Source organism: Stylophora pistillata, chromosome 13 (assembly GCF_964205215.1).
Source record: "Stylophora pistillata chromosome 13, jaStyPist1.2, whole genome shotgun sequence".
Lineage (NCBI taxonomy): Eukaryota > Metazoa > Cnidaria > Anthozoa > Scleractinia > Pocilloporidae > Stylophora > Stylophora pistillata.
The window spans coordinates 3,433,139-3,574,077 of NC_142531.1; the positions used below are offsets into that span (position 1 = coordinate 3,433,139).

At 38.6% G+C, this 140,939-nt stretch overlaps 11 protein-coding genes, 3 long non-coding RNA genes and 2 pseudogenes across 28 annotated transcripts in view; 4 read left to right on the forward strand and 12 right to left on the reverse strand.

The window, feature by feature from the left end:
- LOC148717297 (uncharacterized) overlaps positions 1-3,152 on the reverse strand; it is a 3,629-nt gene extending 477 nt beyond the window's left edge. The window contains exons 1-3 of the mRNA XM_088742629.1: positions 2,553-3,152; positions 2,314-2,347; positions 1-2,238 (exon numbers count right to left, since the gene is read on the reverse strand). The exon at positions 1-2,238 is cut by the window's left edge and continues 477 nt beyond it. Of these exons, the coding sequence (XP_088598755.1) occupies positions 1,394-2,238; positions 2,314-2,347; positions 2,553-2,903 (1,230 nt within the window). The 5' untranslated portion in view covers positions 2,904-3,152 and the 3' untranslated portion in view covers positions 1-1,393. The remainder of the gene's footprint in view (positions 2,239-2,313; positions 2,348-2,552) is intronic.
- A 6,612-nt stretch (positions 3,153-9,764) lies between these two features.
- On the reverse strand, positions 9,765-13,070 carry LOC148717298 (uncharacterized; annotated as a pseudogene). The gene is made up of 4 exons (XR_015994482.1): positions 12,925-13,070; positions 11,760-12,129; positions 11,504-11,537; positions 9,765-11,428 (listed from the first exon to the last, which is right to left on the reverse strand). The product of XR_015994482.1 is annotated as an uncharacterized LOC148717298 (transcript).
- Positions 13,071-20,054: 6,984 nt separating this feature from the next.
- Positions 20,055-24,017, reverse strand: LOC148717299 (uncharacterized). The gene is made up of 4 exons (XM_088742628.1): positions 23,881-24,017; positions 22,712-23,081; positions 22,470-22,503; positions 20,055-22,394 (listed from the first exon to the last, which is right to left on the reverse strand). The coding sequence occupies exons 2-4, from the start codon at positions 23,060-23,062 to the stop codon at positions 21,550-21,552; spliced, it is 1,230 nt and encodes a 409-aa protein (XP_088598754.1). The 5' UTR covers positions 23,063-23,081; positions 23,881-24,017; the 3' UTR covers positions 20,055-21,549.
- A 5,828-nt stretch (positions 24,018-29,845) lies between these two features.
- Positions 29,846-33,561, reverse strand: LOC148717300 (uncharacterized). Of its 2 annotated transcripts, none has more exons than XM_088743857.1 (3): positions 33,081-33,561; positions 31,986-32,022; positions 29,846-31,899 (listed from the first exon to the last, which is right to left on the reverse strand). In XM_088743857.1, the coding sequence occupies exons 1-3, from the start codon at positions 33,411-33,413 to the stop codon at positions 31,049-31,051; spliced, it is 1,221 nt and encodes a 406-aa protein (XP_088599983.1). In that variant the 5' UTR covers positions 33,414-33,561; the 3' UTR covers positions 29,846-31,048. The 2 variants fall into 2 exon arrangements, with proteins under 2 accessions (XP_088599983.1, XP_088599984.1); XM_088743858.1 differs by lacking the exon at positions 33,081-33,561 and adding an exon at positions 32,497-32,853.
- A 3,031-nt stretch (positions 33,562-36,592) lies between these two features.
- On the reverse strand, positions 36,593-40,514 carry LOC148717301 (uncharacterized). The gene is made up of 4 exons (XM_088743856.1): positions 40,183-40,514; positions 38,966-39,325; positions 38,453-38,489; positions 36,593-38,366 (listed from the first exon to the last, which is right to left on the reverse strand). Exons 1-4 carry the CDS (start codon positions 40,195-40,197, stop codon positions 37,516-37,518), a joined length of 1,263 nt encoding a protein of 420 aa, XP_088599982.1. The 5' UTR covers positions 40,198-40,514; the 3' UTR covers positions 36,593-37,515.
- A 1,256-nt stretch (positions 40,515-41,770) lies between these two features.
- On the forward strand, positions 41,771-53,557 carry LOC148717302 (uncharacterized). Of its 3 annotated transcripts, XM_088742635.1 has the most exons (6): positions 41,771-42,006; positions 42,689-42,761; positions 51,618-51,799; positions 52,335-52,414; positions 52,835-52,909; positions 53,241-53,557. In XM_088742635.1, exons 3-6 carry the CDS (start codon positions 51,685-51,687, stop codon positions 53,322-53,324), a joined length of 354 nt encoding a protein of 117 aa, XP_088598761.1. In that variant the 5' UTR covers positions 41,771-42,006; positions 42,689-42,761; positions 51,618-51,684; the 3' UTR covers positions 53,325-53,557. The 3 variants fall into 3 exon arrangements, with proteins under 3 accessions (XP_088598761.1, XP_088598763.1, XP_088598762.1); XM_088742637.1 differs by lacking the exon at positions 51,618-51,799 and having other exon boundaries at positions 52,246-52,414; XM_088742636.1 differs by lacking the exons at positions 41,771-42,006; positions 42,689-42,761 and having other exon boundaries at positions 50,737-51,799.
- On the reverse strand, positions 53,501-57,795 carry LOC148717303 (uncharacterized; annotated as a pseudogene). The gene is made up of 3 exons (XR_015994483.1): positions 56,555-57,795; positions 56,331-56,373; positions 53,501-56,095 (listed from the first exon to the last, which is right to left on the reverse strand). The product of XR_015994483.1 is annotated as an uncharacterized LOC148717303 (transcript).
- A 1,094-nt stretch (positions 57,796-58,889) lies between these two features.
- LOC148717304 (uncharacterized) lies at positions 58,890-62,025 on the reverse strand. The gene is made up of 3 exons (XM_088744050.1): positions 61,558-62,025; positions 61,317-61,350; positions 58,890-61,241 (listed from the first exon to the last, which is right to left on the reverse strand). The coding sequence occupies exons 1-3, from the start codon at positions 61,906-61,908 to the stop codon at positions 60,403-60,405; spliced, it is 1,224 nt and encodes a 407-aa protein (XP_088600176.1). The 5' UTR covers positions 61,909-62,025; the 3' UTR covers positions 58,890-60,402.
- An 8,922-nt stretch (positions 62,026-70,947) lies between these two features.
- Positions 70,948-74,653, reverse strand: LOC148717305 (uncharacterized). 2 transcript variants are annotated; one of them, XM_088743556.1, is made up of 3 exons: positions 73,730-74,090; positions 73,224-73,259; positions 70,948-73,137 (listed from the first exon to the last, which is right to left on the reverse strand). In XM_088743556.1, the coding sequence occupies exons 1-3, from the start codon at positions 74,073-74,075 to the stop codon at positions 72,281-72,283; spliced, it is 1,239 nt and encodes a 412-aa protein (XP_088599682.1). In that variant the 5' UTR covers positions 74,076-74,090; the 3' UTR covers positions 70,948-72,280. The 2 variants fall into 2 exon arrangements, with proteins under 2 accessions (XP_088599682.1, XP_088599683.1); XM_088743557.1 differs by lacking the exons at positions 73,224-73,259; positions 73,730-74,090 and adding an exon at positions 74,298-74,653 and having other exon boundaries at positions 70,948-73,130.
- Positions 74,654-77,661: 3,008 nt separating this feature from the next.
- Positions 77,662-80,882, forward strand: LOC111327079 (uncharacterized). The gene has a single exon (XM_088743553.1). The coding sequence runs from the start codon at positions 78,077-78,079 to the stop codon at positions 79,847-79,849; it is 1,773 nt and encodes a 590-aa protein (XP_088599679.1). The 5' UTR covers positions 77,662-78,076; the 3' UTR covers positions 79,850-80,882.
- A 1,338-nt stretch (positions 80,883-82,220) lies between these two features.
- LOC148717306 (uncharacterized) lies at positions 82,221-85,296 on the reverse strand. Of its 2 annotated transcripts, XM_088743554.1 has the most exons (3): positions 84,907-85,290; positions 84,394-84,430; positions 82,221-84,307 (listed from the first exon to the last, which is right to left on the reverse strand). In XM_088743554.1, the coding sequence occupies exons 1-3, from the start codon at positions 85,255-85,257 to the stop codon at positions 83,463-83,465; spliced, it is 1,233 nt and encodes a 410-aa protein (XP_088599680.1). In that variant the 5' UTR covers positions 85,258-85,290; the 3' UTR covers positions 82,221-83,462. The 2 variants fall into 2 exon arrangements, with proteins under 2 accessions (XP_088599680.1, XP_088599681.1); XM_088743555.1 differs by lacking the exon at positions 84,394-84,430 and having other exon boundaries at positions 84,876-85,296.
- A 1,790-nt stretch (positions 85,297-87,086) lies between these two features.
- Positions 87,087-98,263, forward strand: LOC148717307 (uncharacterized). Of its 8 annotated transcripts, none has more exons than XR_015994489.1 (5): positions 87,087-87,322; positions 87,818-87,905; positions 88,754-88,826; positions 90,409-90,521; positions 97,897-98,263. It is a non-coding gene; the product is annotated as an uncharacterized LOC148717307 (long non-coding RNA). The 8 variants fall into 8 exon arrangements; XR_015994488.1 differs by lacking the exon at positions 97,897-98,263 and adding an exon at positions 93,938-94,551; XR_015994485.1 differs by lacking the exon at positions 90,409-90,521 and adding an exon at positions 94,559-94,825 and having other exon boundaries at positions 87,094-87,322.
- Positions 97,943-103,263, reverse strand: LOC148717308 (uncharacterized). The gene is made up of 2 exons (XR_015994493.1): positions 102,381-103,263; positions 97,943-101,922 (listed from the first exon to the last, which is right to left on the reverse strand). It is a non-coding gene; the product is annotated as an uncharacterized LOC148717308 (long non-coding RNA).
- A 2,654-nt stretch (positions 103,264-105,917) lies between these two features.
- On the reverse strand, positions 105,918-136,821 carry LOC111339077 (exportin-2). Its single transcript, XM_022945658.2, has 32 exons — positions 136,600-136,821; positions 135,378-135,523; positions 134,837-134,882; positions 134,414-134,469; positions 134,164-134,229; positions 133,644-133,723; positions 133,211-133,301; positions 125,269-125,376; positions 124,899-124,991; positions 124,269-124,361; positions 123,680-123,754; positions 123,275-123,404; positions 123,032-123,097; positions 122,198-122,307; positions 116,296-116,388; positions 115,977-116,061; positions 115,540-115,601; positions 115,083-115,219; positions 114,427-114,530; positions 113,773-113,870; positions 113,478-113,536; positions 112,983-113,074; positions 112,634-112,753; positions 111,847-111,926; positions 111,159-111,256; positions 110,956-111,041; positions 110,724-110,805; positions 110,208-110,256; positions 109,613-109,707; positions 107,939-108,036; positions 106,875-107,008; positions 105,918-106,766 (listed from the first exon to the last, which is right to left on the reverse strand). Exons 1-32 carry the CDS (start codon positions 136,673-136,675, stop codon positions 106,677-106,679), a joined length of 2,898 nt encoding a protein of 965 aa, XP_022801393.2. The 5' UTR covers positions 136,676-136,821; the 3' UTR covers positions 105,918-106,676.
- Positions 136,822-137,578: 757 nt separating this feature from the next.
- The window catches only part of LOC148717309 (uncharacterized), a 5,394-nt gene continuing 2,033 nt past the window's right edge, over positions 137,579-140,939 (reverse strand). Inside the window, exons 2-4 of the long non-coding RNA XR_015994492.1 lie at positions 139,852-140,939; positions 138,156-138,296; positions 137,579-137,762 (exon numbers count right to left, since the gene is read on the reverse strand). The exon at positions 139,852-140,939 is cut by the window's right edge and continues 1,176 nt beyond it. This is a non-coding gene — a long non-coding RNA (uncharacterized LOC148717309). The remainder of the gene's footprint in view (positions 137,763-138,155; positions 138,297-139,851) is intronic.
- The window catches only part of LOC111339092 (acyl-coenzyme A thioesterase 13), a 1,880-nt gene continuing 946 nt past the window's right edge, over positions 140,006-140,939 (forward strand). The window contains exon 1 of the mRNA XM_022945678.2: positions 140,006-140,147. Within this exon, the coding sequence (XP_022801413.1) occupies positions 140,061-140,147 (87 nt within the window). The 5' untranslated portion in view covers positions 140,006-140,060. The remainder of the gene's footprint in view (positions 140,148-140,939) is intronic.

A 140,939-nucleotide genomic window follows, 5' to 3' on the forward strand; every position in this document is an offset into this window, starting at 1 on the left:
ACACAATATTTTTGACGTATTAATCATTACAAGGAATTATTCCCATACCAAGTCATCTAAATTAACAAATACAGTACCTTTAAGCGGTGGTAATAATTGTGTAGAAGTCATTATATTTGTTGGTGTTCTAATGCATAGGCCAAAATACATGCTATGAGAACCATTGTCGGAGAGGAGAACCAAAAAAATCCAAGTCAGGGCAAATGAAGTATGAAAACCCAGCAAGTCAAAACAGAAGCATTTAACCTAGACCTTGCGAGGTTCAATGTTTCTGGTGAAAAACGTTTGCTCTTTAGAAGCTTTATTGACTAGTAGTATGCAGCTCAAGTCTAAGTATTATTCCTTTTCCTTTTGTCCCTTTTAGGAGTGAACCTGAAAAACTTAACAATTATTCGCCGAAGGCGAGGTGAATATCGTCGAATAATCCCCAAGACGAAGTCGAGGGGATTATTCGACAATACTCACCGGACCTGAGGCGAATAATTGTTTTAGTATAATTTCAGAGCTGAACAACAAAAATTTCTAAAATCATAACATTTTAGTAACATTTATTAACATTTTATTTTAACATTTTATATAAACCGCGTGGAGCGGTTTATATAGCGTCATCTAAGGAACCGCTCGACCAATCAGATTGCTGGAAACTCTTTGCTCAGCTCTGAAATTATAATAAAAGGTATTAGAGTTGCTAACAGTAGGTAATGATTATGATTTAATATCCCCCTAACATCTGAGTGTGTATACAACACTAAGGATTTTTCAATCCCTCAACGGTGAGATTTTTTGCATTTACACTTATGTCCATCCACAAGCTGTTATCTCTGAGGTCTCATAATGCTGTAGAATAGTTTTTGAACTAGGAAAGAACCTGGATCACTTATATTAGCTTTCGGCTCGTGATTTATAAGCTTTCCGAGTGTTCTTTTAACATCCCAAGTGGCTTCATTACATTATAAAGTCCGAAAAAATGCGTTCTATTGCTTCTATGACATAACTAGCTACATGCCGGCTTTATAATCTGATAAAGCATCCGCTTGGAAACTAAATTGACCAATCAGACGATACGTACTATGTTCATAACGTTATAAGAGGTAATAATAACCTAACTATCGACTGTGTCAGCACTCGCCAAGTACTCTTAATCTTGTACCATTATCATGTGAACATAATGGCAATGTTCAGTGGCTTCTAATTGGCCTTCCACTGTGAACAATATAGGAGTGCGAGAGTTTATGAACAAGTTCACCCTGACTATCGTAACTTGCAACTAGCAGGCAAGAAAGATTTCTTCGAGCCACAAAAGGAACTGAAAATAAATATTTGAATCCTAATCTAGAAATTATGTACACAAGATCAATTCAATATGACGAGCAAGAACAGTATCGAATCTGCTTTAATCTTCTATTGTGATGATAACTTTTCCATCCCCTTTGTTCACACCCGCCATGTTCTCTTTTTTCGCACCGATATTATACGATCCCCCTCCCCCTGCCACACCACCTGTTTTATCCCCCACAACTCCCCCACCAGAATATCCACCCCCTCCACCACCAATATAAAAACCACAACCTCCTCCACCAAATCCCCCAATAGACACTGGACATTCTCCCCCAATTCCACCCTTAGTAAAACTCGAAGATGATGTCAAACCGCCTCTCCCGTCGCCATTAAGCCCAGCTCCCCCTCCTGATAAGAGACCAGGATCCACACTTCCCGTTTTCACGTTACACTGCTGTCCACCGGTCCCTCCCGTCCCACCACATCTGGTTCCGTTCTCTGTCGCTTGGCCAGGGTCACCGTCTTTGTACTGCTCAATTGGTATTTCCCCACCCCCACCCCCACCCCCTCCCCCGCCAGCAATTATCAGGGGAGTATCATTTGAAAAAGTCACAAAACTTCCGCCACCTCCACCCCCGGGTCTTTCACTGAAGCTTGTAATGTGATTACCCTCCTGACCCACAAGGATTTTAAGACGATTTCCTCTGTGAAGCTTAAAAGATCCTTTTATTTTGGCCCCTAAACCACCAATCGTCCATGTACTCTCGTTGTAATCTGTCCCATTAGCGCCTGAGGCACCGGACACTTCGATGACGTAGTTTCCGGTTACGGGAACACTCCATATTTGGATGCCACTCCTCAAATTTACTTTGCCTTCTAGTAGTGTTCCTACATACCCGGATGTACTTGTCGGTCCAGTTCTTCCTCTACCATTCAGGGTGGTGAAAACAAACTGGATCTCTGAGACGATAAAGGAAATTCCTTAATGGTGTGCAAAGGGAAATAATTTGTTTCCTGGTGAATTTATAGCCTTACCTCTTGATAATCCTAAGTCTTGAGAGACTGTAGCCTATGGAAAAGAGAACAACTTATAATTTTCTTGTACAAGGAAAAAATTTTAAAACTCTCCAATTCACTAAGAAATAAAGGGTAACTAATGATATAAAAAAGGAATATGAGTTCTAATTTTCAATCACTCCAATTATAAACATGTTTAGTACAAACTATCTGTAGTTCAGATTGCCCTACAAACTCAAAACGAGCGCTGTACTCACACTGATATTCAGCAGCTGATGAAACGAATGTCCTTTCTTGGGAAACAAAATGTTTTTGTCCATGATCCTGCCAGCATCAGATGTTTCCTTGTTCAACTCACATAGGCCGTTTCTAATATTCTCGTAATTGAAAGACATACAGTTTGGACGCGCTAAGCATTGCTGAGCGCATGCAAAAATATCAGAAGTCCGCTGATAATGAATAACATTTCCGATGAGCACGTAACCATCTGTAGAGCTGATTATTGATGAGTGACTCATAGCTGTTCTTATGATTACCATTCCGACAGGGGTGGGGTGGATCATTAAAATGATCAGAGTAATGATGAACAGTACGATATAAGATATCATGACGTGTGATCTCGTCTAGCTGGGAAAGAAAAGTTCAATGGCAGTTATTACAATACCGATTAGATTGGAGAATTAGTTGAATATCGGTTAAGTATATAGTAAAGATACAATGTGTTCTTCAAAAGTCCCTCTAAACTGGTCACTGAAAACGCGAAAAGTTGAGGAAACCGAGGAGTGAATTCAGAGTCCTTCCAAATCGTGGAGAATCTCTCGACAAAACTCAATTTCTTTTAGATGATGTGGTTTAAAACCAAGAACACTGTGGAGCCAAGCGCGATGTTTTTGAGACGCAAACGGCAGCCTTGATTTGGTAATTCTTATTAAATATTCAGATATTTCGCATGAAGAGTTTGATTTGAAATCTGTATACAAATACAACTAATTTATTGGATCAACGTACCAAAAAAATCGAGTACATTACACTGTTGCATTCCCTGAACAGTAATTATCGTTCTGGCTCAAAAGTCCTCATCAACATTCAAATCTGATGATATTCCTTTAAGACGTTTGCTACTTGCTCTGTTTGCGTAGCCTGGATTTTGTTACCCTGAGCTGATTTTTTGTGATACACTAAGTTAATTTCAACTCCGTGAAACAAAATAATCATCACTACCGGCTTTGAGGATAAAATGAATTATAAGATTTAAATTTCCGGCTCTTACAAAAGTTGCTGTTGTTACAATATGATCCCCTTACCTTCTTTTCCAATCTTTTGTCAAACGCTCCACTTGTAAATTTGGACGCAGAAGTTTCAATGAAATACCCCAAACGGGAATATCTGAATTGAGAAAACACAGCATGATTGGGTTTACCTTCTGTCACCCCACAACTTGACCGAAAGTGGGTTTAATTGTTGTAAAACCATAAAGAACCAAACATCTAGTATGTAACTTAGAAACACTGACTTCCTCGAAAACATTTCTCATGCCGAAAATGTTTGTAGAGGTACATTTATTTATTTTTCAGATGGCAGATAGCTGTCATTTTAATTGTTCCAAACCTGAATTGCAATGATTTTCAAAGTAATTTTTCCGATCGCAAATCTGGGTACACCATGAGATGAAGAAATGCCGCTCAATTATTATTTTCGGCAATCAATTGAAAGGACAATCAAAATTTGCCATAAGATTTTTGGCGATTAAAAACGAAAAAAACCCAGAGGAGACAATTTTTAGATATGATGCACCTAACAAGGTTGCTTATCGTAGAAAGAGCATTCTTTTGAGGCCAGGGGTAATGTAGAGATTAAGGATTTTATTAGGCTGTGGAAGGGTAAGGATAATTCTCATGACAAGTTAGGCGGGTTCTAACGGCTGATTCATTTGAGTATGTAATTTTAGAGGTTACTCAAGATGAATGGTGTTGGTCGTTTTTGCTGTGTTTAGTCTGTCTTATCTTTTGTTTCGTTTGTTTCTAGAGAAAGGTGACATTTTTGTAACCACGGTAGTATTCATACCATCAGTAACGAATTCGAATATGTTTTCCAGATGAAATCTGAAATCGCATGCTGTTCAACAGATACTGACCTCAAAAACTTATCTTTATTCTAAACCGATTTCTTAGTATTTTCATCTGTTAATACTTAGTTATTACTGTTGACAAAATGCATGCTTTAATACCCGTTCAGCCACACTCACTGCACTCACCCTCCAGTAATTACACGTCACCTTTCAGAGACTAACGTGATAACCAACTATGTTTCCTATGCTTTTCACTCATAAACGAAAGGAACTTTGAACTTCTTCAGCCTGATATAACCTTTTAAGCTTAAGGGTTACATCTTTGATTTCAAAACTAAACTAAATGCTCTGAACGAATTTACAACTAAATATTTAGGAAGTAGAAAGGACCACTGTGAATTACAATTTAAGAATTAAAGTATCCGGGAATGTTGTCTTCGTCGGGTGTGTCTTATGTTACGAGGTTCATTTACAAGGTTTTTCAACCTGGAGATTAGAGGTCTATACGTTGTTAGCACATAGACAGTAATTTTATTCGTTTAGTCAGTTCTTCAATGTGATAATCACCTTTCCGTCGCCTTTGTTAACACCTGCTTTGTTGTGTTGATTTGTACCGTTATTAAACGAGCCCCCTCCCCCTGCCACACCACCTGAGCTAGTTCTCACAACTTCCCCTCCGGAATACCTACCCCCTCACCCACCAGCCACAAAGCCGAAGCTTCCACCACCGAATCCTCCTTTGGATGCTACATACGAGCCCCTAACTCCGCCGTAAATGAAACTCAACGAACTGTGCCTTTCAGCCCCGCTCTTCCTCCTGCTAAGATACTGTAGTCCACACTCTCTGTATTAATTAGCAACCGTATTAATTAGCAACTGTATTAAGTTAGCAACCATTCCCTCCCGTCCCACCACATCTGGTGCCGTTCCGGCTGTCGCCTGACCGAAATCACCGTCTTCAAATTGCTTTTCCGGTGTCCCTCCACCCCCTCCCCCACCGGCAATAATTAGTGGAGTGTCATCTAAGAGAGAGTGACAAAAGTGCCGCCACCACCACCCCCTGGCCTATCACCGAAGTCCGTAGTACGATGAACCTCCTGACCGACGAAATTTTGAAATCTGATTGTAAATAATCGATTTTTGCTCATTGTCTTTCCGACGAAGGACCACGAAGGTCCACCGCTCGAAAAGGCAGATTTTCAAACTCGCCTTGTTGGTGTGCTGACACCGCTCAACTTCTGGTGCCCCCTGACGCAGCACAATAATTTTTCTGGAAACTCGTCACTTTAAACAAAATATAGTTTTATACCCTAGTTTCCTAATTCAGTTGGGTTCGGCAGCCCATTACCTAGAGATAGGCTAACTTAAACGCTCGAAACGTCAGCTTTTGTATTGTCGCGGGGGCCAATTTCCCATTTCAACTTTGTTGATAGATCCAAATTATTTCGTTACTCCCACCGACGCAGCCCCAAGCAGTTTCTTTGGAAACTATCAGCCTTTATTAACTTAAACGTGGTTTTACTAACCATAACATTAAACAACTGAGCAAAGATATAACCAGGCAGAGGTAGAAGGAACGCAGTATCATCTTCAGCACTGCCTATTCCTTTATCGTTCAATTCACATATCACATTTCCTTCCATTTCCCCGTAATTCACTGAGCGCCATAGTGGACGGTTTTTCAGGCAGAGATGAGCGCAGGATAAAACACTGGTCGCCTCCTGACGATTATGACATGGCCGGTTAGGTAATAATCTTCCACAGTTTGAATGAAAGATGAGCGGCCCTGCAGAGCTGGTGACAAACTGTACACTGCAGTGGTCACTGTCAGTAGAATTATCAAGACGTTCATGTTCCAACTTGTGAAAAGCAAAATTGTTCTACATTGTTACTACCATGATCTAGGGAGGATCGATTGCCGATGTATTTTATACTTAAATTTTAACATTGTATATCACAAATGCTGCAGCTTTTGAATTCAAATTGTCACCTCGCGCGTATAATCCATCCCCATCTGTCTGACTGATTTTTAAACGTTGGTTCTAAGGAAAAACTTTCAAAGCTCATTTTGAAATGTGATTGTAAATAATCGAGTTTTGCACAGGTCATTTACCACCGAAGCCTTTTTACAAAACTGTCTTTGTCTTTGAGTAAAGCGGAACATTTCAAAGCTAAGCAGATGTCTATTGTGAAGAATTTTGTGCCATAGACTTTTCAGTTAGAAATGTAAAATTTTCTGTAATGCGAACATTCACGAACCTGGTGCCACATCAATAGGGACCAAAAGCGCAGAAAAGAAGGGTGGAATTGTTCAAAAATAATTAACTGCCTTTCTTTCGTTTTTACAGCCTAATTCCTTCTAGCCTTTGAAGCTCACTACTACCGGACTTAAGGATGCCTGAATTAAGGAAAGGAAGTGTTTTCATAGGAGGTTCGAAGGCTGCTCGATTTTTGTTAAGGTTCAGTTCCTAACAAGCGAAATCTATAATGAGTTGTAAAGTGGTCAAGGCTTTTAAGTGGTGCACTTTAAAACATTGCAACTCTCAATAATAATAATAATAATAATAATAATAATAATAATAATAATAATAGGTAAAGTCTGTTTACGAGCCTAGTGGCCCATTAGGCCGGTGCTTAACTCCGGTTTCTGTAGCATGAAGCAACTAGGAGTATTTCTACTACCCCCTGGATGGGATGCCAGTCCATCGCAGGGTTACTCCCAGCATTAAATTGCCGGTACCCATTTATACACCTGGGTGAAGAGAGGCACTGTGAGAGTAAAGTATCTTGCCTAAGAACACAACACAATGTCCCGGACGGGGCTCGAACCCAGACCACTCGATACCGAGTTGAGCGCGCTAACCATGAGGCCACCGCGCCTCCGCAAGTGGCTATTCTCGACCAATGCATTTCAGGAACTGAGAGCCCACATTTTCCTACGTATGCTCTTAGTAAGTATTCAAGTGAGTGATGGAAAAGTGTTTTGAGAGTACGCTCCAATTGGCCTTTGTTTCTGTTTCGCGCTGGCTGAAGACTGCTTGCCTCTGCCACGAATAGCGAAAGTCTTTAGCCGAACAGCAACTGATAGATATTTTGACTTCGTTTTCACACACCTTTGAGTCCGTCTTTTACGATGATAATTGGATGTATTTAAAAATGATAACAGTCTAAAAAAGCGAAAGTTACCTGATGTTTGGCTTGGTAATCCTACTCTTGTAATCGTCCTATTCTTATTCGAGGTTGGTTGAACAATATTGAGCACGACAACTCTATTTGTCTTTGAGGAAGCTTTCAGAAAATATTTTGACAGACCTCATTGATCCGTCTGCTGACAGGCGTCGCCTAAAAGTAGTTTCAAATTAATTAAAACCATTTTGCGCCTCTAGCATGAATGGCAAAGCGATTTCTTACATTTCTTAATCTATGTAGAACATATGAAATTTGGGGATAAAAAAAACTGAAGTCCAAAACGTTTCGTCTTGACTAAATAAAACTTCAAGACGACAGTTGAGAGAGAAACCATTGGATGTTTGATAATGACAGATGCCAATATAACCGTTAGGTGTCAGAATAAGGGATAGCCAGTCCAAAGTGTCGTACGTTACTGATCTTAAATAATATTTTTTCCCAACCGGCTGTGGTGGGTACATCTTGAAAGTCTGCGGTTCGAAGTTAGATCCACAACTTATAACAGTTGAATTGATAGAGCCTGAACTATTTCAAAGAACTTCTATGGGTCTTGATATTTTATTATCTCTTTCTTCTCTTACTTCAACTGTTTGTTTATTCTCTTACTTACCATTAGAGGTTCGATTGCCAATGTATTTTATACTTAAATTTTAATTTTGTATATCACAAATGCTGCAGCTTTTGAATTCAAATTGTCACCTCGCGCGTATAATCCATCCCCATCTGTCTGACTAATTTTTAAACGTTGCTTCTAAGGAAAAACTTTCAAAGCTCATTTTGAAATGTGATTGTAAATAATCGAGTCTTCCTCAAATCATTTACACCGAAGCCTTTTTTTACAAAACTGTCTTTGTCTTTGAGTAAAGCGGAACATTTGAAAGCTGAGCAGATGTTTATTGTGAAGAATTTTGTGCCATCGACTTTTCAGTTAGAAATGTAAAATTTTCTGTAATGCGAACGTTCACGAACCTGGTGCCACATCAATAGGGACCAAATGCGCAGACGAGAAGGGTGGAATTGTTCAAAAATAATTAACTGCCTTTCTTTCGTTTTTACAGCCTAATTCCTTCTAGCCTTTGAGGCTCACTACTACCGGACTTAAGGATGCCTGCGTTAAGGAACGGAAGTGTTTTCATAGAGGGGGGCATTGGGGCCTCTGGGAAACCGCAAAACCGGAGAAAAAAACCTCCAAAACCGAAAAACCGACGAAAAAAGGCAGCAAAACCGAAAACCGCATGCAAACCTGACAAAACCGCTACATTTTTACCTTAAAGGGGTCAAAAGGGAAAAACCGAGAACCGCATCAGAGTTTTCGTGAAACCGAAAACCGAACGCAACGTAAAATCCGTAAATCGCTCTGAACATCAAAACCGAGAAATCCGAAACTTCTTGGCCCAAAAACCGAAAAACCGATCCAAGAAACAGTCAAACCACAAAACCGAAGATCCCAAAGCCCCCCTCTTCATAGGAGGTTCGAAGGCTGCTCGATTTTTGTTAAGGTTCAGTTCCTAACAAGCGAAATCTACAATGAGTTGTAGAGTGGTCAAGGCTTTTAAGTTGTGCACTTCAAAACATTACAACTCTCAATAATAATAATAATAATAATAATAATAATAATAACAATAATAATAATAGGTAAAGTCTGTTTACGAGCCTAGTGGCCCATTAGGCCGGTGCTTAACTCCGGTTTCTGTAGCATGAAGCAACTAGGAGTATTTTTACTACCCCCTGGATGGGATGCCAGTCCATCGCAGGGTTACCCCCAGCATTAAATTGCCGGTACCCATTTATACACCTGGGTGAAGAGAGGCACTGTGAGAGTAAAGTGTCTTGCCTAAGAACACAACACAATGTCCCGGACGGGCTCGAACCCAGACCACTCGATACAGACTCGAGCGCGCTAACCATGAGGCCACCGCGCCTCCATAAGTGGCTATTCTCGACGAATGCAGTTCAGGAACTGAGAGCCCACATTTTCCTCTGTATGCTCTTAGTAAGTATTCAAATGAGTGATGGAAAAGTGTTTTGGGAGCACGCTCCAATTGGCCTCTGTTTCTGTTTCACGCAGGCTAAAGACTGCTTGCCTCTGCAACGAATAGCGGAAGTCTTTAGCCGAATAGCAACTCATCGATATTTTGACTCTCAACAAACTGCAAAACTCGCTACACTTGAATAATACTAATTAGTAACAAAGATAAACAAAAGAATTAAATTCATTCAAAGCGCTTGCGTCTATTAGCCTCTTTATCATGTATTAGTTCTATTAAAAATGAATTTAAAGCTAATTAGAGAGAATATGACTGATTTGTTTACTTTTGAGTGGTTTCATGTCAAGACGGAAAAAGCACTTATTTGTTTTTAAGAAGCTAACATTACCTGGTATTGATAGTTAAATCTTCGCAAAAGCGAGGCAGCTGTCATAATCTGTGAATGTCTCGAAGCCTGCTTGGCTAAAATTTAATTGGCGTTTTGACAGAATCGTTGATGCAGCTACTGACGGGAATTATTTTGATTCTAAGTGAATTTTTCGTGTTTGATAAAAGAGCTTACAGCTCACTACTCCACTTTTAAAAGCGAAATTAACACACGAAAATAAAGCCCCGTAAAATGTGTTCTATTGCTTTTATGACATAACTAGTTACATTAGGGCTTCATAACCCAATAAAGTATTCATGTGGAAACTGAATAGACTAATCAGACCATGCCTTTTATCTTCGTTACGTTATAAAAGGTAATGATAACTTAACTTTCGACTGTGTTAGCAATCGCCATGTACTTTTAATTTTATACTCCTATGATGTGAACATAATGATAATGTTCAGTAACTTCCAACTGGCCCTTCTCTATTAGTAATACAGGACTGCGGCAGTTTATGAATAAGTACATCCTGAATATCGTAACTTGCAACTAACAGGCGAGATATATTTCCTTGAAGCACATAAGGAACTAAAAGCAAATATTTGAATTTTAATCTAGGAATTCCGTACATAAGTTCAATCCAATATGACGGGCAAAAATAGTTTGGAATCTGCATCAATTTTCTAACGTGATGGTAACCCTTCCATCCCCTATGTTAACACCCACCATGTTCTCTTGATTCGCACCGATATTGTATGACCTCCCTCCCCCTGTCACACCACCTGTCCTATTCCCCACAACTCCCCCACCGGAATACCCGCCCCCTCCACCACCATTGTAAAAACCACAACCTCCCCCACCGAATCCCCCAATGGATGGTTGACAATTTCCCCCGGTTCCACCGTTAATAAAACTCAAAGACGGTGTCACGCCACCTCTTCCGCCCGTCACCATAAAGCCCGGCTCCCCCTCCTGCTAAGAAAGTAAAGTCCACATTTCCCGTTTCAGCGTTACACGGCACTCCACCAGTCCCTTCCGTCCCACCACATCTGGTACCGTTCTCCTTCGCTTGGCCAGGGTCACCGTCTTTGTACTGCTCAATTGGTATTCCCCCACCCCCACCCCCTCCTCCGCCAGCAATTATTAGAGGAGTATCATTTGAAAAAGTCACAAAACTTCCGCCACCTCCATCACCGGGTCTCCAAGGGAAGTGTCTAAAGGGATTACCCTCCTGACCCACTAGGATTTTAAGACGATTTCCTTTGTGAAGCTTAAAAGATCCTTTTATTCTGGCCCCTAAACCACCGATCCTCCATGAATTCTCGCTGTCATCTGTCCCATCAGCGCCTGAGGCACCAGACACTTCGATGACGTAGTTTCCGGTTACAGGTACACTCCATATTTGGATGCCATTCGTCAAATTGACTTTGCCTTCTAGTAGTGTTCCTATATAACCGGATGTACTATTCGGTGCAGTTCTTCCTCTGCCATTCAGGGTCGTGAAAACAAAATGGATCTCTGAGACGATAAAGGAAATTCCTTAATGGTGGTCAACGGGAAATAATTTGTTTCCTGGTGAATTTATAGCCTTACCTCTTGATAATCCTATGTCTTGAGAGACTGTAGCCTATGGAAAAGAGAAGAACTTATAATCTCTTGTACGCTGTACAAGGAAAAAAATATGAAAAAAAAAATATGAAAACTCCCTCATGCACTAAGAAATAAAGTTATGATATAAAGAAGGAACATGTGTTCATATATTGTCAGTCACTGCAATTGTGAACATGTTAAGTACAAACTATTTGTAGTTCAGATTGCCCTACAAACTCAAAACGAACGATCTACATACACTGATATTCAGCAGCTGTTAAAACGAATGACCTCCCTTGGGAAACAAAATGTTTTTGTCCATGAATCTGCCAGCATCAGATGTTTCTTTGTTCAACTCACATAGTCCGTTTCTAATATTCTCGAAATTAAAAGACACACAATTTGGATGTGCTAAGCATTGCTGAGCGCATGCCAAAACATCAGGAGTCCGCTGATAGTGAATAACATTTCCGAGGAGGACGTAACCACCTGTCGAACTGATTATTGATGAGCGACTCACAGCCGTTCTTATGATTACCATTCTGACAGGGGTGGGGTGGATCATTGAAATCATCAGAGCAATGATGGGAAATGTGGTATAAGATATCATGACGTGTGATCTCGTCTAACTAGGAAAGAAAAATTCAATGGCAGTTATTAAAAAACCGATTATATCAGAATTCGTTGAAAATCGGGTAAGTATTGGTAAATGGCTCTCTTTTTTTTTTTTTGCAAAAGTCTCTCCACACTGGTCATCGAATTCGCGAAAAGTTGAGGAAACTGAAGAGTGAAGTCGAAGTCCTTTCAAATCCTGCAGGTTTTTTCGATAAAACTCCATAATTTCTTTTGAATGAAGTGGTTTAAAAACCAAGAACACTATGGAGCCTAAGTGCGACGTTTTTGAGACGCGAAAAGTAGCCTTTAGTCCGGAATTCTTATTAATCATCCAAATATTTTTCCTGAAGAGTTTGATTTGAAATCTGTATATAAATGCAACTAAGTCATTAGATCGAAACGCCAAAACAAAAAAACAGGTACATTCCACTGTCGATGACAAAACTAAATAACTTGTCGCATTTTTTAAAAAGTATTTCCATTTTGGCTCCAAAAGTTCTCATCAACATTCAAATCTGATACTATTCCTCTAAGACGTTTATTACTCGCTCTGTTTGCATAGCTTGGATTTTGTTACTTTTGGCTGATTTTTGTGATACACTAAGTTAATTTCGACTCCATTAAACAAAATAATCGTCACTGTCGGCTTTTGCGATTGTTTAAAGGAAATATGAAGGAAATATGCATTGTAAAAAACATTGCATTGTAAAAAAGCATTGGAGGAAATGCATTGAAGGAAATATGCATTGTAATATTCAAATTTTCGACTCTTACAAAAGTTTCTTCTGGTAAAATATGATCCCTCTTACCTTCTTGTCCAATCTTTAGTTCAAACGCTCCTTTTGATTTTGACGCACAAGTTTCAATTTATTACTCAAAACAGGAATATCCGAATAGAAAAAACATGCATGATTGGGTTTACCTTTTGTCATCCCGCAACTCTACCTAAAGTGGGTTGCATTGTTCTAAAACATGAGAGAACCCGACACTCAGTCTGTAACTTAGAAACACTGACTTCCCCGAAAACATTTCTCTTGCCGAAAACGTTTGTAGAGGTAAATTTATTTATTTTCAGATGGCAGATACCTGTCATTTTTATATTGTTCCAAACCTGAATTGCAATGATTTTCAAAGTGATTGTACTGATAGCAAATCTGGGTACACCATGAGATGAAAACACGCCGCTGAATTATTATTTTCGGTAATCAACTGAAAGAGCAAACAAAATTTGCCCTTATTAGCTTTTTGGCGATTAAAAACAAGAAAAAAAAAGCCAAGGAGGCAATTTTTTAGATTTAATGCACTGAACAAGGATGCTCAGCCTGAAAAGAGAATTTTTTTTTTTGAGGCCAGAGTTGTAGTAGAGATTATGGAGTTTATTAGGCTGTGGCATGGAGAAGGGTGAGGAAAATTCTCATGACAAGTTAGGCGGGGTCTAACGGCTGATTCATTTGAGTATGTAATTTTAGAGGTTACTCAAGATGAATGGTGTCGCTCGTTTTTGCTGTTTTTGGTCTGTTTTATCTTTTGTTTCGTTTGTTTAATTTTTGTAACCACGATAGTATTCGTACCATCAGTAACGAATTCGAATATATATTTCCAGGTGAAACCTAAAATCGCATACTGTTCAGCAGACACTGACGTCAAAAACTTATCTTTATTCTAGATAGTCACTTCCTATTTCCGTCCTTTAATACTTAGTTATACACCGTTTGCAAATATGGCGACGATCGCTCCAAAGCGAGGCTTCTCGGTAGCAACGCCGTTGCTTAGGGCTGGCTGCGACTGTTTTCAAGTACTTCGTGCCAGCTAATACCAGGTTGGATTATGCTTTCATTAGGCCTACATCCTGTGTTCTTTTATCAGAGTGAGTAATTGGAAGACACTACCATCAAAGTAAAATAATTCTAGACTTTTAACGGAAGTTACAGTTTTGAAGTTACGTCTTGAATTATGCTTTGTTATGAACGTTCGATTGTCTTCTCATTTGATAAAATGCCGCACCAACTTTTACTGTATGTTTTCTGTTTTAGCTTCTTTTCAACGTAAAGCATGGAGAGACCTGTGGAGAAGATGCATGTAAATGAACTTAAAAAACTTCTCCGAAGCAAAAATGTGAGCCTCAAAGGATTAACAGTGAAAGCACAGCTAGTCGAAGAGTAAGCGAAGACTGATTTAAGATTTTATTCAAGTTTATGTTGAACAAATTTTAAACAGCATCAGCCATTAAATATCGGCGACCTGCTAAGCTTTTACGAAAATCAGTTGGCTTAAAATGTAATGAACAGATCTTAGTTCGCTCTGTGATCTTAAATGTTGGGGACGCATCTCGTCGAATTTTTATTAACCAAGCCTGAAACGAAAATAGGACGTATGAACGACAACAGAAAAACCAAACAGATAATTAATGTTACGGTAAGTTCATCAAAACAACAGGGGTTAAAAGGCACACCTTAAGTCTTCTTGGATCTGTCGTTGGAAGGCTGTGATAAGTGATCTTTCCTCAGTCCGGCCCTACTCGATATCCGCTCTTACAGCATAGCGGCACGCAACAGTTATCAGGCATGTTATACCACTCAGAAGATCACTCGTAATGGTATTGGAACAAAATTCTAAACATGGAAGAACCCACTTATCAGGAATAAAAGCCGAAATGTAATGAAATGCATTCTGTAAACAAAACAGTTCTTAATACTCAGCAATCCTGAGAAGAGAATCGAAAGTTCAACTGTAACTTCCGTTAAAAGTCTAGAATTATCTTACTTTGATGGTGGTGTCTTCCAATTACTCATCTGTGATAAAAGAACACAGGATGTAGGCATAGGCCTAAAGAAAGCATAATCCAACCTGGTATTAGCTGGTACGAAGTACTTGAAAACAGACGCAGCCAGCCCTCAGCAACGGCGTTGCTACCGAGAAGCCTCGCTTTGGAGCTATCGTCGCCATATTTGCAAACGGTGTATTACTGTTGACTAAATGCATACTATAATACCCGTTTAGCCACACTTAGTGCACTCACCCTCCAGAAATTACACGTCACCTTTAAGAGTCCAACGTCGTAACTAAGTATTTTTCCTATGCTTTTCACTCATAAACGAGACAAAAATTCAACTTCTTTAGCCTGATATAACCTTTTAAGCTTGAGGGTTACATCTTTGATTTGAAAACTAAATGTTCTGAACGAATTTACGGCTAAATATGTAACAAGTAGAAAGGAACATTGTGAATTATAATTTAAGAGTTAAAGTATCCAGGAATGCATGTAGTCTCAAGGGGTCTGTCCTATGGTACGTGGTTCATTTACAAGATTTTTAACTTAGGGATTAAAAGTTCTCTAGATTGTTAGCACATATTCAGTAATTTTATTAGTTTAGTTAGTTCTTTAATGAGATAATCACCTTTCCATCCCCTTTGTTAACACCTGCCTTGTTGTGTTAATTTGTACCGTTATTAAACGAGCCCCCTCCCCCTGCCACACCACCTGAGCTAGTTCCCATAACTCCCATTGAGCTAGTTCCCATTGTCTTTCCGACAAAGGACCACGGAGATCCACCGCTCGAAAAGGCAGATTTTCAAATCTCGCCTTGCTGGTGTGCTGCCACTGCTCAACTTCTGGTCGATAACCACCCAAGAGTGCCCCCTGACGCAGCACAACAATTTTTCTGGAACTCGTCACCTTGAACAAAATATAGTTTTATACCCTAGTTTCCTAATTCAGTTGGGTCCGGCAGCCCATTACCTAGAGATAAGCTAACTTAAAACGTAGTTTTACTAACCGTGAGATTAAACAACTGAGCAAAGATATAACCAGGCAGAGGTAGAAGGAACGCAGTATCATCTTCAGCACTGCCTATTCCTTTATCGTTCAGTTCACATCTCACATTTCCTTCCTTTTCCCCGTAATTCACTGAGCGGCATAGTGGACGGTTTTTCAGGCAGAGATGAGCGCAGGATAAAACACTGGTCGCCTCCTGACGATCTATGACATGGCCAGTTAGGTAATAATCTTCCACAGTTTGAATGAAAGATGAGCGGCCCTGCAGAGCTGGTGACAAACTCAAGCTGTACACCGCAGTGGTCACTGTCAGTAGAATTATCAAGACGTTCATGTTCCAACCTGTGAAAAGCTAAATTGTTCTACATCGTTACTACCGTGAACCATAGAGGATCGATTGCCAATGTATTTTATACTTAAATTTTAATTTTGTATATCACAAATGCTGCAGCTTTTGAATTCAAATTGTCACCTCGCGCGTATAATCCATCCCCATCTGTCTGACTAATTTTTAAACGTTGGTTCTAAGGAAAAACTTTCAAAGCTCATTTTGAAATGTGATTGTAAATAATCGAGTTTTGCTCAGGTCATTTACCACCGAAGCCTTTTTTTACAAAACTGTCTTTGTCTTTGAGTAAAGCGGAACATTTGAAAGCTGAGCAGATGTTTATTGTGAAGAATTTTGTGCCATCGACTTTTCAGTTAGAAATGTAAAATTTTCTGTAATGCGAACGTTCACGAACCTGGTGCCACATCAATAGGGACCAAAAGCGCAGACAAGAAGGGTGGAATTGTTCAAAAATAATTAACTGCCTTTCTTTCGCTTTTACGACCCAATTCCTTCAAACCTTTGAAGCTCACTACTACCGGACTTAAGGATGCCTAAATTAAGGAAAGGAAGTGTTTTCATAGGAGGTTCGAAGGCTGCTCGATTTTATGTTAAGGTTTAGTTCCCAACAAGCTAAATCTATAATGAGTTGTAAAGTGGTCAAGGCTTTTAAGTGGTGCTTTTCAAAACAACTCTCAAGTAGCTATTCTTGACGAATGCATTTCAAGAAAGAGCTCACATTTTCCTCTGTATGCTCTGAGTAAGTATTCAAATGAGTGAAGGAAAAGTGTTTTGGGAGGACGTTCCAATTGGCCTCTGTTTCTGTTTCGCGCTGGCTGAAGACTGGTTGCCTCTTCCACGAATAGCGGTAGTCTTTAGCCGAAAAACTACTGATAGATATTTTGACTTCTTTTTCACACACCTTTGAGGCCGAATTTTACGATAATAATTAGATGTATTTAAAAATGATAGCAATCTAAGAAGAGAAAATTACCTGATGTTTGGCTTGGTAATCCTACTCTTGTAATCGTCTTATTCCCGAGGTTGGATGGACAATATTGAGCAAGACAACTCTATTTGTCTTTGGGAAGCTTTCATACAAGGTCTTGACAGAATTATTGATCTGTCTGCTGACAGGCGTCGCCTAAAAGTAGTTTCAAATTAGTTAAAACCATTTTGCGCCTCTATCATGAATAGCAAGGCGAATTCTCACAACTAGATAATAATATATGCAGAATATGTAAAGTTTGGGGATACAAAAAACTGAAGTCCAAAACTTTTTGTCTCGACTGATTAAAACTTCAAGACGACAGTTGGGAGAGAAACCATTGGACGTTTGATAATGGCAGATGCCAATATAACCGTTAGGTGTCAGAATAAGAGATAACCCGACCAAAGTGCCGTACGTTACTGGTCTTAAATGATATTTTTTTCCAACCGGCTGAGGTAGGTACATCTTGAAAGTCTACGGTTCGAAGTTAGATCCACAACTTATAACAGTTGAATTGATATAGCCTGAACTATTTCAAGGAACTTTCATGGTTGTAGATATCTTATTATTTCTTTCTGTTATTACTTCGTCTCTTTGTTTATTCGCTTACTTACCATGTTATTGGTTGATGCTATTATTTGAATAACTGTCAGTGCTCCGCGAAAGTTTTTCTTTGACACAAACCCCATATTTATAGTGTATTCAAACAAGGAAGAAAGCCATCTATCCAGTAACATTTCCTATCTCTAAGAGACAATGTTAACGTCATGGTGGATGTTTGGTGGATGTTTACCCTTGTGTGCACTCTGCCTTTATCGACGATAGAACACAAAGCTGTCAAATGGAAGTTTTCCGTGTCAAAGAAGCAGTGGATATGCTTCGATGTTGGTTTGGTTAACCACCTGCTGATGATTGACCGAAACAGTACCTGCTGATAGCGGTGCATGTTTCTTTTCCTCACTTGAGAACTGTACAAGAAAAGCCGGGATTTTATCAAATGCGGAAGGGCAAGGGCATGTGAAATTGGAAGATGCATTTGTGGAGAACCACCGAATTCTTAAAATCTGGAAGAAAGTGTTTACGAGGCAATTTTATTTATAAGTGGGCCAAGAAAATTTGCATTTACTTTTATTTCAAAAGTCAACATTGAAATGGCTTGTTCTTCTATTTTTAGCCTGCTATGAAGCTGGACGAGACTAAGTGCGATCCAGGCCACGATTTTATTCGATAACAAATAACGAAAAAAGCAATAACACTAGCAATAACTGAAGCAAAGTATTTGTCGACTCTGTCATCCTTCACCATCACTGCTATTGCTTACGACTTACAGCAATAACGGAAATGGTGAGAGAAACTCTAAGCTTGGTGGTTAATGGCAAAAAGGTGGTATCCTTCTGTCTTTCCTCCATTCAATTATCACGACTAGCATTATCGTCATTGTTATTATCGTTGTTGCAGTTGTTTTTGTAGTTATATTTTTCATTTTAAAAGATCATTTTTACAATGGAACACACCTCGCAGCATTTCATATATGCCTTATGGTGGTTCCATTATTTACTGAAAGGGAGTTCTCATGAACATCTGCTGAAGGCGGAATATCCAAGGGGGTTGGGGAGGGGGCATGCCAGCCCGGAAAATTTCGAAATGTACATCCTCGAAAAAGTGATCTCTAGGCTTTTTGAGAGGTGGTAATTGAGGGTTGCTTCAGTCTCTGTTTTCAGCCATTTTAAGTATCTACTGTCCACCAAAACCGCAAGTATTAAAGTGTTTTTAATTTCATTTTAGAGGGCTCAGCTGAACAACCCACACCAGTCCTGGATCCACCCCAGAGTAGGCAACTGCCTTAGATCTTTGTAGAACAAAGAAAGGCGCGTTTCAACTTTGTTTGGCGAGCACCTCACAACTAAGTAAGAATTAATGTTTACGTGAATGTTTTTGTTCGTAAACGAGTGCAAAATTCTCTGTGCAAACCCAAATCCTGATAAAGTTATTGTTACGCGTTTTCATACATATAGGAACATTCTTTTTTAGAAAATATACATCTCCAAGATCGTTTGCGTGTGAGAGGAAAGCTTCGACGCTTAATAAGATAGGGTTAAGGACGCAAACGTACGCGTATGGATATGGCCTAGGGATTCACAATTGGGTAGCTACAGCTGTTTCATTACTCCGGTCAGATAGTTGATAAAAAGTCATCATACCACGGTGTAAGGTATATGGTGAGTTACTTCTTTCCTTTCTATCCTGAGCCATCCTCTTAGAGCCTACTTCCCTGAGACCAAGATCACGAAGTATAATTTGAGAAATAAATCCCCTGTCATGCCCGCTATTCGCACAAACCGTTTTAAGAATACATTTTTTAATAGAATTGTTTTTAAGTATAATGTAGCTTTGTGAAAGTGTACTTCCTGTATTAGATGTAACATAAGATATGTAATTTTATCTTTTGAACAATAAAGACACACAGACACACAGACACACAGCAAACCATTTATAAGTTGGCAAAAGCTACTTTACAAATCCAGTGTTCTACAGCGCGAGAAAATTGGGGTCAGTTCTTCAATGAGGTAATCACCTTTCCTTCACCTTTGTTTACACTCGCCTTGTTCTGTTGATTTGTACCAATATTATATGAACCCCACCCCCCGCCACACCATTTGATGAACTCCCCTCAACTCCCCCACCGGAATATCCACCCCCTCCCCCACCAGCCACAAAGCCGAAGCTTTCACCATCGAATCCCCCCCCCCTTGGATACTGGATATGTGCCCCAATTCCGCCCTCGAAGAAACTCAACGAATCGGTTATCGTAGGCCCGCCTCCCCCTTTGAGCCCCGATCCCCCCTCCCGATATGATACTGGAGTCCAAATTCCCCGTATTAAAGTTGCAAGGCTGTCCACCATTTTCTCCCGTCCCACCACACCTGATGCCATTCTCTGTCGCCTGACCGGGGTTACCGTCTTCAAATTGCTTTTCTGGTGTCCCTCCACCCCATCCCCCGCCAGCAATAATTAGCGGAGTGTCATCTAAGAGAGTCAGAAAAGTTTTTTGAATAGACATTGAAAAAAAAAAGTGAATTACTCTCTGCACGTTCTACCTTAAAAAGTCATAGAGAGGGTAGCCCACTCACTTGTCTACAACGTGACTATTTCGCATTCAAATTACTGTTTTTCCGCACTCTGTAATGGCCCAGGCTGCTACAATATTTTGCTTATTGCTCAGTTGAGTTTGAGGTCGTTCTTGACTCTATTGTTTTGGCTAATTAAATGACTAGCAATCTGTCATAGTTATAAGTTAATGACCTTCTGCCGATAAATGATAGTTTTAATTCATTCTGCACTGCGTTTTTTCCTCCCTTCTGCGAGGCAGCTGAGTGTTTAACGTCCGGGAATATAATATCTTAAACGTTTTCGAGTCCTCCTTCCGAAAAATCTTTAGGCACAATCTCTCAACAAACTGCAAAACTCGCTACACTTGAATAATACTAATTAGTAACAAAGATAAACAAAAGAATTAAATTCATTCAAAGCGCTTGCGTCTATTAGCCTCTTTATCATGTATTAGTTCTATTAGAAATGAATTTAAAGCTAATTAGAGAGAATATGACTGATTTGTTTACTTTTGAATGGTTTCAGGTCAAGATGGAAAAAGCACTTATTTGTTTTTAAGAAGCTAACATTACCTGGTATTGGTAATTAAATCTTCGCAAAAGCGAGGCAGCTGTCATAATCTGTGAATGTCTCGAAGCCTGCTTGGCTAAAATTTAATTGGCGTTTTGACAGAATCGTTGATGCAGCTACTGACGGGAATTATTTTGATTCTAAGTGAATTTTTCGTGTTTGATAAAAGAGCTTACAGCTCACTACTCCACTTTTAAAAGCGAAATTAACACACGAAAATAGAGCCCCGTAAAATGCGTTCTATTGCTTTTATGACATAACTAGTTACATTAGGGCTTTATAACCCATTAAAGTATTCATGTGGAAACTGAATTGACCAATCAGACCATGCCTTTTATCTTCGTTACGTTATAAAAGGTAATGATAACTTAACTTTCGACTGTGTTAGCAATCGCCATGTACTTTTAATTTTATACTCCTATGATGTGAACATAATGATAATGTTCAGTGACCTCCAACTGGCACTTCTCTATTAGTAATACAGGACTGCGACAGTTTATGAATAAGTACATCCTGAATATCGTAACTTGCAACTAACAGGCGAGATATATTTCCTTGAAGCACATAAGGAACTAAAAGCAAATATTTGAATTTTAATCTAGGAATTCCGTACATAAGTTCAATCCAATATGACGGGCAAAAATATTTTGGAATCTGCATCAATTTTCTAACGTGATGGTAACCCTTCCATCCCCTTTGTTAACACCCACCATGTTCTCTTGATTCGCACCGATATTGTATGACCCCCCTCCCCCTGTCACACCACCTGTCTTATTCCCCACAACTCCCCCACCGGAATACCCGCCCCCTCCACCACCATTGTAAAAACCACAACCTCCCCCACCGAATCCCCCAATGGATGGTATACAATATCCCCCGGTTCCACCGTTAATAAAACTCAAAGACGGTTTCACGCCGTCTCTTCCGCCCCCGTCACCATAAAGCCCGGCTCCCCCTCCTGCTAAGAAAGTAAAGTCCACATTTCCCGTTTCAGCGTTACACGGCACTCCACCAGTCCCTTCCGTCCCACCACATCTGGTACCGTTCTCTGTCGCTTGGCCAGGGTCACCGTCTTTGTACTGCTCAATTGGTATTCCCCCACCCCCACCCCCTCCTCCGCCAGCAATTATTAGGGGAGTATCATTTGAAAAAGTCACAAAACTTCCGCCACCTCCACCACCGGGTCTCCCAGGGAAGTGTCTAAAGGGATTACCCTCCTGACCCACTAGGATTTTAAGACGATTTCCTTTGTGAAGCTTAAAAGATCCTTTTATTCTGGCCCCTAAACCACCGATCCTCCATGAATTATCGCTGTCATCTGTCCCATCAGCGCCTGAGGCACCAGACACTTCGATGACGTAGTTTCCGGTTACAGGTACACTCCATATTTGGATGCCATTCGTCAAATTGACTTTGCCTTCTAGTAGTGTTCCTATATAACCGGATGTACTATTCGGTGCAGTTCTTCCTCTGCCATTCAGGGTCGTGAAAACAAACTGGATCTCTGAGACGATAAAGGAAATTCCTTAATGGTGGTCAACGGGAAATAATTTGTTTCCTGGTGAATTTATAGCCTTACCTCTTGATAATCCTATGTCTTGAGAGACTGTAGCCTATGGAAAAGAGAAGAACTTATAATCTCTTGTACGCTGTACAAGGAAAAAAATATGAAAACTCCCTCATGCACTAAGAAATAAAGTTATGATATAAAGAAGGAACATGTGTTCATATATTGTCAGTCACTGCAATTGTGAACATGTTAAGTACAAACTATTTGTAGTTCAGATTGCCCTACAAACTCAAAACGAACGATCTACATACACTGATATTCAGCAGCTGATAAAACGAATGTCCTCCCTTGGGAAACAAAATGTTTTTGTCCATGAATCTGCCAGCATCAGATGTTTCTTTGTTCAACTCACATAGTCCGTTTCTAATATTCTCGAAATTAAAAGACACACAGTTTGGATGTGCTAAGCATTGCTGAGCGCATGCAAAAACATCAGGAGTCCGCTGATAGTGAATAACATTTCCGAGGAGGACGTAACCATCTGTAGAACTGATTATTGATGAGCGACTCACAGCCGTTCTTATGATTACCATTCTGACAGGGGTGGGGTGGATCATTGAAATCATCAGAGCAATAATGGGAAATGTGGTATAAGATATCATGACGTGTGATCTCGTCTAACTAGGAAAGAAAAATTTAATGGCAGTTATTAAAAAACCGATTATATCAGAATTCGTTGAAAATCGGGTAAGTATTGGTAAATGGCTCTCTTTTTTTTTTTTTTTTTTGCAAAAGTCTCTCTACACTGGTCATCGAATTCGCGAAAAGTTGAGGAAACTGAAGGGTGAAGTCGAAGTCCTTTCAAATCCTGCAGGTTTTTTCGATAAAACTCCATAATTTCTTTTGAATGAAGTGGTTTAAAAACCAAGAACACTATGGAGCCTAAGTGCGACGTTTTTGAGACGCGAAAAGTAGCCTTTAGTCCGGAATTCTCTTAATCATCCAAATATTTTTCCTGAAGAGTTTGATTTGAAATCTGTATATAAATGCAACTAAGTCATTAGATCGAAACGCCAAAACAAAAAAACAGGTACATTCCACTGTCGATGACAAAACTAAATAACTTGTCGCATTTTTCAAAAAGTATTTCCATTTTGGCTCCAAAAGTTCTCATCAACATTCAAATCTGATACTATTCCTCTAAGACGTTTATTACTCGCTCTGTTTGCATAGCTTGGATTTTGTTACTTTTGGCTGATTTTTGTGATACACTAAGTTAATTTCGACTCCATTAAACAAAATAATCGTCACTGTTGGCTTTTGCGATTGTTTGAAGGAAATATGAAGGAAATATGCATTGTAAAAAAAATTGCATTGTAAAAAAGCATTGGAGGAAATGCATTGAAGGAAATATGCATTGTAATATTCAAATTTTCGACTCTTACAAAAGTTTCTTCTGGTAAAATATGATCCCTCTTACCTTCTTGTCCAATCTTTAGTTCAAACGCTCCTTTTGATTTTGACGCACAAGTTTCAATTTATTACTCAAAACAGGAATATCCGAATAGAAAAAACATGCATGATTGGGTTTACCTTTTGTCATCCCGCAACTCTACCTAAAGTAGGTTGCATTGTTCTAAAACATGAGAGAACCCGACACTCAGTCTGTAACTTAGAAACACTGACTTCCCCGAAAACATTTCTCTAGCCGAAAACGTATGTAGACGTAAATTTATTTATTTTCAGATGGCAGATACCTGTCATTTTTATATTGTTCCAAACCTGAATTGCAATGATTTTCAAAGTGATTGTACTGATCGCAAATATGGGTACACCATGAGATGAAAACACGCCGCTGAATTATTATTTTCGGTAATCAACTGAAAGAGCAAACAAAATTTGCCCTTATTAGCTTTTTGGCGATTAAAAACAAGAAAAAAAAGCCAAGGAGGCAATTTTTTAGATTTAATGCACTGAACAAGGATGCTCAGCCTGAAAAGAGAATTTTTTTTTTGAGGCCAGAGTTGTAGTAGAGATTATGGAGTTTATTAGGCTGTGGCATAGAGAAGGGTGAGGAAAATTCTCATGACAAGTTAGGCGGGGTCTAACGGCTGATTCATTTGAGTATGTAATTTTAGAGGTTACTCAAGATGAATGGTGTCGCTCGTTTTTGCTGTTTTTGGTCTGTTTTATCTTTTGTTTCGTTCGTTTAATTTTTGTAACCACGATAGTATTCGTACCGTCAGTAACGAATTCGAATATATATTTCCAGGTGAAACCTAAAATCGCATACTGTTCAGCAGACACTGACGTCAAAAACTTATCTTTATTCTAGATAGTCACTTCCTATTTCCGTCCTTTAATACTTAGTTATACACCGTTTGCAAATATGGCGACGATCGCTCCAAAGCGAGGCTTCTCGGTAGCAACGCCGTTCCTAAGGGCTGGCTGCGTCTGTTTTCAAGTACTTCGTGCCAGCTAATACCAGGTTGGATTATGCTTTCATTAGGCCTACATCCTGTGTTCTTTTATCAGAGATGAGTAATTGGAAGACACTATCATCAAAGTAAAATAATTCTAGACTTTTAACAGAAGTTACAGTTTTGAAGTTACGTCTTGAATTATGCTTTGTTAAGAACGTTCGATTGTCTTCTCATTTGATAAAATGCCGCACCAACTTTTACTGTATGTTTTCCGTTTTAGCTTCTTTTCAACGTAAAGCATGGAGAGACCTGTGGAGAAGATGCATGTAAATGAACTTAAAAAACTTCTCCGAAGCAAAAATGTGAGCCTCAAAGGATTAACAGTGAAAGCACAGCTAGTCGAAGAGTAAGCGAAGACTGATTTAAGATTTTATTCAAGTTTATGTTGAACAAATTTTAAACAGCATCAGCCATTAAATATCGGCGACCTGCTAAGCTTTTACGAAAATCAGTTGGCTTAAAATGTAATGAACAGATCTTAGTTCGCTCTGTGATCTTAAATGTTGGGGACGCATCCCGTCGAATTTTTATTGTCCAAGCCTGAAACGAAAATAGGACGTATGAACAACAACAGAAAAACCAAACAGATAATTAATGTCACGGTAAGTTCATCGAAACAACAGGGGTTAAAAGGCACACCTTAAGTCTTCTTGGATCTGTCGTTGGAAGGCTGTGATAAGTGATCTTTCCTCAGTCCGGCCCTACTCGATATCCGCTCTTACAGCATAGCGGCACGCAACAGTTATCAGGCATGTTATACCACTCAGAAGATCACTCGTAATGGTATTGGGACAAAATTCTAAACATGGAAGAACCCACTTATCAGGAATAAAAGCCGAAATGTAATGAAATGCGTTCTGTAAACAAAACAGTTCTTAATACTCAGCAATCCTGAGAAGACAATCGAAAGTTCAACTGTAACTTCCGTTAAAAGTCTAGAATTATCTTACTTTGATGGTGGTGTCTTCCAATTACTCATCTGTGATAAAAGAACACAGGATGTAGGCCTAGGCCTAAAGAAAGCATAATCCAACCTGGTATTAGCTGGTACGAAGTACTTGAAAACAGACGCAGCCAGCCCTCAGCAACGGCGTTGCTACCGAGAAGCCTCGCTTTGGAGCTATCGTCGCCATATTTGCAAACGGTGTATTACTGTTGACAAAATGCATACTATAATACCCGTTTCGCCACACTTAGTGCACTCACCCTCCAGTAATTACACGTCACCTTTAAGAGTCCAACGTCGTAACTAAGTATTTTTCCTATGCTTTTCACTCATGAACGAGACAAAAATTCAACTTCTTTAGCCTGATATAACCTTTTAAGCTTGAGGGTTACATCTTTGATTTGAAAACTAAATGCTCTGAACGAATTTACGGCTAAATATGTAACAAGTAGAAAGGAACATTGTGAATTATAATTTAAGAGTTAAAGTATCCAGGAATGCATGTAGTCTCAAGGGGTCTGTCCTATGGTACGTGGTTCATTTACAAGATTTTTAACTTAGGGATTAAAAGTTCTCTAGATTGTTAGCACATATTCAGTAATTTTATTAGTTTAGTTAGTTCTTTAATGTGATAATCACCTTTCCATCCCCTTTGTTAACACCTGCCTTGATGTGTTAATTTGTACCGTTATTAAACGAGCCCCCTCCCCCTGCCACACCACCTGAGCTAGTTCCCATAACTCCCATTGAGCTAGTTCCCATTGTCTTTCCGACGAAGGACCACGGAGATCCACCGCTCGAAAAGGCAGATTTTCAAATCTCGCCTTGCTGGTGTGCTGCCACTGCTCAACTTCTGGTCGATAACCACCCAGGAGTGGCCCCTGACGCAGCACAATAATTTTTTCTGGAAACTCATCACCTTGAACAAAATATAGTTTTATACCCTAGTTTCCTAATTCAGTTGGGTCCGGCAGCCCATTACCTAGAGATAAGCTAACTTAAAACGTAGTTTTACTAACCGTGAGATTAAACAACTGAGCAAAGATATAACCAGGCATAGGTAGAAGGAACGCAGTATCATCTTCAGCACTGCCGATTCCTTTATCGTTCAGTTCACATATCACATTTCCTTCCTTTTTACCGTAATTCGCTGAGCGGCATGGTGGACGGTTTTTCAGGCAGAGATGAGCGCAGGATAAAACACTGGTCGCCTCCTGACGATCTATGACATGACCAGTTAGGTAATAATCTTCCACAGTTTGAATGAAAGATGAGCGGCCCTGCAGAGCTGGTGACAAACTGTACACTGCAGTGGTTACTGTCAGTAGAATTATAAAGACGTTCATGTTCCAACCTGTGAAAAGCAAAGTTGTTCTACATTGTTACTACCGCGAGCCATAGAGGATCGATTGTCAATGTATTTTATACTTAAATTTTAATTTTGTCCATCACAAATGCTGCAGCTTTTGAATTCAAATTGTCACTTCGCGCGTATAATCCATCCCCATCTGTCTGACTGATTTTTAAACGTTGCTTCTAAGGAAAAACTTTCAAAGCTCATTTTGAAATGTGATTGTAAATAATCGAGTTTTGCTCAAGTCATTTACCACCGAAGCCTTTTTACAAAACTGTCTTTGTCTTTGAGTAAGGCGGACTATTTGAAAGCTGAGCAGATGTTTATTATAAAGAATTTTGTGCCATCGACTTTTCAGTTAGAAATGTAAAATGTTCTGTAATGCGAACGTTCACGAACCTGGTGCCACGTCAATATGGACCAAAAGCGCAGACAAGAAGGGTGGAATTGTTCAAAAATAATTAACTGCCTTTCTTTCGTTTTAACAGCCTAATTCCCTCTAGCCTTTGAAGCTCACTACTATCGGACTTAAGGATGCCTGAATTGAGGAAAGGAAGTGTTCTCATAGACGGGGGCATTGGGGCCTCTGGGCATCCCAAAACCGGAGAAAAAAACCTCCAAAACCGAAAAACCGACGAAAAAGGCAGCAAAACCGAAAACCGCATGCAAACCTGACAAAACCGCTACATTTTTACCTTAAAGGGGTCAAAAAGGAAAAACCGAAAACCGCACCAGAGTTTTCGTGAAACCGAAAACCGAACACAACGTAAAATCCGTAAACAGCTCTAAACATCAAAACCGAAAAATCCGAACTTTTTTGGCCCAAAAACCGAAAAACCGATCCAAAAAACAGTCAAAACCGCAAAACCGAAAATCCCAAAGGCCCCCTCTTCATATGAGGTTCGAAGGCTGCTCGATTTTTGTTGAGGTTCAGTTCCTAACAAGCGAAATCTATAATGAGTTGTAAAGTGGTCAAGGCTTTTAAGTGGTCCACTTCAAAACATTACAACTCTCAATAATAATAATAGTAATAATAATAATAATAATAATAATAATAATAATAGGTAAAGTCTGTTTACGAGCCTAGTGGCCCATTAGGCCGGCGCTTAACTCCTGTTTCTGTAGCATGAAGCGACTACGAGTATTTTTACTACCCCCTGGATGGGATGCCAGTCCTTCGCAGGGTTACCCCCAACATTAAATTGCCGGTACCCATTTATACACCTGGGTGAAGAGAGGCACTGTGAGAGTAAAGTGTCTTGCCTAAGAACACAGCACGATGTCCCGGACGGGGCTCGAACCCAGACCACTCGATACGGAGTCGAGCGCGCTAGCCATGAGACCACCGCGCCTCCACAAGTGGCTATTCTCGACGAATGCATTTCAGGAACTGAGAGCTCACATTTTCACATTTTCACATTTTCCTCTGTATGCTCTTAGGAAGTGTTCAAATAAGTGATGGAAAAGTGTTTTGGGAGGACGCTCCAATTGGCCTCTGTTTCTGTTTCGCGCTGGCTGAAGACTGCTTGCCTCTGCCACGAATAGCGGAAGTCTTTAGCCGAACAGCAACTGATTGATATTTTGACTTCGTTTTCACACACCTTTGAGTCCGACCTTTACGATAATAATTGGATGTATTTAAAAATGATAACAGTCTAAAAAAGCGAAAATTACCCAATTTTTGGCTTGGTAATCCTACTCTTGTAATCGTCTTATTCTCGAGGTTGGTTGAACAATATTGAGCACGACAACTCTATTTGTCTTTGAGGAAGCTTTCAGAAAAGATTTTGACAGACCTCATTGATCCGTCTGCTGACAGGCGTCGCCTAAAAGTAGTTTCAAATTAATTAAAACCATTTTGCGCCTCTATCATGAATGGCAAAGCGATTTTTTACATTTCTTAATCTATGTAGAACATATAAAATTTGGGGATAAAAAAAAACTGAAGTCCAAAACGTTTCGTCTTGACTGAATAAAACTTCAAGACGACAGTTGAGAGAGAAACCATTGGATGTTTGATAATGACAGATGCCAATATAACCGTTAGGTGTCAGAATAAGGGATAACCAGTCCAAAGTGTCGTACGTTACTGATCTTAAATAATATTTTTTCCCAACCGGCTGTGGTTGGTACATCTTGAAAGTCTGCGGTTCGAAGTTAGATCCACAACTTATAACAGTTGAATTGATATAGCCTGAACTATTTCAAAGAACCTCTATGGTTCTTGATATTTTATTATTTCTTTCTTCTCTTACTTCAACTGTTTGTTTATTCTCTTACTTACCATGTTCTCGTTTGTTCCTATTTTTTGAATAACTGTCAGTGCTCCGCGGAAATTTTTCTTTGACACGAACCCCATATTTATAGTGTAATCAAACAAAGTAGAAAGCCATCTATCGAGTTGCATTTCCTATCTCTAAGGGACGTTGTTAACGTCATGGCGGATGTTTTCCCTTTTATGTTGGTTGATTAACCACCTGCTAGTGATTGACTGAAACAGTGCCTGCTGATAACGGCGCATATTTCTTTTCTTCGCTTGAGAACTGTACGAGAAGTGCCGGGATTTTACCAAATTCAGAAGGGTATCGGTATTTTAATTTGAAGATGCATTTTTGGGGAACCACCCATTTTTCGAATATAGAAGAAAGTGTTTACGAGGCAATTTTATTTTTAAGTCGTTTAATTAAATTTGTATTTTCATTTCCGCCTCAAAAGTCAACACTGAAATGGCCTGCTCTCCTATCCACGCCACAATTCTATTCGATAACAAATTAAAAAAAAGAAACAACAACAGCTGAAGCAACTCAGTTGTCGACTATGGCATCCCTCACCATTGCTTCTAGAATGGGGATGATAACTCTGAGCTTGGTGATCTATCGGGAAAGGGGATATGTTGGTGTCTGCCATTCAATCCTCATGACTACCTTTATCATAATTGTTATTATCGTTATTTGCAATTGTTGCTGTTGTTGCTTTCATTTTAAGAGATCATTGTGATAATGACACACAACTGACAGCATTTTGTACACACTCATTCAATCAATAGCATGGTGGAAAGACACTGTAAGTCTGTTAGATACAGATGTTCTGGGATTTACTGAACGGGAGCTCGGATAAACGGCTACTGGAAGCGCATTATTTAAGGCGGCCGGGGACATACCTACCCCGGAAAATTGTGAAATGTGGATCCTCGGAAAGGTGATCTCTTGGCGTTTTCAGGGATAATTGTGGGTTGTTTTATGCCTTTGAAAACAATTTCTGTTTGTAGCTATTTTAAGCATGTACCATGCGCGCCGAACTCTTTAGAAACCTCACGTGTTGGGATGTTTTTCATTTCATTTTACTGAGTGGGTTCGGCCGGACCACCTGAACTAATCCTGGATCCGCCCCAGGTCCCCCAGGGTAGGCAACTGCTTTAATCTTTAGGGAGGAAAAAAAAATAGAGCACATTTCAAGTTAGTTTGGCGAGTGTTTCACTACCAAGACGAAAAAGTTTGTGTTTGTAAACGACTGCAAATTTTTCTGTCCATACCCAAATACTGATAAAGTTATCTTAACGCGTTTTCAGATATACAGGTACCTTCTGATTTAAAAAAAAACAAATATTTCCAAGATCGCTTGCGTGTGAGAGGAAAGCCTTGACACTTAGATAAAATAGGGTTAACAACATCAAAGTATGTATATGGATATGGCCCAGGGATTCACAATCGGATAGGTACAGATGTTTTATTACTCCAGTTAGATAGTTGATGAAAAGTCTTCATACCACTGTGTGACTTATGCGGCAGAGTCAGGAGTTAACTCTTTCCAACAAATTAACTTTAAATGTGCAAAAGCTACTTTACAAATCCAGCGTTGGACAGCGTCAGTTCTTTAATGTGCACGTGATAATCACCTTTCCATCCCCTTTGTTAACACCTGCCTTGTTGTGTTGATTTGTACCGTTATTAAACGAGCCCCCTCCCCCTGCCACACCACCTGAGCTAGTTCCCACAACACCCCCACCGGAATACCCACCCCCTCCCCCACCAGCCACAAAGCCGAAGCTTCCACCACCGAATCCTCCCTTGGATACTGGACATATGCCCCCAACTCCGCCGTTAATGAAACTCAACGAACTGGTTACCCTTGGCCCACCTCCGCCTCCCCCGTTGCCTTTGAGCCCTGCTCCCCCTCCTGATAAGATATTGGAGTCTACATTCCCCGTGTTGGCGTTGCAAGGCTTCCCACCATTTCCTCCCGTCCCACCACATCTGGTGCCGTTCTCCGTCGCCTGACCGGGATCACCGTCTTCAAATTGCTTTCCTGGTATCCCTCCACCCCCTCCCCCACCAGCAATAATTAGTGGAGTGTCATCTAAGAGGGTCACAAAAGCGCCACCACCCCCACCCCCTGGTGCATCACCGTAGTCTGCACCATGGTGACCCTCTTGGCCTACAAGTATCTTAAGTTTGGTTCCTTCTGCAAGTGTAAAAGTTCCTCTCATCTTGGCTCCCAAGCCGCCAATCCTCCACTCGGACTGGTTTGAATTTGTACCATCGGCACCTGATGCACCAGATGCTTCGATGACGTACCTTCCTGTCTCGGGAACACTCCAAATTTGGATGCCATTGCTTAAAGTGACTTTGCCGTCAAGTGATGTCCCCGCATACCCAGATGTACTAGTCGGTCCAGTTTCTCCCATGCCTTCCAAGGTCGAAAAGGCGTATCTGTGCACTGGAACAAGGAATACATATTAAAGACACCATTAATTTAAATTGCATGGAGAGGTTCACAATATCATACTATAGAATTTGTGTCACCTCTTGGTTTTCCACTTGTAGGATCGGCAAATGAATCCTGCATTGAATGAAAGATTAGCCTTCTCAATTTTAATGGTATTGCGTATCTAAAAGTGTTAAGTCGACAAGTCATTTGGTGATTACGGTGGAGTAAGACATTCTGTGTCCGTCTGGGGACTGCTTTTAAACGCATTTTGGTTTTTCGCTCCCACCCACTGACCGAATGGGTCTGTCGTAGGAAACTGATACCTGGCCTTAATTTAATAAAACTTTTACAAGTGTAATTTGCAGCTGTGGCTATTGTTTTCAATCTCTAAAACAATAGATGCACTTGTAAATAACAATTGAAAAGTTCTATTGAATTGACCTCTGGGTAACACCGCTGATTGTGCATTAACAAAAGCATCATTTTTTTCAGGGGTCGAAAGGGAAGGGACATAAGGTAGTAGGAATCAAAGGACTACCTCACGAAAACCATAATTTATTTAACAACCTCGGCACTCTTGCCATAAATGAGAGAAATAATACTCACGCTGATACACACCAGCTGATGAAATGAATATCCTTTCTTTGGAGATAATTCTTTTTTGTCTATGATCATATCGCACTTAGACGTTTCTCTGTTTAACTCGCACACTCCAATTTTTGTATTTTGAAAATTGAACGACAGGCATTTTGGAAGCGTCAAGCACAGTTGTGCGCATGATAAAACGTCATGAGTCCGCTGTTTATGAATGACGAATCCCATGAGCACGTGACCCTCGGTAAAGGATGAGCGAACCTCAGCAGTTGTGACGAGTATCGTTGTGATAGGGGCGAGGTGAGTAATTGAAATGAACAGAATGAGAACAAGTCGTGTAGTTTCTGTTGCCATCTGAAAATTCTGTGATGTGAGGTGAAAATAAAAAAACTATTACGAGTTCAATCTATTCGTTCCAACGAAGGGCTAACGCTCGGAACGTCAGCTTTTGTAATCGTTAGGGTGGCCAATTTGCCATTTCAACTTTGTTGATATATCCAAATTATTATGTAGTCTTAATACCCTAGTTTCCTAATTAGTTGGGTTCAGCAGACCATTACCTAGACATAGGCTGACTTAAACGTAGTTTTACTAACCGTAAGATTAAACAACTGAGCAAAGATATAACCAGGCAGAGGTAGAAGGAACGCAGTATCGTCTTCAGCACTGCCTATTCCTTTATCTTTCAGTTCACATATCACATTTCCTTCCTTTTCCCCGTAATTCACTGAGCGGCATAGTGGACGGTTTTTCAGGCAGAGATGAACGCAGGATAAAACACTGGTCGCCTCCTGACGATCTATGACATGGCCGGTTAGGTAATAATCTTCCACAGTTTGAATGAAAGATGAGCGGCCCTGCAGAGCTGGTGACAAACTCAGGCTGTACACTGCAGTGGTCACTGTCAGTAGAATTATCAAGACGTTCATGTTCCAACCTGTGAAAAGCAAAATTGTTCTACATTGTTACTACCGTGAACCATGGAGGATCGATTGCCAATGTATTTTATACTTAAATTTTAACATTGTATATCACAAATGCTGCAACTTTTGAATTCAAATTGTCACCTCGCGCGTATAATCCATCCCCATCTGTCTGAATGATTTTTAAACGTTGGTTCTAAGGAAAAACTTTCAAAGCTCATTTTGAAATGTGATTGTAAATAATCGAGTCTTGCTCAAATCATTTACACCGAAGCCTTTTTTACAAAACCGTCTTTGTCTTTGAGTAAAGCGGAACATTTGAAAGCTGAGCAGATGTTTATTGTGAAGAATTTTGTGCCATCGACTTTTCAGTTAGAAATGTAAAATTTTCTGTAAAGCGAACGTTCACGAACCTGGTGCCACATCAATAGGGACCAAAAGCGCAGACGAGAAGAGTGGAATTGTTCAAAAATAATTAACTGCCTTTCTTTCGTTTTAAAGATGAAACAATTTTTAGTGTAATAGAAAAATAGAAAAAATAGAAAAAATCTATCCATCTGGGGCTCGGATTTTTTCTTTCGTTTTAACAGCCTAATTCCTTCTAGCCTTTGAGGCTCACTACTACCGGACTTAAGGATGCCTGAGTTAAGGAAAGGAAGTGTTTTCATAGAGGGGGGCATTGGGGCCTCTGGGAAACCGCAAAACCGGAGAAAAAAAACATCCAAAACCGAAAAACCGATGAAAAAAGGCAGCAAAACCGAAAACCGCATGCAAACCTGACAAAACCGCTACATTTTGACCTTAAAGGGGTCAAAAAGGAAAAACCGAAAACCACATCAGAATTTTCGTGAAACCGGAAACCGAACGCAACGTAAAATCCGTAAATCGCTCTGAACATCAAAACCGAAAAATCCGAACCTTTTTGGCCCAAAAACCGAAAAAACGATCCAAGAAACAGTCAAAACCGCAAAACCGAAAATCCCAAAGGCCCTCTCTTCATAGGAGGTTCGAAGGCTGCTCGATGTTTGTTAAGGTGCAGTTCCTAACGAATGAAATCTACAATGAGTTGTAAAGTGGTCAAGGCTTTTAAGTTGTGCACTTCAAAACATTACAACTCTCAATAATAATAATAATAATAATAATAATAATAATAATAGGTAAAGTCTGTTTACGAGCCTAGTGGCCCATTAGGCCGGTGCTTAACTCCGGTTTCTTTAGCATGAAGCGACTAGGAGTATTTCTACTCCCCCCTGGATGGGATGCCAGTCCTTCGCAGGGTTACCCCCAGCATTAAATTGCCGGTACCCATTTATACACCTGGGTGAAGAGAGGCACTGTGAGAGTAAAGTGTCTTGCATAAGAACACAACACAATGTCCCGGCCGGGGCTCGAACCCGGATCACTCGATCCCGAGTTGAGCGCGCTAACCATAAGGCCACCGCGCTGCCACAAGTGGCTATTATCGACGAATGCATTCCAGGAACTGAGAGCCCACATTTTCCTATGAATGCTCTTAGTAAGTATTTCAGGAACTGAGAGCCCACATTTTCCTATGTATGCTCTTAGTAAGTATTTCAGGAACTGAGAGCCCACATTTTCCTATGTATGCTCTTAGTAAGTATTCAAATGAGTGATGGAAAACTGTTTTGGGAGGACCCTCCAATTGGCCTCTGTTTCTGTTTCGCGCTGGCTGAAGACTGCTTGCCTCTGCCACGAATAGCGGAAGTCTTTAGCCGAACAGCAACTGATAGATATTTTGACTTCGTTTCCACACACCTTTGAGTCCGACTTTTACGATAATAATTGGATGTACTTAAAAATGATAACACTCTAAAAAAGCGAAAATTACCTGATGTTTGCCTTGGTAATCCTACTCTTGTAATTGTCTTATTCTCGAGGTTGGTTGAAAAATATTGAGCACGACAACTCTATTTGTCTTTGAGGAAGCTTTCAGAAAAGATTTTGACAGACTCATTGATCTGTCTGCTGACAGGCGTCGCCTAAAAGTAGTTTCAAATTAATTAAAACCATTTTGCGCCTCTATCATGAATGGCAAAACGATTTCTTACATTTCTTAATCTATGTAGAACATATAAAATTTGGGGATAAAAAAAACTGAAGTCCAAAACGTTTCGTCTTGACTGAATAAGACTTCAAGACGACAGTTGAGAGAGAAACCATTGGATGTTTGATAATGACAGATGCCAATATAACCGTTAGGTGTCAGAATAAGGGATAACCAGTCCAAAGTGTCGTACGTTCCTGATCTTAAATAATATTTTTTCCCAACCGGCTGTGGTGGGTACATCTTGAAAGTCTGCGGTTCGAAGTTAGATCCACAACTTATAACAGTTGAATTGATATAGCCTGAACTATTTCAAAGAACTTCTATGGTTCTTGATATTTTATTATTTCTTTCTTCTCTTACTTCAACTGTTTGTTTATTCTCTTACTTACCATGTTCTCGTTTGTTCCTATTTTTTGAATAACTGTCAGTGCTCCGCGGAAATTTTTCTTTGACCCGAACCCCATATTTATAGTGTAATCAAACAAGGTAGAAAGCCATCTATCCAATTGCATTTCCTATCTCTAAGCATAGTTAATAGAGGAGACTATGTTCCAAGAGACGATGTTAACGTTATGGTGGATGTTTACCATTTTAATTTTGGTTGATTAACCACCTGCTGGTGATTGACTGAAACAGTGCCTGCTGATAATGGTGCGTATTTCTTTTCGTCGCTTAAGAACTGTACGAGAAGTACCGGGATTTTACCACATTCAGAAGGGCATCGGTATTTGAATTAGAAGATGCATTTGTGGAGAACCACCCATTTTTCGAATCTAGAAGAAAGTGTTTACGAGGCAATTTTATTTTAAAGTCGTTTAATTAAATTTTTATTTTCATTTCCACCTCAAAAGTCAACACTGAAATGGCTCGCTCTCCTATTTTTAACCTGCTGTGAAGCTGGACGAGACTAAGTGCGATCCACGCCACAATTCTATTCGATAACAAATTGAAGCAACATATTTGTCGACTATGGCATCCCTCACCATTACTTCTAGAATGGGGATGATAACTCTGAGCTTGGTGATTTATCGGGAAAGGGGATATGTTGATGTCTGCCATTCAATCATCATAACTACCATTATCATAATTGTTATTATCGTTACTGCAATTGTTGCTGTTTTTTTTTTTTTATTTTTTTATTTTAAAAGATCATTGCCATACTGGCACACACCTGACAGCATTTTATACAAACACTCATTCAATCAATAACACGGTGGAAAGACACTGTAAGTCTATTAGATAGAGATGTTCTGGGATTTACTGAACGGGGGGTTGGATAAACGGCTACTGGAAGCGCATTATTTAAGGCGGCCAGGGACATACCTACCCCGGATAATTGTGAAATGTGGATCCTCGGAAAGGTGATCTCTTGGCGTTTTCAGGGATAATTGTGGGTTGTTTTATGCCTATGACTGAAAACAATTTCTGTTTCGAGCCATTTTAAGCATCTACCATGTCCGCCGAACTCTTTAGAAACCTCACGTGTTGGGATGTTTTTCATTTCATTTTAGTGGGTTCGGCCGGACCACCCGAACTAATCCTGGATCCGCCCCAGGTCCCCCAGGGTAGGCAAGTGCTTTAATCTTTATAGAGGAAAAAAAAATACAGCACATTTCAACTTAGTTTGGCGAGTGTTTCACAACCAAGACAGTGTTAATGTTTACTTGAACGTTTGTGTTCGTAAGCGAGTGCAAATTTTTCTATCTATACCAAAACACTGATATAGTTATCGTAATGCGTTTTCAGATATACAGGTACATTCTGATTTAAAAAAACAAATATTTCCAAGATCGTTTGCGTGTGAGAGGAAAGCCTTGACGCTTAGATAAAATAGGGTTAACAACATTAAAGTCTGTATATGGATATGGCCTAGGCATTCACAATCGGATAGGTACAGATGTTTCATTGCTCCAGTCAGATAGTTGATAAAAAGTCTTCATACCACTGTGTGACTTATGCGGCAGAGTCAGGAGTCAAGTCTTTCCAACAATTAACTTTAAATGTGCAAAAGCTACTTTACAAATCCAGCGTTGGACAGCGTCAGTTCTTTAATGTGATAATCACCTTGCCGTCGCCTTTGTTAACACCTGCCTTGTTGTGTTGATTTGTACCGTTATTAAACGAGCCCCCTCCCCCTGCCACACCTCCTGATGTAGTTCCCACAACACCCCCACCGGAATACCCACCCCCTCCCCCACCAGCCACAAAGCCAAAGCTTCCACCACCGAATCCTCCCTTGGATACTGGACATATGCCCCCAACTCCGCCGTTAATGAAACTCAACGAACTGGTTACCGTTGCCCCGTTCCCGCCTCCCCCACCCCCGTTGCCTTTGAGCCCTGCTCCCCCTCCTGATAAGATATTGGAGTCTACATTCCCCGTGTTGGCGTTGCAAGCCTTCCCACCATTCCCTCCCGTCCCACCACATCTGGTGCCGTTCTCCGTCGCCTGACCGGGATCAACGTCTTCAAATTGCTTTTCCGGTGTCCCTCCACCCCCTCCCCCACCAGCAATAATTAGCGGAGTATCATCTAAGAGGGTCACAAAAGTGCCGCCACCCCCACCCCCTGGTGCATCACCGAAGTCTGCACCATGGTGACCCTCTTGGCCTACAAGTATCTTAAGTTTGGTTCCTTCTGCAAGTGTAAAAGTTCCTCTCATCTTGGCTCCCAAGCCGCCAATCCTCCACTCGGACTGGTTTGAATTTATACCATTGGCACCTGATGCACCAGATGCTTCGATGACGTACCTTCCTGTCTCGGGAACACTCCAAATTTGGATGCCATTGCTTAAAGTGACTTTGCCGTCAAGTGATGTCCCCGCATACCCGGATGTACTAGTCGGTCCAGTTTCTTCCACGCCTTCCAAGGTCGAAAAGACGTATCTGTGCACTGGAACAAGGAAAACATATTAAAGACGCCACTAATTTAAATTGCATGGAGAGGTTCACAGTATCATACTATAGAATTTGTCTCACCTCTTGGTTTTCCACTTGTAAGATCGGCAAATGAATCCTGCATTGAATGAAAGATTAGCCTTCTCATAATATTTGATGGTATTGCGCATCTAAAAGTGTTAAGTCGAAAAGTCATTTGGCGATTACGGTGGAGTAAGACATTCTGTGTCCGTCTGGGGACTGCTTTTAAACGCATTTTGGTTTTTCGCTCCCACCCACTGACCGAGAGGGCCTGTCGCAGGAAACTGAGACCGGGCTTAATTCAATAAAACTTTTACAAGTGTAATTTACAGCTGTGGCTATTGTTTTCAATCTCTAAAACAATAGATGCACTTGTAAATAACAATCGAAAAGTTCTATTGAATTGACCTCTGGATAACACCGCTGATTGTGCATTAACAAAAGCATCATATTTTTCAGGGGTTGAAAGGGAGGGTATATAAGGTGGTAAGAATCAAAGTACTACCTCACGAAAAACATAATTTATTGAACAACTTCGGCACTTTTGCCATAAATGAGAGAAATAATACTCACGCTGATATTCACCAGCTGATGAAATGAATATCCTTTCTTTGGAGATAATTCATTTTTGTCTATGATCATATCACAGTTAGACGTTTCTCTGTTTAACTCGCACACTCCATTTTTTGTATTTTGAAAATTGAACGACAGGCATTTTGGAAGCGCCAAGCACAGTTGTGCGCATGATAAAACGTCACGAGTCCGCTGTTTATGAATGACGAATCCCATGAGCACGTGACCCTCGGTAGAGCTGATAAAGGATGAGCGAATCTCAGCAGTTCTGACGAGTATCGTTGTGATAGGGGTGGGGTGAGTAATTGAAATGAACAGAATGAGAACAAGTCGTGTAGTTTCTGTTGCCATCTGAAAATTCTGTCAGGTGAGGAGAAAATAATAAAACTATTACGAGTTCAAATACTGACAACAAAATAACGACAGAGTACTACAGTTATAGAACATTTGCAGTAACGTGGACCCTTTTCTTACGGAATACTCAATCAATTTGAATTTCATTTTTTAAGGCGAGCCCTATTATAGATCCTTTCTGTAAAATGTGTGTTGTGAAACCTTCAACTAAACGTCCTCTCTAACAATCCTTGGGTATTTAGTTGAACACGGCTGAGCTCCTCAACCAATTATTCTGCTACATTCGGTTTAAAAGTAAGTAGAAAAATATGCAATTTAAAACGGGTAAGTGTACTATATCTTTCCAAATGATAATCATTCCTCGAGAAAGTTGTGGCACATCTTTAAGGGGCTTGCGACAGAAAAACTCCGTCTGAGTTTCTGAGAGGATTTTAACCCCAGATTTCTGATGGTGAGAGATTTGGCCTGAGCTCGTCAGCAAAGCTTCTGCGCTTAACCACATCGTTATTTGAACTGATTTATCACGCTTGAAAGATAAAAGTCATGATTTTTCATAAGTTGGTAAGCGACTTCTGACAAGGTATCAAATCTAACTAATTATCATGGGTTAACACTGAAATATTTGTATTTCGCAGCTAGAAACTAGTGCGGCAGAGAGCCTCGTCGCCTTGTTAAAAAGCGATACATAAATTATTTTTGTATCTTCCTGTATCTGCACAGCTTGGGATATCTCGTCCGGCCGCAGTCCAATTTTGATCAAACGGATCATGTTTTAATACGATGACAAAACCTTCAAAGATGACCTACTAGTCATGGCAATAACTGTTAACTCTAAACTTTTAGTAATGTCTCGCTTGTCTTACCGTTAGAACTTTCATTGAACACTCTTTTCTTTATCCTCGAGCTGATAATAAAACAAACGCTGGTTTGACTCGGTCTAAAAGCAAAAAACAATCGAAATCAAGAGGAGTCAAAAGAGAGAAAAGAGCTTACTTGACCTTCTTACTCCCAACAGTGATCTGAATGGTGGTGATTTCCTCAAATTCTCTGGCAATTTTAAGATGTCAATTTTGACAGGCTGTGAAAACTGCAAATCTATTTTATTTTTTTTTTTTTTATGTTTTGAAGCCTAGAAACGCTGACTTTTCCCAAAAAAATTTTGTTTGTGGAGTAAAGTTGACACAAATTAATTCTTTCTGTAAGAAGCCTAAAATTATTTCTCTTATAATGATGCCCGAGATCTCCCGTCTCGTTGATATTTTAAACTCATTCGAATGTTTAAAACCGCATGAGTTTGAATTTTTTTAATGATATTTAAAAAAAGATGTCACTCGTTATCCTTGTTTTTTTTTATTTCACATCAACTTGTAAATGTATAAATGTTTATAGGCGTAATAAATAACGCGCTCTAAACGGAGATTTTGCAATTTCAAAGAAACCGCCATAAGCTTTCTTTTTTGATTTAATATTTAAGCATGACAAAGAATATGTTTATGTTCATTTTTGGCAGTATTTGTCGTGTCTAAATTTTGATTATTTATTCAAAGACAACACACTAAAGCAGTATTACTTTTTTCAGTTTTTCCCAGGAAAGGTTGTTTACACAGATCGATCGTCGAAACAGGGTTATTGGCATACAAATGTTTTATTGCGTATTTCTCTTTAAAAGAAACGGTAGATTTCATATAAATTCCTTCGTTGCGTCTTACTCAACTCCATCAGTCCAGGCACAGCCATCCTCCCACGGCAAACATGTGAAGGAAAGTTCCCTTGCGTGCGCTGTTATTAGTAATCGTGCACCGCAGCCTAATTGGATTTCGAAGGCGGGCACGTTTTATTCAGTTTAGGAGGCGGCTTTCGCCACAGTCACACCCACTCATAGGAGCAATAACGTCATGCCATGACTATTACATCGACCAACAGAGTAACAGGTTTTGAACAGCGTTGCTTCATTTGCTTTGAGTTTTTTCCAAGGAGTTTTGAACAGTTTTTGAACATTACTGCCTGAAGCCCACCCAGCATCACAAAATGCTTGTGTTTGTTCTTCGTTTTCCGTCAACTTTTTCGTGGGGTATTTTTGATCCGTCAGCGGTTGTCCTTTTTTGTATGTATTTTTGTGCTTTTCCCTGTATTCGTTCGGTTCTAATTGCTTTTGTCCAGCTGCCACCGTTCCTTTGTTTATATTATTTCTGGTGGTTTTATTTCCTGATGGGTTACTTTCTTCTAGCTGTAATGGCTGAAAATGGCCATTTATGTTCGAGTTGGTATATAAAGAGCTAAATTATTGTCACTTCGCAGCTTTCTGTTGAACTTCTTTACTTAGTTTGAAAATTTTTTTAAAGTAAGGCGTCTTGGTTTTTTTAATTGAACGGATCTGACCGAAGAACGCGATTATTTTGAACCCGCCTCTTGAAGTCGGAAACTCATTTGACTTACAAATAATTTTCAAAATTAATATTCATATTTGCGCTCTGCTTTGCACGTGGAAAGAGCTTACGAACTACAAGAAATTTAAGCGTCTTTTTTAGCTTTTACGGAGTCAAGAAACTCATCGTTTTGACCTACTATATCTTGGATATTGTCTGTTCTGTCCGGCCAGGTCGGCGGGTATTTTTTTTGCTGGATCAAGTGGTTCAGATACCAAGTCGAGGATTAATGCTTTTCAATTTGCCACGACATTTCTTCAGGTGAATAATCTTTGGAAAGACAAATTTGGATAGTAATGCAGTATTCATCTTTGTCCTTCTGGCCCTTTTAAAATTATTTACAGAGTCACTGATATAAGAAGGAAGGGCGTAATGCATATAGCGCACTGTGGCTTGAACAAGTCCTCAGTGGCAGCCGCCATGACAGTTCTTCTTCAACGTGACTTTGGTGGCAACGAGAGAAATTCGTACTTATTTTTAATGAGCTAATAGCTTAGTTAATCATCTTCTTTTCATTCCTGTACGTATATATTTTTCAATTAGCTTTGATGATTATGGTGTGTTGACCTAAAGTGTGTTCTAAACCCACTTGCTCTTTTCGTTACCCTCCAACATTGCATATGAACATTGCCAAAGAAGGGAGAGCCAGGTATGAGTGTAATCATGAAAACGTTATTACGTAGACTCTAGTTTCAGGGTTTAAGGGTTCCAGGGTTGACTCGCACTTTTCACACAGAGGCTGCAGAAGACAGTACGTGCTTTCATATTTTCTGATGCCTTTGTTTCATAAGACTTATAAGGACATTAAATTTGGTGGCAGAAATGTAGTGGCTCTGAATCACATTTTCGATCTAGATGTTAAATTTTCATTATCTAGAATAAAAAGCACTCAAGTATGAACCTGTTTAGAATATGTTTTTCTCTTGTTTTCCCCGTTAAACAGTATCAAGAATAAAATGAGGAAACCTCGCAATCACGAAAGTCAAGGAAGGAAAGAAATACATGACAACTACAAGGTTAGATCATTTGCTCTTTATAAAAAATTAGCTATCTAGGCCTATTTGTTTGCGTTGAAAGATTGAACTTGGATCTACCTAGTGTTTGCAATTCAAAACTGACTCAATCAATAATTAAAAAGCTGAACACCTGCAAATTAAGAAATTAGTAAATTTCTTCTATGGCTGATTTCTTGTATCTCTATATCTGATCGGGGTGGCTTTCAGTTGTTTTCAACACTGTTCTTTTCATGAATTAATTCCACCATGAATACTTTTTTAACTGTTTCACCAGTGTTTAAGAATGCTTCGTCATCTTGTACAAATTACGACGATCCATCTGACTTACCAAGTTACCATAGCAACCACACCATCTATCTGACTTACCAAGTGACCATAGCAACGGTAGCATATCGAACTATTTTCAAGTTCTAAGATTAGAGAATAATTGAAAGAATGATATCGATCGTCCAACCTTTCCTAGATCTTTTTAAAGAGATTACTTATAAGCGAAGTGCAGACATTTTACAAGGTGTAAGTCTCTGGCTCATGTATTTCCCGTAAGCTCGTCCATGACCTTGAACTTATCAAATATTGCATTTAACTTCCTGCTTGCATCAAAATGGTTGTTTGAATCTAGTCCGGCCTTACACAAAGACTACTACTTTTGTAACCTTCAAATAAATGTCATCCTGCCCCAGACCGCGATTAAAAGATTTTAAAACGTTTTGAGGATTCTTTACTTTAGCAAGGCAATCTTGATTCAAGAGTAAACTGAAGTAAAAAGGATTTATAATAACAGATACAAGGCTGGGAAATATTCTTGCAAGGTATCCTGTTGCTTTTAAATGATATACCAGGATGATACTCAAAAAAATAACAGAAAGGCCTTTCAAAATATTAAGTGTGTTCCCACAGTTATCATTTCTTAATTTTTTCTTCCAGAATTCATAGATTTCTGATAATATAATAATAATAATAATAATAATAATAATAATAATAATAATAGAGCATCCGACTAGATCACGGTCGTGGGTTCAAGTCCTATCTGGGGCTCGGATTTTTCTATTACAGTAAAATTGGTTTATAAATAATAATAATGATAATAATAATAATAATAATAATAATTATAATTAGAATAATAATAATATACGTTAATTGAAGCTCCCCCATAGGGGCTTGTCAGCCACAATATAGACTAACTCAGGGCTTAAAGTTTAACGGTGTTATAGTCTTACAAAGGTGAACCTTTTTTCAATTTAATAGTTAACCACTGTGGCCCAATTTTTATGAGCTAGAGTCATAAGTGTACCATTCAAAAGTAGATATTTTTAAGCCGAAGTTCTTTCTGTATTTCTCATCAAATCATGTAGAACCTTTTTGACGTGATTCAAAAAGGATCTTAGAGCCTGAGTACTTCCACTCCACGTGCTGAAACCAAATTTTAATACTATTTTTATCTCAAATTGCTTCTTGAAATATATCACCGACTGAAATAGACCTTTTTTGATAGATCTCAATAAAAATCTCAGAGACTCGTTTGAAAAATGTAGCGCACATAGGGCTGAAATGAAATTTGTAATGTATGTTCTTTTAATCGATGTTTGTTTCTCAAATTGTCTCTAGGGATTATCATCAACTGATAGACAACTACATTCGAACACGATTTATCCGAGATATTTGAGCCTAATCATTAAAGATGTCTGCTCTTTTGAGCTAGACTTAAACCAAATCAAACGGTAGGCTCAAACATTGCTTTTTTTCTCTCAAATTGCTGATAGAGTTTTTCATCAAGTGAATGTTACAGTACTTCTTTTGAATCCTGACTCAATTAAAATCTCATGGTTACTTCCCGCCTTCGCGGGTGTCCTCCGGGAAAAAATTCGTACGCGCGCTAGTTTCAAGAAAACCCTAACAAACAATACATCAAAAGAAAGCTTAATAAATGCAGTTTACGATAAAAATATAAATTAGGCATTTAGGGACTATTAGGAGCCGCTAAGGCGTGAAACGACCGAGGGTCCTTCTATTGAATTTATCGGGTATCGCCGGGATTCCGCAGCACGAGCAAAATGGCTGTACAGACTTATTCACAAGGCATCAATCAACAAAAGTGTGTCAGGCTTTTCTGATATTCGGATTAGTTGTCTGGATATCCGCATCTAAAGTTAGAGTAGCGTAAAATATGCGAAACGTGTTGCGTAAATGGACACAACGTAAAAAATATTTCAAATATCAAAATTTCCTGACAATCTTTCGTTCGTCATTATCCCTGACATGTTTTGGCGAAATTTCACGAAAATCGGTGAAATCTACATACCCTATAAATTCGCTCAAAGTGGATGTATTCCTCTCTAAATCACATGCGAGATTTTAGCTCCCTAAGGTTTCTAAACAACTAGCGCCGCACCAAGAGATTATTTCGCCTCCCGAAACCGCGAACCAATGGAAAAACGGGACCTCCTGGCGTCAATGACAATTCATCAAGATTTTCCCGGGAAAAGTACCGCATAACAGTCAGGGTTTTTTTTTGTCTCGCTGTTGAACTCTGAGTAATGGGCAAAATTGACAAAGAAAAAACCTGCGGCAAAAAAGGTAAAGCTGGAGAAACTGCTGAAAAGCAAAGTAGCGAATCGACAGACAGCTGAAAGTACCCATAAACCCCCCAATTTTTTTTTTCTTAACTAAATATTTTTAGAATTCTGAGCAAAATGGCGCAAAAAATTTTAAGTTTTGGTTGAAAGCCGAATTTTCTATGAATTTTCAAAGTGGCGAAAATCGAGATTCGGAAACCCATGACCGAGCAGCGGAACCTGCCGAAAGGGAATGAATCGAGTGTAAATCGTGACGTAAAACCCGGACTGTGAGCTTCGCGTGTTGTGACTTCGATCAAATGTAGACCTAGACAATGGATGTACCTGGCATTATAACCAATGTGCACTTATTGATAAGCTTAGCAACAACGGGAGTGAGGTTATCGCGGCCGGCAACTTGCCAGTCTCAGACTTTTTCTATACCATTTAGGCGCTTTTGGAGCGCCTTCTCTAGGAACTCTTCCTCCTTTCTGTCTCGTTTATACAATTCTATCCATTCCTCGTCCGCTAGCGGATCGTCGCCATATGCCTCGTGCGTGCCTCCCTCATCGCTGTCCGTAGAACTAGAGTTTGGTGAACCATCAACTTCCAAGTCGTAATCTTTCATTTCTGAGACTTCAGAATCTGAACTAGAGGTCGGAATGAAGTCGTACGAAGCCATTTCTTGATCAACGTGTGCGCAGAAAACAAATGTCAACCGAATAAACATGGTTTTCAACGGCGCACAAAGAAAGCTACGCATCTCCAGCTCGTGTCTTCTCTATTGTCCGGGTTTACGTCACTAGTCCCAGTCTCCCTTTTACTCGATCGTGGGAAGAAAAAACCAGACTTAAAAAATTCATTAAAATTCCAGATTTGACCAAAAACAAAAATTTTTGCACAATTTTACTCAGAATTATAAAAAGATTTATTTAAGCCAAAAAAATTTGGGGGTTTATGGGCACTTTAAGTAAATCGTAAATCGTAAATCCTTTTTTTCTTCGGCCATCGTAATTTGATCAAAACTAAGACACAAACAGCAGTGATAAACATATTGAACTTGCACATTTTGATTATGATTTGACGTTTCGTATGTACTCAACATACATTTCCAAAAGTAACCGTTGAAATTTAAAACAGCTATATATATAGATATAACTAAGGTGAGGGGACTGGAACCAAGATTAAAACCTAACGGGGGATGGGGCGCGAGAGAGAGTCTCTTTCCCGCGCCCCCTTGGGGTAAAGGGAAGAGACAGCTGAAATTCAGACTATTTACTTAACAATAAACAATAACACTAGAGTAGATTAATAAAGCAACAGCTTTTCACTTCCGACGTTCACGTTGAAAGCGGCTACGTTCACGTTCAGCGTTCACGCTGAATGGCTACCCACAAGGCATAATCAACTATCATATCAATGATGTGTTGACCAAAAGCAGACATTAGCATAACATCCCTTTGTCTACAGTCCCTAAGAAAGATATCATTATCCTACTTCCCTACTTAAGTTTGCAAAGCAACCAAGTCGCTAAACGCCTGAAATCATGTGTGTACAAATTGTATTCTTTTGTTAACCTAAAAATCGTTTTTCAGAACACTCGATGCATAAAATTTTTCTTTCCTTACAAGGACCGTCTTAATCGTTCACAACAATCCAGAGTTATTTACAAAGTAAATTGCTGGGATTGTAATGATTGTTACATTCATTTGGTAAAACTAATCGACGGCTTCACGATAGAAAAACCGAACATTTTAAGGCCCTCGCTAAAAATGACAATACTTTAGCCATTGCTGACCACGTCAAGGCATGCGAAACACAAGTCATAATCAAAATGTGCAAGTTTGATATGTTCATCACTGCTGTTTGTGTCTAATTTTTGATCAAATACCCTTATCGCTAAAATGAGTTCCCTCGGGTAGGTTTATTTATGATTTCATTCGATTCGAGGCGAGGCGAGGCGATTGCCTATGTTTTGTATAAAGGCCAGTACTTGCTTATTGAAAGGAGCGTCGTTTTTAACCTAATGTATGACAAATGTAGATTTGATGGTGACTTCTTTGTTCGTCATTTGGATGCCAGTGTCGAGAGGGGGTGCCAGGATTGCTTTTTTTTGCTGACAAAATGGTGCCAGTTCTCTCTTCTTTGGGCCTGTTTTTTTCTTTTTCTTTGCCCAGGGACTCCTCTCTAATTTTGATTTCTATTTTTTATCCACGAGGAAAGACTTACCACCAGCAGAGAACTTTCACGCGTGAATTTTGTCAAGTGCGCGATGTAAACAAAATATGCAAATAACATGAAATTGCCGCGAGTATTCCCTAATTATCAAATTAAAACTGGATTGAAATATATGGCATGCTCCCAATTTTGATATTTCTCGATAAGATTACCATTTGCTCAAAGAAATTAAAGATTCTATTCTTTTGTACAAACTGGTTTGATTGCATGTATTTCAGTCGATTATTGTATTTATACATATATGTACAGTAGGCCGGCTTAAAGATATTTTATACTGAGAAAGCAGAAAAGCTTAAACGTTAAATTTTTTTTTTTTTTAATCCGATTTGTTTTTGTGGTTGTAGGTATTCACCAAAGCAGAGAAACTGTGAAGTATTTATTGCCACCTTAATCCAAATCTTGGTATAGAGCGTTTTCACTCACGTGACCAAATTTCTTTATCGTCATGGTAACCGACTGCATCCGCCATGTTGGTGTTCCATGATCATCAGCTCTGAGTATTGTGACAGGAAACATTTGGAGCACATTTTACGGTTTTGAGAAGTCAATCGTGTAATATTTATATTTTCGTTATCACAGTCCTTTGCCTTGTCATTAGCTGTGAGAACAAAACAGGGAAGAAGTGGTCTAACGTCGAAAAAGTAATGTTTTTTCGTGTCCCACGTGTTCAGTAAAGTCAAGGAGAGTTCACCGAAGGACTTACTTCTGAGCGAAGAAGAATGTGGATCTGTGCGATAAGTAGAGATGACTTAACTGATGATATTTAAGAACGCGATAGGGTCTGCAGCCGGCACTTCGTTTCAGAAGAAGCTGCGAAAGATTGGGATCGATTCAACGTAGACTGGGTCCCTACCCTCCATCTTGAGCATTCAAGTATGCAGGTCCATTGCATCGGGCAACTCTTTTATTTTCACTATAATAAAGTGGGTATTCTTTCTCTCCAAAAATTTTTTAACTGTAGATGTACCTTAAGCTGTCTCAAATTTAGGAAACATTTTCAATACACCAGATTTGAAAGACTGATACAAATGGTTTCTCAATTTAGGGACATCAAATTGCATTGTTTCAGGGTGTATACCATAAGCAAGGCATGTTGCAAAGGTGGCAGCAAATACTCCACAGTCAGTGCTATTTGTCTGTTGTTGCACAGGGACAACTTCAATAGTAGTAAAATTTGAACGTCCAACAAGATTGAGTACCTGCTCTTGTACTTCATTTAGAATAATGTTATGATACAAACTGTCATACAGGTTGACAGTGCCATCTTCACACCCAACTGAGCTTACACATACCCAGTGGGCATTGCCAGTATGCAGAATCTGAATAAATTCCCCAATAACCTGATTGAAGTTTCTAACAGGGCCTAAAGTTGGTATTTGAAAGCCCTCCACATCTGGATTAATGTTCCTTAGACAAACATGTACCTCATGGATAATATCACAGTCAAGCCAACCATTGGGTGATGAAATCAATTGGTAATGCCAATCATTCAGCTTTGCAAGTGATGCTGACTTTTCTGAAGAGTATTTTGAAACACCAGTTATCACATCAGTTGCATTAAAAGTGTCATTAACAACTTTGTTCAGTTTTTCCTCCTGATTTACACACCATACATTCCCAAGTTGTCATTGCATTGTTCAGCACCTGCTTGAAGTATAAGCAGGGCAAATGAAAAAACTTTCTACCGTGACAAAATGGGTTGTGGCATTTCAGCAGTTTATCTGAACAGTGGCTTCTGTTTGCATGTGCAGATAAAATCTAATTTGAGAGCTTCATCCACAATATCTCTCGTCTGTTTGCATTTTGATTTTTCATTTTTGGCTGCTGGTGTTTTTAGACACAGGGGACAAAACCACTTGTAAGGTAGTTTTGTAATTTTCAAACGAGATAAATGAAAAGTAGAGATGCGACATGCTTGGTTTGTGCATGTTACCACAGGCCCTCTAGCTGCCAGTCTGCAAGAACAAGCAAAAACAATTGGGATAAGGGGATGAACGAGACAAACTTCACCCAAAATTTCTGGTGGCACACAGTATCTTCAGAAGTGATTAAGTTTGGAAACAACAGAGTGCCAGTGTCTGACATCAGGCAAAATTCTTTCACAGAAGAGATCAATTTGCTCACGAAAACCACAAACAACAAAGTCACAATAAAGCTTTTCAGCAGTGAATAATTACTGTTGGATTTGGTAAAAGTAGGCATGAGTTGTATTTGCTAATATACAGCTCCAAGTCTATATCCTTTAAACAATAGGGGCTTTTGACCTCCCCACATCCATTCCCACAGCAATCACACCTACACAAAACGTCAAGTGTGGCATGTAACCATGGATATTGTTTATTGATAAACGTGCCACATTTCGTTACCTGAAAGTTGATGTGCTTTTCCTTCATGATCTTTTCATAAGTTTCAATAGCAACACTTTCATGTTTACAACCTTGTTGTGTAGACTTCTATGCGCCTTAAAATAGTCTTTACTGTAATAACTCGTGTCAAGCATCAAAAACAACAATAATTTCATCGATTCGACCAGAGGCAGGCACTCTGGATCGTATTTTTGTCTGATAACAAGAAAGGATCGATTCCAACACAAGAAATCTTCTCTAAATAACGTCTTTTCACGTGGGGATCGAGCGTGTTCGCATAATCTGAGAGAAGATATCCCGCCATGTTGAAAAATGTGGAACACCAACATGGCGACTCAACTTTCCCGCGAAATTTGTGACGTCATGTGCAAACTCTCTATAGAGGATATTACATGGCCGCTTGGGGATACGAATTTTATCTCCTCGTGCTGAAAGTATCTCTCACTCGTTCGCTGCGCTCACTCGTAAGAGATACTTTCAGCACGAGAAGATAAAATTCGTATCCCCAAGCGGCCATGTAATGTTCTGTTAATTATATAGATACTGATGAAATTTCCACATTAAAGACAACTTTTTTTATTCATTTTCGAAACAGCAATTGGGTAATTATGTTGGTAACCATGGCCACACCAATATCCTCACACGTGAAAGATAAAAATAGTATCTTCACTGCGCGCGGTGAAGATATGATTTTTTAGTAAAAGGAGAAATCCTGGTATTTCATTAGTATCTATATAATAAAACCCAATATCAAATGGCTTTGCTTAACTCTAAAGATCTGACTGTTAATTCTCCTCTCTAGCTGCAACACTTTTCCTCCAAACCAGTGATGAGAATTTGTTGTTTGATAAAGATAACGACTACTCCCTGATACGTTTGAATATTCTTATGACTTGTTTGCTGGTTTATGAATGAATATTATGAGGAGAAGTTACATGTTAATCAATTCTGGGAGTTGAAGGGCTAACACTGATAGGATACCAAAGGAATCTAGTTTTTAGTTGATTGATTTAAAGATGTTCACTGGGAACGAATTTATAACAGAAGTAAATAGTTTGTTTTCAAAACTTTTACCAAAGCTATCTCTCAGAACATAATTTCAAAGGAGTAACTACCAGCTTTTCAGTCATTCTTGAATTTTTATTTCTTATTGTAATTTGCATATTCATTCTCGTGAATTCTCACGCACCACGAGTTACATTAGGAGCTCATATTTTTATTCATGGTTCTACCGGGAGCTTGCGACAATTTTCTCATTCTGTTGCTTGTGTGACTTTCTCGTCGTAAAAATTTGAACAGGCACTCTGATCCGAGATATAGTTCACCAAGCGCAGACTAAAATTATGCCGTTATTGCACGAGACTTCATTTATGATCTCAGAGGAATCGCTAGCGAGCATAGATTAATTACCTATTGTAGCTTGACAGAAATTAAAAGCTTTCAGCTCGAAACAAGCAGGCGAAAAGCTTAACTTGAATTCCTCGACCTTATCAGAACATCTATCAGGGACTGTTTTAAATTTATCGTTAACTCCAGGTTACGTTCACTTTCACCCTCATTTGTAAAGTGATACAGAATTTAAACATTTGACTGAATACTTAGTTTTACTCGTCTAACCGTTGCAAAATACGTGCTTGAGAAAGCAAGGTTTAAATTCTACAGCATTTGTTAATTTTGGGTTTATTTTCATTTTTTCGCAGACTGACCGCAGGAGATCCCTTGTGCTTCAAATAACAAAGACAAGATTTAATCAGAGTTATAAAACAGATGAAGCGCAGAGTCAGAATTAGGGTTCAAACGCCAAGTTCGGAGACTCTTAAGTTGTTATTTCGTCGATTCAATTCTTGTAAAGGGCACGCGCATTTGATCATATATTTGTTCTGTAAGTAACTTCTGTTCAAATGTGGTGAATTTTCCCGCCAAAAGACTTAGAAAAATACGGCCCAAAATACGCATGCGCCAATTTTTTTTTTTTTTTTTTTATAAATTGAATATTTATTTGCTGGTTGTCTTTTTGTGTTATCGTCTATCAAATAAAGGGATTAGTTTTTTTGTGTCATCTTTTATTGTCTTTCATATTCAACAAAGTATTTGTTTTAAATTTTCTATAATCATAAGTTAATGAATTAAGAAGGTATCAAGAAAAATTTTTCGTATATATACTAAGACTTTTGGCGGGAAAATTTGAATCAATTTGCACGTCATCTCTTCCACAAATCAAATTCTTACATCATATCAGGTGCCATGGATTCATTTGCTCGTGGTCCAATTTTTTCCAGACCTTAGCACGTCATTTCTTCCACAAATCAAATTCTTACATCATGTTAGGTGCCATGGATTCATTTGCTCGTGGTCCAATTTTGTACAGACCTTAGCACGTAATTTCTTCCACAAATCAAATTCTCACATCATCTCAGGTGCCATGGATTCATTTTCTCGTGGTCTTAAGAACGCTGCCAAACTCATAGAAGACGGAACCTTGGATGCATTAGTTAAGGTCAGTTGATGATGTCTTTCCTAGTGTAATGCCTTGGTTATATTATGTGGTTTCGCTTGTTTTTGATATCTCATTCCTTTAGAATTCTTTTTGCCAAAGCTCAATTGCGCGAATGGTGGGAGAGGAGCAGGTTCTGCCCAATAATGAATTTTCTTGAATTTTCTTTTGTGTTTCTGTTCAATTATTTATTAGCCTGTTTGTTTTTTCAACGATAAAAAGTCTTCCCTTCTTACCCCACCTAAGGTTACCAACCAACCAACTGAGAAACCCAGTCCCCTTCCCATTCCTTCCCGGTTGATATATTAGTCTATGATTCGGAATCCAAACTTCTGGTGAAATGTTTATCTTTACCTTGGCCTCGTTATCTGTAGCCTTTCTTGTCTTTTTTGTTTTTGTGTTTTTTTGTTTTTGTTTGTGTAGGAGCGTTACAGTAGTTTTGATAAAGGAATTGGGGCAAAAATTGAGAAGGGAACAACTTCCTTGGAAGAGCTTGAGGTAACCACAAAGCAAAGCTATGTTTTTTTCTAGACCGAGGAAAAACCTCAACCTCATAGGAGAGAAATTGTAAGCAATCTCAGTGCATGTAGACTGCTAGCCTGGCGTTTTATATGGGGAGGGGGGGGGAGGGGAAGGGAGTGCTTAATATTCCGAGTGAATAGTCAAACCGCCATGTTGAATTGGTGATGCCAGGAACGAGTAAAACGTGCACTTGAGGGGGTGGTAATGGGAATTGCAAACTAGGGTAGGATTTTTGTATTATGTTTTTTTATTATTGATGTTCATTGATATCTTGTTAACTTGCTCCTTGGTTTGTCTACATTTTTAGGATTACATTCTGGAGCACGGAGAACCAAAGATGATATCAGGAAAACAGGAAAAATATGAAGCGATTGTCAATTTTTTTGTATAGATGGCTCAGCAAGGAAAGCTCTGCACCTTGAAGACTGAAGAAGCATTAATAGTGAAAAAATTTTATTTCGTGAAAAGGTGTGATTAACGCCTCAAAGCATCAATACTTAATTTATGGAGACGCAAAATGAATTGGTGAATTAGTGCTTGGTGAAACAGTAACCGGGTCAAATGATGTTCAAACGCAATCTGGTAGTTTATTTAAAATAAATTCCGTCAGCATTTTTTATCGTATCGACTGGTCAACATCCTACCTTTATCTGTCGGTTCGGATTAACACAGCGGTCAGACACCGATCAAGCATGCTCAAGTGCTTCAATGGGTGGCGCGTCAATTTCCCGCCTCAATTTCAAAGGAAAACATAACAAACGACTGTTGACACGCGAAATATGCGCGAGAAAAATTCAAATGATCAGAGAAATTTCTAAAAAGAAACCTAAATTGGGAAAGGGAGAACTCAAAACTTATATAAAACAAAGCCGTTTCTTAAATTAGGGGTATCCTATTGAGCTTTACAGAAGTTATAGGGTTTTAAAACACTGTGACTAACTGATTCGTGTGGTTATTTCTAATTACCTCCTTTTAGACAAATTAGCTATGACTTTCTCAAAAAAACTCCTCTCAAGACTTCTTGTAACTATCACGTTCGCTTATTTGCAGACGTTCGACCGCTGTGACGTTGCGATTTATGACTCTGTTACACAACAGAGTTGAATAACATATGCGCATGCGCTAGGTTTTGCCGCGGAAAACGATCTTTTGAGTAGTTTGTAGGGTTGATTTCCTATTCTGTTTTTTCGAGGCGTCGTTTTTCTTACGGCTTTCTTTTACAGAACAACCTCAAATAACTTGGTACACCCCTAAAAATTTTCCATAACTAATTTTCTCCTTAAAACCTCTAGAAATAGGAAAATGCCTTGGACGAAAACAAAGTTCCTCGGTTTTAAAAGTCAGCCCCCATTACTTTCCGCTAATTTCGCAAAATTTTAGACCCAAAACACATGGGCCCGGGTTGATGACCACACCCTCTGATGTAGCATTTCATTATTCAGCCCTGTCCTGTTACACCACATTTACGTATCGACCGCTGACTAACTTTATACCGCGAAATGAGAAACAAAATGGCGCCTGAACAGAGAAGGTGTTGTCTTTTCCAAATAAAAGCAACGAATCATCAAAACTGGATTTCAATGGATCACAGAAAAGGTATTCACGAAGAAGTCAGACGCATGATTACGTTCTGGGAGGTGAGAAACGGTTATTCACTTTCTAAATGAGCTCCTCAGCACTCTGAAATTGCTTAGCTTAATTGGTCACTAATATTATTAATAATGTTGGTGAATAATAGATTTCTTAGCTTAATTGGTGACTAATATTGGAGCTGAAAAATGTATGAAAATCAACCATTTGGAGCTTGCTTTCGTGTACATATATTACTAATATTATTATTTATTATTGTTATCGTTATTTATATATTATTATATATATACTTATTATATTATTGTTACTATGATTACAGTTGTAATTTTTATAATAAGAGTTTCATAAACATTATGAGATATTGCGTACTACCAGTTCAGCTGTTATCGGCCAAGAAAAAAGAGAATACCGAATTGTTCAAATTCATAATGAGAGCATAAAACTTTGCTGCATTACACTTGACAGCAAAGGAAGCAAATGAGTGATACATTTTCATCTACTGGCCCCCTGTACCTTAATAACCAGCGGGAACCTCCAGTCTTGCGAGAATCGATGGCCTCTCGCCACAATGATGAGAGCGTAGAAGCGCGAAGCCCGTTCGCTTATCAGGTTGGAATTATACTTCTAACGGCTAAACGATCCAAATTTTCAAAGCTAAGTGTCGTGATCAATCTAAAGTTACACAAAGTTTACCGCATACCCAGCGCTTATCAAAATCGCAGTTTTACATCAATTCCGTAATGTGATGATCACTTTACCATCGCCTTTGTTAACACCTGCCATGTTCTGTTGATTTTTGCCATTATTATACGAACCCCCTCCCCCTGCCACCCCATTATCGGGGATACTTGAAACTCCCCCACCGGAGTACCCGCCCCCTCCACCACCACCCTTTAAAGCATAACCTCCCCCACCAAATCCCCCATTGGAACCCGGGCTTATTCCTCCATTTCCACCGTGGATAAAACTTATTGCGAAGCCCGGTTTACCCCCTCCGTTCCCTAACAGTCCCGCTCCCCCTCCCCCAGGGACACGGAGACTAACCAGTCCTGTGTTAGCATCACAGGGATTTCCGCCATACCCCCCAGCTCCTCCACACCTGGTGCCATTATCTGTTGACTGACCCGGGTCACCGTTTTCAAATTTTTGCGACGGTATTCCCCCACCTCCACCTCCACCAGCAATTATTAGTGGGGTATTATTCGAGAAAGTCACGAAACTGCCCCCACCCCCACCCCCTGGCCTATCAATAGTCTTAGGGTCCGTAGTGCGATTACCCTCCTGACCCACTAGTATTTTCAGCTGGTTTCCATTTTGTAGCTGAAAGGTTCCTATGATTCTGGCTCCTAAACCACCGATCCTCCAAGAATTTTTAACCCCGTCATGCGTTCCATTAGCGCCAGAGGCACCACTGTGCTTGGATAACGTAGCTTCCGGTCTTGGGAACACTCCAAATTTGAATGCCAACATTTAAAGTGACTTTGCCTTCCAATTGTGTTCCTACGTATCCAGATGTGCTAGTCGGTCCAGTTGCTCCTCTGGCTCCCTGTGTTGAGAAAACAAAGGTTTTGCCTGAAAATTATTTTCTCATATTTAAGGCTAGCTAATGCTTATGAAACTCCAATGCGCAAAAATCATCTCATGTAATTACATTTGTCAAAATGGACAGAAGTTTGCGGCACTCGAGGACAATTTGTCCTCTGTCAGTGGAAATGATTTGTTCAGGAAGATGTCCGCAAATTGGAATTAAACTTTCAAGGCTACCTACCCTACTGAGCTGCCTCATAATCTTAGTGCTGACATTTACCTGTGTTTGCTGTCTCCCCAGAAGATTCATTCATTTTTCTATCCTGAAAAGAAAGGAACTCGAGCTTAAACTCACTCTCTTTCTTTAATTATACCGTATGTTAAGGCTTAAAAACTCTGGAACAACTCTCCATAGCTGCTAACGTGATGGCTTCTATTTTTGTCTGGCTGAAGGCAACGTATCCGAGTCAGAGTTTGCCTCAACTTTAATTAAGCTTTACTAACCGTGAGATCACTGAGCATCTGACCAAAGATATATCCACGCATAGGCACAAGGGATGGTTCATTAGCTTCGGCATCGCCTGTTCCTTCATCGTTCAGTTCACAAATCATATTTCCTTTTTCCCCGTAATTTACTGAGCGGCATAGCGGATGGCTTTTCAGGCAGAGATGGGCGCAAGATAAGACACTGGTCGCCTCCAGGCGATCTATGACATGACCAGTTAGGTAATAATCTTCCACAATTTGAATGAAAGATGAGCGACCCTGTAGAACTGGTAACAAACTCAATACTGCGGAAATGGAGGTCAGTAGTATAACGAAGACGTTCATCTTTGCACCTGTGAAAAGTTGAAGTCATCGAAGTAGTCAACCCAAATTCAACTTAAATTTGAATTTGGGTTTGCCTCGTGACTTTGTTTATATTAGTTCCCTTTAACGCAATCTTTCGGTCAACTTCGCGAAAATGAAACCTCGCGAAATGTACTTCTCTTCTGCGATATTTTTGGAAGGAGAAAAATTTGGCAATGGTTTAAATGACTGCATACAACTTGAGAAAGCGTTGTCGCTGTACATGTGTAAACCAACTCAAAGACAGTTAGGAAAAACTATTTGAAATTTTAGTCGAGTTTCTCGTTGTTTTTGTGGCGTACTGTTCAATTTCTATCTACCCTATGATTGTTCTTAACAAACTGGTAAATCTTGCTGAATAGCTTGCAAGAATAGAACAGATTTTCCTAATTGAGGAACCTTGTCATCTGTGTTCCACGTAATATGAAAAATCGTCGAAAAGTTTTAAATTTATACTGAAAGGTTTAAACGAGTTTTCACAAGGAATGGTATTAATGTAGATTGAAATAGGCGCCTAAATCAAGCTCCAGTTTCGTTCAGTTGTGAAAAGAATTGCATTTGAATTTAGCTTTAAGAATCCCTTTTGTTATCGAGATAAAAACGTCATTCTTTGGCAAGCAACTTACTAGAATACCTGAACTTCATTGCTTCGATCTACTAAAAGAAGGGCTAGAGATAGAAAGGGTGGTTTTCATAACCACTTACCTTGCTTTCGGTTTTGTAGCTCAAATTACCTTCCACCCTTTAAATAGCACTTGTAGACCCACGGATGCCTGAATTGTGCACCTGCCAGTTGATACAAGGGAACACCTCCATATTTGTGAGTTTTAACTGTGGCATACGTGACGACAAGTACATAACTTACACCTTTTTGAGTAAACATCGAAAGAAACTACTCTCTACACGTTCTACCTCAAAAAGTCACAGAGAGGGTAGCCCACCCACTTGTCTACAACGTGGCTATTTCGCATCCAAATAGTTGTTTTTCCGTTCTCGTTAATGGCCCAGGCCGCTATAATATTTTGCTTATTGCTCAGTTAGGTTTTAGGTCGTTGTTGACTCTATTGTATTGGCTAATTAGATGACTAGCTATCTGTCATATTTATACGTTCGTTAATGACGTTCCGCTGATGAATGATAGTTTTTATTCATTCTGCTCTCAGGGTTTTTTCTTCTTTTTGCGAAGCAGCGGAGTGTTTAACGCCCTGGGATATAATATCTTAAACGTTTTCGAGTCTTCCTTACAAAAAATCTTTAGGCACAATCTCTTAACAAACTATTAAACTCGTCACACTTTTTATAGTACTTAGTAACAATAATAAACAACAGAATTGAATTTATTCATAGGGCCTGGGGCTATTAGCCTCTTTATCGTGTGTTCTATCAAAAATGAATTTTAAGCTAATTAGAAAGAATATGACTGATTTGTTTACTTTTAAGGGGTTTGATGTTAAGATGGAAAAAGCACTTATTTGTTTACAAGAAGCGAACATCACCTGGTATTGGCAGTTAAATCTTCGTACAAGTGAGGCAGCTGTCATAATCTGTAAATGTCCCAAAGTTTGCTGGGCTAAAATTAAATTAGCATTTTGACAGAATCGTTGATCCATCTACTGACGGTAGTTATTTTAATTCTAAGTAAATTTTTCGTATTTGACCGAGTTAAAAGACCTTACAGCTCACTAATCCACTTTCAAAAGCAAAATTAACACCACAAAATTTGAAATATTTGCGTTAAGAAAGCTTTCTAGGCGATAAATGCAACTGCGAGAAGAAAGTTTGGAACGAAACCATTAGACTTGACCCGGTCTTGGAGTTCTCGAATCATTGCGACTTCAAAATGTTGCAAACCCTGAGTTAACCTCATAAAATACTTTCACCAAGTTTCAGTTTAAATTTCGTACTCCGAATCGATCACACGGATTAAAGCACGGATACCCTCCAATTCTCAGCAAAGGAAATCCGCCATCTCATCAAGAACCCCGCTATTCACCATCAAGATACGTTTTTCTTTTCTTTTACACTTTCACAGACCATTTTATTGCGCAATTAACAATTATTACAATTATAATAATTTCATCTCAACCTGGGCCACACATACTTGCATTGCTGACACAATATTTTTGACGTATTAATCATTACAAGGAATTATTCCCATACCAAGCCATCTAAATTAACAAATACAGTACCTTTAAGCGGTGGTAATAATTGTGTAGAAGTCATTATTTGTGGGGGTTCTAATGCATAGGCCAAAATACATGCTATGAGAACCATTGTCGGAGAGGAGAACCAAAAAAATCCAAGTCAGGGCAAATGAAGTATGAAAACCCAGCAAGTCAAAACAGAAGCATTTAACCTAGACCTTGCGAGGTTCAATGTTTCTGGTGAAAAACGTTTGCTCTTTAGAAGCTTTATTGACTAGTAGTATGCAGCTCAAGTCTAAGTATTATTCCTTTTCCTTTTGTCCCTTTTAGGAGTGAATCTGAAAAACTTAACAATTATTCGCCGAAGGCGAGGTGAATATCGTCGAATAATCCCCAAGACGAAGTCGAGGGGATTATTCGACAATACTCACCGGACCTGAGGCGAATAATTGTTTTAGTATAATTTCAGTGCTGAACAACAGAGAAATTTCTAAAATCATAACATTTTAGCAACATTTATTCACATTTTATTTTAACATTTTATATAAACCGCGTGGACCGGTTTATATAGCGTCATCTAAGGAACCGCTCGACCAATCAGATTGCTGGAAACTTTGCTCAGCTCTGAAATTATAATAAAAGGTATTAGAGTTGCTAACAGTAGGTAATGATTATGATTTAATATCCCCCTAACATCTGAGTGTGTATACAACACTAAGGATTTTTCAATCCCTCAACGGTGAGATTTTTTGCTTTTACACTTATGTCCATCCACAAGCTGTTATCTCTGAGGTCTCATAATGCTGTAGAATAGTTTTTCAGCTAGGTAAGAACTTGGATCACTTATATTAGCTTTCGGCTTGTGATTTATAAGCTTTCCGAGTGTTCTTATAACATCCCAAGTGGCTTCATTACATTATAAAGTCCGAAAAAATGCGTTCTATTGCTTCTATGACATAACTAGTTACATGCCGGCTTTATAATCTGGTAAAGCATCGGCTTGGAAACTAAATTGACCAATCAGACGATACGTACTATGTTCATTACGTTATAAGAGGTAATAATAACCTAACTATCGACTGTGTCAGCACTCGCCAAGTACTCTTAATCTTGTACCATTATCATGTGAACATAATGGCAATGTTCAGTGACTTCTAATTGGCCCTCCACTATGAACAATATAGGAGTGCGACAGTTTATGAACAAGTTCACCCTGACTATCGTAACTTGCAACTAGCAGGCGAGAAATATTTCTTCGAGCCACAAAAGGAACTGAAAATAAATATTTGAATCCTAATCTAGAAATTATGTACACAAGGTCAATTCAATATGACGAGCAAGAACAGTATCGAATCTGCTTTAATCTTCTAATGTGACGATAACTTTTCCATCCCCTTTGTTCACACCCGCCATGTTCTCTTTATTCGCACCGATATTATACGATCCCCCTCCCCCTGCCACACCACCTGTTTTATCCCCCACAACTCCCCCACCAGAATATCCACCCCCTCCACCACCAATATTAAAACCACAACCTCCTCCACCAAATCCCCCAATAGACATTGGACATTCTCCCCCAATTCCACCTGTAGTAAAACTCGAAGATGATGTCAAACCGCCTCTCCCGTCGCCATTAAGCCCAGCTCCCCCTCCTGATAAGAGACCAGGATCCACACTTCCCGTTTTCACATTACACTGCTGTCCACCGGTCCCTCCCGTTCCACCACATCTGGTACCGTTCTCTGTCGCTTGGCCAGGGTCACCGTCTTTGTACTGCTCAATTGGTATTCCCCCACCCCCACCCCCTCCCCCGCCAGCAATTATTAGGGGAGTATCATTTGAAAAAGTCACAAAACTTCCGCCACCTCCACCCCCGGGTCTTTGACTGAAGCATGTACTGTGATTACCCTCCTGACCCACAAGGATTTTAAGACGATTTCCTCTGTGAAGTTTAAAAGATCCCTTTATTTTGGCCCCTAAACCACCAATCGTCCATGAACTCTCGTTGTAATTTGTCCCATTAGCGCCTGAGGCACCGGACACTTCGATGACGTAGTTTCCGGTTACGGGAATACTCCATATTTGGATGCCACTCCTCAAAGTTACTTTGCCTTCTAGTAGTGTTCCTACATACCCGGATGTACTTGTCGGTCCAGTTCTTCCTCTACCATTCAGGGTGGTGAAAACATACTGGATCTCTGAGACGATAAAGGAAATTCGTTAATGGTGTTCAAAGGGAAATAATTTGTTTCCTGGTGAATTTATAGCCTTACCTCTTGATAATCCTAAGTCTTGAGAGACTGTAGCCTATGGAAAAGAGAAGAACTTATAATTTTCTAGTACAAGGAAAAAATGTTAAAGCTCTCTAATTCACTAAGAAACAAAGGCTAAGTAATGATATAAAAAAGGAGTATGTGTTCTTATTTTGTCAATCACTACAATTATGAACATGTTTGGTACAAACTATTTGTAGTTCAAATTGCCCTACAAACTCAAAACGAGCGCTGTACTCACACTGATATTCAGCAGCTGATGAAACGAATGTCCTTTCTTGGGAAACAAAATGTTTTTGTCCATGATCCTGCCAGCATTAGATGTTTCCTTGTTCAACTCACATAGTCCGTTTTTAATATTCTCGAAATTGAAAGACATACAGTTTGGACGCGCTAAGCATTGCTGAGCGCATGCAAAAACATCAGAAGTTCGCTGACAATGAATAACATTTCCGATGAGCACGTAACCATCTGTCGAGCTGATTATTGATGAGCGACTCATAGCTGTTCTTATGATTACCATTCTGACAGGGGTGGGGTGGATCATTAAAATGATCAGAGTAATGATGAACAGTGTGATATAAGATATCATGACTTGTGATCTCGTCTAGCTGGGAAAGAAAAATTCAAAATGCAATGGCAGTTATTACAATACCGATTAGATTGGGGAATTAGTTGAATATCGGTTAAGTATATAGTAAAGATATAATGTTTTCTTCAAAAGTCTCTCTACACTGGTCACTGAAAACACGAAAAGTTAAGGAAACCGAGGAGTGAATTCAGAGTCCTTCCAAATCGCGGAGAATCTCTCGACAAAACTCATAACTTCTCTTAGATGATGTGGTTTAAAAACCAAGAACACTGTGGAGCCAAGCGCGATGTTTTTGAGACGGAAACGGCAGCCTTGATTGCGTAATTCTTTATTAAATATCCAGATATTTTGCTTGAAGAGTTTGATTTGAAATCTGTATACAAATGGAACGAATTTATTAGATCAAAGCACCGGAAAAACCGAGTATATTACACTGTCGCATTCCCTAAAAAGTAATTATCGTTCTGGCTCAAAAGTCTTCATCAACATTCAAATCTGATGATATTCCTTTAAGACGTTTATTACTCGCTCTGTTTGCGTAGCTTGGATTTTGTTACCCTGAGCTGATTTTTTGTGATACACTAAGTTAATTTCAACTCCGTGAAACAAAACAATCATCACTCCCGGCCTTGAGGATAAAATGAATTATAAGATTTAAATTTCCGGCTCTTACAAAAAGTTGCTGTTGTTACATCATGATCCCCCTTACCTTCTTGTCCAATCTTTTGTCAAACGCTCCACTTGTAAATTTGGACGCAGGAGTTTCAATTTAATACCCCAAACAGGAATATCTGAATTGAGAAAACACAGCATGATTGGGTTTACCTTCTGTCACCCCACAACTTGATCTAAAGTGGGTTTAATTGTTGTAAAACCGTAAAGAACCAAACATCTAGTATGTAACTTAGAAACACTGACTTCCCCGAAAACATTTCTCATGCCGAAAATGTTGGTAGAGGTACATTTATTTATTTTTCAGATGGCAGATAGCTGTCATTTTAATTGTTCCAAACCTGAATTGCAATGATTTTCAAAGTAATTGTTCCGATCGCAAATGTGGGTACACCATGAGATGAAGAAATTCCGCTCAATTATTACAATTATTATTTTCAGCAATCAGCTGAAAGGGCAATCAAAATTTGCCATCAGCTTTTTGGCGATTAAAAACAAAAAAACCCAGAGTGGACAATTTTTAGATATGATGCACCTAACACTGAGGTTGCTCATCCTGGAAAGAGCATTCTTTTGAGGCCAAGTGATGTAGAGATTAAGGATTTTATAAGGCTGTGGAAGGGTAACTGGATAATTCTCACAACAAGTTAGGCGGGGTCTAACGGCTGATTTATTTGAGTATGTGATTGTAGAGGTTACTCAAGATAAATGATGTCGATCGTTTTTATTGTTTTTAGTCTGTCTTATCTTTTGTTTCGTTTGTTTCTAAAGAAAGGTGAAATTTTCGTAACCACGGTAGTATTAATACCATCAGGAACGAATTCGAATATGTTTTTCCAGCTGAAATCTGAAATCGCATACTGTTCAACAGATACTGACCTCAAAAACTTATCTTTATTCTAAACAATTTCTTAGTATTTTCATCTGTTAACTACTTAGTTATTACTGTTGACAAAATGCATGCTTTAATACCCGTTCAGCCACACTCACTGCACTCACCCTCTAGTTATTACACGTCACCTTTCAGAGACTAAGCTTGGTGCCAGAGTTCTAAGGATTGCAGCTCCTGAAATATTATGCTCCATAGCTAAAATTATAAATCACTGTATTGAAACTTGTACATTTCCCTCACAATGGTAAATAGTAAAGGTTAAACCTCTATTCGAGAATCAAGGAAACAAACAAGATATTCAAAACTACCGTCCTATTAGTATTTTGCCTATTCTTTCTAAAGTCTTTGAAAGACGCATCTCAATGCTGTGAACACCTACGTAACAGAAAATTCACTTTTATACCGCTTCCAATCAGGGTTCCGTAAAGACCACTCCACTGATACTGCTTTGTTGTTTCTTCTGGACCAAGTTCTTCTTGACCTTGATAAGAACAACTTCAGCGGCTTAGTTTTTGTGGACTATAGCAAGGCATTCGACTTGATCAATCATGACATTCTCCAGGTAAAGTTAAGATCATATGGATTTCCAGATAATGTTGTAAAGCTATTGCAGAGCTATCGACTCAATCGCAAACAGTGTGTTACTGTAAATAACTCGACTTCGTCACAACGTATGCTAACCAATGGAGTTCCTCAAGATAGCATATTAGGACCTCTACTCTCTTTAATTTTCGTCAACGATCTTCCCGAAGCTGTTGGATCGGACTCAACTATTCATGTTTACGCGGATGACACCACATTTAAAGCCAGCGCTAATATCGATAACGCACCTTTGGAATTGGAACGACGTCTGTAAGAATACATGGATAAACTAAGTAAATGGTCTAGCGAAAATGGGATGGTCCTAAATGCCGTTAAAACCAAAGCATTACTTATCACCGGAAAAAGGCTACATTCATCGTTAGCTGATGGCAATCACCTGTCAGTGACCCTTGATGGGGCCGAAATAGAATAAGTAACTTCCTATAAATTGCTTGGTGTAACACTCGATCAAGATCTTACATTTAGTGACCACATTTCTAGCCTAAAGGCCAAGCTTTCTCAGCGTATTGGTTTATTGAAAAAGATAAAGAGATACCTTCCAATAAAGGAAGACTCTTATACTATAACGCCTTGATTAAACCCGTCCTTATGTACAGGAGGATGGTTTGGAATATCTGTGACGCTAAAGAACTCCACTGTCTCCTAAGGTTACAGAAAAGGGCTGCCCGAGTAATTCTTGGAGTGGACTCTTATTCTAGAAGTGTTGTAAACTTTAGTAAACTAGGCTGGTTGCCTTATTTTGATGAAATCAAGTTAAATAAATGTACAATGATTGTTAAGAACCTTAAAGGCGATGTTCCGATTTACATCAGAGACTTGCTCAAGACGAACAGTTCTGTACACAATAGATCTACTAGACATGGCAATTTAAATTTAGTGTGTCCCAAATACCTAAGAAATAACGATGGTGGCAAGGCATTCAGTGTTGACGCAGTTAAGTTATGGAACAGCCTTCCCCATGATATCAAAAATAAGCCTAGTGTAAAAGTATTCAAAACAGCTGTGAAAAAGCATCTTATAAGCTCATATAAAAACCTGGACAACTTTGAAACAATATTAAGCAATAGTACATTATCTAATTTTAATATTTTATAAATTAATTTTATCTTTCTCAATATTTTTAATCTATCCTGCTACTTCTATTATAGAATTTTGTAATTATTCATATATTTATTTATTTATCAGTTTTTTGTAATGTTGTATAATCTAGTTAGAGGGCCACAGGTTAGTCAGCTATACAGCTGTTACGTATCCCCCTCTATAAATAAAGTCCTTACTTACTTACTTCACTCATAAACGAGACGAACATTGAACTTCTTCAGCCTGATATAACCTTTTAAGCTTGAGGGTTACATCTTTGATTGGCAAACTAAACGAAATGCTCTGAACGAATTTACAACTAAATATTTAGGGAAGTAGAAAGGACCTTTGTGAATTATAATTTAAGAATTAAAGTATTCGGGAATGTTGTCTTCGTGGGGTGTGTCCTATGTTACCAGGTTCATTTACAAGATTTTCATCATGGAGATTAGAGGTTCTATAGATTGTTGGCACATATACAGTAATTTTATTAGTTTAGTTAGTTCTTCAAAGTGATCATCATCTTTCCGTCGTCTTTGTTAACACCTGCCTTGTTGTGTTGATTTGTAGCGTTATTAAACGAACCCCCTCCCCTGACACACCACCTGAGCTAGTTCTCACAACTCCCCCTCCAGAATCCCCACCCCCTCCCCCACCAGCCACAAAGCCGAAGCTTCCACCACCGAATCCTCCTTTGGATACTAAATATGAGCCCCTAACTCCGCCGTAAATGAAATTCAACGAACTGTGCCTTTCAGCCCCGCTCTTCCTCCAGCTAAGTTACTGTAGTCCACACGCTCTGTATCAGTGTTACAAGGTTAGCCACCATTCCCTCCCGTCCCACCACATCTGGTGCCGTTCCGGCTGTCGCCTGACCGAGATCACCGTCTTCAAATTGCTTTTCCGGTGTCCCTCCACCCCTTCCCCCACCGGCAATAATTAGTGGAGTGTCATCTAAGAGAGTCACAAAAGTGCCGCTACCCCCACCCTCTGGCCTATCACCGAAGTCTGTAGTACGATGACCCTCCTGACCGACGAAATTTTGAAATGTGATTGTAAATAATCGAGTTTTCCTCGTTGTCTTTCCGACGAAGGACCACGGAGGTCCACCGCTCGAAAAGGCAGATTTTCAAAACTCGCCTTGTTGGTGTGCTGACACTGCTAAACTTCTGGTGCCCACTGACGCAGCACAATAATTTTTCTGGAAACTTGTCACCTTGAACAAAATGTAGTTTTATACCATAGTTTCCTAATTCAGTTGGGTTCGGCAGCTCACTACCTAGAGATAGGCTAACTTAAACGTGGTTTTACTAACCATAACATTAAACAACTGAGCAAAGATATAACCAGGCATAGGTAGAAGGAACGCAGTATCATCTTCAGCACTGCCTATTCCTTTATCGTTCAGTTCACATATCATATTTCCTTTCTTTTCCCCGTAATTCACTGAGCGGCAGAGCGGCCGGACTGTTTTCCAGGTAGAGATGGGCGCAGAATTAAACACTGGTCGCCTTCTGACGATGTATGACATGGCCGGTTGGGTAATAATCTTCCACAGTTTGATATTAGCTTAAATGAACGTAATATCTTGCACAAAAACCCAAAGGAGCTGTTTCGAAATTTGAAAACAAAGCCTTATACTTCAGCTTCGGCTTTCCGCCATAAAAATGGTGACTTTGTCTGCTTTTGATTAAGATATTAGTGTTAGCCTTTTACTTACTTAGCTAGTCTTCTTCTCATTTAAATAATGGATAAACTAAATACACGACCCCTCAAGCTGTTAGCTTTAATTATTATCGTGTTTAAATAAAGGTCTTATCTCAAGTCATAGTTTACCACCGAAGCCTTTTTTACAAAACTGTCTTTGAGTAAAGCGGAACGTTTGAATGCTGAGCAGAAGTTTATTGTGAAGACTTTTGTGCCATCGACTTTTCAGTTCGAAATGTAAAAGTTTTTGTAACGCGAACGTTCAGTAACCTGTTGCTACAAGAAATAGGGACCAAAGGCGCAGACAAGAAGGGTGGAATTGTTCAAAAATAATTAACTGCCTTTCTTTCGCTTTTACAGCCTAATTCCTTCTAGCCTTTGAAGCTCACTACTACCGGACTTGAGGATGCCTGAATTAAAGAAAGGAAGTGTTTTCATAGGAGGTTCGAAGGCTGCTCGATTTTTGTTAAGGTTCAGTTCCTAACAAGCGAAATCTATAACGAGTTGTAAAGTGGTCAAGGCTTTTAAGTGGTGTACTTCAAAGCATTACAACTCTCAAGTGGCTATTCTTGACGAATGCATTTCAGGAACTGAGAGCCCACGTTTTCCTCTGCTTGCTCTGAGTAAGTATTCAAATCAGTGATGGAAAAGTGTTTTGGGAGGACGCTCCAATTCTGTTTCTGCTTCGCGCTGGCTGAAGACTGGTTGCCTCTTCCACGAATAGCGCAAGTCTTTAGCCGAACAGCAACTGATAGTTTTGACTACGTTTTCACACACCTTTGAGTACAGGGGGCCCAGACAAGCAACGAGTCTGATTGTTTATTCGAAATATAAAGGAATGTATGGGAGAATATTGAAGAGTCTCAATATCGTAAACTTATATCATGAAATGTCTCAGTTAAGCTCAAAAAATAAATGTAAACCTACCTCATTTGCTGTGTAGTGTCGTTTCTGTGGCTCTAAATGGCGAATTTGAGCGATTTGGTGGGTTTTGTGTCGACTGTTACTATACGTTATGAGAAGGAGACAAGGGTGGAAAGCTCATTTTCGACCGCTCTAGTGCGAATCGCCCGCTTCCAAATCGAAAACCTTATAAACTGAAAGGTTGACGCTTCTTCTCGTCGCATTCAATCGAAGATCCATTCAAAATCCAAGCGCTAACCGCAAAAACATTTTCGAGAAATGCAGCTTTCGAAGCGATCAGCATCCGCAGCCCCGATAAATGTAAATCTACCTCAAGGAGCAACCGTCACGCTGTTTGCCCCACGCTGATTGGATGATGCTAAACAATGCCCGATTACAAATGCCTCATGTGGGAGGGGAGTCAGGATCATATTCACTCCAGCGATTCATCTACTGACTGGCCTGTTGTAAGATTTATGTCGCGTGAAGGAAACCCGACACGACGGCTCACATCAGGCTAGTCAGTAGATGAATCGCTGGAGTGAAAATGCCCCTGACTCCCCTCCCACATGAGGCATTTGTAATCGGGCATTGTTTAGCATCATCCAATCAGCGTGGGGCAAACAGCGTGACGGTTACTCCTTGGCACACGAAATCGGGGCCGCGGATGCTGATCGCTTCGAAAGCTGCATTTCTCGAAAATGTTTTGGCGGTTAGTGCTTGGATTTTGAATGGATCTTCGATTGAATGCGACGAGAAGAAGCGTCAACCTTTCATTTTATCTGGTTTTTGATTTGGAAGCCGGGCGACTCTTATTTCTGGGTGAAAATCGGCTTCGCGCTAGAGTGGTCGAAAATGAGCTTTCCACCCTTGTCTCCTTCTCATAACGTAACAGTCGAAGCAAAACCCACCAAATCGCTCAAATTCACCATTGAGAGCCACGGAAAAGACAATACACAGCAAGTGAGGTAGGTTTATATTTATTTTGAGCTTTAACTGAGACATTTCATGATATAAGTTTACGATAATAAGACTCTTCAATATTCTCCCATACATTCATTTAGTAGATTTTTTTTTTTTTCAGGTCTGATTTTCGCTATTGCTTAAATAGCGCTATTGCTTAAATAGCGCTATCTACTGCGAGGATCGTGCATCATATGTATCTAATACCGCAGTACAAAATATATGAACTTCATATATTTCATTGTATCTCATTTATCACTTTCACGGGTTTATTACGAATCAACTTAACAGCCTGCTCCCAGTTGGCTTGTTAGCTCAATTGGTAGAGCGCTGCACTAGTATCGCAAAGGTCAGTGGTTCGAATCCCGTTCAGGCCTGATTTTTTTCTAATTTATTATCTAATACCGCAGTACAAAATATATGAACTTCATATATTTCATTGTATCTCACATTCATTTATATTTCGAATAAACAACCAGACTCGTCGCTTTTCTGGGCCCCGCGTGCTTTGAGTCCGACTTTTACGATAATAATTGCATGTATTTAAAAATGATAGCAGTCTAAGACTAGGTTTACACTAGAGAAAATTGTTCCGGATTCGTGATGAATCCGAAATGTTTGGGTACCGGATTGATTTTGCCGTTTACACGAAAGTGGACGAATCCGAAATAAAAACTCACCGGTTTGGTCGTGTCTCCGGAGATTTTGAATCTGGAATTTAAAGTGGGAACTCTGAATCCGATAACTTTTGAATCCGGAAAGTTTTGTCGTGTAACCGCTTTTTTTCTCGAATCCGGATATAATTTCCGCCTGCAATCTTTTGAGTTTGCGGTGAAACCAAAATGGAGGATCCGTTGCTAACATTGCTGGCGGTCTCCGGCTGCCTAATCTTCTTGCAGGTTCAGGCGATAAATTTTATCATGTATACCGCAGTATTTCTGAGGAAACGCAAGTTATTATTGCAAGGAAGTTAAACGTCAGCCACACTTAATCGCCGACGATGTAGATGGCTTGGCATCTGTCCAACTCAAGTTTGCCTCAGTGGCATCTGGATCTACTCTAGCCTTTTTCGGAGAAGGCATTTTCACTTTGTCGATCGAACCACGAAACAACACTGGGCTTGGAAACCATTCCATTTCAAATGTTCCCGGTTGTCGTTGTGTGTAAACGTTCAGGAATCCGAATATCCTTTCAGTGTAAACGCCTACGAATCCGAATACTCCAAAATTGATGAATCCGGAAACATTTACGAATCCGGAAAACTCTCCTTTAGTGTAAACCTAGTCTAAGAAGCGAAAATTACTTAATGTTTGGCTTGGTAATCCTACCCTTGTAATCGTCGTATTCCCGAGGTTGGATGAACAATATTGAGCAAGACAACCCTATTTGTCTTTGAGCAAACTTTCAGAAAGGGTTTTGACAGACTCATTAAACCGTCTCCTGACAGGCGTCGCCTAAAAGTAGTTTCAAATTAATTAAAACCATTTTGCGCCTCTATCATGAATGGCAAAGCGATTTCTTACATTTCTTAATCTATGTTGAACATATAAAATTTGGGGATAAAAAAAACCGAAGTCCGAAACGTTTCGTCTTGACTGAATAAAACTTCAAGACGACAGTTGAGAGAGAAACCATTGGACGTTTGATAATGAAAGATGCCAATATAGCCATTAGGTGTCAGAATAAGGGATAACCAGACCAAAGTGTCGTACGTTACTGATCTTAAATATTTTTTCCCAACCGGCTGTGGTGGGTACATCTTGAAAGTCTGCTGTTCGAAGTTAGATCCACAACTTATAACAATTGAATTGATATAGCCTGAACTATTTTAAAGAACACTCATGGTTCTTGATATTTTATTATTTCTTTCTTCTCTTACTTCAACTGTTTGTTTATTCTCTTACTTACCATGTTCTCGTTTGTTCCTATTTTTTGAATAACTGTCAGTGCTCCGCGGAAATTTTTCTTTGACACGAACCCCATATTTATAGTGTAATCAAACAAGGTAGAAAGCCATCTGTCCAGTTGCATTTCCTATCTCTAAGCATAGTTAATAGAGGGGACTATGCTCTAAGAGACGATGGTAACGTCATGGTGGACGTTTACCCTTTTAATTTTGGTTGATTAACCACCTGCTGGTGATTGACTGAAACAGTGCCTGCTGATAACGGCGCATATTTCTTTTCGTCGCTTAAGAACTGTACGAGAAGTGCCGGGAGTTTACCAAATTCAGAAGGGCATCGGTATTTCAATTAGAAGAGGCATTTGTGGAGAACCACCCATTTTTCGAATCTAGAAGAAAGTGTTTACGGGGCAATTTTATTTTTAAGTCGTTTAATTATTTGTATTTTCATTTCCGCCTCAAAATTCAACACTGAAATGGCTTGCTCTCCTGTGGAGCTGGACGAGACTAAGTGCGATCCACGCCACAATTCTGTTCGAATAAAATTTTAAAAAAGCAACAACAACAGCTGAAGCAACATAGTTGTCGACTATGGCATCCCTCACCATTGCTTTTAGAATGGGGATGATAACTCTGAGTTTGGTGATTTATCGGGAAAGGGGATATGTTGGTGTCCGCCATTCAATCATCATGACTAGCATTATCATAATTGTTATTATCATTATTGCAATTGTTGCTGTTGTTGTTGTTGTTGTTGTTTTCATTTTAAAAGATCATTCTGATAATGACACAGCTGACAGCATTTTGTACACACTCATTCAATCAATAACATGGTGGAAAGACACTGTAAGTCTATTAGATACAGATGTTCTGGGAATTACTGAACGGGAGCTCGGATAAACGGCTACTGAAAGCGCATTATTTAAGGTGGCCGGGGACATACCTACCCCGGAGAACTGTGAAATGTAGATCCTCTGAAAGGTGATCTCTTGGCATTTTGAGGGATAATTGTGGTTTGTTTTATGCCTTTGAAAACAATTTCTGTTTCGAGCTATTGTAAGCATCTACCATTTCCGCCGAGCTCTTTAGAAACCTCACGTGTTGGAATGTTTTTCATTTCATTTTACTGAGAGGGTTCGGCCGGACCACCTGAACTAATCCTGGATCCGCCCCAGGTCCCCCAGGGTAGGCAACTACTTTAATCTTTATAGAGGAAAAACAAAAAAGAGCACATTTCAACTTAGTTTGGCGAGTGTTTCACTACCAAGACGAAAAAGTTTGTGTTTGTAAACGACTGCACATTTTTCTGTCCATACCCAAATACTGATAAAGTTATCGTAACGCGTTTTCAGGTATACAGGTACATTCTGATTTAAAAAAAAACAAATACTTCCAAGATCGTTAGCGTGTGAGAGGAAAGCCTTGACGCTTAGATAAAATAGGGTTAACAACATAAAAGTATGTATATGGATATGGCCCAGGGATTCACAATCGGATAGGTACAGATGCTTTATTACTCCAGTCAGATAGTTGATAAAAAGTCTTCATACCACTGTGTGACTTATGCGGCAGAGTCAAGAGTTAACTCTTTCCAACAAATTAACTTTAAATGTGCAAAAGCTACTTTACAAATCCAGCGTTGGACAGGGTCAGTTCTTTAATGTGCACGTGATAATCACCTTTCCATCCCCTTTGTTAACACCTGCCTTGTTGTGTTGATTTGTACCGTTATTAAACGAGCCCCCTCCCCCTGCCACACCACCTGATAAAGTTCCCACAACTCCCCCACCGGAATACCCACCCCCTCCCCCACCAGCCCTAAAGCCAAAGCTTCCACCACCGAATCCTCCCTTGGATACTGGAGATATGCCCCCAACTCCGCCGTTAATAAAACTCAACGAACCCGTTATCGTTGGCCCACCTCCGCCTCCCCCTCCCCCGTTGCCCTTGAGCCCTGCTCCCCCTCCTGATAAGATATTGGAGTCTACATTCCCCGTGTTGGCGTTGCAAGGCTTCCCACCATTCCCTTCCGTCCCACCACATCTGGTGCCGTTCTCCGTCGCCTGACCGGGATCACCGTCTTCAAATTGCTTTTCCGGTGTCCCTCCACCCCCTCCCCCACCAGCAATAATTAGTGGAGTGTCATCTAAGAGGGTCACAAAAGTGCCGCCACCCCCACCCCCTGGTGCATCACCGAAGTCTGCACCATGGTGACCCTCTTGGCCTACAAGTATCTTAAGTTTGGTTCCTTCTGCAAGTGTGAAAGTTCCTCTCATCTTGGCTCCCAAGCCGCCAATCCTCCACTCGGACTGGTTCCAATTTGTACCATTGGCACCTGATGCACCAGATACTTCGATGACGTACCTTCCTGTCTCGGGAACACTCCAAATTTGGATGCCATTGCTTAAAGTGACTTTGCCGTCAAGTGATGTCCCCGCATACCCGGATGTACTATTCGGTCCAGTTTCTTCCACGCCTTCCAAGGTCGAAAAGGCGTATCTGTGCACTGGAACAAGGAATACATATTAAAGACACCATTAATTTAAATTGCATGGAGAGGTTAACAATATCATACTATAGAATTTGTCTCACCTCTTGGTTTTCCACTTGTAGGATCGGCAAATGAATCTTGCATTGAATGAAAGATTAGCCTTCTCAATTTTAAAGGTATGGGGCATCTAAAAGTGTTAAGTTGACAAGTCATTTGGTGATTACGGTGGAGTAAGACATTCTGTGTCCGTCTGGGGACTGCTTTTAAACGCATTTTGGTTTTTCGCTCCCACCCACTGACCGAGAGGGTCTGTCGCAGGAAACTGACACCCGGCCTTAATTCAATAAAACTTTTACAAGTGTAATTTACAGCTGTGGCTATTATTTTCAATCTCTAAAACAATAGATGCACTTGTAAATAACAATTGAAAAGTTCTATTGAATTGACCTCTGGATAACACCGCTGATTGTCCATTAACAAAAGCATCATTTTTTTCAGGGGTCGAAAGGGAAGCGATATAAGGTGGTAGGAATCAAAGGACTACCTCACGAAAAGCATAATTTATTGAACAACTTCGGCACTTTTGCCATAAATGAGAGAATTATACTCACGCTGATATTCACCAGCTGATGAAATGAATATCCTTTCTTTAGAGATAATTCATTTTTGTCTATGTTCATATCACAGTTAGACGTTTCTCTGTTTAACTCGCACACTCCATTTTTTGTATTTTGAAAATTGAACGACAGCCATTTTAGAAGCGCCAAGCACAGTTGTGCGCATGATAAAACGTCATGAGTCCGCTGTTTATGAATGACAAATCCCATGAGCACGTGACCCTCGGTAAAGGATGAGCGAATCTCAGCAGTTCTGACGAGTATCGTTGTTATAGGGGTGGGGTGAGTAATTGAAATGAACAGAATGAGAACAAGTCGTGTAGTTTCTGTTGCCATCTGAAAATTCTGTGATGTAAGGTGAAAATAAAAAAACTATTACGAGTTCAATCTATTCGCTCCGACGAAGGGCTAACGCTCGAAACGTCAGCTTTTGTTATCGTTACGGTGGCCAATTTGCCATTTCAACTTTGTTGATATATCCAAATTATTATGTAGTCTTAATACCCTAGTTTCCTAATTAGTTGGGTTCAGCAGACCATTACCTAGAGATAGGCTGACTTAAAGGTAGTTTTACTAACCATAAGATTAAACAACTGAGCAAAGATATAGCCAGGCAGAGGTAGAAGGAACGCAGTATCATCTTCAGCACTGCCTATTCCTTTATCGTTCAGTTCACATATCACATTGCCTTCCTTTTCCCCGTAATTCACTGAGCGGCATAGTGAACGGTTTTTCAGGCAGAGATGAGCGCAGGATAAAACACTGGTCGCCTCCTGACGATCTATGACATGGCCGGTTAGGTAATAACCTTCCACAGTTTGAATGAAAGATGAGCGGCCCTGCAGAGCTGGTGACAAACTCAGGCTGTACACTGCAGTGATCACTGCCAGTAGAATTATGAAGACGTTCATGTTCCAACCTGTGAAAAGCAAAATTGTTCTACATTGTTATTAACGTGAACCATGGAGGATCGATTGCCAATGTATTTTATACTTAAATTTTAATTTTGTATATCACAAATGCTGCAGCTTTTGAATTCAAATTGTCATCTCGCTCGTATAATCCATCCCCATCTGTCCGACTGATTTTTAAACGTCGCTTCTAAGGAAAAACTTTCAAAGCTCATTTTGAAATAATCGAGTTTTGCTCAAGTCATTTACCACCGAAGCCTTTTTTTTACAAAACTGTCTTTGTCTTTGACTAAAGCGGAACATTTGAAAGCTGAGCAGATGTTTATTGTGAAGAATTTTGTGCCATCGACTTTTCAGTTAGAAATGTAAAATTTTCTGTAATGCGAACGTTCACGAACCTGGTGCCACATCAATAGGGACCAAATGCGCAGACAAGAAGGGTGGAACTGTTCAAAAGTAATTAACTGCCTTTCTTTCGTTTTTACAGCCTAATTCCTTCAAGCCTTTGAAGCTCACTACTATCGGACTTAAGGATGCCTGAGTTAAGGAAAGGAAGTGTTTTCATGGAGGCGGACATTGGGGCCTCTGGGAAACCGCAAAACCGGAGAAAAAAACCTCCAAAACCGAAAAACCGACGAAAAAAGGCAGCAAAACCGAAAACCGCATGCAAACCTGACAAAACCGCTACATTTTTACCTTAAAGGGGTCAAAAAGGAAAAACCGAAAACCGCATCAGAGTTTTCGTGAAACCGAAAAGCGAACGCAACGTAAAATCCGTAAATCCCTCTGAACATCAAAACCGAGAAATCCGAACCTTTTTGGCCCAACAACCGAAAAACCGATCCAAGAAACAGTCAAAACCACAAAACCGAAAATCCCAAAGCCCCCCTCTTTATAGGAGGTTCGAAGGCTGCTCGACTTTTGTTAAGGTTCAGTTGCTAACAAGCGAAGTCTACAATGAGTTGTAGAGTGGTCAAGGCTTTTAAGTTGTGCACTTCAAAACATTACAACTCTCAATAATAATAATAGTAATAATAATAATAATAATAATAATAATAATAGGTAAGGTCTGTTTACGAGCCTAGTGGCCCATTAGGCCGGTGCTTAACTCCGGTTTCTGTAGCATAAAGCGACTAGGAGTATTTTTACTACCCCCTGGATGGGATGCCAATCCTTCGCAGGGTTACCCTCAGCATTAAATTGCCGGTACCCATTTATACACCTGGGTGAAGAGAGGCACTGTGAGAGTAAAGTGTCTTGCCTAAGAACACAACACAATGTCCCGGACAGGGCTCGAACCCGGACCACTCGATACGGAATCGAGCGCGCTAACCATGAGGCCACCGCGCCTCCACAAGTGGCTATTCTCGACGAATGCATTTCAGGAACTGAGAGCTCACATTTTCCTATGTATGCTCTTAGTAAGTATTCAAGTGAATGATGGAAAAGTGTTTTGGGAGTACGCTCCAATTGGCCTCTGTTTCTGTTTCGCGCTGGCTGAAGACTGCTTGCCTCTGCCACGAATAGCGGAAGTCTTTAGCCGAACAGCAACTGATAGATATCTTGACTTCGTTTTCACACACCTTTGAGTCCGACTTTTACGATAATAATTGGATGTATTTAAAAATGATAACAGTCTAAAAAAGCGAAAATTACCTGATGTTTGGCTTGGTAATCCTACTCTTGTAATCGTCTTATTCTTATTCGAGGTTGGTTGAACAATATTGAGCACGACAACTCTATTTGTCTTTGAGGAAGCTTTCAGAAAAGCTTTTGACAGACCTCATTGATCCGTCTGCTCACAGGCGTCGCCTAAAAGTAGTTTCAAATTAATTAAAACCATTTTGCGCCTCTAGCATGAATGGCAAAGCGATTTCTTACATTTCTTAATCTATGTAGAACATATAAAATTTGGGGATAAAAAAAAACTGAAGTCCAAAACGTTTCGTCTTGACTGAATAAAACTTCAAGACGACAGTTGAGAGAGAAACCATTGGATGTTTGATAATGACAGATGCCAATATAACCGTTAGGTGTCAGAATAAGGGATAGCCAGTCCAAAGTGTCGTACGTTCCTGATCTTAAATAATATTTTTTCCCAACCGGCTGTGGTGGGTACATCTTGAAAGTCTGCTGTTCGAAGTTAGATCCACAACTTATAACAGTTGAATTGATAGAGGCTGAACTATTTCAAAGAACTTCTATGGTTCTTGATATTTTATTATTTCTTTCTTCTCTTACTTCAACTGTTTGTTTATTCTCTTACTTACCATGTTCTCGTTTGTTCCTATTTTTTGAATAACTGTCAGTGCTCCGCGGAAATTTTTCTTTGACACGAACCCCATATTTATAGTGTAATCAAACAAAGTAGAAAGCCATCTATCCAGTTGCATTTCCTATCTCTAAGAGACGATGTTAACGTCATGGCGGATGTTTTCCCTTTTATGTTGGTTGATTAACCACCTGCTGGTGATTGACTGAAACAGTGCCTGCTGATAATGGTGCGTATTTCTTTTCGTCGCTTGAGAACTGTACGAGAAGTACCGGGAGTTTACCAAATTCAGAAGGGCATCGGTATTTGAATTAGAAGATGCATTTGTGGAGAACCACCATTTTTCGAATCCAGAAGAAAGTGTTTACGATACGATGGCCCAGAAGGGTCACAGTCCAGTTTTAATTTTTGACAGTCCAGTTTTATTTTTTGACAGTCCAGTTTTATTTTTTTTGACAGTCCAGTTTTATTTTTTTTGACAGTCCAGTTTTATTTTTTTTGACAGTCCAGTTTTATTTTTTGACAGTCCAGTTTTATTTTTTTTGACAGTCCAGTTTTATTTTTTGGATCACAGTCCAGTTTTATTTTTTGGGTACCCAAAAAATAAAACTGGTCACAGTTCTATGCGTCACAGTCCAGTTTTATTACTTGGGTACCCAAAAAATAAAACTGGACTGTGACACATGCATGGGTCACAGTCCAGTTTTATTTTTTGAGTAGTCACCAGACCTCTCTCGATGTGTTGCATGTTGCGCGTGTTGTTTGTTTGGCGGCCATTTTGTACGATGGACGCTATTATAAGACAAACTGTGCGGGAGGAGTTGAGGCGCTCCAATTCTATTGAATCAGAAACGGTGTCTTCTGTTAGCCAACATAATAGTGGCCAAATTGAAGAAGGGTCGGTCTCGGCGGGATCGACACCGAATACATTTTCATCGCGAACGGTTAACCGACTATCTGGTCTTCTGAACCGAATTCGGCATGGCAGTAGAGGCAAAAGCAGTTCAAACAAGAAGCGGAAAATTGAAAAGCAGCATAGGGTACAAGTAAGATGCATGCATTATGACTAAACTAAGAAAAAGTTTGTTACTGTTCGTCAAAAGAATGGCGGTGGCAATCGCTTTATAACATATACTGATGCAGATCCACTGAAGATGGAAGAGCTTGTGGAGAGGGCGTGTGCGTTGTTTTTCCCTGGTGGAAAGAACAGTTTTGCTGGTCATATGGAGGAAATGAACAAATGGATCTGTGACACAACGGGGGTGGCAATTTTCGATTTTCCTGGTAAAGGAACTGTGGAAGACTACCTGAAGAGTAATGGATTGTATCCTTCCTCCACTTACTTTTACCTACGCACCCAACCACGACATCTTATGGGTGATGAATTTGAAGACAGCAATTACGTTGAGGCGACGAACACAGACAACACGTCATCCACAAAAGTAAGTTCTGTCACAGTATCAGTAACGGCATGTACTACTAAATCTGATGATAGGGAGGTGTGCAATGTCTGTAGCTGTTCTTTTGAGAAAGGACAAAACTGTGTCCGTTGTGAGCAGGACCTCGAGTACCAGCAAAGTCTCATGGCCGATTCAGTTGACACTGGACAACCTGAAGAGTTTCAGCCCGAAAGCATTCATGCAAATGATCAGTTGACTTCCTTTATTAGTCCAGTGTCTGTGCATGAAATGAGAGAGCTCCGTTTGGCCCATTTTCAACGAGACACCTGTCATCCAACTGTGCAAAGTCAAGATACTCAAGATCAAAGGCTTGTTTCACCAAGTGAGGACGAAGTGTCCCCTAGCACTGTGGACGGGCCTTGTGGAGTGCTTGAAGAGGGAGGTTATGTCCAATTACCTACAGTTGGTATGGCAAGAGAATCAGCTGAATGCATAGTTTCAGAAAATGGTGAAATTGCCGGGCAGGGGCTTTCACTAACAGTTCATCGTTCATGTATTTGTAAAGATATGATTGAGCATTTTAAAGATGAGAAAATGTTGCAATCTGAGTTAGTGTTTACAATTATCAGTGAGAGGGGGCAAAAAGAAGAGGGTGTGGGTATTGGAGTTTCAAGAGAAGTTTTCTCTTTATTCTGGAAGGAGTTTGCAAATAGCATGACAATAGGGAAAAGAGAAAGAGTACCCTTTGTGAGGCATGATCATTTCATTAAGGAGTGGGGAGCTATTGGTCGAATTTTGGTGAAGGGGTTTAGATCAGTTTCCTACTTCCCTTTGTTCTTATCAAAGGCTTTCATGTGCTACTGCCTGTTTGATGCAGAAGTTCCTGAAGGCATTGTTCTTGAGTCTTTCATTAAATACTTGTCTCCTGTTGAAGAAGAGCTAGTTACAAATTTTCTTGGAAAAGCTGACTTTGCAGATGAAAATGATGATTTGTTTGATTTCTTAGAGAGATTCAATTGTAGGTCACAGTTCAGTCCAGAGAATATCAAGAAAGTGCTTGTAGAGATTGCCAATCAGGAGCTGCTACAGAAACCTCATGTCATGGTTGCCACCTGGCAGCCTATTGTCCAAGAGCTGAAACAGTATCCACAGTTTCAGACTATTGCAGGTATCCAAGGCTTTTATGATAGAATTAATCCAACAAACAAGAAAGTTCTTAATTCACTTGAAGCACAGCCAAACACTGAAGCAGAACGAGATGCGCTAAAATTTCTGCAAAGATACATACGAGGATTAGACAATGCAAAACTAGTCCAGTTCTTAACGTTCACAACAGCTTCTGATGTCTTAATTACCAACAAGATTGAAGTCTCCTTTACCAGACTGGAAGGTGCTAGTTCCAGACCTATAGCTCACACGTGTGGGCCGCTTCTGGAACTGCCTTCCACTTATTCCAATTTTGTTGAATTGAGACAGCAGTTCAATAATATTTTGGAAAAAAGTAGCTGGGAAATGGACATTATGTGAGTTAACTCTTCAAGCCGCATTGTCATCATGCAAATTCACACTCGTGACTACATGTAGTATTAACTATTTCTTATAGTTTTACTTTGAGGAAGGGAAACGCCTCAATGAATTCATACTATCAAATTGTGAGGGGAAATTTTGTTTAGAACCTTGATTTTCTTCCTTGATTTGTACCTGGTTGTGTTAATTTTGGTTATAGTAGGAATTATTTGCCTGTTATTGACCAAATGACCTGATATTGTTGTGTTGTTTCCTCTGCAACCTTCACCCGAGGAGGGTTGCATAGCCCTGTGATGATTATGAATAACTTGGCATTTATTTATCTGCTCTTGTTGTCTTAGCTCAATTGCCTACTTTTGGTTTGGCTCTTTGTTTGTTTTTTTACATGTTTTGTTTAAGGATTGGGAGGGAAACAATGCTAACCATGAAAAGAATGGACTGACTAAAGAATTTATTTCCCAAGTCAATCCTCTTCATTATGTCAACATTCTTTCAGTCCATACTCTAAAAAATGCAAAAAAAAACAAGCAAACAAGACAGAACAAACATTGTTCTGAAGCATTTATTTTTTCTGCATGTGACAGGTTTTCAATCTTGAGATAGATAGCACTGTTTGTAATTAAACCATATGTACTCCCTTATGTTCTTTGCGGTTCCCTTACTGTAATCATTAAGACAAGAACAATGCCTCACATGTTGGGTTAAGTTTGCTCATCAATTAGGTAACTAAGAAGTATGTTATACATGTTCAGTTCACATTTGAGTAACTGACCCAATTCATTTGCCTTGTCCCTTTCCAGTTTATGTGACTATCACACAATGCTTCAGTTAAAAATGATTTGCTGCCTTGAAAAGGCTTAAGCAAAGCAAAGCAAAGCTTGAATGTTCAGGAGAGTTAGAGAGGGAAAACGTGAGGGCAGATGGCTTGGTGCCAGTTCTTTTGGATTTTGGTTATTAAGTTGTCAGTATGCGCTTGGACAGAATATTCCAAGATGTGTATGCTATTATTAAAGGATATTGAGATTTTCCAGTGTTTGCGTTTTGTTTTATTTTCATATCATAAGCATTCTGTTTTTACAGAAAGAAGTGCAACAGTAATATAACTCTTGGCAAAAGAGCAGGCTATGAAGATGTTTTTGAGATAGAATTGCAGAGGAGAGATAATAGATACTTAAAAGTACCTCTCCTCTGTACGTCTATCCAATTACGACAGGTCAGTTGAACCAAGAAAGTCTGGAAACCTAGCACTGCATCAGAAAAGCTCATTTATTACGTTAACCTGTCAATCTCTTGAATTAGTCGCAGATAGAGATCAAGTCCTTCGTTAACATCTTGTGGTAAGCTCAGTCCAAGAACATTCATAACTATTAAAGCAAACTCATCAAACTCTTCACTAAAATCAGCGGAACACATGGTTGAATTATCATTAAACTCTTCTAGTTCATGGAGATCAATGTCTTCTTTGAAGTCCTCTGTGTTATAGAGGTGGGGCAGGAAATACATGCAGTCGGGTTTTCCTCTAGGACCAGTGCTGTTACCAAATTTGCTTGATGCTATTTGATGTTGATTCCACATTTCAGCAACTTGATAAAGCTCTTCCATCTTCAGTGGATCTGCATCAGTATATGTTATAAAGCGATTGCCACCGCCATTCTTTTGACGAACAGTAACAAACTTTTTCTTAGTTTGGTCATAATGCATCCATCTTACTTGTACCCTATGCTGCTTTTCAATTTTCCGCTTCTTGTTTGAACTGCTTTTGCCTCTACTGCCATGCCGAATTCGGTTCAGAAGACCAGATAGTCGGTTGAACGTTCGCGATGAAAATGTATTCGGTGTCGATCCCGCCGAGACCGACCCTTCTTCAATTTGGCCACTATTATGTTGGCTAACAGAGGACACCGTTTCTGATTCAATAGAATTGGAGCGCCTCAACTCCTCCCGCACAGTTTGTCTTATAATAGCGTCCATCGTACAAAATGGCCGCCAAACAAACAACACGCGCAACATGCAACACATCGAGAGAGATCTGGTGACTACTCAAAAAATAAAACTGGACTGTGACCCATGCATGTGTCACAGTCCAGTTTTATTTTTTGGGTACCCAAGAAATAAAACTGGACTGTGACGCATGGGTCACAGTCCAGTTTTATTTTTTGGGTACTCAAAAAATAAAACTGGACTGTCAAAAAAAATAAAACTGGACTGTCAAAAAATAAAACTGGACTGTCAAAAAAAATAAAACTGGACTGTCAAAAAAAAATAAAACTGGACTGTTAAAAAAAAATAAAACTGGACTGTCAAAAAATAAAACTGGACTGTCAAAAATTAAAACTGGACTGTCAAAAATTAAAACTGGACTGTGACCCTTCTGGGCCATCGTATTACGAGGCAATTTTATTTTAAAGTCGTTTAATTAAATTTTTATTTTCATTTCCACCTCAAAAGTCAACACTGAAATGGCTCGCTCTCCTATTTTTAACCTGCTGTGAAGCTGGACGAGACTAAGTGCGATCCACGCCACAATTCTATTCAATAACAAATTGAAGCAACATATTTGTCGACTATGGCATCCCTCACCATTACTTCTAGAATGGGGATGATAACTCTGAGCTTGGTGATTTATCGGGAAAGGGGATATGTTGATGTCTGCCATTCAATCATCATAACTACAATTATCATGATTGTTATTATCGTTACTGCAATTGTTGCTGTTGTTTTTGTTTTTTTTATTTTATTTTAAAAGATCATTGCCATACTGGCACACACCTGACAGCATTTTATACAAACACTCATTCAATCAATAACACGGTGGAAAGACACTGTAAGTCTATTAGATAGAGATGTTCTGGGATTTACTGAACAGGGGTCGGATAAACGGCTACTGGAAGCGCATTATTTAAGGGGGCCGGGGACATACCTACCCCGGAAAATTGTGAAATGTGGATCCTCGGAAAGGTGATCTCTTGGCGTTTTCAGGGATAATTGTAGGTTGTTTTATGCCTTTGACTGAAAACAATTTCTGTTTCGAGCCATTTTAAGCATCTACCATGTCCGCCGAACTCTTTAGAAACCTCACGTGTTGGGATGTTTTTCATTTCATTTTAGAGTGTTCGGCCGGACAACCCGAACTAATCCTGGATCCGCCCCAGGTCCCCCAGGGTAGGCAAGTGCTTTAATCTTTATAGAGGAAAAAAAAAATACAGCACATTTGAACTTAGTTTGGCGAGTGTTTCACGACCAAGACAGTGTTAATGTTTACTTGAACTTTTGTGTTCGTAAGCGAGTGCAAATTTTTCTATCTATACCAAAACACTGATATAGTTATCGTAATGCGTTTTCAGATATACAGGTACATTTTGATTTAAAAAAACAAATATTTCCAAGATCGTTTGCGTGTGAGAGGAAAGCCTTGACGCTTAGATAAAATAGGGTTAACAACATTAAGGTTTGTATATGGATATGGCCTAGGGATTCACAATCGGATAGGTACAGATGTTTCATTACTCCAGTCAGATAGTTGATAAAATGCGGCAGAGTCAGGAGTCAAGTCTTTCCAACAATTAACTTTAAATGTGCAAAAGCTACTTTACAAATCCAGCGTTGGACAGCGTCAGTTCTTTAATGTGATAATCACCTTGCCGTCGCCTTTGTTAACACCTGCCTTGTTGTGTTGATTTGTACCGTTATTAAACGAGCCCCCTGCCACACCTCCTGATGTAGTTCCCACAACACCCCCACCGGAATACCCACCCCCTCCCCCACCAGCCACAAAGCCAAAGCTTCCACCACCGAATCCTCCCTTGGATACTGGAGATATGCCCCCAACTCCGCCGTTAATGAAACTCAACGAACTGGTTACCGTTGCCCCGTCCCCGCCTCCCCCACCCCCGTTGCCTTTGAGCCCTGCTCCCCCTCCTGATAAGATATTGGAGTCTACATTCCCCGTGTTGGCGTTGCAAGGTATCCCACCATTCCCTCCCGTCCCACCACATCTGGTGCCGTTCTCCGTCGCCTGACCGGGATCACCGTCTTCAAATTGCTTTTCCGGTGTCCCTCCACCCCCTCCCCCACCAGCAATAATTAGCGGAGTGTCATCTAAGAGGGTCACAAAAGTACCGCCACCCCCACCCCCTGGTCCATCACCGAAGTCTGCACCATGGTGACCCTCTTGGCCTACAAGTATCTTAAGTTTGGTTCCTTCTGCAAGTGTAAAAGTTCCTCTCATCTTGGCTCCCAAGCCGCCAATCCTCCACTCGGACTGGTTTGAATTTATACCATTGGCACCTGATGCACCAGATGCTTCGATGACGTACCTTCCTGTCTCGGGAACACTCCAAATTTGGATGCCATTGCTTAAAGTGACTTTGCCGTCAAGTGATGTCCCCGCATACCCGGATGTACTATTCGGTCCAGTTTCTTCCACGCCTTCCAAGGTCGAAAAGACGTATCTGTGCACTGGAACAAGGAAAACATATTAAAGACGCCATTAATTTAAATTGCATGGAGAGGTTCACAGTATCATACTATAGAATTTGTCTCACCTCTTGGTTTTCCACTTGTAAGATCGGCAAATGAATCCTGCATTGAATGAAAGATTAGCCTTCTCATAATATTTGATGGTATTGCGCATCTAAAAGTGTTAAGTCGACAAGTCATTTGGCGATTACAGTGGAGTAAGACATTCTGTGTCCGTCTGGGGACTGCTTTTAAACGCATTTTGGTTTTTCGCTCCCACCCACTGACCGAGAGGGCCTGTCGCAGGAAACTGAGACCGGGCTTAATTCAATAAAACTTTTACAAGTGTAATTTACAGCTGTGGCTATTGTTTTCAATCTCTAAAACAATAGATGCACTTGTAAATAACAATCGAAAAGTTCTATTGAATTGACCTCTGGATAACACCGCTGATTGTGCATTAACAAAAGCATCATATTTTTCAGGGGTTGAAAGGGAGGGTATATAAGGTGGTAAGAATCAAAGTACTACCTCACGAAAAACATAATTTATTGAACAACTTCGGCACTTTTGCCATAAATGAGAGAAATAATACTCACGCTGATATTCACCAGCTGATGAAATGAATATCCTTTCTTTGGAGATAATTCATTTTTGTCTATGATCATGTCACAGTTAGACGTTTCTCTGTTTAACTCGCACACTCCATTTTTTGTATTTTGAAAATTGAACGACAGGCATTTTGGAAGCGCCAAGCACAGTTGTGCGCATGATAAAACGTCATGAGTCCGCTGTTTATGAATGACGAATCCCATGAGCACGTGACCCTCAGTAGAGCTGATAAAGGATGAGCGAATCTCAGCAGTTCTGACGAGTATCGTTGTGATAGGGGTGGGGTGAGTAGTTGAAATGAGCAGAATGAGAACAACTCGTGTAGTTTCTCTTGCCATCTGAAAATTCTTTCATGTGAGGAGAAAAAATAAAACTATTACGAGTTCAAATACTGACAAACAACAAAATAAAAACAGAGTACTACAATTATAGAACATTTGCAGTAACGTGGACCTTTTTCTTATGGAATACTCAATCAATTTGAATTTCATTTTTTAAGGCGAGCCCTATTGTAGATCCTTTCTGTAAAATGTGTGTGGTGAAACCTTCAACTAAACGTCCTCTCTAACAATCCTTGGGTATTTAGTTGAACACGGCTGAGCTCCTCAACCAGTTATGCTGCTACATTCGGTTTAAAAGTAAGTAGAAAAATATGCAATTTAAAACGGGTAAGCGTACTATATCTTTACAAATGATAATCATTCCTCGAGAAATTTGTGGCACATCTTTAAGGGGGTTGCGACAGAAAAATTCCGTCTGAGTTTCTGAGAGGATTTTAATCCCAGATTTCTGATGGTGAGAGATTTGGCCTGAGCTCGTCAGCAAAGCTTCTGCGCTTAACCGCATCGTTATTTGAACTGATTTATCACGCTTGAAAGATAAAAGTCATGATTTTTCATAAGTTGGTAAGCGACTTCTGACAAGGTATTAAATCTAACTAATTATCATGGGTTAACACTGAAAAATTCATATTTCGCAGCTAGAAACTAATGCCGCAGAGAGCCTCGTCGCCTTGTTAAAAAGCGATACATAAATTATTTTTGTATCTTCCTGTATCTGCACAGCTTGGGATAGCTCGTCCGGCCGCAATTCCAAATTTGATTAAACGGATCATGTCTTAATACGATGACAAAACCTTCAAAGATGACCAACTAGTCATGGCAATAACTGTTAACTCTAAACTTTTAGTAATGTCTCGCTTGTCTTACCGTTAAAACTTTCATTGAACACTCTTTTCTTTATCCTCGAGCTGATAATAAAACAAACGCTGGTTTGACTCGGTCTAAAAGCAAAAAACAATCGAAATCAAGAGGAGTCAAAAGAGAGAAAAGAGCTTACTTGACCTTCATACTCCCAACAGTGATCTGAATGGTGGTGATTTCCTCAAATTCTCTGGCAATTTTAAGATGTCAATTTTGACAGGCTGTGAAAACTGCAAATCTATTTTTTTTTTTTTTTGACGTTTTGAAGCCTAGAAACGCTGAATTTTCCCAAAAAAATTTTGTTTGTGGAGTAAAGTTGACACAAATTAATTCTTTCTGTAAGAAGCCTAAAATTATTTCTCTTATGAGGATGCCCGAGATCTCCCGTCTCGTTGATATTTTCAACTCATTCGAATGTTTAAACCCGCATGAGTTTGAATTTTTTTAATGATATTTAAAAAAAGATGTCACTCGTTATCCTTGTTTTTTTTATTTCACATCAACTTGTAAATGTATAAATGTTTATGGGCGAAATAAATAACGCGCTCTAAACGGAGATTTTGCAATTTCAAAGAAACCGCCATAAGCTTTCTTTTTTGATTTAATATTTAAGCATGAAAAAGAATATGTTTATGTTCATATTTGGCAGTATTTGTCGAGTCTGAATTTTGATTATTTATTCAAAGACAACACACTAAAGCAGTATTACTTTTTTCAGTTTTTCCCAGGAAAGGATGTTTACATAGATTGATCGTCGAAACAGGGTGATTGGCATACAAATGCTTTATTGCGTACTTCTCTTTAAAAGAAACGGCAGATTTCATGTAAATTCCTTCGTTGCGTCTTACTCAACTCCATCAGTCCAGACACAGCCATCCTCCCACGGCAAACATGTGAAGGAAAGTTCCCTTACGTACGCTGTTATTAGTAATCGTGCAGTTTAGGAGGCGCTTTCGCCACAATCACACCCACTCATAGGAGCAATAACGTCATGCCATGAGTATTACATCGACCAACAGAGTAGCAGGTTTTGAGCAGCGTTGCTTCATTGGCTTTGAGTTTTTTCCAAGGACTTTTGAACAGTTTTTGAACATTACTGCCTGAAGCCCACCCAGCATCACAAAATGCTTGTGTTTGTTCTTCGTGTTCCGTCAACTTTTTCGTGTGGTATTTTTGATCCGTCAGCGGAATGTCATTTTTTGTATGTAGTTTTGTGCTTTTCCCTGTATTCGTTCGGTTCAAATTGCTTTTCTCCAGCTGCCACCGTTCGTTTGTTTATATTGTTTCTGGTGGTTTTATTTCCTGATGGGTTACTTTCTTCTAGCTGTAATAGCTGAAAATGGCCATTTATGTTCGAGTTGGTATATAGAGAGCTAAATTATTGTCACTTCGCAGCTTTCTGTTGAACTTCTTTACTTAGGTTGAAAATATTTTTAAAGTAAGGCGTCTTGGTTTTTTTAATTGAACGGATCTGACCGAAGAACTCGATTATTTTGGACCCGCCTCTTGAAGTCGGAAACTCATTTGACTTACAAATAATTTTCAAAATTAATATTCATATTTGCGCTCAGCCTTGCACGTGGAAAGAGCTTACGAACTGCATGAAATTTAAGCGTCTTTTTTAGCTTTTACGGAGTCAAGAAACTCATCGTTTTGACCTACTATATCTTGGATATTGTCTGTTCTGTCCGGCCAGGTCGGCGAGTATTTCTTTTGCTGGATCAAGTGGTTCAGATACCAAGTCGAGGATTAATGCTTTTCAATTTGCCACGACATTTCTTCAGGTAAATAGTCTTTGGAAAGACAAATTCGGATAGTAATGCAGTATTCATCTTTGTCCTTCTGGCCCTTTTAAAATTATTTACAGAGTCACTGATATAAGAAGGAAGGGCGTAATGCATATAGCGCACTGTGGCTTGAACGAGTCCTCAGTGGCAGCCGCCATGACATTTCTTCAGGTAAATAATCTTTGGAAAGACAAATTCGGATAGTAATGCAGTATTCATCTTTGTCTTTCTGGCCCGTTTAAAATTATTTACAGAGTCACTGATATAAGAAGGAAGGGCGTAATGCATATAGCGCACTGTGGCTTGAACAAGTCCTTAGTGGCAGCCGCCATGACAGTTCTTCTTCAACGTGACTTTACTGGCAACGAGAGAAATTCGTACTTATTTTTAATGAACTAATAGCTTAGTTAATCATCTTCTTTTCATTCCTGTACGTATATATTTTTCAATTAGCTTTGACGATTATGGTGTGTTGACCTAAAGTGTGTTCTAAACCCACTTGTTCTTTTCGTTATCCTCCAACATTGCATATGAACATTGCCAAAGAAGGGAGAGCCAGGTTTGAGTGTAATCATGAAAACGTTATTACGTAGACTCTAGTTTCAAGGTTCCAGGGTTGATTCGCACTTTTCACACAGAGGCTGCGCAAGACAGTACTTGCTTTCATATTTTCTGATGCCTTTGTTTCATAAGACTTATAAGGACATTAAATTTGGTGGCAGAAATGTAGTGGCTCTGAATCAAATTTTCGATCTAGATGTTAAATTTTCATTATCTAGAATAAAAAGCACTCAAGTATGAACCTGTTTAGAATATATTTTTCTCTTGTTTTCCCCGTTAAACAGTATCAAGAAGAAAATGAGAAAGCCTCGCAATCATGAAAATCAAGGAAGGAAAGAAATACATGACAACTACAAGGTTAGATCATTTGCTCTTTATAACAAATTAGCTATCTAGGCCTATTTGTTTGCGTTGAAAGATTGAACTTGGATCTACCGAGTGTTTGCAATTCAAAACTGACTCAAGCAATAATTAAAAAGCTGAACACCTGCAAATTAAGAAATTAGTAAATTTCTTCTATGGCTGATTTCTTGGATCTCTACATCTGATCGGGGTGGCTTTCAGTTGTTTTCAACATTGTTCGTTTCATGGATTAATTCTACCATGAATACTTTTTAAACTGTTTCACCAGTGTTTAAGAATGCTTCGTCATCTTGTACAAATTACGACGACCATCTGGCTTACCAAGTTACCATAGCAACGGTAGCATATCGAACTATTTTCAAGTTCTAAGATTAGAGAATAATTGAAAGAATGATATCGATCGTCCAATTTTTCCTAGATCTTTTTAAAGATATTACTTATAAGCGAGGTGCAGACATTTTACAAGGTGTAAGTCTCTGGCTCATGTATTTCCCGTAAGCTCCTCCATGACCTTGAATTTATCAAATATTGCATTTTAACTTCAAAATGGCATCAAAATGGTTGTTTGAATCTAGTCCGGCCTCACACAAAAGACTACTACTTTTCTAACCTTTAAATAAATGTCATCCTGCCCCAGACCGCGATTAGAAGATTTTAAAACGTTTTGAGGATTCTTTACTTTAGCAAGGCAATCTTGATTCAAGAGTAAACTGAAGTAAAAAGGATTTATAGTAACAGATACAAGGCTGGGAAATATTCTTGTAAGGTATCCTGTTGCTTTTACATGATATACCAGGATGATACTCAAAAAATAACAGAGAGGCCGTTCAAAAAATTAAGTGTGTTCCCACAGTTATCATTTCTTAATTTTTTCTTCCAGAATTCATAGATTTCTGATAATATAATAATAATAATAATAATAATAATAATAATAATAATAATAATAATAATAATAGAGCATCCGACCAGATCACGGTCGTGGGTTCAAGTCCCATCTGGGGCTCGGATTTTTCTATTACATTAAAATTGGTTTATCAATAATAATAATGATAATAATAATAATAATAATTATTATTATTATAATTGTAATAATAATAATAATATACGTTAATTGAAGCTCCCCCATAGGGGCTTTTCAGCCACAATGTAGACTAAGGGCTTAAAGTTTAACGGTGTTATAGTCTTACAAAGGTGAACCTTTTTTCAATTTAAATAGTTAACCACTGTGGCCCAATTTTTATGAGCTAGAATCATAAGTGTACCATTCAAAAGTAGATATTTTTAAGCCGAAGTTCTTTCTGTATTTCTCATCAAATTATATAGAACCTTTTTGACGTGATTCAAAAAGGATCTTAGAGCCTGAGTACTTCCACTCCACGTGCTAAAACCAAATTTTAATACTATTTTTATCTCAAATTGCTTCTTGAAATATATCACCAACTGACATAGACCTTTTTTGATAGATCTCAATAAAAATCTCAGAGACTCGTTTTAAAAATGTAGCGCACATAGGGCTGAAATGAAATTTGTAATGTATGTTCTTTTAATCGATGTTTGTTTCTCAAATTGTCTCTAGGGATTATCATCAACTGATACACAACTACATTCGAACACGATTTATCAGAGATATTTGAGCCTAATCATTAAAGATGTCTGATCCGTTGAGCTAGACTTAAACCAAATCAAACGGTATGCTCAAACATTGCTTTTTTTCTCTCAAATTGCTGCTAGAGTTTTTCATCAAGTGAATGTTACAGTACTTCTTTTGAATCCTGACTCAATTAAAATCTTATGGTTACTTCCCGCCTTCGCGGGTGTCCTCCGGGAAAAAATTCGTACGCGCGCTAGTTCCAAGCAAACCCTAACAAACAATACATCAAAAAAAAGCTTAATAAATGCAGTTTACGATACAAATATAAATTAGGCATTTAGGGAGTATCAGGAGCCGCTAAGGCGTGAAACGACCGAGGGTCCTTCTATTGAATTTATCGGGTATCGCCGGGATCCCGCAGCACGAGCAAAATGGCTGTACAGACTTATTCACAAGGCATCAATCAACAAAAGTGTGTCAGGCTTTTCTGATATTCGGATTAGTTGTCTAGATATCCGCATCTAAAGTTAGGGTAGCGTAAAATTGCGAAACGTGTTACGTAAATGGACACAACGTAAAAAATATTTCAAATATCAAAATTTCCTGACACACTTTCGTTCGTCATTATCCCTGACATGTTTTGGCGAAATTTCACGAAAATCGGTGAAATCTACATACCCTATAAATTCGCTCAAAGTGGATGTATTCCTCTCTAAATCACATGCGAGATTTTAGCTTCCTAAGGTTTGTAAACAACTAGCGCCGCACCAAGAGATTATCGGGACCTCCTGGCGTCAATGACAATTCATCAAGATTTTCCCGGGAAAAGTACCGCATAACAGTCAGGGTTTTTTTTTATCTCCCTGTTGAACGTTGAGTAATGGGCAAAATTGGCAAAGAAAAAACCCGCGGTAAAAAAGGTAAAGCTGGAGAAACTGCTGAAAAGCAAAGTAGCGAATCGACAGACAGCTGAAAGTGCTCATAAACCCCCCAATTTTTTTTCTTAAATAAATATTTTTAGAATTCTGAGCAAAATGGCGCAAAAAATTTTTAGTTTTGGTTGAAAGCCGAATTTTCTATGAAATTTCAAAGTGGCGGAAAATCGAGATTCGAAAACCCATGACCGAGCAGCGGAACCTGCCGAAAGGGAATGAATCGAGTGTAAATCGTGACGTAAAACCCGGACTGTGAGCTTCGTGTGTTGTGACTTCGATCAAATGTAGACCTAGACAATGGATGTACCTGGCATTATAACCAATGTGCACTTATTGATAAGCTTAGCAACAACGGGAGTGAGGTTATCGCGGCCGGCAACTTGCCAGTCTCAGACTTTTTCTATACCATTTAGGCGCTTTTGGAGCGCCTTCTCTAGGAACTCTTCCTCCTTTCTGTCTCGTTTATACAATTCTATCCATTCCTCGTCCGCTAGCGGATCGTCGCCATATGCCTCGTGCGTGCCTCCCTCATCGCTGGCCGTAGAACTCGAGTTTGGTGAACCATCAACTTCCAAGTCGTAATCTTTCATTTCTGAGACTTCAGAATCTGAACTAGAGGTCAGAATGAAGTCGTACGAAGCCATTTCTTGATCAACGTGTGCGCAGAAAACAAATGTCAACCGAATAAAAATGGTTTTCAACGGCGCACAAAGAAAACTACGCGTCTCCAGCTCATGTCTTCTCTGTTGTCCGGGTTTTACGTCACTAGTCCCAGTCTCCTTTTTACTCGGTCGTGGGAAGAAAAAACCAGACTTAAAAAATTCATAAAAATTCCAGATTTGACCAAAAACAAAAATTTTTGCCCAGTTTTGCTCAGAATTATAAAAAGATTTATTTAAGCCAAAAACATTTTGGGGTTTATGGGCACTTTAAGTAGTACCCTTATCGTAAATCCTTTTTTTCTTGGGCCATCGTAATTTGATCAAAACTAAGACACAAACAGCAGTGATAAACATATTGAACTTGCACATTTTGATTATGATTTGACGTTTCGTATGTACTCAACATACATTTCCAAAAGTAACCGTTGAAATTTAAAACAGCTATGTATATATATAACTAAGGTGAGGGGACTGGAACCAAGATTAAAACCTGACAGGGGAGGGGGCGCGAGAGAAAGAGTCTCTCTCCCGCGCCCCCTGGGGTAAAGGGAAGAGACAGCTGAAATTCAGACTAAAAACTTAAAAATAAACAATAACACTAGAGTAGATTAATAAAGCAACAGCTTTTCACTTCCGACGTTCACGTTGAAAGCGGCTACGTTCACGTTCAGCGTTCACGTTGAATGGCTACCCACAAGGCATAATCAACTATCATATCAATGATGTGTTGAACAAAAACAGACATCAGCACAACATCCGTTTGTCTACAGTCCCTAAGAAAGATATCCTTATCCTACTTCCCTACTTAAGTTTACAAAGCAACCAAGTCGCTAAACGCCTGAAATCATGTGTGTACAAATTGTATTCTTTTGTTAACCTAAAAATCGTTTTTCAGAACACTCGATGCATAAAATTTTTCTTTCCTTACAAGGACCGTATTAATCGTTCACAACAATCCAGAGTTGTTTACGAAGTAAATTGCTGGGATCGTAATGATTGTTACATTCATTTGGTAAAACTAATCGACGGCTTCACTACAGAAAAACCGAACATTTTAAGGCCCTCGCTAAAAATGACAATACTTTAGCCATTGCTGACCACGTCAAGGCCACTGGACATACGAAACGCAAGTCGTAATCAAAATGTGCAAGTTTGATATGTTTATCACTGCTGTTCGCGTCTAATTTTTGATCAAATACCCTTATCGCTAAAATGAGTTCCCTAGGATAGGTTTATTCATGATTTCATTCGATTCGAGGCGAGGCGAGGCGAGGCGAGGCGAGGCGATTGCCTATGTTTTGTATAAAGGCCAAAACTTGCTTATTGAAAGGAACGTCGTTTTTAACCTAATGTATGACAAATGTAGATTTGATGGTGACTTCTTTGTTCGTCATTTGGATGCCAGTGTGGAGAGGGGTGCCAGGATTGGTTTTTTTTGCTGACAAAATGGTGCCAGTTCTCTCTTCTTTGGGCCTGTTTTTTTCTTTTTCTTTGCCCAGGGACTCCTCTCTAATTTTGATTTCTACTTTTTATCCACGAGGAAAGACTTTCCACCAGCAGAGAACTTTCACGTGTGAATTTTGTCAAGTGCGCGATGTAAACAAAATATGCAAATAACATGAAATTGCCGCGAGTATTCCCTAATTATCAAATGTCTAAGCTCTTGAGCTTAAAACTGAATTGAAATATATAGCATACTCCTAAATTTGATATTTCTCGATAAGATTACCATTTGCTCAAAGAAATTAAAGATTCTATTCTTTTGTACAAACTGGTTTGATTGCACGTATTTCAGTCGATTATTGTATTTATACATATATGTACAGTAGGCCGTCTTAAAGATATTTTATACTGAGAAAGCAGAAAAGCTTAAACGTTAAAATTTTTTTTTAATCCGATTTGTTTTTGTGGTTGTAGGTATTCACCAAAGCAGAGAAACTGTAAAGTATTTATTGCCACCTTAATCCAAATCTTGGTATAGAGGATATTATATGGCCGCTTGGGGATACGAATTTTATCTCCTCGTGCTGAAAGTATCTCTCAGTCGTTCGCTGCGCTCACTCGTAAGAGATACTTTCAGCACGAGAAGATAAAATTCGTATCCCCAAGCGGCCATGTAATGTTCTGTTTATTATATAGATACTGATGAGATTTCCACATTAAAGACAACTTTTTTTATTCATTTTCGAAACAGCAATTGGGTAATTATGTTGGTAACCATGGCCACACCAATATCCTCACGTGTGAAAGATAAAAATAGTATCTTCACTGCGCGCGGTGAAGATATGATTTTTGAGTTATTTTTTTTAAAAAAAATAACTATATGTTATCGTATAGATTGGTGTATTGTGGTGTAGTGTAATCTGATCAGCGCAATTTGGTGTATCTCTAAGCAATCTGATTGGCGCATCTTTTTTTTGGTGTATCTCAACGCAATGTGATTGGCCCAATCTTTTGGTGTATCACAAACCAATCAGATTGTAGTATTTTTCGATGTTGCACCAATCAGAGCGTTCTCGCTTATTTGTGGTTTGACAGGTCTTCAAATTTCACCGAATCAACGCTTGAGTCGGAGAGAGCGGTTCGCGAATTAAGGAAATGTATCAGTCGTGTTGGGAAAGTGGTGGAGTTGTGATCGTTGTACGACTACGCTTATTCTTCCTTCTGAAGGAGACTGAGTGGAACATGAGAAAAATTTTGAATCAAATATTACTTCAGATGTTGATAGGAGCAACTTCAGGATATTTCATTGCTATATATGAGTTCATCAGCGATTCCAATTTTGAATTTCGCTCAAGGAACGAGGTAAGATGACAACTACAAGAGTTGTAAGACCATCTATTCAGTGTAATGGCTCATGTCCTTCGTGAGGATTTTATCGCTATGCCGGATCTGTCTGGATTTGAAAGGTCGTCAGGAAACTTTTTCTACCGATTAGCGAGTTAAAACGTGCATGTTTTGTGTACCGCTCCTTCACTTACGATACACCGTCAGCTGGAGGCCTAACACGAATTTAGCGCTATAGCGTGTTGTTTCGGAAAGGCTAGTTTTATTGACTCTGGTAAATCTTGCGCAAGATATTTGCGTAAATCATATTTTATTGATAATCTTTTTTTTTGCCATATGGTTGTTCTTTTAGCAGCGGTTGAAACGACCACCAAGTTACATTTACTTTCTGCGTCGACTGCAATGTTACATATCCGTTTCTTTGCTTCCAAACTCCTCCATGAATTAAATATTGTTTAAACAATACTTTCCCGTTACAATTGCGTGTTACTTTTTACTCGCCAGTATGGATTAGATTTTTTTAGATGAAATGCCATTTTCCAGTAAACAACGCAAATTTTATGACATAAATCTACCTCAATGAAAAATATTTCACAAGGGACAGAATGGTACGGTCGGTTAATTTTCCACGCAACTCTCACGTGCGTAGACGTTTTCTACCAATAAAATTCGCTTATAGCTAACCTGGACTTTACCCCATTGCGTGTCAATTTCCTGTAAACAACCTGCATTTTATCACGTATTTCGCACGCAAAGGGCAAAGTCCAGATAGGCAACAATCAATTAAGTAGCCCACCTTATTATCCTTTGAAGAATGATACTTTCTCTTGGTTCAATCTACTTTCACTTGTTCGAAGAACGGAGACCGGAAAATATCTTTGTCCAGAGGCTGTAAGAGATAAAATCGAGCTTTCCACTGCAAAATTATATGGAAGAGTATTTTGAGGCAACCATCTGTTACTGAACAAGAAGCTACACGGAGCCTATATTTGGGCCGGATTTGTGGATCAGCGGATTGAATTGAATTGGTTCGAATTGAAGGCTTTGCTGTTTTAGCAAAATCGCTGTCGAGTGCTTTTCATGGTTTGTTAACATGGAGAGTTATGGAGACTAAGACTTCGGAACAAGTTGATGCCATCCATGACAATTTGGAATTACTAAAATCGCCGGAGGAAAGGCGGGATCACTCAATAAAATTTGCATTTTAACGCGATGACTTTATTTACAAGGATTTCTCTTGTTTATACATCTAATAACAAACCTTTGAAGTTTTGTTTGCCTCGGAACGATATATCACAGAAGGCATTTTATAGACCTCAAGTTTTTTGACTGATTGAAATTAAAGGTATGTGGCAGTGACTTCCACAAGTTTTTTTTTTTTAGTCAGGAAAGTACAATTGTTTTGTTCGCAATATTTATTTACGGATGGTTTCAATCGCCAATGTTTACATAAGATGGTTGTTTTAATTAATCGAATTAAACAATCGGCCAAAAATTTTACTGTTCCCAAGGGTTGTTGTTTTCATCAATACGTTAACAATTGTAGTGATTCACAGTATTAGGTTTGTACTTTAAATAAATATATTTAAGTTCACTCGAAAGATGAGTATAAACTGTAACAAGGTTATCGTTGATGCGTGGCCAGTACTTCAAATCTGACTGACACTCGATGCTAAAACTCAACCTCGTTCCCTGGATATGCCACCACATCACTTTACGCCAATTAAAAACTGCACGCTATTGTGCATTTTCTTGCACGGGAAAAACCAAACAGAATTTCTGATTCTGGCCCTTAATGGTCAGAATAATAACTAGGACTTTGTTTCTGACGAAGGAACGGCAATAAGCACAATTTTAAGCTACGAGCAGGTCGTTGTTTGGTCTCGTCATGCAATGTTGGAAAGAGAGACAGAGCGTTGCGTGACAAGTTCAAATTAGGGCTGTGGAGGGGACTGCAAGGAGCGTTGTACCAATGCAGGTTATTTTTGCCAACAATTATTCACACACCAGCATCAGTTATATAGTGTCCCATTTCAACCTACGTATCCAAAAAAATAACTCCCGCATGCGTTGCATGCCTATGTTTTAGTAAAAGGAGAAATACTGGTATTTCATTAGTATCTATATAATAAAACCCAATATCAAATGGCTTTGCTTAGCTCTAAAGATCTGACTGTTAATTCTCCTCTCTAGCTGCAACACTTTTCCTCCAAACCAGTGATGAGAATTTGTTGTTTGATAAAGATAACAACTTCTCCCTGATACGTTTGAATATTCTTATTACTTGTTAGCTGGTTCATGAATGAATATTATGAGGAGAAGTTACATGTTAATCAATTCTGGGAGTTGAAGGACTAACACTGATAGGACACCAAGGGAATCTAATTTTTAGTTGATTGAATTAAAGATGTTCACTGGGAACGAATTTATAAGAGAGGTAAATAGTTTGTTTTCAAAACTTTTACCAAAGCTATCTCTCAGAACATAATTTCAAAGGATTAACTACCAGCTTTTCAGTCATTCTTGAATTATTTCTTATTGTAATTTGCATATTCATTCTCGTGAATTCTCACGCGCCACGAGTTACATTAGGAGCTCATATTTTTATTCATGGTTCTACCAGGAGCTTGCGACAATTTTCTCATTCTGTTGCTTGTTTGACTTTCTCGTCGTAAAAAATTTGAACCGGCACTCTGATCCGAGATATAGTTCACTAAGCACAGACTAAAATTATGCCGTTATTGCACGAGACTTCATTTATGATCTCAGAGGAATCGCTAGCGAGCATAGATTAATTACCTATTGTAGCTTGACAGAAATTAAAAGCTTTCAGCTCGAAACAAGCAGGCGAAAAGCTTAACTTGAATTCCTCGACCTTATTAGAACATCTATCAGGGACTGTTTTAAATTTATCGTTAACTCCAGGTTACGTTCACTTTCACCCTCATTTGTAAAGTGATACAGAATTTAAACATTTGACTGAATACTCAGTTTTACTCGTCTAACCGTTGCAAAATACGTACTTGAGGAAGCAAGGTTTAAATTCTACATCATTTGTTAATTTTAGGTTTATTTTCATTTTTTCGCAGACTGACGGCAGGAGATCCCTTGTGCTTCAAATAACAAAGACAATGATCCAAGTGAAAGACAAGATTTAATCAGAGTTATAAAACAGATGAAGCGCAGAATCAGAATTAGGGTTCAAACGCCAAGTTCGGAGACTCTAAAGTTGTTATTTCGTCGATTCAATTCTTGTAAAGGGCACGCGCATTTGATCATATATTTGTTCTGTAAGTAACTTCTGTTCAAATGTGCTGAATTTTCCCGCCAAAAGACTTAAAAAAATACGGCCCAAAATACGCATGCGCCAAATATTTTTTATTAATTGAATATTTATTTGCTGGTTGTCTTTTTGTGTTATCGTCTATCAAATAAAGTGATTAGTTTTTTGTGTCATCTTTTATTGTCTCTCATATTCAATAATCATAAGTTAATGAATTAAGAAGGTATCAAGAAAAATTTTTCGTATATATACTAAGACTTTTGGCGGGAAAATTTGAATCAATTTGCACAGAGTTTCCCCTGGCAACTTTATGGGCAAAAATGTTTATATGATTTCCCTTAAATTTCCTCACAAAAGTAATTGAACAGCATCTCGTGCAAAAAGAATGAAGAGTAATCATTAATTTCTATTTCAGTCTTTTTAAAAAAATAAGTAATAACCGGCCATGTCAATCTCTTAATCTTTTTTCGTTTTGTACTCAATTCTTTGCAGATGACGGTGTGCGGAAGTTCCTAACGAAAGAGCATCATGGCAAAATATGGAGTGTCCAATTAGAAATATGAGATTTACCTTTAAGATTAATTACTTTTTTTGTGAACCTATGGCTTGCCATGACGTCCTTTTTCGGAGTAAAAGATCTAAACCGCCAGTTTTAAGTGTAACACAGGATACAAGATGCTAAAAGCACCGAAAATAATTTATCTAAGAAATTGAACTGGATTTCCAGACTCATGAATTCTTATTTTTGACTAAATTTAAATGAAAAAAAACCTATGAAATCCTGGAGCATTCTATTTGAATTTGATTTTAGCTACAAGAACTAAGAAACATTACAATAAGGCTCCAAATTTCTGAAAACTTATCTCGCTAGCTTTTGAGAAAGAAAAAATCAATGAAGCCGCAATAGCCAAGACCTTTCATCATAATCAAGGTCTAAATAGTATCAGTATTAAAGAAGTGGGAGCCAACTCTTTCAATTTGATTTTAGCCTTCAAATGCTAAGACATGCAACAATTAGGTTTCACTTTTCTTGAACTAGATGCGAGAAAATTCTTTGAATTCGATGTAAGGCTCCAAGTTTTTAACAAAGAATTCAAACGCGCTTAATTTCTGTTCGATAGTAAATTGAATTTGAAGATCAAAATTCCCATCATATTTTTGCTCATCATTTTTTCTGTATTCCTGTGTTACACCAAGTGGCTACTCAAAATATCTTCCTTCCACTTACAATAGGGAGTAAATAAACTAACCATGATATATTTTAAAACCAAATGCCTGGTTTAAAGGGCAAAAGTGTGATCCTGTTTTCGAATGCGACTTAATTTAAAAGTTTTATAGACTACCAAGAAAACTCGTGTTAACGAAAAAAAATCTATGCAAACCAGCAAAAATGACAACCACAATGGTATTAAAAGGAACCAAAATTACTAGCTTTTCAACAGATTTTTATTTTCGATTAACTTAAATTTGAATGTGACTTATTTGTATTTTTGGTTCGCTCTTCGGTTCGTAAAAACCAGCGTGCTTTCTGTACAAATTTCAATTCCAAAAATAAGCAAATATGTTTAATTCCTTAAAATTCCATCTTCATAAATATTTGAAAGCATTCATTTGCATTTCTAATCGCAACATTAGCTGGGATTTAATCTTTTTTGACCGGAAAAATGAAAAATGGTAACGAGCACTTTAGAATGTTATTTTCTTTTTCGTGCGAGATCATTACGATCTTTCGTAAAAACTAATCTTCCTAAAAAGATTGTCTCGTACGTTCACAAGGATTTTCGTCCAATCTGTAAACTTTTGTTCAATGATTTGCGAAACAATTCACTACCTTTGTCTCTAACGAAAGAACTCTTCTCGAAATTTAAATGAAAATCTATCTTTCTACGTCGTGAAAAGGAGTCAATTTAAACTGGTTTATGTAGCGGTAAATTTCAAAATTAGTCAGTTTCTGGTAAGAAGATGTGACCATGGCCGGGCATTACAGTTTTAAAACATTATTTCCAAAAGGAAACCAATATCAGTTGATGGCACAAAGTAACGGATATTATGTAAGATGGCACTGTACTAAATTCTTGCTTCGTGTATGCAAAACATAAACCTCCTTCTTTTCCAGTTTAATAAAATTCATTTGATAGAAACAATGTCTCTCGGCCAAGTTTTTCTCTTGGTGTCATTCTGTTGTGGATCGTCTTAGTGAGTGGTCCTGATTAGGTTTGTTGATTAGGTTTGTTTTTTCTCTTGGTGTCATTCTGTTGTGGATCGTCTTAGTGAGTGGTCCTGATTAGGTTTGTTTTTTCTCTTGGTGTCATTCTGTTGTGGATCGTCTCAGTGAGTGGTCCTGATTAGGTTTGTTTTTTCTCTTGGTGTCATTCTGTTGTGGATCGTCTTAGTGAGTGGTCCTGATTAGGTTTGTTGATTAGGTTTGTTTTTTCTCTTGGTGTCATTCTGTTGTGGATCGTCTTAGTGAGTGGTCCTGATTAGGTTTGTTTTTTCTCTTGGTGTCATTCTGTTGTGGATCGTCTCAGTGAGTGGTCCTGATTAGGTTTGTTTTTTCTCTTGGTGTCATTCTGTTGTGGATCGTCTTAGTGAGTGGTCCTGATTAGGTTTGTTGATTAGGTTTGTTTTTTCTCTTGGTGTCATTCTGTTGTGGATCGTCTTAGTGAGTGGTCCTGATTAGGTTTGTTGATAAGGTTTGTTTTTTCTCTTGGTGTCATTCTGTTGTGAATCGTCTTAGTGAGTGGTCTTGATTAGATTTGTCGTCGCGAGTAGGGAATGGCCTTAGTAGAAATTATTCAGTATAGTCAAGTGAACATTTTTTTGCAAGTCAAAAGTTGTACTTTGGTTTGTAAAAAATACTTGGCAAGAGTACCATATAACCCCATACATTAATTATGCATTCAGACCGGTAGACTTTGTTTCTAAAGTTTTGTCGTGAAAGACAAAGAAGTGGAAAGCATAATTAATGTATGAGGTTATATGGTACTCTTTCCAAATACTTTGTTAGTTTTGCAAGCAAGTGGCCGTCAAACTCAAATGGCGTTCGTCCATTGTTTACGGCAGGTTCAGTGATCAGTCGGCCGTTAGGTTGTTCTGTTTCTTAAGTCGTATATAAGATGCCGATAGTTGGTGTCATCTGTTGTGAGGAGTCTTCTACACGTTTGTGATCTAACTTCTCAAAGTCAGTCTTGAAAGATAATGTAAGTCGATGGGGCTCAGTACTTAAAGAAATCAAACTCGTTAAAAGATTTTAATTTTGAATTTCATTTCGTCTTTTTCCGGCCGAAGTATTTTATTAGAGTGCCAACTTAGCATCACCTTTGTGTGAAATCAACTGAAATGTATCTGTAAATGATACTAAGTGTTAAACAGACCATAAAAAAAAGCGATAACAGCTTTGAAATTAATGATCTATGAGTGTCAGCATTCCGTGACTGAGGGTTATATTAGATTCCAATTGTTTCTGTCTTAAATTCGATGCAACGAGATTATGAGATAAATTACACCAAATTATACTGTCTGGTAGTTCGAATAAACGAAATGATCGCTCAGGGTCTGCGTAACAATCCGTAACATGTTAAACTATTCCAAAAATGGTGGCTAACTGAGAACCGTTCACTTACCATGTAGTCAATTTTATCCTTCCAAGACAACTGGTGAAAGAACGAAGACTTCGTACAATAATTAGAAATACAAGTGGCCACCATTTTTGCTAGTATTACTAAGTTTAAAGTCCTCTTCTTTGCAGTATCCACTGAAATTTCAGTCATTCTAGTGTCTCCTCTTGACCAGAATCTTTGTTCTTTCATCCTTCTGACAACCTTTGCTCTTCCTGAGAGGATAAAATGTAAATGTGATCGGGGAATGGTTACTTTCTAGGAGGACGAGAGCTAAAAATCAAAATTCTGTACAATTGTTTTCCTCCTGTCACAATTATAGAAACAGAGAGGGCATCAAATTTGTTGAAACGTTATTTTGCAATGAAGCAAAGGCCACTGGGTAGCACCCCGAGTCAGATGTCACAACTCCTCGAGGCTGTATTCAAATACAACACAAGTCCCAGTAGATTAACCATGCAAAACATTTTTATCTGAGCGTTTCACGAGAAATATTTTACAATCATACGTTTTGGTTTTCTCAAACCCAACATCATAATTCAGTTTAATTTCGAGATGACGAGTCGCCCAGACCAAGATACCGACTCGTGGTATGTCGTTGAAATGAGATAAGATGACTCGTTTGGATCTCAGAAGGGAGCTTAAGGCGATATTTTCCAAGGGAAATACTCACCCGCTGTTGTAGTGACATAAGAGTGCTTTCGTTGCTCTTCTCTGCAGGTTCTTTGTTGGCGACTTCTTCTTTCCAGAGCGCGATATTCAGCACAACATACGGACAGCACGTCTTCGCTCTTGAACGAACAGCGTGATTTTCTGAAAATTCTACAACTTCTGATGAATATGGATTAACAAATGCAGCCAATAATGAGCTGCTACGTCACAGATTTGGCGCGAAGTCTGTTTGCATGCTCTGACAGCTAATCAAGAATCGAGCTAAATGAAGAGCACTGGGGGTGATAGATTGGCGTGTAACAAGAGGAAAAAATTTCACAGCAACTAAGTTTTAGAAACTACCAAGACTGATAATGGGTAAATAAAGAAACGTAAATAAATTTGAATGGTTATGAAGGAAGATGTTCATTTGTCTTCTCTCTGGTGGGAAAAACAAAAAAATTCCCACTCCCGTCGGATTTCGTGCTCTAACGCTCAACCAGTATGCCACAGAAACACCACAATGAACTTTGTCGTTATATACGAGGTCCATATGTAACTCATGTCCGTGCACAGCTACGATAAGTAAATATCCAAAGTATCATATGTGTGAGCAGAATGAGACAGAGACAACACGAATAAACATCATTCTCTATCACTTTGCCCAGCTCAAAATTTTACTATCTTTCTTATTTGAAAGGTTGTTCGATGTTCTTGGTCAACCCTAAAGAGAGCAATGCGCCGCCTAACCCACGATCAGTTTAAGAAAAATTCACCTCACCAAGTTGCCTTGTCGAAGACGTGGCATATCAGCCTGTGGAACACGTGCCATTTTTTTGTGTGTTTTTAGGCGAGCGGACTGAGTAAAGCCTGAGACGAGAGTGAAGAGAGTGTGGGGAGTGAGACCTACTTAAAAGGAGGAGCGCGGAAAAAAAAATCCATTTGATGCTGTCTCGCTACTGGCGCTCTCATCCGCTAACCTAAGACGATAAAATTGGCGCCTTCCCACAGGATAGCCCCACGTGAAGCATATTGAGGCCTATTACTCAACAACTAAAGAAGCCTCAACTGTGCTCTGTTCTGTCCTAAACCACGTAAGGAGTGGCTGGAGCACGGAAGACGTGTAGGGGAGCAAATGACGGAGGGCCAGTGCTCGAAATAACAGCTTTAAAAATCTCTACGGGGCTCAATTTACATTATCCGATTCACTTTCCAAAGAGGCTTCCAACACTGGAGTTTGCACGGTTTGTGGACCTACACTCCTATAAATGACGTCATTTTGCTGAGGCTTTCGTGTCCTCGGTCGTCACCTGGGTACTAATTTGAGGGTTGATGCTTGCCAACACGTTTCGCTTTCAATCCATGTTTGGAGTAAGATGAACTTGGAAAAGAGTTTTTAAAGTGAGATTGTGGGTGCTAATATTGAACCATGTATTGCTTACAGTGGCTATTGCCTCTTTTACTCATTCCACGACCGGCGAACTTGTTTTTGTTGCACAATCATTCGGTGTTCATGACCCTGTACTTGGCGAGTTTCTTCCTCGAAAGACGCCCGTGTACGATTTGTACGATCGTTTTCATCGCAGCGGTGATTCTTATATGCTACAGTGGAATTGGAAACTGTCTTTTCCTCACGGAATGTAGTACGTAACAGCAAGTATTTACGGATTTCGTTCATTTGACTGGCGGCGTGTCACGAAGTGATCACAAGGCCTAATGCTGCCTAGATGATACATTTGTTCTGTGGTGTTGAACCTCATTCATTGCCTATTGCACGCACAAACTGTTTGGTTGTCAGGCAATCATCGTAGCGATTTTTGTGTTCACCAGTACAAGTAAAAAGGATATCTTCGTCCCGAGATCCAATATTGGTTATTTTGTTGAACATGTCCACTGCAGTTGATCAGAGCGTTTGTCGAAGGAACATTTGTTACGGATGTTTGAAATTCTTCATTTCGATCGCGAATGGATTGTGAACCAGATTTAACACAAAGTACGTTTTAAACGAGTGTGTTATATTTCAGAGGAATGAAATTACGAGGTTTCCCTCGAGTTTTTTTAAATGGAAACATGTTCGGGTGGACACTGAAAGAGGGAGGACCTCCTTACATGGCTTCTCATTCTATGATCTTTGTCAGATTTTGATGCTGGTCGATTCCAGTAACATTTCCGAATCACGAAACGCCTCTTTATGTTGTTATCGATCTTGCTGTGTGTAATGCGAACTATCAGAGGACAATGAAACCAGCTATGACAAGTTTCAGTCACATCAAGATGAATAGCGTCTACTATTTCACATCTGGTAACTGCCTTTTCTTTCCTAACGAGAGGTTTTGATCTTCTTTCTTGTGCCCTTTAGTAAGAAGCTTTCCTTGGCGAAGTTTTGGCTTGATCGCAGATCTTAATCAGACGACCCAAAGGACAATATTTTTTTTAGACAATACATGTGTGATCACCAAAATTGTGAATCAAATACTATATAGTTAAATGTGAGTGAACGAACGAGTTAATCCTCTTCTCGTGTTAAATATGTTAATAAGGTGTTCACGATTTCAACTGAATTATCGATTGTATGCTTTCATAATTCAGAGGATACAAAGCTGTAAAAAGTATTAGGAATAGTTTTCTTTGGATTATCAACCCATAAAGTTCACATTGTCAAGAGTCTTTCAACCTCTATTAACTCCTCGATGTGATATGTAACTTATCCCCACACTATCAATACCATATCCAGGAAAGGTGGAGAGAATACCCATAACAGCCAGTAGATCTTGATAGAATATCGAGGAAAGGGAGGAAATTTCTGGGGACATTGCAAATGAACGTACTGGATATAAAAGATTAACCATGTCATAAATGTCCATGGATAATTCCTCAAGGGATCTTTACCCTCCAACCCATTCCCCTTTTTCAGCCATGGTGACTACTCTTGTTTTAGTCAAAATGTGCTTGGAAGTTGTGAGAAGATTTAGAGCTGTTATAGTGTAACTTGACAACACTTTAAATGGAAAATTGTACAGGTGTACGTCAGAAATTACAAAATTCTACAGTGGTGGCCTGTTATTGGTAGACATTGACCAGTACGTTACTCACTATTCCTTCTGGATGGGAGTCTTTTTTTTTATGTCCCTCACTGGTAGTTTTTTGGAACCCATTTCTGTCTATGGTCACAGTAACTAGAGTCTCTTACCCAAGTATCCAACACAATGACTGAAACAGGGCTCACATACAGACATCTTGATATAGAATCTGGGACACTATCCCTACCCCCTCCCTTCATATCTCACATGAAAATATATGGTAGGCAAGAAATACGAGAAAGGGAGAGAAAAGGGGAAGATCCTAGACCTATTTATAACTGCACTGTAAGCTAGTTTCTTTGTAATTCCCAGGGCTGTTCGACAAAATTGATCAACTTTGGACCCTTGATCAATAACCACATCACAAAGCAATAGCTAAACATTATCTTATCTACAACACCAAGAAACCCCTCTCCACACTAGTGGCATGTGTGAACCTGATTAAAGAAACTAGTTCAAATGTCACCCTAGAACATAAGTTTGATGACACAAAGCTTTTTATTATCACAAATATCTATGTTAGCTGTACAGTACACGTTCAAGATAACATATCATAACTATACATAGTCAAAACTTCCATCTTACACATATGGCAAACCAGCTGGATATTCCAACTTAATTCCTCAGAATTGAAATGGAACCCAGGAATGATTGAAAACCAGTCACCATGAGAGTTATCGGTAACTAAACCAATCATGGTTTCTGGCATAACAAGCCTGTCTGCTGGTAGTACAATATAACTTCAATTTGTTTATCTCAAAATTTAGTCTGTCCTTAACATATCCATATCTAAACAATCTAGAAGAAAAACATCACTTTTTACAGATTGACACAGTGTAAACCAAGGATTGTCAATGTGTAGTTTTGTCAAGGTACTACACTGAATTAGATGACTTAGAGGATTTTGGGAAGTTTCTTAAAATTATTAGATAGTTCGATAGTTTTCATATAATTTTTTTTTGGGTGATGTAGGACAAAAATTGTTTTGGTAATTTGTAACTTCCAGAAGGCCCACATAACCCCACAACCTCTGTTGGCTTGGAAATATCAGCTTAGATAGTATTTACCACCTCTAAAGTTGCTACCAACTATTTGAATCTCAGTAAAGCTAAAGAAATGCAGTTACACTTCTGAACAAATTTCTTACCATCCTATGATCATAATGTAAATTAACCTTTTCTAGTGTTTTTTTCTTTTTCTTGGTTTCATATCAAATGTGGAACAGCAGGAGATCTTGTTCATCCCAGGCTGACACCAGCTTCTTGAAGATATTTCTGCAGGAATCCCTGTGCATCTGCATGAAGCTCAGATGTGATCTTGGTGTTTATCTGTAAGAATTGACAAAATTCAAATATGTAAATAAATACAGGAATAAAAACATTGAACCAGGAGTCAATGCAGCATAAGCTGCATTCTTGTCTTTATCTTTATCATACCTTTCCAGGGTGTCTTGATGCTAGTTTCTGCAGTGACTGTGCAAGGAAGACTTTAGCATCGGGAATCATACCAGAAAATGGGTCTCTCTCCTTCTTTCCCGCAAATGCCAGTTGCGAGTAAGCTGTCTGATAGCCTGTGGAGAATTAAACAACATCTACTATCTTAACAGAAATAAGTTTTTCTTTTGAATTGCTATCTTCTGCACCTAAGATCACATAAAAATTTGCATGTTTAAACTGAAACTACCTTAGATTAATTATTGGCAGGGGATTCTCTTTGCTTGACTGCTAAAACTGATGGAAAAGAACACATGCATACAACAAAAGCTACTAAGCATGCTGAAATATTAACAAGGATGAGTGGATCGTGTTTACTACAGATGCTCTTGGCCCATATATCAGTTGATGTATCAGTCGATAGTCGACTATTGACCGAGTATCGACTGTGTATCAGATAACTATCAACTGACTATTGACCAAGTGTCGAACAACATATTGCTTGAGAGCACCTACAGTAAACATGATTCGGCAAAGTTTATGTTTAAGAATACAACATTTTTTGGTGACCACTCAAAGCCCTTCAGAATGAGAATGTACAATTCTGTGAGAATCCAAGTTTCTCGAGACCCAAATACTTAGTACAAGGCAGCGTGGTTGAGTGGTCAGCAAGTCGGACTTGCGATCTGCCGCTACTGGGTTCAAGTCCCGCCCTGGCCACTACCTGGATTTGTTTCACGGTAGCCCCGAGTTTCAAATCCTCGGCCATGCTTGCAATATAACCAACTGGTTTGCCTTCGGCCAGTTGGGATTCTTAATAATGTTATTTTCAATTTGAAATATTTGTTACAGTTGTTTGGTGGAAAACCTGTAAACTAGCTTCTAGCTAAGTGTTTCTCCACGTTAAAAACTGTTTATTATTATTATTATTATTATGTTAATTATTATTATTATGTTTATTATTATTATTATGTTTATTATTATTATTATGTTTATTATTATTATTATGTTTATTATCATTATTAGTCTCCTGGGATGTTCCACAGTCAATTTTAACAGCTCTCTACCTGGTGTGTCTTCAATTTCTATAAAGTGCTCATCATCAGGGATTGAATCATCTTCAGGTAACTCAAAGAATTCAATCAAAACTTGTAACAATGGGATCCTAAAATAAGAAAAATGATTGCAATAAATTTTTAGAATTAAATTAGTATATGTACTATGGAAATGTCTCTGGTGTAGATTCTGTACTCATCAAAAGGATTTCCAGAGAGGTTGTGCAAATAATATACTTTAATTTGGAGGTTGACACACATGTGTTGCTGAAGAGTAGACAATAATAATAATAACAATAATAATAATAATAATAACAATAATAATAATAACAATTATAATAATAATAACAATAATAATAATAACAATAATAACAATAATAATAATAACAATAATAATAATAACAATAATAATAATAATAATAATAATTATAGTAAGGTTTTTATGAGCACATTTAAGAACCTCAATTCACCGAATTGAAATATGGCATCCAATTTGAATTACCATTGTTTTGGACTTACTAGCCTCGTCTTCATGTGGAAACACAAAAGGATTATCACATGTGAGAGGCTAGTAAGTCCAGAACAATAGCAATTCAAATTGGATGCCATATTTCGATTCGGTGTATGCGCTTACATAGCATAATGAAAATAAAATATAACAATGAACAGTCAGTAGTAACTACACTAACAAAAATAAAGTTAAATAGGATAAAAACCTGTGGTGTTTCACAATACCAAAAATAAAATTTCCAGAATAAGAATGTTTTAAGGGCAGATTTAAAAGATGAAAAAGAAGTTGCAGATTTAAGAGAATCAGGAAGAGTATTCCATAATGTAGGCGCACAGAAGGAGAATGCACATTCACCGTATGTCACAGAATTTATAGTGGGGACAGTAAGAAGTGATTTGGAAGATGAATGTAGAGTAGGTGGTGGATGATATTCTTGTAACAGGGACAACAAATAGGCTGGAGAATGTCCATGTAGAATCTTAAAAGTAATAAGAATAACTTTAAACATTATACGTGATTCAACTGGCAGCCAGTGTAGTGTTTGAAGAGCAGATTTGATGTGATCATATTGTTTAGATCTGGTAATAAGACGTGCTGCAGTGTTTTGAACAATTGCATTGTATTTGTATTTTTAGATTTTGCCCTATTTAGACAGGCTGGCCCAGTTCAGCTTAAAGCTGGTTTAAATGGGGCCTGTATAAACAGTGACATGGCCAGACCACAACACCAGGAGCTACACTTCCTACTCTTTGTGATGAGTGTGTGGGTTCTTTAACATCCCCTGCTAACTAATACAGAGTAGATGCAGGAGACAGCCTATGGTTTATCATCATTGTCCAAGAAGACTAAAATGTCCAACCATATGCATATGTCATAGCAAAGGCAGCACATTCTCCTTAGATTATTTGTTAACAGCCCTGGTAAGGAGTTCAAACCAAACAGTATGATGTGGACATTTTCTATCTTTCTTAATAGTATAGTATTGGTATTTCAGCATAAGTATCTTAGAACTTAATATTTTTAAATATTTTTTTAACATTCAGTGGTTTTATTTTTGCTTTGTTACTGTCTCAAATTAGCAGGTATGCTAAAGTACTCTGACACAAAAATAAAGTTATTGTCATTGTCATAGTTTACAACCCCTAACTAAAGTCAGGATAACAAAGAGGCCTTACCAAAAATGGCTATAAGTTTCTAGAAATTTAGGACAATCTGTAAGAAGCTTTGTTATTCCCACAGCACAGATCCTCTTTTCTGAACTCCCTGATACCTACAAGTGTCAGCAGACAATCTTCATATTAGATACATACTAATTAGATATCATCAAGAAATTAGAAGATAAAGAGAAATTCATCTTAAAATTTGTCCTCATGTAATAAATGAATACCTGTTATGTAAACTATCTATACATGTTCTAATAAGCTGTCATGCATACCAATAATGGTTAAATGGAAAATTACCAAACTGGGGATATTGTTTGGATGTATACCTTATTAAAAGAAGGAAACAAAAATCTGAGGAAATTAGCTTTTAGAACTTGGGAGTTAAAGAGTTATCCATTTCAATTCCTAACAAGACCTTAACAATATTGGTGAATCTTGAGCATAAACTTTAAGGTGATTATCAGAAAGAAAGATATTCACCAAGGGAGATTGTTCAATCAAACACCAAATTCTAAGAGCTAAAATAACTAGAAATGTCTGACAGGCAATGTAGAGAATTGGCATTTCGATCCTGGGAGTGTTATGGCCAAGACAAGTAGTGGCTTACCTTCCGCACATCAGCGATAAGAACTTTCTCGACAAAGTTCCCAAAAAGTCTGCAATAGAGACATAATTAATCTTGAATAACAATTAATAATGCAACTGATACAAAAATCAAATTTCAACTTTACCCACTCATCGTTAAAAAACAAACAATACAGTGCAAGTTGAATTGGCAGTAAAAAGCAAGAAGTTCTGTGAGAAGCTGCTTTGACAAAACCTTGTTGAAAGACAGTTCAATGAAACTTGCAAGCACTTAGCACTCTCACACATCTGGGTAACTGATCAACTCCAATATAGGGTACTTTTTTTTCCTTCTCTCTTTGAACACCTGCTAGTGATCTGTGCAGTAATATGAATGGGAAACTAGAGATCTGATCTTTGGTTCCAAAAGTTGTGAATTGGTACAGCAGGTGCATGACAAACTACACTCTCTTCCTTTGTTAAAACACTTTCATCATCTTGCAGTCCAGGTTTTGTTCCTCCAATAACTGGTAAATAATTGCAATTTTGTCCTCCTTACCCTTCCTGAATGGAGTCTATGGTGTTCAACAGTGCTTCTCCACCACTTTTAGCAGCATAAAGACAGAAAAACACCAGCAAACCTACAAGAAATAATTTTAAAATGTTATTTTGATAAGGATGACTCAGATCGGGGTAAACAAGGTGCTAAGGAGGTATCTTAGATTTGAGAATTCTCCACCCACAATTTACAGCAAAATTCTAAGAAAACATGTGTTCTCCATGGGCAATACCTTTGACAAATTTGGTAGTTTTTGAACTCTGCAACCTCTGAAATAGGATGAGAAACACAGACTTTATGTGTGGCACCAAGGAAGACCTGTGTAACAAAATAAAACAGATTCATTAAACAACAGAACATCTAAATTCTTAATTAGCCATAAACTACATGCATCACTTATCCAGGTGAAAACAATCAAAAGAGAATCAAACTTACGGGTCAAAGTGATCCACCATACTCCCTATCAGATAAAATCCTTCATGATCATTGCTCTTTGATGCAATAAGCTTTTGAAAAACACCTAGCATGCCCATCTGTTACAAGGGCACAAAAACACTATCATTACAATCCTGTCTTCCTTTTTTTTTTTTTTTCAAATGCTAACTACAATAAGCCAAGGTCCTTTGACTATTGTTAAACATTCTCCCAGCAAGACCTTAACCATCAAAAAGAAAGAAAGTGTCAGACTTAAAGAATCATTTGCACATGGTCTATTACATCTATACGGAGTTAACTATGAGTCAGTAGAGCCAACAGTTACTCCTTAATAACGTATAAAATGAATGATTGGCCTTTCATGGTTTTCAAGGCTGGTAGTCTTTAAGGAATCATTTGAGCAATAATGAGTTTGAAATGGAGATCAAATACTTTGAATCCAGGAGTAACAACAGTATAGTCTGATCATTTTGCTGAGAGTAGTCCTGAGAAGAACTGGTGTCTGACACTGATTCATCTTTTTACATGCAACTATGGTAGAATTCACCACTGAAATCAAGTAAACAGCTGTATGTCAGTCAAGTAGTGTGATGTAGTTGTGATTTGTCAGTTTTGATCTACCAGTAAAGCTAGGTCTCTAGCAACTCTTTATATTACTGTTGCCAAAAATGAAAAGTTTCTGCATTACCTCTTTCTTTGTTTCCACAATAGTTTTGCTTCCCTTTTCAATATAGGCTTGAAGCAAACGGACCAGTGGTGGTATGTTTCCTGAAAAAGCAGGTGAACCAATTTGAGGCAAGTTGATAACAGTTTAATACACAAAACTAATGCCACATTGACTTTTGGCCAGCATAACAACCTCTGTTGTCCTTTAACCTTAAAAATGCATCCACTGTATATGAGTTAAGATAATGTTTAAGAAAAACTTAAAAAAAAAAAAAAAAAAGAGAGTTCTGAAAATAACCAAAATGACTGGTTAAGTCAGAGAGCTTCCAGGTCTTGTGGTTCAAGAATTTCTCTTTGTTTGTAGGTAATGAAAGTATGGTGATAATTCACAATATTATCTTTTAATGAGGCTAAAAGTTATTTAAGCAAGGTCAAACTCATGTTAATGAACAGCTTACACTTAGGATGCAGGGAACCACAGGGAGGTTTACAGGGGCATTGCCTCGTGCTTTTCTCAGTTTGATTGGCTACCTTCCCTCCCTCACCCCTACTTATGGGTATCAACTCATCCTGAATACTGCTTTGTTGGTGTTGTGTTGTTAGGTGCCTAAGGGTTGAACTGCAGATTTGTTGCCATGGTGACCTCCTTTTCTGCTGAGGAGATTGTTGCCCTTTTCTCTTATTACTTTTATTGCACTTACCTTCTGAAATCATGGCTAAGTGTTTTAAGAGGCAAAAACATTTAGTGTAGGTAAAGCAAGGTTAACTGTTAATACTATTTTAAGAAGTCTTTTTCAAACTTCCTGTACCATTTCTTTCCCAGAGAACTGTTGAGAGAAGAAGAGGAAACAGCTCCATGTAAGGCTCAGAAATTTCATGTCGAATTTCCAGTAACAATGACAACACTTGGAACACATATGGGAGAAACTCTGTAACAAAACAAAAAAAGCAATAGTAAAATGAAATGCATAATAGCAGCCAACCTGGATTAAAATGTGACCTTCATGCCCTTTCCAGGACTTTTGTGAAATTTTTCATGCAAAGAAAAATGTTTATGATGTAATAAAAATTTCAGAACTGAAAAAAATAGAAGATGGATTTTTCCTTATTTGGAAACAACTTGATATCTCTCTTAAACCTTCTACATTCATTTAGTACCTGTTACATCATTTGTAAGAATTTCTTGAACCACAGGAAACAGCATTTTCTCAAATCCTGCCACAGCTGATGGATCTGCTTTGCATATTACTCTAATATAAAAATAAATGATACCAATTAATAACATTATGACCTCGAGTAATGAATTTTAATTCTAAAATGTACATGCTAGGGAATATCCTAATTATGGTTTATCTTTCTCAAAATTTGCCAATTACTTAAATAAGTTCAAATGCCATTAACACACATTCTTAATTTATTTGAAATTGAATACTTTTAATCTGCTGTATTTCTTACACAATCAGTTTGGTGTGCATTAATTTTGATTTATGTAACTGATTAGCAATTATTATTGATGAAGAACTTTCCAAACATGTCAATTGTAAATAGGATTAGTGATTACATCAGTTCTCATTTTTCAGTACACAAATATCCTTGTGACTTTGCTCTTCTAGTGAAGAAACAACAAGACAAAACAAAAGCTGTTTAACACACCTGATAGCACAGCAGATGGCCTCAAAGAGATAGTGATTAAACTGTGGTTTGCTTGGGTTCTGTAAATAGAAGGAGGGAGAATCCATCTTTTAATACCCTGAACATTATCAACAATGCAAAGGAAACAAATGGAAACATTTTTAATTCTCTGTGGTCTCTGTAATACAAGCATCCCACATGAACGGCTTGAGATGGCTGTCTAGTTTCACAACCTTTTCCTACCAGCATAATTATCCTAATGCCCACAGTAAAGGAGAAATTAAACCCTGATCATTCTTGGAAAGTAAATCCTCACCTTGCTAACTAGGGCCAGTTTAGATGCCAAATCAGCAATTAACACAGCATAGTAAGGTAAGATGGCTTCCTGGAGAAGGGAAAATGACCTCATAATTGCTGCAAAATAAAAAAAATAATTATAAAAAAATGTAACTGTTTCTATACAATTTTGGTCCCAAAATATGAAATCATGCATTTCTCCCTGGTCAATTAGGGATTGCTGCTTGAGTAAATTAAAACAATCTGCTATAAAGCAAACTTTCCCTTACTTACAGACCCCTTACTACAATCTCAGGCCAGTTTGCTTTATTTACACAAAAAAAATAAGATTCTGACTGTTTTCTCCTATAGCTAATCCTGTACTGAGAAGAAAAAATTAAGGCGTTTTCCAGCAAGTCCTTGCTGGTGCAAACAGCAAGTAAGGTGGCTCTCATTGCGTGTACAGACAGGCGAGCTATTGTTTGTCCTGTCAATTCATTTTGTGAGTAAAAAGCTTGGGAAAAAGAAACCTGACAGATCCCACTCACAGAACAAAACCAAATCAGTTCTTAGAGGCCCCCATGATCCATTTGAAGACAGGACAGGGAAGTCCAACCACAAAATGCTTGATTCAAAGAAATATGCCTTAGTTTGTGGAACAGATTAACAAATGTTCCACAAATTAAATGGGTACCTTTCATGACATATTCATTCTCCTGTGAGCCTGGGACTTTCAGCAAATGAAACAGATTTGATAGCATCTCTTCTAAATTTGGCTGCACATCAACCTTTCCAAGTCTGCATAGGAAACAAAATATATCACCTAAATGCCAAAAAGGATTTTCTACAGCTCTGAATTTTTCTTCTGTAGAGTCTGCTGCTTTAAATGTTTACACTTAGAATATTATCAGTGGTATCAAAGCAACAAAAGTTAGTGGTAACAAAATCTGAGGGTCAGGATTAACCTCAAATAACACCATAAAACTGCAAGAACAATTTTGGATCCAATTCTCATGGTAACCATTAATTCTTTATTGAATTAAATGAAAATTTCATCACCGGGAAAAGAAAAAGGAAGAAATAAGTAGATCCAGTTAACACATGTCTCTCAAACATTTATATAACAAGATTGGCAATACTTCTTTAAAAAGAGCTTCACACCAGAATGGGAGCTCTTTCAACATGAGGACTTTGGAGAAATTTTCTTTCAATAAATCAAAAAGGTGGTAATGAACAAAAACAGAAAGAGGATAGTTTGAGATGGAGAAGATTTGGAAGGACTGCCCAAGAGACAGATGGTGACATGCCCCTTCTAAGGTAGATGGGTAGATTTAAAACAATGAAACATACAGAGCTTTTCCCTGAGGATTCTTGAGTGTAAAGATCTTCTCCAGGCAGTGTGCAGCATAGCTATGTACAACATGGCTCTTGGCCTTTAGGTGCTTCACAAGGAGTGGCAGGCATCCCACAATTAGTTCAGGAGAAAGCTGAAAGAACAAAATTAATGCAGATGGAATTGATAAATGTAAAGTTCTTTTACAAGATACAGTACTGAACAGCAGGAACAACTCTGCCATTTTCTGTTCTTTTCCTTTTCGTTTTCAATTCCCATTACTCATTGAGATGCATTTATACTAATGCTGGTTGGGAGAGTTTTTACATCACAGTTAATTTGTTGATGCATCTGGAAAATTATTCATAGCAGGTTTGTATTCTCCCTGGTACAAAACCTGGATTAGACTCTCAGACTTTCCTCTTGGATTTTAAGTGATAGAGACATTCTGCAACTTATCTTCAAAAGACATACCATATTTCTGAAGATGATAATATATTTGATGGAGTCAGCCTTTAGTACTGGATGTTCATCAACTAAAAAAAAAGAGAGAAAAAAAAAACAGGAGAAAATGAATGGAATTTTCAATAACATTGTACCTGTTACTTATCCATATCTAACAGATTTAAATTTAATCCATCAGTTACAGCTGACATGACATAAAGACTGGTATTTGTCATGCATACTCAGGTGTTCATGTGACCAATGGAAGTTAGGTGTGTAAAGCTCCACAATCCTAACCACTGTCAGTTGCATCAGTGGAACTGCAGCAAAAAGAAGGCAGGATTTTCTTCCACTTATTGTGGTTGTAGCACAAAAATTGGTGATTTGATTTGGCAACCCATTTTGTGTATGCTGTGAAACAAAAAAACTGAAGCACACAGAAGACAAAATGGATTATTGGTACTTGCCATTTTTGATCTGTAGCTCTGGCAAAATATGTTCAGCAAAAAAGCTCTGCAAATTCACAAGTTCACTTGCTTGTGTTGTTCCATGCTAAAAGGGAGAGCATTTTTATCAGGTAAAGTTAAATTATGCAACTACATTGCAAAATGGAACTTCTTTTACAACACTGTTGGTTAACTTTGCAAATTATGAGAAACAAGCCACAGACTTTAAGATAAAACTTATATTGGATGCAGAGAACACTTTGAAAAGGGCAAAGAATTCTTCAAAATAGAATGCCTGACAAAAACCCTGTTGGGTATATATTATTATTAAGGTTACTACCTTAGCAGTTTGTTTCTTGCTTGCAAGTGATGTAACAAGGAAGATTGCAGCATCTTTGGCTTTCCAGTTATTCCCACTCTCTGCTTGATAAAGCTGTAACATGTCAAGGAAAAAGTTTCATTTCACTTCATTTATTTATTTATTTGCCTTTTTTTTTTACAATAATGATAAATAAACTTACAGCAGCAGAAGGTGGAGACCTCAAGAAACCACCAGGCTTATGGGAAAGCAAGCCTGTGCTCTACGAAAAATTGAAGGGAGCCCAGTGCTCTGAAAGTGTGAAATCCAGGGTGCCCAGCATACGCTTTTTATGAAAAAGCTAAGATTCCTGAGTCGCCCAAGAGCAAAAGTAATGCACCAAGGGCCACCAGGCACTGCTAGACTACAGCCCTGGAAAGGCTTTCTCATGTACAACAATATTTATTAAAAAGGGTTCAAAATGTGCCCTAGCCAATTCAGTGATTATTTTGGTAAAAACTTTCACATTTTCATCTCAATTTTAAAAGTTAAATACAGTTGTAGATCGCTACGCATTATTTTTTGTCTATCGTTTCTTGTGCAGTAGTGCTAATTGTAGTAAAGTTTTGCATGCACTTTCTTTGTATCATTACGTAACGTAGCATGTATTTAAACTGTATTGTTCATCGTAGTTTGTAGAGTTTTTCCAGTGCAGTTTTGTCAACTGTAGTTTGCATATTCGTTCTTTTCGCTTCGTGCAGCTTGTTCGCCACTAGGCAGGATTCACAACAAATGTAAGTTTGTATTGTGCAGTTTTCATCGTTGTTTTCATTGTAGCTTTCCTTGGGTATTTAGTGTAGTTTATATTATAATAGGTTTTCACTTGCTGTTTCATTTGCAGTTTTAACCGTGTTGTTTTGTGTTGTGTCGTTTCACTGTGTTAAAATCTTACTTGTTAAAATTAGTCGCAGTTAGTCACAGTCAGTGGCAGTAATATAGTTAAATAATAATATAATAATAATAATAATAATAATAATAACACCTTTATTTAGACATGATAATGTTTAAAGCTGAACAGCTTGTGGGGTCGTGTGTAAATGAAAATAAACTCTAAATTAAATAAATTCAAATGATGATGGTTTTGGAGGAGAGGGGAAAACCGGAGTACCCAGAGAAATACCTCTCGGAGCAGAGTAGAGAATCAACAAACTCAATCCACTTATGATGCCGGGTCCGGGAATCAAACCCAGGACACTTTGGTGGAAGGTGAGTGCTCTCACCACTACGCCAACCCTGCTCCCCCTAAAAATTTGTCCAGCAAATGTATTCAAGTCAAGATGTCAGTACTTGATGAAGATGCCCTGTACAGCAAGCTTCTTCATCTCAAGAATTTAAGATCAGGCTCTCTCAACTGTGACCATCAAGAAAAGCGAAGTCCAGGCCTTGTTGTCGGATGTGCAGAACATTGACCGTGTGAAGGTTAAATTTATGGAGTTTATAGTCGCTTTCAAGAAATTTAAAGAAGCACACATTCCGTACTTGTCATCCATTCATGATGAGACTTGCATAGCCAGATGTCAGGAATCCTTCCATCGCAAAGCTGTACTAAAGGATGACTTTGTTCAATGTTCAAGTCAATCCAGAAGATTCAATTAGCGAGGTCAAGACTGTGGTCTAGCAGCACCTGGTGGCCCCTGGCACCTTACTTTTGCTCTCAGGCGACTCAGGAATTTTAGTTTTTTCATACAAAGCAAATGCTGGGCACCCTGGAATTCACAGTTTTAAAGTACTGGGCTCCATTCAATTTTCCTTAGAGCACAGCCTTGGAGGTTGGTTCTCGGTCAGCTTTTGAGTCATCAAGAGTATCTTGGGGTTCTAGTCGTAGTGGTTCATGTAGAAGCAGTGTTTCACGTAGGAGTGGTGCCTCATCTCTACTGACAGCGAGAGCAAAGGAGGCTGCTCGCGTAGTAGAGTTAAGAGCAGAAGCAGCAGCCTTCAGTCAGCGCCAGTCTTTAGAAGAAAAGTTCCGTCTTAAGCAAGAAGAAAGGCATTTTAACTTTGGAAACGGAGATTGCCAAGTCACAAGCCAGAGAACAGGCCTTAGCAAATGTAATAGACCCGAAGCCGTGCATGGCCCCTCCTGGTCCATTGTATTCTGACCCGTGTTTAGTTGATGCAGATCAGGTTAACGTGAACCTAGATCCACAGTCAGTTGCAGTAGAGTCTAGGCCACAGGCAGTTGCTCCAAATTCTGCCATGTCAGAAATCCACGCACACAGAGTTTTGTCACTACCAGTCCCGCAAGTTCATTCAACCTTGAGCCCAGAAGCATCGGAATGGCAACAGCGCCTGCCAGCCATTACTACTGAGAGTCCCTGTTCCGAATTGAATAGCTCAAATGAATCTTCACCAAGCAAAAAGAGTGTTCAATGAGATGTTGGAGCTACACCAGCACCAGAATGTACTGCAACAACAACAAAATAAGATCATGGAGATGGTGGTGACACAACAGAGGAAAAGTTTACTTCCTCGTCCCAGAGTACCTACCGTAATTTCCGGCTGTTTACCCGCGGGTAATCTGTTGATTTTGCTTTAAACACGCACCACTGCGGGTATTAGGGAGGTGCGGGTTATGTGACAATTTTGAAATTTACTGGCAGTCGAATTAAAAAAAATTCTCGCCTACCTGTGTTTCCACCTCTCAGATGAATTTTATTGTATCAAAAGTGCCACAAAGCAGCACGAAAACATGATGCCGACTTGAGTTTATTTCATGCCAAATTAGTTGCGTGATGAACAAATTACTATCGGTACACGTGTAAACAAAACCTTGATGGTGACAAAAATAAACCAAGGATAACTGGTGCATCAGTAACAAATTTCCAGTTAACACTAGGCTCCGCTGAAAATAAATATCCCGTTTTAAGGGACTTGTTAGGCCCAGTAGAACCGGAGATATCGATGTTTTTGAGAAATCAACAAATCAACATGGCACTGAACAATCGTTTACCCAAATTTGTGGCCATGAATTCGCAGAGCATATTGTACAAATTTCCTTTGCTTTTAAAGTGCAGGTAATCTGTTGACTTTTTTTTTCACTGCATGCAATAATCAGCTGGTGCTGGTAAACGGCTGGAAATTACGGTATGTTTGACGGCGACTTTTAGGAGTACGGTCCCTTCATTAGAGCTTTCGAAAACATTATTGAGTCCAAGACATCGAGTAGCAGTGAGAGGCTATACTACCTCGAGCAGTTTACCAGTGGGGACGTAAAGGAGCTTGTTAAATCATGCCAGTACCTGTCTCCTGATCACAGATACCTCGAAGCTCGTCGGCTCATGAAGAAGAAATTTGGAGGCGATTTTCATATTGTGGCTGTGTATGAAAACAAAGCCTCAAGTTGGCCTGAAGTAAAGGCAGAGGATGGGGTTGGACTGAATCGATTCTCTCTTTTCCTTACAAGATGTAAGAATGCCGTGGAGGGGAGTGTGCACCTGTCTAAGCTCGAACAGCCAGACGTCATTAGGAGGTTGGTCCTAAAGCTGCCTTTCAGTACGAGAGTAAGATGGCGCCGTGCAGTCGCTACCATAATGGAGGATGAGGCTAGATCGGTTAAGTTCCGAGATTTTGTCAAGTTCGTGGATCAGGAAGCTAGAATCAACACTAATCCCATCTTTGGAAGGATTGTCGAGGACTCGAAGCCCAAGTTGGATAGGCATGACAGTTGTTCACAGAGAGGATTTGCAACGAAAAGGCCAGGGGAGCTTAGTTTCGCGGCACAAGTAAGCAGAGGCCAGAATGCACCTGCCAACACTGCCACCCCTCGTGATTCACATCGTCCAGTAGAAGTACCATCGTGTCTGTATTGCAACACAGTTCACACCTTGGAGAACTGTAGTTCCCTAAGAAGCCATCCGTATGCAGACAATAGAATTCTTAAAGTAAAAGAAACTCTGCTTTGGTTGTCTGTTTGATGATCACACAGTAAGGAATTTCCCAGAAAAGAAAACCTGCATTTTCCCCAACTGCATCAGGAGACATCCCTTGGTTCTGCACACAAGCTCTGTGACTAGAAGTCAGCACGTTAACAGCCCATCCACTAAAACGAGGTCGACTTGCGAGGGAGTAACCCGCGTTCACAATGCATTGGTAAACCCTGATGGGAAAACCCAGGCCGATGCAAGCTTTTCGAGTACAGCTATGGCCGTTGTTCCCGTGAAAGTTTGGTATAAAGGAAGGGAAACTCTAGTAGTCACATATGCCTTTTTAGACAGCGGTAGTTCCTCAAAGTTCTGCACGGAAGCCTTAATGAGACAGCTAGGAACGAACAGTACAAAAACCACAATCTCTAACTACATTGGAAAAGAAGGACAGTCTTGTGGATAGTTTTGTCATTACTGGTCTCACCATTTCTGATTTGGACAAAATGTATTTGTCCATCTTCCAACAATTTTCCCAAGGCCCAGCATACCAGTGTCAAGTAAAGACATACCCACTTAAGATTACGTGGACAAATGGCCAAACCTTAGCGGAGTGCACCTGCACAGAGACGATGCGGATGTTGGTCTACTTTTAGCATGTGATGTTCCTGAAGTCCTTGATCCCTTAGAGATAAAACATAGCCAGGGTGGTGGACCTTACGCTTTGTGTACAAGCGTTGGATGGGCAGTTACTGGCCCCTTGACTCCACATCGTCATGACATCCGGGCATCAAGCTTTCTTATCAAAGTCGACACCGAACTACAACAGCTGGTAAAGGATTTCTACAATCGCGACTTCAATGAGTCAATTGCTGATAAACAGATGGAGTTATCCCAGGAAGAGCACTGTTTTATGGAAAGAATGAAGGAATCCTCAAAGTTGAATAATGGTCATTATGAGATCGTCTTGCCCTTCAAAGATCGGCAATGTCCAGTTCCAAACAACCATGTCTAGGCAGAACAGCGTGCCATGTTGTTAAAGAGAAGTTAGAGAAGAACCCAATGTTTCATGGTGACTACAAGATCTTCATACAAGACATTCTAGCCAAAGGATATGCCCAAAGAGTACCTGATCACCAAAGGGGGGCAAGCTACAAAGGCAAGACATGGTTCATCCCCCACCATGGAATTTACCACCCACATAAGCCTAGGAAAATTTGGGTGGTTTTCAATTGCTCAGCAAATCACAAAGGAAATTCTCTCAGTGACCAGCTGATAAAAGGTCCAGATCTTACTAACTCACTCTTGGGCATCCTTATTAGATTCCCATAGGAGTGCATCACTGTTATGGCAGACATTGAAGCCATGTTTCATCAGGTGAGAGTTCCCAATTGCGACTGTTCATTTCTTCGTTTTCTGTGGTGGCCAGATGGTGACCTATCACGTGCTTTGGCGGAATATCAGATGACTGTTCATCTTTTTGGTGCAGTGTCATCACCAGCCTGTGCCAAGTTCATCCTTCGGAAAACGACGGATGATAATGAGCAACACTTCTCCTGTGACATGATAAATACTGTCAGACGCAACTTTTATGTGGACGACTGTTTAAAGTCCCTTCCGTCAGTCATAGTTGCTATCGCCCACGTTCATGAATTGTGCAACTTGCTGCACCGTGGTGGTTTTCAATTGACAAAGTGGGTAAGCAGCAGCCGAGATGTTCTGGAAAGTATCCCCATGCAGATTAGCTCAACGTTACACCATGTTAAAATCGTGCTTGTCAGAGTTAGTCACCCATGGCAGTCATAACAGTATCACATCAGCCTTAAACGTGTACCTCTTACTGAGACTGATAAATAACTTACAAGGCCAGCTAAGTCCTTTCATTACAAACACACATTCTCTTGGTAAAGGCCTTATCAAACATTCTGATCTAAAAGTTCAAGGTTGAAGACAATGGATCTTACAAGAGTTTTTGGTTTTAGGTTGATTCTTTAAACTCAGGAATCAGAGTATAATGCTGTTACCTGTAGCATAGACACAACATGGCCAGAGAATATTTCAATGACACGTTGCTCATGGAATTTGCATAGTCCACGTACAAGATCAGAGGCTGCACGACGCCTGGTGTCTACATCTAAAAAAAATCCACACGAATAACTTTACATATATGATGCACGATCCTCGCAGTAGATAGTGCTATTTAAGCAATAGTGAAAATCAGACCTGAAAAAAATCAGGCCTGTACGGGATTCGAACCACTGACCTCTGCGATACTAGTGCAGCGCTCTACCAATTGAGCTAACAAGCCAACTGGGAGCAGGCCGTTAAGTTGATTCGTAATAAACCCGTGAAAGTGATAAATCAGATACATTGAAATATATGAAGTTCATATATTTTGAACTGCAGTATTAGATACATATGATGCACGATCCTCGCAGTAAATATAACTTTATTGTTGTAAGAATTTTTTCAATTACTACTACTGCTTTAGTGCTCTTGATTTGAAAACTGCAGCTCCCAGTTTCAAATCTTTCCTTTCCTTTGCTAGTCAACTTGGCTTGCCTCCCAGGCTTTAGAATTTTTCAACAATTCAATTAGAATAGTTCACTTATTCGTGGTGTTCCTTGTTCACTAAGATCTGCTTAAAGGGTAGACCCTTAAATCAGTTTCTTTTTTAGTAACTTCAATACACCAACACTGAGAGGCAAAATAGGAAGTTGAGTAACACACAATCATTTTTAACGACCAAACTTTTTTTTGGACTGGGGTTAGAGCTTTAATTACCACAGAAATTAAAGGTATGATAATAATGATAGAATATAGATCACTCTGAATAAAAGGCGAAATTTGTTTGAAACCTGAGCCCTCGATGTCTCTTCTGATGTACTCTTCTGGATTGTCTTCAAACACTTCTTCATCTTCCTCTGATGAAAATTAAAGACAAGTTAATAATACTGCCAATACTGAACATTCCATCACAAAGAAAACACAGACTGAAATATCATTACCCTATAAATTTCTACAATACCAAACCACCAACATAACAAAGCAAAAACAACTACGAATGTTATAAAACAACACAGAATACAGTCAAAATTTACCTCTAAATTCCACATTCGGTAAAACAACATTTGCACATATACTTTCTAAGGTTTCTTGTTTTTCAAAGAGATATTTATATTGATTTCTCTCTGCTGCTGATGCCAAAAATCCAATAGCATTACTAATAACCTGCAAAACAAAAAGTACTCAGTTACCAAATGTCATTCCATTGGTTACTTCAGCATCCTAGATCACCTTCTCTGAACCCAACCACACCTCAAACCCTTAAAGTGTGAGAAAAAAAATTTGGCCTATCATACCTCCTGTATGCTCTTTTCTTTGTTTATCTACATTAACACTTATCAAATGTGCACATGTTTTTGTGGGTTTGACAGACATCAATTAATTTAATTCAGTTTTCAAGTAGAGCTTGAACTAATTTCATTGGTGACAATCACACTTACAATGTCATGTTTTGCTGTTTTCTCCGTGCTCACAAGCAGGTTCCAAATAGCTTCCACAAACTTTGGCAAGTAGTTCTGCAACAAATTAATGAAAGTAGAAGACAGGAATTATCTCAATTTATAAGCTTGGTACTTTTAAATGGAAAATAATTTGATTTTTAATATTTGTTTTAGAGATTTTTTAAGAGTGCTTTGCAGGAATTGGCACAACAAGGGGTTTTACTAGTGCAGAATCTTAGGAGAAAGCATTAAGCCAATCCATCTGTCTGCATAAAGGGGTCAGTTTCTAAAGAAACTGTGGTGCTGTGTCGGTGGGGGTAACAAGGTCATTTAGTAATATCAAGTAAGTTGAAATTGTAAATTGGCACCGTAAAGAGTTAAAACGATGATGTTTCGAGTGTCAGCCCTTTGTCAGACTTCTGTCTGTATGTCTGTCTCTTTGTGGATATAGCAGTACAGATAATATCACATTTATTCACCACAAAAAGCAATGAAATTATAGTACGAGACAAATGAAGTAATTTCAGCATTGCTTTTAACAACTACGTAGTCAACAACTAGTTTATCATTAATAAGCAAATTCTCCTACCTCAAAATCTTCATCATACTTTTGAGCATACAAAGCTACATTGTCACAGATTTGTGACTTAATTAGATCTAATGGACCAGCTTCCTCTGTGTCCTACACAATTAAACAAAAAAACCTTACTACATTAAAAAAGATATGAATTGATAGTCTGTTGATTTTGTCTGTTTCTGTAATTTTTTTTAAAAAGATTTCTGAGCAGTATAAATAACAATTGCAATTTAGACAATTTGATATAAACTCAAGCATCTATTCTTCTTACAGAATTCCAGTTCACTATAATCTTATTCGATTTTGGCAATCCAAGTTTATTTTAGATTTTCTTTGCTACTACGCCATTCTACAATTTTATAAGGATCTAATCACTGCAACAGGTGCATTCAAAGATGTGACCACCAAGAGGTAGTGGTCCTCTAAAGGTAACGAAAAAATTTCTAATTCCTCTGACTGTTTGTAAGTTATAATTTAATGAAAGTGATGTAGGAGCCTTGCATAGAGCTGTCCTGCCAATGGAGGCCACTTTTTGTTTCAGCATTTCAAAAGTTAGTAGGCACTGAATAGAGGTATCCCAAAAGAACAATTCCATTACACTGTTGTCTTGTAACAAAATGAAACAAACCAACTGACAATAACCTCAACTTGTAGCTGCTTGCTGTCTGTTGTTAGAAGAATGAGAAAGTTTTTCATCCACTTTTCCATGTTTTCCTCAAAGTGTTCAGGCAAGTCCTGCAACATTCATTTCAACAGTCAGTTAAAATTTGAAATAACATTTCTACAAGTCAGATAAAAAAAACATCTAGAGTAAACTTTGAAGGTACTAGTAAACAAAGATTCACTTTCATTATTGCATATGAAGAATAAGAATACAAGGGATTTGAAGTACCAGTAAACATCCATCGCTACAGGAAGTAAAGATCTAATCAAATGAAAACGTTTTAGAAGGAAGATTTTCAAAATAAAACCATTTTAACAGGAGGGTCCCTTCAAAACCATTTATTATCACCTGAAAATTAAGACTGTAGAACACTTTACAAATGAGCAGGATGGAGCTAAGAATGTCCTTTAGCTTGGCCAAGTCACCTCCACATCTGTTAGCTTCTTCCATGATTGCCTTCAACATAAAGTAATAATAATAATAAGAAAAGTCTTTATTAAGCACTCTAAACAACAAACGTGTTTAGTTACAATGATATGAACTCAGCAAGTATAAAACTAATTAACTAACTAAATTACTAACTGACTAACTAATAAGAGAGCAAACATCTATTAACAAAAGTCCTCTTGAAACGTTCAGTTCTAACAAGCGGGAGAATATAATTATGGCACCTCTTACGTCACATAACCATTGGTCGCTCTGGTGGCAAAAGGTCATCTAAAGCTGTTGTAAAATCGCTGTCGGTGATCTTGGCCCACAACTTCTTATCTTTTAGAATAATAATATTTTCAATCGAAAAAAGCTCTTTACAGTAACCAAGCTTAAAAGCTCTCTTGAACAGCCTGTCTATGCGACTCAGATACTTATGATAATACACGCAGCCCCATACTTCTACAGCATATGTCAAATATAGGTAGAATAAGACTGATAAAAAGAAGATGAAGATGATCCAGCAGCAGTCCATAGAATTTACAAACATGTAAGATGTACAGACGACTACTGGCTTTTGATATAATATTATCAAAATGTAAATTCCAGTTACATGGATCAGATTGAAAAATTACACCCAACAACTTCAGACATGGTTTACGCTCTATAGAAACCAGAGGAGCAGGTAAAGCCGTAGTGGATTTGCCTTTAAGAAGCATCTCCCATGTTTTCTTGAAGTTTAGTTGCATACGGTTAGCAGATGTCCATGCGACGATCGATCGGACCTCCTCAGCTGCCGAATTGCCGTTGTTAGCCCGCGATTTTAGTAAGTAAGTAAGTAAGTAAGTAAGGACTTTATTTATAGAGGGGGACACGTAACAGCTGAAAAGCTGACAAACCTGTGGCCCTCTAACTAGATTATACAGCATTACAAAAAACTGATAAATAAATAAATATATAAATAATTACAAAATTCTATGATAGAAATAGCAGGATATATTAAAAATATTCAGAAAGATAAAATTAATTTATAAAAAATTAAAATTAGATAATGTGCTATTGCTTAATATCGTTTCAAAGTTGTCCAGGTTTTTATATGAGCTTATAAAATGCTTTTTCACAGCTGTTTTGAATAGTTTTATACTAGGCTTACTTTTGATATCATGGGGAAGGCTGTTCCATAACTTAACTGTGTCAACACTGAATGCCTTGCCACCATCGTTATTTCTTAGGTATTTGGGACACACTAAATTTAAATTGCCATGTCTAGTAGACCTATTGTGTACAGAACTGTTCGTCTTGAGCAAGTCTCTGAAGTAAATCGGAACATCGCCTTTAAGGCTCTTAAAAATCATTGTACACTTATTTAGTTTGATTTCATCAAAAAAAGGCAACCAGCCTAGTTTACTAAAGTTTACAACACTTCTAGAATAAGAGTCCACTCCAAGAATTACTTGGGCAGCCCTTTTCTGTAACCTTAGGAGACAGTGGAGTTCTTTAACGTCGCAGATATTCCAAACCATGCTCCCGTACATAAGGACAGGTTTAATCAAGGCGTTATAGTATAAGAGTCTTTCTTTTATTGGAAGGTATCTCTTTATCTTTTTCAATAAACCAATACGCTGAGAAAGCTTGGCCTTTAGGCTAGAAATGTGGTCACTAAATGTAAGATCTTGATCGAGTGTTACACCAAGCAATTTATAAGAGGTTACTTGTTCTATTTCGGCCCCATCAAGGGTCACTGACAGGTGATTGCCATCAACTAACGATGAATGTAGCCTCTTTCCGGTGATAAGTAATGCTTTGGTTTTAACGGCGTTTAGGACCATCCCATTTTCGCTAGACCATTTACTTAATTTATCCATGTATTCTTGAAGACGTCGTTCCAATTCCAAAGGTGCATTATCGATATTAGCGCTGGCTTTAAATGTGGTGTCATCCGCGTAAGCATGAATAGTTGAGTCCGATCCAACAGCTTTGGGAAGATCATTGACGAAAATTAAAAACAGTAGAGGTCCTAATATGCTACCTTGAGGAACTCCATTGGTTAGCATAAGTTGTGACGAAGTCAAGTTATTTACAGTAACACACTGTTTGCGATTGAGTAGATAGCTCTGCAATAGCTTTACAACATTATCTGGAAATCCATATGATCTTAACTTTACCAGGAGAATGTCATGATTGATCAAGTCGAATGCCTTGCTATAGTTCACAAAAACTAAGCCGCTGACATTGTTCTTATCAAGGTCAAGAAGGACTTGGTCCAGAAGAAACAACAAAGCAGTATCCGTGGAGTGGTTTTTACGGAACCCTGATTGGAAGCGGTATAAAAGTGAATTTTCTGTTAAGTAGGTGTTCACAGCATTGAAGATGTGTCTTTCAAAGACTTTAGAAAGAATAGGCAAAATACTAATAGGACGATAGTTTTGAATATCTTGCTTGTTTCCTTGATTCTTGAATAGAGGTTTAACCTTTGCTATTTTCCATTGTGAGGGAAATGTACAAGTTTCAATACAGTGATTTATAATTTTAGCTATGGAGTATGATATTTCATGAGCTGCAATCCTTAGAACTCTGGCACCAAGCCCATCGATTCCCGTGGCTTTGTGTGTAGGTATACTTATAAGATAATCGTTAACCTCACTAGGAGTTATTTGCGGAATAAGATTCTCAATTTGACTGTTAGATTTGTCTGGTGGACCAGGAAGAGCATCATAATGAAGTACAGGTGCCGCCTTTATGAGACGTTTATATACATCAACGAAGAAGCGGTTAAAGCGTTCAGCGATTGAATGGTCATCCTTTATCAAGTTGTTGTTTTCGTCAGCAATAGGGACGGAGTCGTCGTTATTCTTTGTATCTTTAGATAGGTCTTTAATTAAAGACCAAAGTTTCTTTGGACATTTTTGATTTTTACTGAACTGAGTTTTAAAGTACTGTTCCTTTGCATTTCTTAGTTTCCTCGTCACTTTGTTTTTAACCAGTTTAAAAGCAGACCAATCTTGCTCATTTTGTGTTCTCCTGGCCCTCTTTAGAAGATTATCACGTTTATTTATTTCATTGTATAGATCATTAGTGAACCATTTCGGCTGATTGATTTTCTTCACACTCTTGGACTTTAAAGGTGCGTGATTATCAAGAATGTCATTAAAGATTTTGTACCAAGATTCAACAATGTCATCGGCATCTCGAAAAACAAAGGAGATATCCCAAGGGGCTTCTCTTAGGTCTCCCAGAAAGCACTCTTTGTTGATTTTGTCGATATTTCTGTATTTGATTTTGGAATGTTGTTTACGTTGTGCATCCATGGTTTTGTAGCACCTCAAGATGGTGACCGGAAGGTGATCGGAAAGTCCAGATTTACCTATGGATACTTCTCTAATTCTAGCAGGATGACTAGAATAAATATGGTCTAAGCATGCATCAGAGGCAGGTCTTGTTACTCCATTTACCATCTGCGTTAATCCAAGACTGTTCAGTGCCTTTGCGAGACAATGTTTTGAATAACAGTTGAAATCAATATAATCCAAATTGAAGTCTCCCAGAATAATCAATTCATTGTTTTGGAGATGGGCATTTTCAATATTTTTACCCAAGCTCTCATTATAATCTTTGTTGGCTGAAGGTGGACGGTAAACACCAGATATCAAAATCGGTCTCTTTGATTTATGAGGACAAATTTGAAGCCAGAGAGTTTCAAGATCATCAAGTTCCAAATCTCTTCGACGTGAAGCCATAACTTTCTCATTTACATACGCAATTATGCCGCCACCTTTCTTCCCGATTCGATCTTTTCTGTGTAATGTGTAGCCGGGTATCATGTAATAGCTGTCTGGAATTTTACTTGATCCGAACGTCTCAGTGAGAATTAAGACGTCGAGTTTAGCAGCACTGTTGTTGTTCGAGGTGAGCATTAGCGATAGTTCTTCCAATTTGGTGTCAGTCAGTCGTTGGATGTTCCAGTGGCAGACTGATAAACCTCTGAAGCCTACAGGAGGTTGAAGGTTATTAGGTCCTGGATTGACGGCAATATCGCCAGATAGAAGAATACACAGACAAAATTGGCCAAGCTTGACGAACCGCAACAACGCGTGGAGCTTCAAATTCAATTCGCAAGGTGTGCATTTCGAAGGCTTTGACTTACAGTTGAACGTAGGTGGAGCAGATATTTCCTTCCCAATGAAGAGTCTGACTGTAGAGCGATCGAATTCAGGTGTAATTGAAGTAAATTGGCCAAGTAAAACGCTGAAAATAGTCAATAGAAGCACGACTGCAAAAACATGTCTGCACGCCATGACTAATTTGTGAGCCGTTTTACTGGAATACTTAATGTTAAATCATCAGCATATTTCACAAGCAAATTCTGATTTGGTAGAATGGCCTTAATATCGTTGACCATAATAGAAAATAGTATAGGGCCTAAAACTGTCCCCTGAAGGACACCCCTATTGATATTTAAATACACCGTAACAATGGCATCAACAACAACTCTTTGTTTTCTGTTCTGTAAAAAACTAATAATCCAATTGGTCACGTATGGATTTATGTCAAGTGTTTTCAACTTAGAGCAGAGGATATCATGAGGGACCAAATCAAAAGCTTTGCTGAAATCAAAAGAGAAAATTCTAACACAATCAAAACACGACTCAAGCCATTTCAGCCAAGCACATCGACACTTAATTAAGGCCATAGTCGTATTGTGGCCTTTGCGGTATGCAAACTGGTTGAAGCTAATGAAGTTATTCATATATTGAGATAATTCTTGTCTGTATACAAGACGTTCAAAAACCCTCATTATTACATTAGTCAGCGAAATAAGTCGCAACTGTGTACAGTTTTAAAAGTTGGGCTCTTTAGGCAAGGGAGTTATGTCGGCCAACTTCCAAAGATCAGGTACAATGTGGTTTTCCAAAGAACAGTTGAAAATATGGGCAACAACAGGAGCGAGGTCATACACAAACTCTTTCCAAAACCAGTACGGGATTCCATCTGGTCCAGAGGTAGTTCTTTTTAATTTCAGTAGACTCCTGGTAACATTAGAATAAGTGGTCGTAGGTAATAATAATATTATACTAATTTGCTCAAGGGACTTTACAATCACATGAAAAACATTATTAATAAATATTTACAAATTTACAACCATATCCTATTATATGATACTTAAACATAGCTAAAATCCACTATGATTAAAAAGAAAAATTGAAACTAAAGCAATATATACAAATCTACAGAAATAATGGTTTGTTGTTAATATATTTAGTACACAAGTATGTCTTTAAGTGCTCTTTTAAAACTCAAGATGGTGTTAGACTTCCAAATTTCATAGGGTGTTAGGTTCCAATCTCTTGGTGCATGAACAGTGCAGGTACATTAAATGCTTTAGGGTGGCTGAACACAGGTTTTGATACCTGTGTTTCTTTCACCATTTTCTCTAAAACCCTTGATCTCTCGGTCGCCAAAACTGGCAGAAAGCAAGTTAACAACACAAACTTTGTTTTTTTGATAGTTAAGCTGACGTATTTATCATTGCCATGGTGACATGAATAAATATAAACAGGACTTTAAAATCGATTTTGTTTAGTTGTTGAAAATCTAGTCATTAGATTTTCTTTATAATTTGCATGCAAAGAGCTTGTAATGATACCCACAAGTTAACGCCATTTTGCTAACAATTTAACAGAGAGATCTTTAATAATCCCTTGACGAAGGTTCACTCGATTATCTAGAATTTCCTTTGTTAAAAATCAATTTTTTTCAATACTCCAGTTACTTATTTCCTAAAGTATTTTCATGCCAAATTTTGTGAAATTCTAAAGAGTGGTTCTCAAGAAATAGGCATATTTCTGAGAAAGCAATTTTCCATTCAATCGCAGTGTTTTGACTTATTACACATGTGCTGCATTTAACTGGGTTCTTTTGGTAACAACTAAAAGGCTGAGAATTGCTGGGTTCTTTGCACCGTTAACTACTCTAAAATGTCTTTGTAAAAAAAGATTAAGGCCCTCAATACGCTGCACCAACTATAGAGAAAAATAGCACAGATAGTGCGGATACGTGTTGAGTAAATAAAATGACTGCTCTATTGACGGCATGTTTGTTTTTTACAATCCTTGTACGTGCACTGAATTACATCAGCAAAAGCACGCGTGAAAACTGTGTGCAGCCACCTTAAGAAGAAGGCTATACAGAGAAATGTTCTGGAGAAAGAATCACATCATACAATACCACATGATCTCAGAGGCAGAGCCACATGCTAAATCGTACAAAAGATTTAAACAACAAACTTACAGAGTCTTTAGAGAAAGCAGTAACAAAAATACGCTTTAATCTGACATGTGTATCTTAAAAAATTTGAAAATGATGGTTGATTGAAAGTTCTCATTAGATTTGCAATACTATTTATGGACTGCCACCATTACTAGCCCTCTTTGTTTTTCTTTACATGAAAAATGAGTGGCACTTGTCTTTGCCTTGTCAGATTTGTCATACAGTACCATTACTACTCCCATGGCTACCATACTTATCCGTGTATAATATGAGCCCTTGTATAATGCGCACCCTTGTTTTTCACGGCAAAAACACAAGTTAAATATTTATACAATTATTTATTAAGACAACAAGAATAGGAAATTTACTATATCATTAACATCAATGTCTTTTGCTACTTAGTTATTTACATTACTGAAATCAATCTTTAGGACTTAAAGCGAGGCCTAGCTAATTTGACAATTCCATGGCCCGGTAAATATTACGAGTAAGCAACAATATGTCCAAAAAGTATTGAAGATTTTAGAATTTTCAAACTAACGCTATGCAATTTTCTGGCCATAAAGTCAAGTAAACAACAATATAACCATGATGAATTCCACTGCGTGCGCTTTGTATACAAAAGAAATTCACACGTTTTTCACTTATAACGGCAAATCAAGAACTGCTTTAAATAAAGCTTTTGTCCTGAAATATTTCTCGCTCACTTTCTTCTTGCTTCTCATTGAAAAATTCATGTAACATGAGATCTCTTCACACGCGGCCAAACTGGCATATTCACTTTGAAATCTGATCCACGTGCACGTGCTGTTTCCCCACTTGCGAAAATATTCAGCAACTTTTGTCTTTCCTCTTGATTTTAGAGTAAAACTTACTATGCACCTATAACTTTTCATTGAAAATCACTTATTTAATCAAAGCTTTAAATGTGTTACTTTTTTTGTTGTGTTTTCAACATGCAAATTAGGACATGCATGACAAACAATCGAATGCATGTATAAAACGCACTACAATCTTGATGGTTATTTTTGTAGAAAAAGTGCACATTATACATGGGTAAATATGGTAATCAAAGAAAATTTACCAATCACGTATATGTATATATATATATATAATAACACCAATTCCCAATAAATTCAATACTGCTAATCAGTACTTAAGACTAAAGCAAGAAAAGACAACAAATTATTCAGATGGGATTCATTCCTTGTTTCTTGCATTCAAATTGGTCACTTCGAAATGGCATTTTATCTATTGTATTTTTTGCTTAAAAGATCATAAGCAATAGATTCCAAGCTCACTTAGCTTCTTTGATAAACTTGGACTGACTACAATGATGTCACGAATATTTAGGTACCAGTACTCTTCAACCTGGCCAAAGAGATACCAGAAGCCCAAATTTGCCACAATTTTGGACTTTTGTCATCTCGTAAAATAACAAAGAAGCACCAGAATCACCCACAAATCTTACCAGACACCTTCTTTATGGTTCTACTTTTATAATTTGATGCTAAAAAATAGGCATCATAGGGACTTTAAAGCACCTACGGTAACAGTAGCCACCTTGTAAATGAAGCAAGACACCATTACTAACCTCAAAGAGATTTGTCATTGGTTCTGCAAACCTCTCCAACACAAACTTGATCTCAGTCCACAGTTCCTGGGACTTGAATTCATGACGATACCTGGTTATAATTTAAAAAAAAATTAGGCTCAATTTGTGGCGCAAGTTGCCATTTTAGCAACCTATGTTTGGCAACTGTCTGATGAAAGATGACTGCAAGATATAACTGTTTCTAACTTAGTTTTTATGGTCTATAATCTAAGTGAGAAAAAATTTTCATAAATTACCATTTTATTGCAATTTTCTTCCATCAAAACTTGTCTCTTGTTGGCTGCCTTGTACTGAGCCATTTTCCCAAAAGTGTGTCATACACAAAGTTCAACTACCCTCGGCTTAAACAGTTCCATTATCATGATAATAAAAGCGATAATTTAACTCATTAAATAAAGGACAGGAATCAAACCTTTTAAATAGTGAATGAGCTGTCTGTAGAACTCCATTGATTTGGTGAAAATCACCTTGTTTGAATTTGGCCACAAGCTCCTACAAATGAATCAAATGAAGAAGTTCATACCATCCATAAAGATACCAATAAAAGTATCAATCAGTGACTTGCAAAACTTTTACAATAACTGCTCAGTTACAGTCTTTAAGTTGATGTTACATTTATCAGCACAGTTTTCTGTTGTAGCACAATAGCACTAATAGCCAAAGTCACTGTAGTTGAAATCTCCAGTTTCAAGCCAATGTCAGTTTGCTGTGAGCCTGAACAGAACACTCTACTTCCACCACTTAAAACTGTGGGGAGGACCTTAAAAATGCAAAGGAGAGGAGGGGAGGGGACTAGTATTAATTCCAAGAGAAAAAGTTCCACTATAAGTTACTTCACAATATACATGCAGGACCTGCAATCCTGCAGCAGCTGTGTGACTCAGTCTTGAATAATAATGTATCAATAGAATTTTCTCTTTGTCATTACCCACCGGTAATAAATTTGTCCACTTGTGAGGGAAATCCTCTCTGCCAATCACACTGACTGCATCACTAAGCTGAGAATAAAGAAAGAAACACACAAATTGAATTTAATTGTACACATGAATAAAATTAAAAAACAAATCTGAATCCTCCACAGGGATTCAAGCCTCAGACGCTGAAGTTCATAGCACAACACTCAACCCCTCCAAGCCTGAAGATTCTGCAACCATAATGTGATGCTTTAAAATCAGTCCCTACCTGCTTCTGGAGCTTTTCAGGACTTCTAAGCATCAACTCAACAATCTCTCTTTTGACTACAAAAAAAACACGGTAAAACAGGCCATCAATATGTTTTATCATTCCAGCATATAACTTTGTTCAAGAGCAATAAATGAGTTTAGGGAAGGTGCCTATACGTTTCTGGGGGTGCTTAAAGCAAAGTGTAAGGTACTCATCTCAACCTTGTAAGCAATGACTACTTTGTGACTTTCAGGGCGAAGAAATGACTGGTCTTTGTGAAAACTTCAAGAAGTAATAACCATTTTGCAGACAGTCCCAATGACCAAATCAACAGGTCTAAACTATTTGGCAAGTCAAGTCAAGTCAAGTAAAAGCAAGTTAACTCAGGCATTATAGAAGTGGGTCAATCAATAATAGCAGAACTACTGAGATGCCACATACTTGTTTCCCTGTCAGCATCATTAATCTTGTTTGGTTCGTCAGGAATCTAACAAGGGAAAATTTGATAAAACAAATGTTCATACTTTATCCCCTGAATAATCACCTCGAAGTGTTTAGTTACTATTTGATACCCACAAAAGTTTATCGCAGACACTGTAAGTATCCAGTGCTTTCAATAAGACTTGAGATAGATGGTTACCTTGATACAGCACCTGCCGGAGAGCGACTTGAGCGTGGTGACCGTGACTTGAGCATGGTGAAATATACTTGGTGACTCACAACAGAATACCCGCCAGGTGCCGGGTCTTATTGAAAGCACTGGTATCGCACAGTATTAAATTTGCATTCATTCTAATGCAAAGATGTGCATTAATTTGCTGTCCACTCTTCTATATCAGTCACTAATCTTGTTACAGACTGTACTGCAACATTATTCAATTAGCAGTTTGATGACATAACATCATTCAGGTTTTTTGGGATACACTGGACATTAAAAAGAAGAGAGTAAAAAGTTCACCACCAATACTTCTAAAGGACTTACAATTCTCCAGTTTCGCTTTACACTGTTCTTGAAAGCGATTGCAGCAGCCACTCTGATCAATTCATCCTCATTACCGTCATTCACAATACCCAGTAGTAGAACATTGTAACCACTACTTCCTTCCACTGTCTCAAGATACTTCTCAGCTATAACAGTCCAGGAAAGAATTAATAGTAACTGTCCTCTAGAGATCTTTGTTCAAGGTATAAAAACTCCACTAAATTAATTATAAACTCAGGCAGTATTACCGACAGGGCTGTTGATGAGGGCCATAATCCCTAATATCAATGATGAATAACAGCTGTGATCACTTAATGTTATCAGTAAAGATGTAGATTGCTGTCATGTTACACCTGGTCATAAATTACACTGCTGTGGATATCTTCAACGAAGCCACTCCTTAAAATTTAATGACAGCCCTGACCTGCAAATCATGTTTTGTATGACTTTAAAGAAGTTAATTAATTTAAAATATTTTGGACAAGGAAGCATCAAGTCAGTAATCACTGAATATTATTGAAACCATTCCGGTGAGGGTTATCTTAGAGAGTATTGTTTTAGGAGGCTATAACAAAAGTTTTAACCACCTCAGTGAATGATTCATTGACCGCTGATGAAAAATTCTACTGGAGTCCAATCTAGAGTCCTTATTATCAAATACTAGCCTTTTCAGTACTTATCTCAGCAACATGACTACAGTACATGACTGTCATTGCCTGTAACTCAAAGGTTCAATTCAGTTAACGCATAAAACACATCGAAAATTTCGACAATGATAATGTAGAAGACAGAAAAATTTCACACCAACACCAGACCGATTATAGTTTACTTTTTCATGCAACATCTGACGTATTGTCGATACACTCAAACTTATTAGTCTATATGGTCCACATCGATTAGAGCTTGGACCGTCACATCACAACAATTAGACAGCTTATTTAAGTAAAATTCAGCTCAAATTGTATTTCCTTCTGATAAAGAAAGTCGGCCTGCTTTAATAGGAATACTCATGTCACGAAACTTCAATTTAAGCTAAAGTAATCCTACAACATGCAATCGCTGGATGTGCAACAATAATACAAAAAAATCCTTATAAATTAACTTTAGATGTGAGAAAGTTCCTGTCTCGAGTGCTCTACGAAAGACAACGGACTTTGATGTGAGCAGAATTATTTCTTTTGTAAAACTACCAAGTTACAGTGGAAACCGAAGCCAGCCTTACCTTGTTTCCGAATGTTCGTTTCAAATGATAAAGTATTTTTCAGATTGAGAGCCAGCAAAGCGTTCGCATCTGTCATCTTCAAGCAGCACCAGAAACAGCAAAATTCGATCTTAACCTTTCAAAAGAGGTGTTTTATGCCCGGATATTATGGGAAAGAGCTTTCCTAATCACACCAGGAAAATTATACGTTTATTTCAAATTTTCACGAAATGCGCCATCCACCATGCGCATGTCACAAATTTCTTGCACATGGCCAAATTCTTGTTCCCAAGCTCCTCCTCTAACACATTACTCATTCCCAGTCCAACACATTCAAAATTGCCAGACCGGCTATTCCTGAGTACCAGGAGAACATGAAGTCCTATCTTCATATCATATTGGCGATTTGATAGTAGACGAGGTCGACGTTAGCAGTCAGTGAGTCAATCTGGATCATCAGTTAGCTTCTCGTAGTGCATTTATCCGTTTTTATAGACTCTATTCAGGAGATGTCTAGGACAAAATTTATTAAGCCACATCATCCGACTCACATTTTATGGTCACAAGAAAAAGACATGATCACCAACCAAAGAAGCTCATGATTGTTAAACAAATTCTCCATGTTACTCCCTTTGGAAATGTATTGAGAATCTGCATATCAATCTTGGGGTCAAATGGGTTGTCCCAAATCCCAGGGAATGATCACAAATTCATTCTTGAAATGGAGAACACGATGGAACTCTTTCAGTAGATAAAAATCAATAAGTCAGGTGGAAAGGATGAATAGATTTGGCTGCAATTGCTTGGCATTGCTGCAATATTGCCTAGTTTATGGTGGTTTTTTCATTGAGAGAGAGTTTTCTGCCATGAGAAAATATCTTCTGACTGAAAGCTGGAATTCTTCCAAACCCTGTCTTGAATTGTCATTTCACCCTCCCTTGTATCCATGTATATTATTTCATTATCTCTGTCACTACAAAATAAAAAAAAGATTCATTGATTCCCAAACATAGTTTTTTTTTTTATTGTGTTCACTGCAGCACTACAAAAAAGAAGTATTTGTAAGTTGGAATCCACAATAATACCAAAATCCTATAAATTTTTTATTTCTTTTTATCGATCTCTAAGCATTAGTTCTTGTTGTCTTGAAACACAGAAGAATATGAACTTTTAAATTTCTGTACCTGGGGAAGAAAAAACAATGACTTAGTTTATCTCTGTAAGTTACCAATACTTTCAGGTGTACTATGCACGTATTAGAGGAAGTAGGATATATTTTAAGTTCAGTCACAAATTATAACCCACAAATATTGCCAAGGGTAGAAAACATCCGACTAGAAAGGATAGTTAGAGAGACAACAAGCTTGCTGAAGGATGGAAAAGATTCCCACGGACTGAAGGAGGAACTTGAACTATACAAGTTAAATTTGTCCAGACCGACCAACATGAGGTCTTGGCGGGATATTGAACCTCACTGGGCAATTGAGAAACAAAGTGCATTTTCCATGTGACCTCTCCGGGAGTGTCCCTGTGGCCAGTTCTGATGCTAACATTTGTCAAAAGATGCCCTAACTTACATGTTGTTCTCAAGCAAGTTGCTTATTCTTCCTTCCTCTTGGGATTGTTGACCGCAACAAAGTGATAAAGGACGACAAGAAGAAACAAGGAGACTCCTAGGATGTTTGCAAAGGCTGCGAGCTGGATGTCTGTGATCATGACTGCACACAAGGAGAGAAAATGCATTAGTAACTTTTTAATAGTCTAACACTGCAGTCAACACTTGAAAGGGGAGTGGGAGTGAATACAGAACACAGCAGCATTCAGGTCAACTTTAATGCTACGCTTTGAAGAAATATGAAAAAACAAGGGTCATTTACTCCGCAATTTTAACTGATTTATAAGGCAGATACTGCTGAGAAGTAGACGCTTAAGGATATCAAAATTTTCTTCTCGGCCACATCCTCATTGAATGACTGAAGTTGTTAGGGAAACCCTGTTAAATGTAACAAAATGGTAAATTTCCTTTATTTTTGACATATATATATATGTGTATATATATGTATATATATACAAAAAAAAACCTTATCGTCGTATTGGAGAGTGCTCTACAATCATGAAACTTTGTAAACAATTGTATAAGAAAATAAAAATTAAAACTTCGCACTACAAATCTGTTTCGAAAGGGTTAAAAAGTCCTCTCTCGTCAGGTGCATAAGATACTGGTTTGACTAACGATCCTTTTTAAGATGGTGGTTTAAGCATGCCTTAACAAGTATTTAGTTGAGTGCCGGCACGCACTCGCCAGTTCGTTCCTTTTGTTTAGGGTGCCCGCCCCTGTTCTGCATATGATGAAGAATTTTTCAGTTATGCAAAGATTGCATCTCTTTGTAGTATTTGAGTACGGCCTGGCGCGAGCCATTATTTTCCAGGTCATGGAAAGCTCCGTTTCAGCATCCTTTAGGGACCAGATATATTTGCTCAACTCTGTTGCGTTCCTTTTGTTCTCATGTCTAAATGAAGCTGTATGGTTTCTAAATCTTGTTTTAAATTGGTTCGCGTAAGGCCGAGGGAGGACTTGTTGTGGGCGTTGATTTTTCTTTCTAAATTTGGCATGCATGAATAGCTCACTTTCAAAGTGTTCCCACTAAAATTTTTCTCAACGGGTGCCCTGATAAAAAGGATTCTTTTACTATGCCTAAAAATTTTTTTCCCACGTTAGTAGCAACGTTCTAACTAAAAGGTGGGTTATAGCTACAAAGAGAAAACAATAATGGTGAAACAATAATGGTGTATACCATTTTTTATGACGTACACATCCCTTGAAATATCATCTTTAACACTTGAAATTTCAATGTCTTGGGTATAAGTTGAATTAATGCAATACTAAGCAGTGACTGTAGCTCTAAAATAGTTCTGAGAATAACTAGAGACTGAAAATGTGTCTAAAAAGGAAAAAATGGCAGTCAATTTGTGAGGAACAGAAACTTAAATCATGTAACATAAACAATTTAACAATCATTTTACACTGTAAAAAATATTCAAAGAAGTAGCAATCATCTACCGTAACGCAGACAAATACTGTTTACTTCGTTTATCAAAAATATCTTTTATATAGATAAATTACCCTAATCTAGTGTAGCCTTCCAAATTTCAACGAGCGACACTTAATACACGCGTACACGTAAGATCGATAATACTTACGCTAAATACACGCAGTATTTCTGCTTCTGTTCTACTTAACACATTTACAAATAAAAAGAAATGTTCACTTACTTCTTCTGAGGCTGGTAGATGGATCTAAAGCTTCCACACTGCTCTTTGTTCAAATTATCGAACCTTCCGATTCTAGACTTACACGAAAGAGACCGAGGCCAACGAATATGGACTGGGATAAAGGTATCAATCGCAGGGGCTTATGGGGGTTTAGTTTGTCGCTCAGATATTGATTACTATTAAATCATACCATTATCTTTGATTTCAAGATGTCGGCAAATGCGGCGAAAAGTATAATTCGTCAAATTTTGGCGAGTTATGGGTCAACTAAAGGCTTTGACAGGGTTGGCAGGAAGGTAGAAAAGGACTTTTCGCTGTAGGCAACGATTTTCGTATAACCCCATACTGGGGTCCATACTATTCTAAAACAAGACCGTAGGGGTGATCTAAATATAGCTTTGCTATTCCTTTCTTCAATTCAGCTTTGTCCTATCCATCAAACTGCATGCGTAATAAAGTATGGGTCTGTGCGAAAATCTTGCTTCATTTTCTTTTCCTAACGACTGTTCAGTCTCTACACTTATTTAAGCGCACTTGTTGCAGCCATTTTTTTTCTAGCATGACCTTGTACAATAAATTGTTAACAAATCAACGAAACTACTTACTCAAGGCCTGTTTTCTATGTTGTCATGTTACTATATAGTAAATCAAAATATAAGAGTTTTTTTAGGTGTGTAATCAGTATCCGCACTTAAACGCACTTGTTGTAACACACTGTTCAGTGTTTGTTGACCCCCTACCCCACATTTTTTTCTTGCATGACGTTTTTACTGCGATTTTCTTCAAATCATCAAACTACTTAGTCAGAGCCTATTTTCTATATTGTAATGTTACCATTTCGAAAAATCTAAGAGATTTATGCACATAAAAATATTTCTGCTAGAAATCATACAAGTTATGTCTATTTGGAGCCAGAGTGAGGTTGGGGGGGGGGGGGGGGTTAGGGGTAAGGCACCTGATGTGGATTTTTTTGCCACACAAAGACCCCTCTGTAAAGAGAAAATGTTTTGATACAGGCATTTTAATAATTCTTTCCTTGTTCTATATTCTTGTAACTTGCAGTACATCTCTCTGTCTAATTTATTACA

Coding starts and splice junctions, on each gene's coding strand:
- LOC148717302 (XM_088742635.1), top strand. CDS start 51,685: ATGAAGCGCAGAGTCAGAATTAGGGTTCAAACGCCAAGTTCGGAGACT. Junction 52,415..52,834: donor CCTTGGATGCATTAGTTAAG/GTCAGTTGATGA, acceptor TTGTTTGTGTAG/GAGCGTTACAGTAGTTTTGA. Junction 52,910..53,240: donor CTTCCTTGGAAGAGCTTGAG/GTAACCACAAAG, acceptor CTACATTTTTAG/GATTACATTCTGGAGCACGG.
- LOC148717300 (XM_088743858.1), bottom strand. CDS start 32,838: ATGGCAACAGAAACTACACGACTTGTTCTCATTCTGTTCATTTCAATT. Junction 32,023..32,496: donor ATCAGCTGGTGTGTATCAGC/GTGAGTATTATT, acceptor CATTCAATGCAG/GATTCATTTGCCGATCCTAC. Junction 31,900..31,985: donor TACAAGTGGAAAACCAAGAG/GTGACACAAATT, acceptor TCCTTGTTCCAG/TGCACAGATACGCCTTTTCG.
- LOC148717305 (XM_088743556.1), bottom strand. CDS start 74,075: ATGGCAACAGAAACTACACGACTTGTTCTCATTCTGTTCATTTCAATT. Junction 73,260..73,729: donor GCTGGTGAATATCAGCGTGA/GTATAATTCTCT, acceptor ATTCAATGCAAG/ATTCATTTGCCGATCCTACA. Junction 73,138..73,223: donor TACAAGTGGAAAACCAAGAG/GTGAGACAAATT, acceptor TCCTTGTTCCAG/TGCACAGATACGCCTTTTCG.
- LOC148717306 (XM_088743554.1), bottom strand. CDS start 85,257: ATGGCAAGAGAAACTACACGAGTTGTTCTCATTCTGCTCATTTCAACT. Junction 84,431..84,906: donor ATCAGCTGGTGAATATCAGC/GTGAGTATTATT, acceptor CATTCAATGCAG/GATTCATTTGCCGATCTTAC. Junction 84,308..84,393: donor TACAAGTGGAAAACCAAGAG/GTGAGACAAATT, acceptor TCCTTGTTCCAG/TGCACAGATACGTCTTTTCG.
- LOC148717304 (XM_088744050.1), bottom strand. CDS start 61,908: ATGATATCTTATATCACACTGTTCATCATTACTCTGATCATTTTAATG. Junction 61,351..61,557: donor ATCAGCTGCTGAATATCAGT/GTGAGTACAGCG, acceptor TCTTTTCCATAG/GCTACAGTCTCTCAAGACTT. Junction 61,242..61,316: donor AGACTTAGGATTATCAAGAG/GTAAGGCTATAA, acceptor TTATCGTCTCAG/AGATCCAGTATGTTTTCACC.
- LOC148717301 (XM_088743856.1), bottom strand. Junction 38,490..38,965: donor ATCAGCTGGTGAATATCAGC/GTGAGTATTATT, acceptor CATTCAATGCAG/GATTCATTTGCCGATCTTAC. Junction 38,367..38,452: donor TACAAGTGGAAAACCAAGAG/GTGAGACAAATT, acceptor TCCTTGTTCCAG/TGCACAGATACGTCTTTTCG.
- LOC111339077 (XM_022945658.2), bottom strand. CDS start 136,675: ATGACAGATGCGAACGCTTTGCTGGCTCTCAATCTGAAAAATACTTTA. Junction 124,362..124,898: donor GCAAGCAGCTACAAGTTGAG/GTTATTGTCAGT, acceptor TTAATTGTGTAG/GACACAGAGGAAGCTGGTCC. Junction 123,098..123,274: donor ACCGAATGTGGAATTTAGAG/GTAAATTTTGAC, acceptor AATTTTCATCAG/AGGAAGATGAAGAAGTGTTT.
- LOC148717299 (XM_088742628.1), bottom strand. CDS start 23,062: ATGATATCTTATACCACATTTCCCATTATTGCTCTGATGATTTCAATG. Junction 22,504..22,711: donor ATCAGCTGCTGAATATCAGT/GTATGTAGATCG, acceptor TCTTTTCCATAG/GCTACAGTCTCTCAAGACAT. Junction 22,395..22,469: donor AGACATAGGATTATCAAGAG/GTAAGGCTATAA, acceptor TTATCGTCTCAG/AGATCCAGTTTGTTTTCACG.
- LOC111327079 (XM_088743553.1), top strand. CDS start 78,077: ATGGAAGAGCTTGTGGAGAGGGCGTGTGCGTTGTTTTTCCCTGGTGGA.